General features: G+C 41.5%; 2 protein-coding genes across 2 annotated transcripts; one reads left to right on the forward strand and one right to left on the reverse strand.

Annotated features, from left to right (window-relative positions):
- Positions 1-296: 296 nt before the first annotated feature.
- Positions 297-67064, forward strand: pkd2l1 (polycystic kidney disease 2-like 1). The gene is made up of 15 exons (XM_051923526.1): positions 297-636; positions 8800-8913; positions 29121-29248; positions 32580-32833; positions 35221-35445; positions 36554-36782; positions 38010-38180; positions 41869-42050; positions 46030-46150; positions 46245-46343; positions 47759-47880; positions 55940-56057; positions 61902-62041; positions 62127-62259; positions 66424-67064. The coding sequence occupies exons 1-15, from the start codon at positions 336-338 to the stop codon at positions 66604-66606; spliced, it is 2520 nt and encodes an 839-aa protein (XP_051779486.1). The 5' UTR covers positions 297-335; the 3' UTR covers positions 66607-67064.
- Positions 67065-86866: 19802 nt separating this feature from the next.
- commd3 (COMM domain containing 3) lies at positions 86867-92338 on the reverse strand. The gene is given in 5 exon segments (XM_028793462.1): positions 86867-86971; positions 87006-87038; positions 87040-87149; positions 88118-88231; positions 92170-92338. Coding segments are annotated over 5 exon segments (531 nt in total).
- Between the last annotated feature and the right edge of the window lie 51841 nt (positions 92339-144179).

The following is a 144179-nucleotide window of genomic DNA, read 5'->3' on the forward strand; positions in this document are numbered from 1 at the left end:
AGTGCCTTTCACAATAAGCAGCGTTTGAAGCAATTGCGCACAATACTGCAAAACAAACACAGCAACAGATGGCGTATCCATAGAGACAACTGAGGTAAACACGGGCGGTGTAAGAGCATTCAGTGAACAGGAGAGTATTTATGAGCCCCTAACAATTGGCGCGCACCTCCCCTCTATTGGCTGATGTCATTTAGCTGGTCCTTTATAAAGTGCTCAGAACGGCTGCAATGTTAAGAATTCTTTCCCGGCTTTCGATCAGAGTAATAAAGAAGAGTTAGGACGTTGCTATTTCTTTGTCTACCTGACTACTAACGTGGCCACTTGAATAATACAACATGCACTCTTCAAAGTTAAATAACTGTATAGAGAATCACTTCAATATCAAAGAGGAGCATGAATTAGACAGCGTGGGCAAGAAGGCCTGGGTGAACCCCGCTTACAACGGCTCACCAGCAACATCTCCTCTAAAAATACGAGCACTCTACAACCCCAGAGCGCTACTGGAAAACCCTTACGAGAATGTGGGCAAACTGGAAATCCTGCCACCTTACCCAGTGGACATCAAGACTGTGGAAAGCCAGGGGCCAAAGAAAGAGTCTCATGGGTGCTGCTACTTCATCTACAGGGGGATCCGAGGTAAGACACCTGATTAAGTGCTTTGAGTATGAGAAAAAAATGTATATTTATAATTCTGAATATTACTAGTAATAAAATTTTGAACTGAGTTCATTGTGAACTGAATTTGTAAGAGCTCTGGAGAAAAAGGGTAATGGGCTCCTCATCCTGTGACAAACCTTTAGAGAACTGTCAAAGGTTTATTACAGTGTGGGTCGTTGGTATTCAGTCATTTCCACTAACCTGCATGTTAAGTTAAAGTAATCCATCCATCCATTATCCAACTCGCTTTATCCTAACTACAGGGTCACGGGGGTCTGCTGGAGCCAATCTCAGCCAACACAGAGCGCAAGGCAGGAAGCAAACCCTGGGCAGGGCGCCAGCCCACCGCAGGGCACACACACACCAAGCACAATTTCGGATCACCAATGCACCTAACCTGCATGTCTTTGGACTGTGGGAGGAAACCCACGCAAACATGGGAAGAACATACAAACTCCACGCAGGGAGGACCCGGGAAGCGAACCCCGGTCTCCTAGCTGCGAGGGAGCAACACTACCCACTGCGCCACTGTGCTGCCCGTTTAAATAATAATAATGATAATTCCTTTACAATGAAATAGTGCTTTTCATGTGCAGTCATTTTTTGAAATCAAATTTAGTAAAATTTTATATGAACAAACAACTGCCATAAGAATAGAGCATAACAACAATAATTACTTATTATATATAGGATACAGCACATCCCTTCATTTTGTATTTTTGCCTCATCGCATTTGATGATGTGGTGATGCCACTTATACCCCTTCTGTACATGGATTACTACACACATATTACTCATTTAGTCAAAGCCACACTGTTTAACTGTTGAACCTGTGGTTTAACCCGATTTAGGATTATAGAATTACTTAATTGTTTCTAATTAAATTGGGAGTATATATTTTTAAAAGGTTAAAACAATCAATTTATAAACTCAGTAATGTTGATTCAATATTGATGGAGTTTGACTTTTTTCAATCCTGAACTGGGTAAGTGGGTTAGAAATAAGATGGATGGACAAATGGACAGATGGATGGATGGGGCTGTTGGAATCACAGACCTTTGACTGAATTAGGTTTAAGACCAGGGATGTGGAGTCAGAGGCAGTTATTGAGTTACGGGAGTCGGAATCGACAAATATGTAATTTTCAATATATTGTATTAGAATTTCCAGTTTCACATACAGTATACTGATTCATTTAATTTTTTTTTTGTTTAGTCTTTTCATAAATATATAACCTCTTTTTTAATTTGGTATTATTTAATAAATTGTATAAAAAGCCACAACAGTATTGCTATAGCCTTTAAATCCAAACTTTAACAGGTTAGGGTGCTCAAAAACAGAATGATGATTCACAATGGCTGTGAGGAAAGGCACTGCATATTTTATGGTGTGTGCTTTCAATTAAAATAGTAAATATCGTTACAAATAGAGGAGTTAGACTTGAAGTTGTAGTCTGCAGTCCCATAAACTGAGAGATCTGAGTTGAAGTCGATGGTGCCATAAACTGAGGATTCGGCATTGAAGGCGTTGGCCCCATAAATTGAGAAATCAGAGTTGAAGTCAAAGTCGATGGTACAATAAATTTAGGAGTCAGAGTTGGAGTCGAAGTCATTGATACCGTAAACTAGGAAGTCGGAGGTTTTGTGTTATGGCTGTCAGAAATCCCTATAAGTAGGCAAATCTTTTATAAGGTGCATATTCATTATATCAGTGAGCGTGTCAACGTTTACAAATAGATCTGAATTTCTCCTGTTGTGTAAATGTATGCACACTATGTAAGAGTTTGTGTGTATTTATTAAAAGTCTGGCTTGCTGTAAAGTTCACATTGCATTTACTTATGTTGCTAACACATTTATCCAAGACGGCTTACAACATTTATGATACAATTGGTTACGTATCCTTTGACTTTCCAAGTAGAGCCCAGGCAGGTCAAGTGTCTTGCTCAGGGTCACACAGCGTCAGTAGTGGAATTTAAATACACTACTGCAGTGCTTGAGGTCTAAAGTCTTAACTACTACATCACACTGCCTCCCTTAAATCCAAATGTGTATACACTCTACAGGTATGTATATCTCCATAAAGGGGAAAAAGAAATTCAATTAATTTTTTTAACTTCATCTTTAGTGAGGTATTTTAATGCTATATACAGTAAGTGTGTGCACAGAATATACAAGCATGGCGGGCCAGTGGACAGCACTATTAACTCAAACCTCCAAAGCCTTAGGCTTACGTAGGCAGGCAGTGTGGTATACTAGTTAAGACTTTGGACCTCAAACCTCCAGTTGTGGGTTCAAATCCTGGTACTGACCCTTTATGACCATGAGCAGGCAATGTTACCTGCCTGTGCTCAGTATTTCAAATGTTGCAAGGTGCCTTGGATAAAGGCATCAGTCATATAATAAGTAGTGTCCCATTTATTATGTGCATTTACAGTATACAGATGAGAAAATGATACCGAAGCGTCAAAGCTTGTGTCAGTCAATCTGAAGCATAGTGAGTTGAATCACTGTGTCGGAGCTTGTGTCAAAACACCGCTGTCACGTGACCCGTGACGTTTGAAGCTTCGATCGTCATCAGTGCTTCACAGCGCGCTTTATTGGTTTCACAGCACTTCGTCGGTTTGACAGCTTTGACTCTAAATTAACAGGTAGCCTATATAAAATGCATCATTCTCTTTCAACAATGTTGGGTTGTGAGGATAGAGAGATTTGGAGAGCTATGGTGACAGATGGTGACTAACAGAGGAAAACGTCATTCAAAAATTAGAACGACAAGGACCTTAGCAGAATAAAATGTACACTGACTTTTCTGACCTTTAACTGGTGACATGAGACTGAAACAGTGAGTGCTGCTTCACTTGCACTCTTGACAGCTTGCCTTGACCTCACCTAACCACCAGATGTCGCTGTTCATACTGGAGCTGAGGCTTCAAAGCTTCAAATTTTTTTCCGCACAAATAGAAAGAAAACCTCAAAGCTTCACAAGACTTCATTTTCCCATCAGTAGCATTTTCCTCAGGTATAATCCCAACTGTTATAGATGTGTGTATTTATTGTATGTTGAAATCTAAACAGGCCCTGGGTTAGGTTGGGTAGATTTTATTATGGCAAAAGGAAATTCTTTTGCTGCTGAAATGTACATGAAACATTGCTCCACAGATACAAAGAGAAAATAATGATATCCATTGTTAGAGCACACACCTGGGATTCTTACAGAAATATTGGAATTCTAAGGGAGTGGCTATGTGCGTGAATATGGCCTGGCATCCCAAGTTTAGGACCTTAAGCAATGAGCCAATTGTGAGCAAAGCAAGAAGAAAATAAATGAAAGGATAAATACACACTGACACACACATACATAATAATGTGATCAGATTAGACACACAAACACACACATGCACGCACACACATATACTGTTGGGAATAAAGCAAGAAACCCGCATGAACAAAGGAAGACATGACATGCAGTCCCTATGCACAGTGTAACCCTGACAGGACTCCAAAATTGTGTTCTTGTAGTTGTGAGGGTACACACTCACAGGCCACTGCCATTCTAGGATGAAGGAGTTAAATGCCATGCAAGTGCAGGGAGAGCACAGAAACGTGGTTAGTTATTCCAAATGTCTGTGGTTCTCTGTGTGAAGAAAATCTTCCTAATGTTTGTGCTAAATTTCCCCTTAACAAGTTTCCAGTTGTGTCCACATGTTCTTGATAAACAAATTTTAAAGTCACAGTTTCTATCCACTGGACTATACAAAAAATAGGCAGCCTCTGTTAGTCTTAAATTTATTCTTTGCTTGTCTAGAAATACAAGCATTGTAGAATCAGAATTGAGAAAGGCTGACATTTCTTCTTTTGGAGTTCTTCAAGCAACCCCAAACACATTTGTGACAACATATAAAACTAAATAATGTAAGTTTTTATTTCTGAATATCTTGAGCCAATGTTTGTGACCGTCTATTACCGGAAAGTCATGTCATTTTTTAATCTGCTTAGTCCTGAACAGGGTCACCAGTTGGCAGGCTGTAGCCCATTCCAGCCAGCACACACACACACAAATACACACACTCGCACACACACATCAAACACACAAACACACACCACACACACATCAAACACACACACATCAAACACACACACACACACACACGCACACATCTAACACACACACACATCAAACACACACACAAACACACCACACACACACATCAAACACACACACACACAAACACACGCAAACACACGCATCTAACACACACACACGCACACATCAAACACACACACACACATCTAACACACACACACACGCACACATCAAACACACACACACAAACACACACCACACACACATCAAACACACATACATCAAACACACACACAAACACACCACACACACACATCAAACACACACACACACAAACACACGCAAACACACGCATCTAACACACACACACGCACACATCAAACACACACACACACATCAAAGCCACACAAACACACACACGCACACATCAAACACACACTAGGCACAGTTTAGTACCACCAAGCCACCTATCCTGCATGTGTTTGGACAGTGAGAGGAAACCTGGGCACACGGGGAAAACATATAAACTCCATGTTAGGAGGACAAAACCCTGGTCTACTCACGTCTGCTCCCCATTAACGGAATATATGCTTTACATTTTAAAAAAAAGTTAGTAGAACAAACATAATCACAAAAATAGTCATCTTTTTACACTCATAAGCTTTCCTGCAAAAGAAAACGGCAACAAATTCAGAACAAAATATGAGGCGATAAGTTAACCGATAAATAAATAAATGAATGCATGCTGTAAGTCTGGATATGCAGAACCATGACAAGGTTACTTTTACCAAGACCATATACAGTAAGTAATAAAAAATATTTCAACTAAGGAAGACCTAAGTTTCAAGGCTGAGCAAGCCATACTGTGTTGGAGAGTAATGACTTGTTACTTGTTGATTAGCATAGGCAACTAAGAAATATGCTGGACACTTTTTTGACAATAATGATTCTATACACTTATAAATATACATTTACTGGCCACTTTATTAGGTACATCTGTTCAACTGATTGTTAACGTAAATATCTAATCAGCTAATCACATGGCAGCAACTCAATGCATTTAAGCCTGTAGACATTTTCAGGACGACCTGCTGAAGTTCAAAACGAGCATCAAAATGTTGAAGAAAAGTGACTTTAAACGTGGTATGGCTATCGGTGCCAGATGGGTTAAACTGAGGATTTCAGAAACTGTTGATCTACTGGGATTTTGACCCACAACCATCTCTAGGGTTTACAGAGAATGGTATGAAAAAGGGAAAATATCCAATGAGTGGCAGTTCTCTGGGAAAAAATGCCTTTTTGATGCCAGAGGTCAGAGGAGAATGGCCAGACTGGTTTCAGCTGATAGAAGGGCAACAGTAACTCAAATAAAAACTCATTATAACTGAGGTATGCAGAAGAGCATCTCTGAACACACAACATGTCGAACCTTGAAGCAAATGGGCTACGGCAGCAGGAGACCACACCAGGTGCCACTCCTGTCAGCTAAGAACAAGCAACTGAGACTCACCAAAATTGAACAACCGGAGATTGGAAAAACATTGCCTGGTCTGATGAGTCTCAATTTCTGCTGCAACATTTGGATGGTAGGGTCAGAATTTGGCATCAACAACATGAAAGCATGGATCCTTTCTGCCTTGTATCGATGGTAATGGTGTGGTGTGGACACATGTTGTGGGGTTGTTTGCCAGTGGCAGGGACTGAGAGACTGTTCAGTGTTGAGGGAAAGTTGAATGTTGCAAAGTGCAGAGATATCCTTAATTTAAACCTGCTCCAGAATGCTCTGGATCTCATACTGAGCTGAAGGTTCACTTTCCAACAAGATAATGACCCTAAGCACAAAATAATGACAACACAGGAGTGGCTAAGAGCCAATTCTGGGAATGTCCTTGAGTGGCCCAGCTAGAGCCAGGACTTGAACCCAATCAAACATTTTGGAGAGACCTGAAAATAGCTTTCCACCGGTGGTCTTGATACAACCTGATAGAGCTTGAGGGGATCTGCAGAGAAAATGGCACACAATCCCCAAATCCAGTTGTGTGAAGCTTATTGTGTCATACCCTAGAAGACAGCAGGCTGGATGTGAAGGCTAAAGATGCTTCAACAAAGTGCTGGGGAAAGGATCTAAAGACTTGTATTAATGAGATATTTCAGTTTTTTAATTTCAATAAATGTGCAAGAATTTCTAATATCCTGCTTTCCCTCAGTCATTCTGGGGTATTGAAGACTGTCTGATGAGGGAAAAAATGAATTTAAATGATTTTTAGAACAAGGCTGCAGCATAACAAACTATGAAAAAAGTAATGGGGTCTGAAGATTTTCAAATCTATTGCATATAACAGCAAGAAATGTCAATATCTGAGAAATAACAAATTTAAAGGTCCTAGAGCTTTGTGAGAGGGGTTGAAATCTATGTAATCAACGTGGACTTTTGTTAACATTTGCATTGCACCATGTAATGTATGTTTCTCTTATATGCCATTTGGTATGGGATTTGTTAAAGCAGTGCTAAAATTTGTTATGCACCATCTGTCGGAATGAAAAATGCAATATATATGTCTCTGTTGTATGTCATTTGGTAAGGAATCCATAAAAGTATTAATGGTTGTGATGTGCCATTTGTTCAAATGACAAATGCAATGCATATGTCTCTATTGTATGCCATTTGGTATGGGATTTATAAAAGAAGTATTAATGTTTGTGATGGGGCGGCACGGTGGCGCAGTGGTAGCGCTGCTGCCTCGCAGTTAGGAGACCCGGGTTCGCTTCCCGGGTCCTCCCTGCGTGGAGTTTGCATGTTCTCCCTGTGTCTGCGTGGGTTTCCTCCGGGTGCTCCGGTTTCCTCCCACAGTCCAAAGACATGCAGGTTAGGTGGATTGGCAATTCTAAATTGGCCCAAGTGTGTGCTTGGTGTGTGGGTGTGTTTGTGTGTGTCCTGCGGTGGGTTGGCACCCTGCCCAGGATTGGTTCCCTGCCTTGTGCCCTGTGTTGGCTGGGATTGGCTCCAGCAGACCCCCGTGACCCTGTGTTTGGATTCAGCGGGTTGGAAAATGGATGGATGTTTGTGATGCACCATCTGTTGGAATGTCAAATGCAATGTAAATGTCTCTGTTATATGCCATTTGGTATGGGATTCATAAAAGCAGTGTTAATGCTTATGATGTTCCATCTGTTGGAATGATAAATGCAATGCATTTGTCTCTGTTGTATGCCATTTGAAACGAGATTGGTAAAAGCAGTGTTACTGTTTGTAATGCACCATCTGTTGGAATGACAAATGCAAAAGATATGTCTCCGTTACATGTCATTTGGTATGGGATTTATAAAAGCAGTGTTGACATTAATGGTGCGCCATCTATTAGAATGACAAATGCAATGCATACATCTCTGTTATATGCCTTTTGGTACGGGATTCATAAAGCAGTGTTACTGTTTGACAAATTCAATGTATTTTATTACTAAAAATTTTGTGATGAGTCTTCTTTTAGAATGACAGAGACGCAGCAACTGGACAGACATACAGATGGACACATAGACACGTGGTTTTGTTAAAGTGGATTATTTAGGATACCTGTGCTTGGATATTATTTTTGCAGTTTTTACTATGAAGTTTAATTTGGTTTAATGAAATATCTTAACTAGAAACTGTGTAGCTCAGGAGCAGCAGAGTGGTACAGTGGTTAGCCTGCTGCACAGATCGAGCATTGTGGATTTGAATCCCACACCATCTGTTGTCTGTGAACAGTTTGTATTTTCTTTCCATGTCTGCACAGGTTTTCCTCACTCATTCCCAAAGACCTGTGAGTTAACTACTCATTTCACACTGGGCCTTGGTTAAGTGTGTGCGATAGTGAGCCACGTGGTGGACGGGTGTCCTGCGCAGGGTCATTTTCTGCCTTGAGCCCAATGCTGCTCAAATAGGTTCTGCCTTCCTGCGTCCATGAGCTCCATTAAGCCGGTGTGAGAATGTATCTAGCATTGAATTGTTCAAAATATATTTTTTTCTTTAACCCAAAAAGTGATATTTTGTGCTGATTAGCCTTTCTTTTTTTGGACAGGATTGTGGGGCACCACTTTAACAGAGAACACTTCAGAAAATCGGGAGCTGTATGTGAAGACCACCTTGCGGGAGCTGGTTGTGTATATTGTGTTTCTGGCGGATATCTGCTTGTGTAAGTAACATCGGGGGTCATTAGGGAGACATTTTGGTTTAGTGGACTGGGAGAAAGGCTTAAACTTGAGCTTGAAAGTCACTTGGCCTGTCTGTTCTGGAAGTAATGTGACTGAGATGATGTTTCTCATAAAAATCTGCCAAAGCTTTCAAAATGATTACTCTGATGTAACTTTATGTTATGTATAAAGGTCACATTCAGAAAGTAATTTACAAGAACGTCAATTATCATTTTCTACACACTGCCTCATTCAAAGCTGTTTCTATCACAAAGTCCTTTTCCTTAATTACAGCGGATTCAAAAAGCATTCAGACCCTTTCACTTTTTCACATCTTATTTGGTTGCAGCCTGATGCTAAATCCGTTTAAATTCATTTTTTTCCCTCAAGAAGCAACACTTAATACCCCAGACTGACAAAGCAAAAACAGGGTTTTAGAACTTTTTCCAAATATGAAAAATGAAAAACTGAAATATCCCATTGACATAAGTATTCGGACCCTTTACTTGCTACTTAGTTGTAGTCCCTTTGTCAGTGGTTCTAGCCTGGAGTCCTCTTGGGTTTGATGTCACAAGCTTTACACGCCTGGATTTGGGGATTTTCTGCCATTCTTCTCTGCAGATCCTCTAATGTTCTGTCAGGATGGATGGAGGCCATCGGTGGACAGCTCTTTTCAGGTCTTTCCAGAAATGTTCAGCTGGGTCCAAGTCCAGACTTTGGCTGGCCCACTCAATAACATTCGACAATACTCCTGTGTTGTCTTTGCTTTGTTCTTTGGGTCACTGTTCTGTTCATCCTAGTCTGAGGTTTAGAGCACTCGAGAGCAGGATTTGATTTGGGATATCTCTGTACTGTGATTCATTTAACTTTCCCTCAACTCTTTTTAATCGTCTAGCCTCCAGTTCCACCGTGCTTCACCATTGGCATGGTATTGCACAGGTGATGAGGCTACCTGGGTTCCACCAGACATGATGTTTAGATGTTGTATTATCGTGGTATTTCCCTCTACTTACCCTTTACCTGTTTTCTCAAGGGTAAGTGTTCTCATCAAGTTCGTTATCGGGTTGGTCTACTGTTACAGTTTAAGATGAACACACACATACATAGCTATACACATACACACAGACCCTAACCACAACAGTGCCCCATGAATGACACACACATGCTGATTAACCTTTAGCACCTTAAACCACACAAGTGCTTTAGGAATAACACAACCTGTCACTCAGCACTTCAAGAGACTTACTTATTATCGGCACGAACAACATACAATGTTTTATCTCAGATCTAAATATTACTTTTGGTCTACAAGAATACATTTAAACATACAAAGGCTCAGCACTCTTGACAATAGGCCATTTATCAGCCAAGAATGCCTTACTTTATGTACTGTTCCTTACTATTGGGTGGAGCTCTCACCCTCAGCCTTAATAAACCTCGCAGCACAGAGGTAACGGCAAACCTCCGGCAGCACCAGGTGCTCAAAGAAATCTAATTTATTAGTTCAGTCATTCTAGACATTTAGACAAAGCATAGAAAGTTAAAAGCAGCATAGCATTTATTACAGGAATAATAATAATAATACGAGTGGAACAAAGAATAATAGAAAATAGGTACTGATAGGAAAGTCTGGATATACAGTATATAGTCTTTAGAAAAAACTTACGAAAAAAAAGTAAAGATGACAAGGATGAATGTCTCAGGCGTTTGATTTAGCAATCGACGTTCATGAAAATGCTGTTAACTGACGATCAGATGAAAACTGGTCACACGTGTCTTTGTTGTCTTCTCTGACGTCGCTCTTCCTTCGTCACTGTTTCTCTTCTTCTGACGTTGCTTTCAAATGAGGCATATTTAGTATGAAATGTCATGCTGTGGCTTCACTACACATGCACCTGATTGGCTGGCTGTCAATATGATTGATGAATTAATCCACTGTCCGTTTTCCCAAACAATAAAACCTTTATATTCTCTGAGGTGTCGGTAGATCTTCCTTTCCCAGGTTATAAAGTAATTGAGCCACCAGCACGTCTTCCTTTCAATGTTGAAACAGCTGCTTTAAAAGTGAGGTGTAAGGGAAGAAAACATGCTTTGATTTGTCTTAAATGAAGTTCATCTGTTGTCTTGTCTCAAGCAAAATATAATGGAAAATTAAACCAAAATGTATAGATTTTAAACACCATAACAGATGTTCTTCTGTAAGTTTCTCCCATCTCCACACAGGATTTCTGGAGCTCAGCCACTGGGTTTTTAGGTCCTACTCTCCCCATTGCTCATTTTGACCAGGTAACCTGCTCATCTTGATCAGGTAACCAGTTTCAAGAACAGTTGTGGTAGTTCCAAACATCATCCACGTAACAATTACGGAGGGTTCTGAGCTCTCGGAAACTTCACTGATGCTGAAAGTTTTCTGCAGCCTTGCCCAGATCAGTGCTTCAACGTTATTGCTTGTTTTTGGCTCTGATAGACATTGTCAACAGTGAGACCTTCTATAGACAGTTGTGCACCTTTCCTAATTATGTCCAATTAATTGAACTGACCAGAGGTGGACTCCAAACAAAAGATCTCAATGATGATCAATAGAATAGGATACACCTGAGCCAAATTTCGACCCCACAGGAAAGAAAAATCAAAAACTAGATCTCCTTAATGTCTTCTTTTAAACAACAATTAGATCAGAAAAAAATGAAATGAAGACATTTTCTTTCGTCTCCTGCTTCTCAGATTTTTCACAGTACATGTGTCTCCTGTCGAGTTTCAGCAGAGATCACAGCAAAGTCACACTATGGGCTCAGATCTTCCAAGCAGTGTCTTGACAGTTTTTTTGTAATGTATATGGACAGTTGTTTGTGATAATGAAATGTTTTCTTTGGATTAAAGGATTTTGATTCTTACTTCTGAATGATACTGTTAGTAGCTTTAATTTATATAGATGTACTCTGATTAAATCATACTCATTCTAGAAGAGGTAGGCAGTGTGGCACAGTGGTTAAGCTGTTGTGAAATAATCAGCCTCAAGGTTTGGGGCAGCCACCCGTATATTCTCCCTGGTTGCAAAAAGGGTTTGAAAATAGGCACAGATGTGCATCTGTTGGAGTTCCAGACTTAACTTATTTAATGTTCTAAACATGGTGGCTTTATAGGCCATGACCAAAAGTGACATAGCAGAACAGAAGGTGACATGGCGGAGCCAGAAATGATGTCTTCAAGGTAGAATCAGGCAGGTTTTCCCGTGTTTTGTCTGTAGAGACAACAGAAGAGTGTTTAGTGCACCCCTCCACCCCCTGGCCTTGTGTGGAATTACCGTCACTTGGTCCGCACAGCTTCCTCCTACTCGCACATGTGTGACAATTTCAGACCCTGAAGCTGTGGGTTGAAATCCCACTGCTGACACCACTGTGTGACCGTGATGATCAAGTCACTTCAGCTTTCTGGAAAAACAAAAGAAACAGAACCAATTGTATCTCAAATGTTGCATGTCACCTTGGGTAAAGTAACAATCTGAAGTCTTAACCCTTTAACCGCCAACTCCCTAAATATTCCCCACGCAGGCGAAATCTGAACAATTTTCGTTTTTTTACTTTTTTACATTTTTTTTACATTTTTTACATTTATTCAAGCAGTATTGACCACTAAATGTTGTGCAAGTTCTAGAAATGGGTAAACACATAATAAAACACAAAATGTACCTTTTCTCAGGCTTCCACAACAATAAACTTTCATCAACTGCAACTGACGGTCCTGGCATGTAGGGCAACTGAAATGCTTCAAATAAATGGTCAATCAAAGGACGTAGTTTGAACAAGCGGTCGCGGTTTGGATCTTTCTTATCTGGCTCATTTCTGTTGTCATTCAAATGAAAGAATTTCAGCAGCAAAGAGAATCGGTTACGTGTCATGATAGCTGCAAAAATAGGTGTTGCATACATAGGATCTGTAGACCAGTACATCTCAATATCTGGTTTTCTGATTATTCCCATCAACATCAAAATCCCAATGAATTTTTTCATTTCGTTTTCATCAGTGTCTACCCAAGCACGAACACGGGAATGTGGAGGTAAATTGGGATTTTTCTCAATAAACTGTGCTGCATACAGATTTTTCTGATGAACAAAATGTCTGATCAAATCAGGTGACACAAACAGCTCATAAAACTGCTCAGCAGTGTAATTGTTTACATCAACAATAAAGCCACACGTTGCCTCAAACGGATGCAGAAAAGGCAGTTCACCTCGGGCAGCAGTCCAGTTGAGATGCTGGGGATACACCCACTCATCGCCGTCATCCGATGCGCCGTCATTCACAGTATCATGCAGCGCACGTTGCTGATCATCACTGTCGCTAAAATCTTCTTCAGAACTGCTACAATCATGATCAGAATCATTGTCCAAAATCGCCTGCAAAACCTCACTTGAAGTCAGTTTACGTTTCGCCATATTCACAGCTTTCACTTTCGAATCACATCACATGATCGGCCAATACAAGCGCAGAGTTGTCGAAATACAACGTAGTAATAATACCCACGCCAAACTGTCAGTTATACTACGCGCCAGGCACTCACATAACCACAGGCAAATGTGCCGGATAATTCCGGCAGTAAGGCGTCAGCAATAAAGCTACAATGCCGGATATATCCGGCAGAGGGCGGTTAAGGGGTTAAAAGAGATTAAAACAAGACTAAAAGGAGATCCCACAAAATAGACCATGCTTTTCAAAACCAGATTCTCAAGTTTGACTCCTTTTACCTCAGTTGCATCTCATGTCTCCTTTTTCCATCCATCCATTTTCCAACCCACTGAATCCGAACACAGGGTCACGGGGGTCTGCTGGAGCCAATGCCAGCCAACACAGGGCACAAGGCAGGGAACCAATCCTGGGCAGGGTGCCAACCCACCGCAGATGTCTCCTTTTTTTCTGAAGCTATTTCTTGTAAGGAATTTTAGGAGAAACATCTGTGACTACATTGATTCTTAAATGAAACATAAGTGAGAATCTCTTTTAAGTCTCATGAGCCATCAAAAATCAGCCTTTGAGCAGTAAAATTTTCCAATGGGATTTGAATATTTGTGTCAATGTGAGATTTCAGTTTTTAATCTACTCCATAATAAAATACTAAGGTCTGTGTGTGTGTGCCCTGTCCCTTAGAGCAAGATGATTGGTCAGTTTGGCTGTGGTTAAGCAATCCAAAGTGGAAGTGCGAGTGTAAGACACACCCAGGAGGCACCCTGAGATAGTCATCTTCAATGATGGAAATTATAAAAATGGGCAGGAGACAAGCAAGGTGCCTCGAAAAAAAGTCTGAGAAACCAGCTTTATGGGAATGCGCTCAAGAGGGTGGTGCAGGGAAATGGGAAACTTTCAATTGATCCTCAATGCACGAATAAACACATTACAAAATACATTTAATGATGAAATGTATTGTTCAGGATATACATTCAATGATGGTAAACAATATTCATTCAATATTCATTTTATGATTTGAAGAAAACATCATGAAGGTGTCGTCCATTTCTCCGTACACATTCTGAGAGCCTGTTGTGGAAATTCTGCATTGCTTGACTTAACATGTCAAGAGGAATGTCAGCGATTTCCACTTCAGTCCTCCTTTTCAGTTCAGCAATGGTTTCAGGATGTGTGCAGTACACGTGGCTTTTAAGATGTCATCATGGGAAAAAAATCATAAACAGTGAGATCTGGGGATCTCGGAGGCCATGGAATGTCACCGTTACATGAAATGGTGCGACTTCCAAACAATCGTCGATTATTGATTATCGGGCAGTATGCAAAGTGGCTCCACCTGGGGACTTCTTTTTTAAAGCTGAACCGGTTACTTCGAAATTACGCACCCATGTTGCAATCGCATGAGCAGATGGGACTCGATCATGACGCCCTAACTGGTAATGATGCCGAAATTCCCTTTGCGCAGCAGTCACACTGTCACCATCCTTATAAAAGGCTTTCACAGCGAACGTTCAGTGCGCACCACTCCACTACTCCATTACAACAAATGGCAAGGAGTTCTGAAAAACGTAGTCACATTGGTCCCAAGCAACTGCCAACACTCCTGGGTCGTCAACACCTATTTCTGAAATTTCCCATTTCCCTGCGCCACCTCTCTCTCTCTCTCTCTCTCTCTCTCTCTTTATATATATATATATATTATATATATATATATATATATATTATATATATATATATATATATATATATATATATGATACATATACATATATGATTTTTGGTGTGTCTTCGAATTCAGTCCTCTGTAGGTTGATAATTTTCATTTCCATCAAACAATGTGGCATTCTTACCCAGTCCATATCAGTAGAGATATCCAACAGGATTGTTTTTCCCATTGAGATCTGATGTGTTTTCAAAGTGTTCCTTTAATTTTTTTAAGCAGTTTATATATATACTAGCCGACGCCCGCCGTAGCATACGGCAGTGTTAGAATAGGAATTTTAAAACGGTGAGAAAGGAATTCAGAAATCAAGAAGAAATAAATACTTCTTGAAAGACACAGTGTGCATATAGAATTTCTGGCCAAGCAAGATTACATGTGAAAGTGATAAATAAATCAGGCTTTCCGAATTTACGTACTATGGCCATGGCATCCTGATAGTTTTGTTGCACGTATCTTGGACTTCCTGGAAATGTGAATGGTAATATGATCATTTTGCCTACACGTACGTTGTTATTTTCAGCGGTTGCTTGCAATGCGTCTGATAGTTCGACGCGCAGATCTTGTTGACGTAATCTGAGATAGTTGAGACGCGCGCCCTCTGTTTTAATATACGCATCTACGACGTACTGTTGGAACAGTTTGCCGCTGGAGTGCAAAATACTAAATGTATTCCTCATTGCTAATCTGTATGCGTAAAACTGGCATTGAGTAAGCCTTATTCGCTTGGCGGTTCTTTTATCGGGAACATGTTGTAAATCTTTGTGCCAGCTAATGTCTTCGTAAGGAAATAAAAGTGGGTAAACCATAGGATCGCAATTCATATTGAGCGTGGAAACTGTTTACAGGAGTTGCCTATGGGATAGATGCAAATGTCCCTTTCTGCAGGTGTTTTGCCATCTTCTCTGACAAAAATCGCTGCAATGTCAGGGCATTGTATCGTCGTAAATCCTGCCTAGGGTTTTCCTTGAAAACCATTCGTACATATGCTGTTGGATTGGACTGAGAGATTTCATGCATGTGTTTGTATGATTTAGCGAAGGGGTTGATGGTTCTGAGCATGGAATCTAGCTGGAGAAGTACATTTTTGCTGCATGCAGAATTTGCTTTATTTTGTAAGCGTACTTCAGTAGCTTGCGCTGTGTCAAAAACATACAACTGTCCATATCCTGGAGAGGTAGAAGTGTTAGCATATAGTGGAGATATTTGGTGATAAATTTGCCCGTGTATTTTAAAACAGTATGGTCCGTGGCCAGGAGGTTGAGTTATCTGTGCACCCATGGAAGCAAACGCTAGAGAAGAGTTGTATTCTCGAATGTGTTCACGATAATTTTTAGCTTCTGATGTTTGCTGTGTACTGCGGTGGGTTGGCACCCTGCCCAGGATTGGTTCCTGCCTTGTGCCCTGTGTTGGCTGGGATTGGCTCCAGCAGACTCCCGTGACCCTGTGTTCGGATTCAGCGGGTTGGAAAATGGATGGATGGATGGATGGATGTTTGCTGTGTAAGAAGCTGTTGTAAGCTGTAAGAAGCCACACAGGTGGCTTCTACAAGGGTGGTAAAGCTACTTTACCGTTGTGGCAGCACCTTGAGTACTTGTTGGATATATGACGTTCAGCAGGCCAGTATAGTGCATGACATGGAAGACGACGAATAGGAATCCAGAAATGCTGTGCCGGATGCGTGTGGGCGGGACCGGTTTTGAAGTGGAAGCAGGACGAACCAGACGAGAAATATATATAAGAGATAGTGATGGAACCAGGCACCAGCGAGCCCCAAACCCCAACACGAAGTCCCAGGTTAGTTTATTACCAAAATACCTTTCCAAAGTAACAAGCACAACTTCTCTGTCCACAATTGTCCTCTCACCACCGCACTGCCCTCCACCATGTCGAGTGTTGCTCTCCATTCTCCCAGCTCCAACTTGCCTAGACAAGGCAGTGCTGTCTCTTTTATTGAGGACCTAGGAGTACCAGTGCCAGTGTCCTAATAATCCTTTGCACATCTCCTTTATAATTGCACTATTCTGCAACTATGTATGAAGTTTTTCTTTTTAGCTTTTGCTATTTATGTTATTTGTATTTGACATTGTGTTATGTTATAAGCAGCTCCAAATCTACCAAGTCAGATTCCTGTACATTAAGGTGAATAAAAGTGACTCTGATTCTGATTCTGCTACTACTACTTATCTATTGACATAGCTACCAGGTCATTCTAGTTGCAGTTAAAGTAACACTGTGTAACAGACCAAATTATAAAAGTGTAATACATTGTTCTCCAGTAGACTGTGTCCATAAAAGGGTGTACCATATGTGGTCAGCAGCAGTGCCTAGGGCCACACTGGCATTTATATGACATTAACCTGGCATTGAGAGCCCTAATATCCTCCAGACTGTTTCACTACCACCAGCAGTCTTCACTGTTGACCAAAGATAAGATGGATCCATGAATTAATGCTACTCACTGTACAGCATATGAAAAGACCCATTGCCCCACATTTTGATGCTAACTGGTCATTTGATTACTTTTAGTTTTGGCACGATTAATGTAGGGTCTTGAATTGAAATGCAATACACATAGAGCTGCCGCTAAACAAAGTGCAAAATGTCTGCTTTGCTTTAAGTTATGACATGCGATGTATGAATGTGAATGAAAAAGCAAGCAATTGTTTAAATTGATATTCTTTTAATTGAGGTAGCACTGTTGCCTCGCAGTTAAGAGACCAGGGTTCATGTGCGGAGTCCTCCCTGCATAGAGTTTGCATGTTCTGAGTGGGTTTCCTCCCACAGTCTAAAGACATGCAGGTTAGGTGGATTGTCGATGCTAAATCGGCCATATTGTATGATTAGGGTGTGTGTGTGTGTATGCGTCTGTTTGTGTCTGTGTGTTCGCACCATGATGGACTGGCACCCTGTCCCGGGTTTGTTCCTGATAGTAAGGATAGGCTCTGGAACCCCCTCCCAGGGACCCTGTTCAGAACTAAGCAGGTTAGAAAATGATTGACTTCTTTGAAATATGATGCCATAAAACCATGGCAAAATTAAAGATTATTTGTGCAAAAATTAAATGCAATAGATCATATTAACTACGTTACATTATATTTATTTTTGGCACTCCATACATAATGGAGTGAATCATTACATGGCCAAATTCAGACTGCATTTCAAAGTCTGGATCTCACATATTAGGTTTCATTGTGATGTGCTTGCTTATAAGTATATTGCATTCCCACAAGTCTTCAGACACCCTCCTGCTTTTTCCACTCCATCTGATCACTTCAGATGTAATCTGTCCAGTATTAAATAGCATTGTGTATTTGAAACTGGACAAACACTCTGCCAAAGAATGAACTTACACAGGTTCCACATTAAGCATGGTAACAGAGATGTTCTTGTAGCAGCTCACTTCAGCAGCCATGGACACTGTGAGAGGGACTCTAACGTCACAGTACTTATGGCAACCTTCACAACACAGCAAGAGAGAAAAGAATGGGAAGTCAAACTCATGCAAAAATGTAACACATTACAACATGGTTTGAATAGAGACAAGAGTTTTATGGCCAGATATGAGGATTGTTTACATCTTCTCGGACTGACTGTATCCAGTAAGGGGCGTTAGCTCCCTTGTTGAAATGAGTTCTTTTGTAATTGTTGCGTGTTACATAACGTGAATCTATATAGATATAATATAAAAAGGCGCTACCCCCTCCCTTAGTGATACGAAATCACATAGGAGAAATAACTTTCTTTTATGACGGCTAACGCTGCATAACAGACAAAGGAAGTCAATGGCAAGAACCCAGTTCGGGAGTGGGGGCCCAATGTGTGGAGTCTGCCATTTTCGCCGCTGCGTTAGAATGATTTTCAGGATTGGATGAGGTTATCTCCCATACGTTCGTCGGTTTCAAAGGTGTGCTGGGCAATGTTCCAAGGCTTTATACTCCTTCTTCATAGATCTATCTATCTATCTATCTATCTATCTATCTATCTATCTATCTATCTATCTATCTATCTATCTATCTATCTATCTATCTATCTATCTATCTATCTATCTATCTATCTATCTATCTATCTATCTATCTATCTATCTATCTATCTTCATGTGCAAGCCCCGACTTAGGTGAATCATGCCAATCCAAACAAGGAAAGGAGGAAACAGTTTCATGCTGAGTTTGACACACAGAAATAGTATACAATGGACATCAGTCTGACTGCCCATTTCGCAGTTGTCCCTAACTTGTCTTGTCTCATAATGTTTGCCTAGCAGTTCTTATATGGTGAATCCCTGTGCTAAATCTGGCTCTGTATCAACTGTGCATCTGAGTAGAAAAAGGCAGATTTATAAAATATATTTGCACAGAGCACAGTGACATATTAAACTTATACACTTATTACACTGACCCACACAACCTGACTACAGACCCACACTGTATGGAAAACTCATCAAAAACCTCAAAACAGTCTGTTGGACAGTTATCTTATCAAAAGATCTTGACTATACCTTGTTCTCCCTTCTCGCTAAATGAATCTTAGCCTGGAGAGGTCTATTAATTTTTTACATCTAAGATGTCTCACTTAAAGGATTTCCAATGCCGTATCTGTCCTGGTGTCCATATAAATACAGGGAATGCCTGAAGAAGGGACCTAAGTTGCCTCGAAAGCTTGCATGTTGTAATCTTTCTAGTTAGCCAATGTAGCATGCGGCCGGGGCCCTTGCCTCAAGCATAGCCAGAGCGTTACCTCTTCCAGGATGCTAGACGGCAACCCCCTTGGGTTACAGCAGTGCCACCAGGGGGTGCTGCAGCAGGAGCCGCTGAGCCCTTATGGGTAGTTCTTCCACCACACTTGGAAGTGCTGCCAGAAATGAGTCATCAAGCACCCGGAGCACATCAGCACTTTGTTCAGTGGCTGTTGTATATAAAGTGCTTTATAAATAAAGTTGACTTGACTTGACTTGACATCCGGGTGCCTTATAAAAGGAGCCAGCAGCCACTACTTGGGAAGCCAGAGTCGGGAGGAGGAGGAGGACGAAGCCTGAGGAGGAGTGGAGGCGGATGGACTTGTGGCAAGGAAGAGAATGAAATTTGTGTTGGGGTGTTGGTGTTGTGTGCACTTTTATTATAAATAAACCGGATGTGGTGTGTTGAACCTGTGTCCTGCCTGTCTGTGTTGGGGGTTAGGGCAGCTGTACACGCCTCAGCTTCACAACAATAAAAGATGTCCTTTTGTATGACTTCTCATTACATCCATATTGTCTAACACAGTACAGCATATTGTACTACATTATTAAAGAAATAACAATGGTGAAACCCCTTTCAGCTTAAGACTGTTAGTTTTTGAAAAGTGCTGCGTCTTCAGGTTTGATGTCAACAGTGAGTTCACATTAACAGTAAAATATCATTTTAATAGATATGGTAACTTCTGAAACAAGAGCCAGTGGTAAGATGACCCAGAAATCCTCTGCTCAGCCCCACAAGTGAGTGTCACCAGCAGAAAGTGACTTATGATATGTCACATGACTTCAACGGCCATGAAGCATTTCAGTCAAGTCCTGACATCATCATGGGTGAGAGACGAGCCCTGGGCTAGCAAGATGAACTGGCGCTGCAGGAAGTTATCAGTTAAAAATGTTACAGCAAGGGGGTGAAAAGGTCACCCCACTTAGTGAGTGTGTCACAAAGTCCTCTTGTTTACTCAGCCATGGACCAAAGTAAGCAGCTGCTTTTATTCATGGCCTGGCTTGTTAGGAGAGATAGGGTGGATGGCTTATCTTTAGTTCTCTTTATTTGCAGACCCACTGAGCTCCTTTGTGGCATGTCATAGTGTCAGGTTACTGTCTTTTTCCAAACCCACTATTATCTTCAATAGGACTCCTTTTCATGGTCAGCAGTCCTCCTGTGAAAGTGAAGCTGCCTTCTATATTAGTGTGCTTTAGCCTGATAAGATTGTATAAGCACCATGGCTCTAAATGTTGTGTTCTGAAAATGCTGATTTACCTAAATGGGTAACTTAACGTTCATTGTTCTTTGATTTCTAACACAACTAAATAGGAGTAATACATTAAAGTCTGTTATCGACAACAGACAGGAGTCTCATGCTTTGTATCAGAAACAATGGCACCTGTCAGCTGGCTTTGGGGCCACAGCCTGATAAGGGGATGGAGAGCGAGTGTCACACAGGAGGAACCTGGAGACTCAACCTTTATTTTTGGTTTGTTTGTACTTTAATTCATCAGAATTATTACAAGTTGTTGTATGCTTGTTGTGTTTCACACTAACCTGCACTCTATGGGTGACAGGGCCCTTCAGCTGTATAGCGCCCTGATTTTGGAATGACCTCCCTAACTGAATTAAATCAGCTGACTCAATTCATTCTTTCAAAAAACAACTCATCTGTTTGGGAAGGCATCTAACTTAACCGAACAGATGCTCAGGGAATTTGTGTGAGTGTTATAACACTAATGATGTTATTTGTTTAGGCTTTTCTTCTGGTATTGAATTTAGTATTTTACTCTGGTTTATTGTATTTTAGATAGATAGATAGATAGATAGATAGATAGATAGATAGATAGATAGATAGATAGATAGATAGATAGATAGATAGATAGATAGATAGATAGATAGATAGATAGATAGATAGATAGATAGATAGATAGATAGATACTTTATTAACCCCCAAGGGGAAATTCACATACTCCAGTAGCAGCAGCATACTGATAAAAACAATATTAATTAAAGAGCAATAAAAACACAGTGCAAGTTAAAAAGTGCAAGGTGGAGAGTGCAAGGCAGGTATAACAGACAATAACTTTGTATAATGTTAACGTTTACCCCCCCCGGGTGGAATTGAAGCGTCGCATAGTGTGGGGGAGGAACGATCTCCTCAGTCTGTCAGTGGAGCAGGACGGTGACAGCAGTCTGTCGCTGAAGCTGCTCCTCTGTCTGGAGATGATCCTGTTTAGTGGATGCAGTGGATTCTCCATGATTTACAGGAGCCTGCTGAGCGCCCGTCGCTCTGCCACAGATTTCAGACTGTCCTACTTGCCTACAACAGAGCCTGCCTTCCTCACCAGTTTGTCCAGGCGTGAGGCATCCTCTCTTCTTTATGCTGCATACCCAGCACACCACCACATAGAAGAGGGCGCTCGCCACAACTGTCTGATAGAACATCTGCAGCATCTTATTGCAGATGTTGAAGGACGCCAGCCTTCTAAGGAAGTATAGTCGGCTCTGTCCTTTCTTACACAGAGCATCAGTATTGGCAGTCCAGTCCAATTTATCATCTAGTTGCACTCTCAGGTATTTATAGGTCTGCACCCTCTGCACACAGTCACCTCTGATAACCACAGGGTCTGGGAGCGGCCTGGGTCTCCTTAAATCCACCAGCTCTTTGGTTTTGCTGGTGTTCAGGTGTAGGTGGTTTGAGCCACACCATTTAACAAAGTCCTTGATTAGGTCCCTATACTCCTCCTCCTGCCCACTCCTGATGCAGCCCACGATAGCAGTGTCGTCAGTGAACTTTTGCACATGGCAGGACTCCGAGTTGTATTGGAAGTCCGATGTATATAGGCTGAACAGTTGCCTATTAAATTGTACGATATATTGCAGAAGGAGGAAGGTGAGCATTTTACACAGCACCTTTTATAGTGAATGTGTAAACCACCTCATAAACGGGTTCCATATTATGTGCAGTGCCATTCAAACTAAATGCTTGATTAAAGCACTTAACATGAATAACAGAAAAAAGGATCTGGGTGCAAGAAATCATTCTGGTATCTGCCACTCACTGCCCCATCAAATATGAGCACTATTTAAAGTCGATGGCCTGTTAAACTGGATCTTCATTCCTCAAGGACAGTGTGAGATACAAAAAACACAAAACAATGCAAACGTCGATTCATAATAGTTCAGGTATTACTGTGTGGTCACGTAGGCACAATACATAGAAAAATAATTTCTAACGATTTTTAACGATAACGATTTATCTGCGGGTGGACTTAAACAAGAGTATATATGGTAGATTCACACAAGAGGCTGAAGAATCAGCTGAACAAGGAAATCAGGGAAGGGTTTACAAAATCACCAAACTGATAAGTGGAAAGTTTCAAACAAGGGCCAATGGACCAGTGAAAGACAAGAACGGCAGGCTGTTAACAACAGAGAAGGAACAAGAGGCAAGATGGATTGAACAGTTTAAAGAAGTCCTGAATAGCCCACCATCAGATGAAGTGCCAGATATTAGAGGGTTAGAAGAAGACCTCAAGATTAGCACAGATCCACCAGAGATGGATTATATTGTAGCCACTATTAAACTGCTTGAGAATGGCAAAGCTCCAGGAAATGACAATTTGAATGCTGAATTATTCAAAGTAGCCAAAATCCTACAACCACTGTTAACTGAAATTTGAGAGAAGGAGCAGATACCAAAAGAATGGAAAAAAGGAATAATTGTTAAGATTCTCAAGAAAGGTGCACTGACTGATTGCACTCTTGTCAGTACCTAGTAAGATTCTTACCAAGGTCATCATCCTGCTGTTGACAACGGCCCACCTAAAGAACAAGCCAGCTTCATAAAGAACAGAGGCTGTAGTGACCAGATTTGTGCATTGTGCATAATCATAGAGCAGTGAAAAGAGTGACAAATGCCTCACATAAACTTTGTGGACCAATTGAAAAAGCCTTTGATATCATCCGCAGAAAAAGCCCATGGCAGATTTTGAGATTCTATGGAATTCCCATCAAGATTGTACATATCATCAGACGTTTTATAGAGACTTTGCCTGTGCCATAGTCAACACAGGAGTAAGACAGGGCTGTGTGATGTCTGCCATGCTTCTCAACCTGGCCATAGACTGAGTGATGATAAAGACAACAGAAGATGCACAGAGGGGTATCAGATGGACTCTATTCACCACATTAGAAGACCTTGACTTGATGATCTTGCCTTGCTGTCCAACACACACCAGGACAAAACTGAACATTTAAACCTCTTTGGAGGCCAGGTGAGACTGAGAGAGAGCCAAAAAACCCAGATACCATGACACTGAATGTGGAATTCCCTGCACCAGTCAAATTATATGGTACTGACCTACCCAGGACAGAGAGGTTCAGCTACCTAGGTGGTGTCATCCACCAAGATGGAGAGATGGGTAAGGACATAAAGAGCAGACTGGGAAAAGCAAGGAATGCCTTCAGGATAATGGAAAATGTGTGGAAGTCATCCATATATAGCATCCAGAACTGTATAAGAGCTGTGTCCTGTCTACACTGCTGTATGAGCCAGAATGCTGGTGGTGCATGACAACAAATGACCTAACCAAGCTGTCAACATTCCACACCATAAGCCTGAGGAAGATACTGTATTGTACTTTTTCTGGCCCAGAATGATCTCCAACCGCAACCTCCTCTTCCAATGTCAACAAGTAGATGTGGGTACTATCATAATGAAGAGGCGCTAGAAGTGGTTGGACCATGTGATCATTAAACCAGCACTCCACTGGACACCAGCAGGACACAAGAAATGTGGGAGACCAAGAACAACCTGGTGATGAATGGTGGAGAACGAGATGAAAGCTATGAACTATACTTTGGGTACACTGGTGACGATGGCCAAAGACAGACAGCTGTGGATGAACTTTGTTGCTGCCCTCCACGCCAGAGGGTGTAAGGGCAGTAAGTAAGTAATAACATACGTATGCACCTAATTGGAATGATAAAGAATTTAGAGCTGATATTCACCCATTGATTCCCAATTGGCACAGTCACCAACTTACAGTGCATTCAGAAAATATTCAGACGCCTTCAATTTCTGCACACATTGTTGTAGATTAAATTTAAAATTTAAAATTAATTTGAAATAGATACATTTGCTAATTTTGCCCAACAATCTGCATTTAATAATCTGTAGCAACAATTGAAAATGTGTTTTCAGAAAAGTATGCAAATTTATTAAAAATCAAAAACTACAATTTTTCTTTCATGAAAGTATTCAGACCCTTTGCTGTGTCGTTCCAAATTGTGAGGTCATCCTGTTTGCTTTGATTCTCCTTGAGATGTGTCTAATAAGAATAATAAGAATAAGAATGCCTTTATTGTCACTGTATTTAGATACAACGAAATTGGAAAGCCTCTCCAGTATGGTGCCTCATTACAAAACATTTTAGTTTAATAAAACCACACTTCCCACATCATACAATGCAAACACACCCACCCATCAAACCCACCCTTAGACCCGTACTAACATAAAGACATCTAACACCAATGGTCACATCCTTATGTGAACACACATATATCATAAAACAAGGACACTATAAATAATATAGATAGTGTGCTAGGATTCAGTATGTACAGCATAATCAGAAAGTTTAGCAGCATTTAGAATTGTTATTGTTTTAGGAAAAATCTATTCCTGAATCTACTGGCCCATGTTTTGAGACATCTGTAACGCCTTCTTGAGGGCAAAAGTTCAAACAGGGAGCGACCAGGATGAGAACCATCTTGTGTGATCTTAATTGCTCTAGAGAGCAGTCTAGAGTTGGCAATCTCCTCTAGAGAGGGGAGAGGACAGCCAACAGTCTTTTGAGTGTTAGTCACACTCTATATTGCTTTTTTTGTCTGCTGAAGAGCAACCAGCATACCACACAGTCACACCGTACATCAGGATGCTCTCTATGGTCAAACGATAGAAAAGCACCACCAGCTTTGCACACAAGTTGCATTTCCTAAGAAGTCTGAGGATATATAGGCACTGTTGTGCCTTCTTCACTGCAGCCATGGTGTTGTCTGCCCATGTGAGTCTGTCTGAGATGAGGGTTCCCCAGAATTTAAAGCTGTGAACCCTTTCCACACAATCGCCACTGATGTTCAGAGGGAGAGGGTCGACACCGCACTTCCTAAAGTCTAAAATGAGTTCTTTTGGTGTTACCAGTGTTGAGTATCAAGTTGTTATCCATACACCATATGACCAGTCTGTGTACCTCTGCTCTATAAGCTGACTCATCTCCCCCCTGAAATGTGTCCAATAAGCATGGTGTCATCAGCAAACTTTATAATAATATTACTAAAATGGGAGGGAATGCAGTCCTGGGTATACAGTGAGTACAGCAAAGGACTCAACACACAGCCCTGTGGAGAGCTGGTGTTGAGGGTGAGGGTGGTGGATGTATGGGAGCCATACTTCACTGTCTGGGGTTGGTTGGTCAGAAAGTCTTTAATCCAGCAGCAGATATGAGAGGACAGGCCAAGGTCAGATAGCTTTTTAATGAGGATGTCTGGGATGATTGTGTTAAATGCCGAGCTGTAATCAACAAAGAGCATTCTCACACTATGCTCCAGATGGTTCAGGGCCATGTGAAGAGCTATAGCAATGGCATCGTCTGTCAATCTATTCACTCTATAAGCAAACTGGTGTTGGTCCAGGGTCAGTTAGAGACTGGTTTTAATGTGCTTTAGAACCAGCCTCTCAAAGCACTTTATAATTACAGAGGTCAATGTCACTGGTCTGCAATCGTTCAGGCTACTGGGGGAGATCTTTTTTGGTACTGGGATGATAGTAGATGTCTTCAGACAAGATGGAATGACGGCTTGGGCAAGGGATAGTTTAAAGATATTGGTGAATATAGTGGAAAGCTGGTCTGCACATTCCTTGAGTACTTTCCCAGGTACTCTATCTGGTCCAGCACCCTTCCTTGGATTCACTGATCTGAGCACTCTCCTGACATCACCCTCCTGCAATGTGAGTGGGTGGGTGGGTGCTGGGGACAGTACATCTAAGGTTGGTCTTTTCACCTCGAAATGAGTAAAGAAACAGTTCAACTCCTCTGCTAGCAAGGTGTCTATTTAGGTGGACGTAGAGTTACTGCTGTTGTAATTTCTAATGTGCTTTATTTCCTGCAATGCTCGCGTTGGGTTATTATCAGTGATTGATTAGACATTGTCTAGAAAAGCACACGTGTACCAGTATATATATGATCCCATAAAAAAAACCACTCCATGAAGTCCAAGAAGGTCTCTGTAGACCTCTGGAATCAAATTATGGTGAGGTATTTATTAGGAGAAGAGGATAAAACCATATCTAAAGCTTTGAGTATTCCCAGTAGCACAATGACTTTAATAAATGTGAAACAGAAGAGGTTTGGAACCACCAGAGCTCTTCCTGGAGTTGGCCGTCTGGCCAGACTGAGTAACCATGCAAGAAGGGTCGTGGTCAGAGAGGTGAACAAGAAATCAATTGTCACTATAAAAGAGTTTCAGAAGTCCTCTGCTGAAGTGGATCAACTAGTCAGAAGGACAACCAGCAGCACTCCATCAATCAGGCGACTATGGTAGAGTGGCTAGACTGAAGCCACTCTTGAATGAAACGCATAGGACAGTTTAAGCAATTCTGAGAGCACGAGGAGAAAGATTCTCTGGTCTGATGAAACAAAAATGGAACCAGTGAACAGAACTCCAAGCAGTGTGTCTGGTGAAGACCGGGCAGTGCTTTTCACCAACCTAATACCATCCCTATGGTAAAACATGGCATCATGCTACCGGAGTGCTTCTTAGTGTCAGAGGAAGGGAGACTGGTTGGAATTGAAGGAAGGCTGGTCTATCTAACAGAGCTCCACAAGGATGATCATCTCACCAGCTCTCCATCAATCAGGCATTTATGGTAGAGTGGCTGGATGGAATCCATTGTTGAGTAAAAGGCACATGACAGTCGACTTGGACTGTGAGAGGATGAGGAAAAAGCTTTCTGCTCTAATGACACAAAAACTGATCTCTTTGGGCAGAACTGCAAGCACTATGTCTGGCGAAGACCAGGTACTGCTCATCACCTGTCTAACATCAGCCCTATGATGAAGCATGGTGGTGACAGCATCATGCTATGAGGGTGCATCTGAGGGAAGGGTGAATGCTGCCAAATACAGATTGGTCCATGAAGAAAACCTGCTCCAGAGTGAATGCCACCTCAGACTGGTGTGATGGTTCAGCCAAGACAGCACTAAAGCTCTATTTCAATTAAATATATTATTATTACTATTATTATTATTACAACACTGGAGCCACTTAGAGACAAGTTTCCAACTGTCCATGTTTGGCCCAGCCAAAGTCCAGACCAAAACCACATAGAACATTTATGGAGAGACCTGAAGATAGCAGTTTGCAGACACCTCCTATCACATTTAACAGAGCTTGGGCAGATCTGTCAGGAAGAATGGGATAAACTGCCCAAGTCCAGGTGTTCAAGACTTGTAGAGAGTCACCCAAGAAGACATGAAGTTATCACTGCTATCAAAGGGGCTTCTACAAAAGTACTGAATTAAGGGTCTGAACACTTTTATGAATGAGAGATTTCAGGTTTCCTTTCTGGAGACATATTTTCACTTTGTCATTATGTGTAGATTGAAGGGCAAAAATGTCAAATTTATCATTTTAAAAATTACATCTGTGGTAGAAGGGTGTTGTACCGTGTTAACCATTATTGGATGGAATGAGAAATCAAACAAAATGACATCTTTTATTGGCTAACTAAAAAGACTTAGCTTGACTTCTCATTGTAGAAATTAAATCAACAACACAATAAAGTGGGCAGAAAAATGAATTGCTGTGAATATTTTCGAAATCCACTGTAAGTTGGTGACTGTGCCTGTTGGGAATCAATGAGTGAATATCAGCCATAAATTCTTTAAATACATATATGTGTTACAGCCTGGATTAATTTAGGTTCAATGTGTTTTCATACTATTATAATACATTACATTTTAGTATGAGAAATTTTGTCAGAAGCCACAAAGAAAATTGCTTTATGAAACAGTATTCCCACTTATTTTGCCATAATTAGGTTAAAATACTGTTTCTAGCCAGGGAGGCATGGTGGAGCAGCAGTTAGCTTTGCTGATTCATAGAGCCAGTGTCCTGGGTTTGAATCCTGCGCCTGGTCATTTCTGTGCTAAATTTGTACTTTCTCTCAGTGTCTGCATAGGTTCAGGAACAATGTGTTTTCTTGCATAAGTGATCAATGGATCTTTTTTTGTTTGTCTAAATTTCAGTGACTTATGGAATGACCAGCGGCAGCTCCTACTACTACACCAGCGCCATGTCTGACTTGTTTCTCAACAGCCCAAGCGACAGTGGAGTTACTTTCCAAAGCATTGGCTGCATGTCTGACTTCTGGTCTGTAAGTATCCAAATGGTTTATTTTTGAAGTATTTATAAATATTAGGAACAGGGATGTGCACAAAGGGGTGTCTGTAATGAGAAATGAAAGACAACTTGAAAATTGTGATGTGTGAACCTAATTATGTGTAGAGTACATGCATGCAACTGAAGCAAAGGACACGTCTTTCAGGCAGGACCTCAACAGATTACAGCACTGTGCACAGATAGTCAAAAAATGTGCTGTGTGGGGGTCTTAATAATAATAAGAGTAACAATTCTTTACATTTATATAGCCCTTTTCATAGTGAGTGGGGAGCCACTTCAACCACCACTACAACAACATTTATTTATATAGCACATTTTCACACAAATGATGTAGCTCAAAGTGCTTTACACGATAAAAAATAAAAATATAAAAATTAGATTAGGCAATACTAAATAACAAAGAGTAAAGTAAGGTCTGAAGGCTGGGAGGAGAGAAAAAACAAACAAACAAAAAAAAAATCCAAAAATAACTAATGTGTGGCATCCATTTGGATGATGCACTGGCAGCCATTTTTGTGCCAGTACACTCACCACACATTAGCTATTAGGTGGTGAAGTGGTGAGAGAGATTAAAGACAGGGGATGATTAGGGGACCAGAATGACAAGGCCTTGGAGGGCAATTTAGCCAGGACATCAGGATACTCTCTACTCTTTATGATGGATGCCCAGGGATCTCTTATGGCCACAGAGAGGATCTTGGTATTATGTCTCAACCGAAAGAACTACAGCACAGTGTCCCCGTTACTGCACTGAGGTATTAGGATCCACACACAGGCAACAGTGAAAGCCTCCCCTTTTGGACACTCCAACATCTCTTCCAGCAGCATCCCAAGCTTTTCCTGGTTGGTCTCCCTTTGGAGTACTGGACAGGCCTGAACATACTTAGCTTCATGTGGATTGCCTGTTGTGAAGTATATGTGGTATGGCTGCTGGCTAGGAGAGCATAGTCTGCATATAGTATATTCAAATAACTCAGTCAGTAGTTACCCATATCTGGTATTTGGTCAATGAATATGTTAAACATGTGGGAGTTTAAGGCTTGTCAGAGAACCTCCAGCCTGAAGCTCACAGCACACATGTGACGTCGACTCTGTGCCCAGAACAGTGCCTCCTGCGCTCTACCGAATGGAACTGCAGTCGTCAATGATCCTCCTGGAAGAACTGAATGACAGTTGCACTGTCTCAATAGCTTCTCTTTGACTGTTCTTGTATGTATAAAGATTATATTGCAATGTACAGTATATTAGGTGTGAAAGCTGCATTTCAAAGCAAGTTAAATACACAGGGCCCACTAGAGGATGTCGGGCCCTCACGCCACTTCATGAAGTCTGTTTCTGATTGTTTGGTCAGAGACATTCACACCAGTGGCCTGCTGGAGGTCATTTTGTAGGGCTCTGGCAGTGCTCATCCTGTTCCTCCCTGCACCAAAGGAGTAGATACCGGTGGGTCCTGATGATGGGTTAAGGACCTTCTACCGCCCTGTCCAGCTCTCCAAGAGGAAGTGAGAGTTAAAGTTTGGGACAGCCCTGTTGGATTCCCTGCCAGGGGGATCTGCAGAGCCCTACTTAGTACTTCCACCACACCTGGGAGTGATTCCAGGTAATGCTGATGAGCCTCCTGAAGCACTCCCAGGAACTGAATAAAAGGAGCTGCCTCACTCCATTTGGAGAGCCAGAGTCAGGAGGAAGCGGACGAAGCTTGACAGAGGTGGAGGTGGAGGTGGAGGTGGATGTGGAGGTGGACAAGGAAGAGGAAGTAAGGAAAGAAAGGACTGTGTTCTGTTGTACTTTGGTGCTTGGGAACTCTGCTGTGTGTTGGGGAGCAAGGAAAAAGCGCTTCCCATGTGAATAAACGTATGTTGCTTGGCAAACTGGTGCCAAGTGCCTTTATTAAAAACAAAAACAAATAGAGTCAAAACAAATTGCAGTGCAAAAATTCAATAAATGAATAATCCATAAAAAGAAGTGTCTGTGAAGCTTAAAAACAATCCAATAAATATTCCTTAAAATAAGGCTAAAAACACAGGCAGGAAACTGTCCTCTGCAATTCAGAGCCCTGGTGCCCCCTTAAAATTGATGTCTAATCGACTTGTCTTTTTCAGACCTTGCAGCGTGAGGCACAGACAACCTTCTGTACTGGCCTGTGTCCCCCTCCCCATTCCATGGGGACCTGCCGAGCCCTGCTTCACTCACACCGATGTCAATTGCTGAGCACACCCTGAGCCCAATGACCCCTCCTGCTGATTGGTTGCTCAACAGAGGCAATCTTTCAGCCCCCTCCTAAGGGCTCTATTCCCATCCACCTGCTTCCTTCCCCCATGCAGACTCTTTATCCACTGCTTCTTAATTGGGTATGGGTGTGAGGAGCCGCTCCCTCCACGGCATCATTGAGGTGTCTAACTGAACCACCCCCCTCTACATGTGTATATGGTGCCAGTTCCCAGGTTAACCACAGAGTAAAACACACTCATGCAGATGCACAACCGATTGAAGCCTGCACCTTCGTGGGGCACAATTATTTATTTTAAAATCAGACGCTAATTGTTGAGCCGTAGACCTTCTATCCACAGGCGGGAGGCTCTGGCTCAGTTCAGCTCATTGCAAGCTTCATACCATTGTATAGCTGTGACTGAGACGTTTCCAACGATAGGTAACACGCCCACATTTGGAAAAAGGAGAGAACCAAAGGTGAGCATAATAAACGAAAACGTGTGATTTTGTGTGTGTGTGTGTGTGTGTGTGTGTGTGTACATATATGATAAATATATGTGTGTGTATGTGAGAAATTATTTCGATTTTATATAAATATTTTATGTCATTTTGTATAAATGTTATATCTCTCGATTATATAAAAAAATCCTGGGATGAGATGTGACTTTTTCAGAGAGATACTTTCATGTCCCGCGAGACGAGACTTTGTGCTAAGAGATTTAACCACACCCAGGGCCGGAAATAAAAGACAAAGAGTAGATGACAAAGTAGAACGTCGTAAAGAATTCAAAAACATTGGTGCAATACACATGCAGAGCAGGTTAGAGATAATGAAAGTACTAAAATTAGAAAGTCTGAAAAAAATTATAGTAAAGATTGCATTAGCATAAACAAACGGAAATTATTACTCGGTGAAATAAAGGAACAGCGAAAAGTGATTGAATATATGGACATAGGAGACATATTGTGTGGAAAGGGACACACATGAGCCACAGGTATGACTTAACCTAACAACATTTTGGTCTAAAGTCATGAGGACACACTATGTACTGAAGCTTAGGAGGATTTTTGCTCTGACTCTTCCTTCTTCTCAGTTTGCCCAGGGACCTTTGTTGGACGGCCTATACTGGACAAAATGGTATAACAATCAGACCATCACTTACAGCCCCCAGTCATTTATATTCTATGAAAACCTGCTGCTTGGCGTCCCTCGGGTCCGTCAGCTGAAGGTGCGGAACAACTCCTGTGTGGTTTACAAGGACTTCAAAGATGAGATCCTCGGCTGCTATGATGTCTATCAACAAGACAAAGAGGACAAGAGCTCATTTGGGGAATTAAATGGCACGGCGTAAGTAGATACTCTCCTGAAAGGAAACAAGTCGATCTTTTCTCTCTCTTGGTTGCCCATATCCTTCCCTCATCCTTTAACTTTGTGCGGAATGTGTCTTATGTATAGAAGCAAAAAAATGTTAATGTACTGTAAACATGTGACAGACATTTCTAAAGCATTTTTTTCATATTACAGCATGCATCTAATAATACAACATCTATAATTTTAGGATACACATTGAAGAATCTGCCTATCTGGGTTGCTGATCCTTTTCATTTAGTAACATTAACACAAAATAAAAAGTACAGTAGTCACTGCATACATTGAGGGCTGTATGCCAATGGATAGCATTACAGGTGGAGGATTAGAGCCAAGGGGGGCTCTATATTGTGAAAGACAAGCCCACACTGGTAAATGGAGAGCCCCTTCAAGTGCCAGTGTCAATAAGTGGATACCTTATGTGTTGAAAATGCACCCATGAGTAATTACTTTGTGGGCACTATTAGATAGGTTCATGGGGAATGAGAAGAAATCTAGGAGAGCTTTGCTCAAACTTTTAGGTGGTAGCACACAACACTGTGGTGGCTCTTTTACCTGTTTTGGGGGACAGGCAATGTTGGACGCAGCAATGACAGTCCTTTAAATATGATCTGGGGTTTATGAATGCAAAGATATCTGAGTCAACTCAGGCAACTCTAGCTGGAGTGCTAAGGACCCCCTAGAAGAGATTTCAGTGATCATCCTGTCAGTAATAAAATAATTGCATTTGTAGGCCGCACCGTCACACTGACCTGTGAAACTTAGAGCTGGATGGTAAGTTTGAATGAATCTGTAAAATGAGAAACTTTTATTTAACGACTTGAGGAGGGGAAGAGAGTCTTAAGGTGTACTGGTTAGCGTGTGGTTATGGGATGTCTGGAAAATGATTGTACATGGGATTCAGAAAGTAAAGTGCCTTTTACTCAGGAGTGGCTTCCATCTAGCTACTCTACCATTTTTGTTAAATGTCCAAACCTTACAGAAGACACTTTTTCACTTTTGTTATTATGTCAAACATGGCAAATGTATTCATTTAAAATGACATCTACAACACAATAAATTGTGCAGAAAGTGAAGTGGCCTGAATACTTCCTGAATCCAATGTATGTGGTTATACACTCAGTGGCCACTTTATTAGGATTACCTGCTTATTAACAGAAACTGCCTGCTCCTCCAAACAGTTAATCATGTAGCTGCAGCTCAATCTACATGGCATGCAGTCAGTCAGTCACTTTCCAACCCACTGTATCCTAACACAGGGTTGGAACTCCACGCAAGGAGGACCGTTGATTGACCACACATTAGACAGGTTAAGGAGTGTGGTCTAAACCACTTTGACTGTGGTATGATTGTTGGTGCCAGATGTGTTTCCAGCATTTTCCAAATATCTGCCCTTATTGGATTTTCCCTCATTACAGAGTTAACAGAGAATGGATTGATAAACAAACAAAAAAAAAAAAGAATTCAATAAGCAGCAGTTCTATGGGTAAAGCACCATGTTAATGAAAAAGGTCAGAGCCTCAATAGAGAATGTCCAGGTGTGTTCAAGCTAATAGTAAGATGTGAAGCAGCAACAGGCGACCATGTCAGGTTGCACTCCTGGTAGCAAAGTACAGGAAGATGAGGCTACGGTGAGCAAATGATCTTCAAAAATGGAAAAGTGAAAAAAAAATCCTCAAACATTACAGTAACTATTCCCTGCAAAATCCCCTGACCACAATCTAATAAAAGGCACCTTTGAAATGAGGTGGAAAGAGAGAGTGTGAGTGAAATATATCCAACAATCACATGATGCATTGACCAGAATCTTTAAAAAATATTTCTAGTATCCCATTGCATCCATACTTCTGGCTATTCTAGTAGCAAAATGTGGGATTACCTGGTACCATATGGGTGGACTTAATAACGTGGCCACTGTGTGTATGTGTGTTTCTCTATATCAAGTCATCATTTGAAATAAATTACTTTCCTTTTTGCTTTCTGAACTTCAGAGGAGCAGTACAATCTGTCCTTCTACCCATCAGTCCTGAGTTACTGTTGGGCCTTTCAAAAGGAATGACAGACAGTTTGACCAGCCTGTACAGTATGCAATTTAAGCATCCATCTCTTCATTTCAAATTTTGAAATCCGGGCATCAGATTATCTAGAAAAAACATCAATTGCACTTCAGCATAGTTCCACTCATTAATGAATTTGTCTGCTTGGGAATTTAATTGTATTAATGTGTGCAAATCCATCAGTTTATGTTAAATGTGGAGTTATTAGCATTATAGCCTCCAACAAACGTTTGATGAACTATTAAAAAAAAGTGAAATGTAACATACTAATATACAGGCTAAACGAATACCAATTTATCTTCTATTAAGCTGGAGATACTCATCTGAAAAGGAGCTGAAGGGGTCTTCTCACTGGGGCATTATAGAGACCTACAGTGGTGGTGGCTATTATCAAGATCTCGCAACAAACAAGCAAGACAGTGCCATGATGCTTCAGGATTTATATAGGAATATGTGGCTGGATCACGGCACCCGTGTTGTCTTTGTTGACTTCACAGCTTATAATGCCAATGTTAATTTGTTCTGTGTCATAAGGTAAGAAGTGAAAACTGAAAGTGAAATCTTGCATATGTTAAATATAAGTGAAGGAAAAGGTTAAGAATTAGGAACACTTGTGCAGGCCATCAGGGCCAGGGGATTTTCCCTTAAGACTCTTTCTTATCTATCTGTGGAGATGTCTCTTACAGTCTACATGTAATAATAATAATAATAATAATAATAATAATAATGCCATGCTCAAGGAACTTATAAACTTGACCTGCACTTAGAGATGAGGCCACACCCCCAGAAGGTGGGGCTTCCCTAATGTATCTATCTTGCATGGACAGATTAATACTTTTAATGTGAAGTGCAAGGTAAGTTGTATCTCACTGAGCTTGTAAAGACACAACATATGTTATATTTGTGGCACATGTTCCTCTAAGTCTGCCCTCTGCGTGGTGCCATACTTCTGGGACTCTCATTCAAATGGAGACTTGTAGTCACATTACTAGTGAAAATAAAGTAATAGTTTTTTTATATGTTGACAGAGTTACTGTTGATAATAAAACCATTGCTTTCTAATACATTTTGATCATTATTAGTTTATTATTTATGCATAGACCAATGAATGCAACATCCTGTAATAAATGGTCTAGCAGTGAACGTGTTCATTATTTTCTTCACTTTCCAAGATATTTCCTCTGTCATTGTCCTCAGTGAATGCTCTGTCACACTGACCATGATTTAGTTCTTTCTTGTTGATGGAAGGCACTCAGTTCTTGGGTACTGTTGGAGAAGCATTTACAATAATAAATGACAATTGAATGTCCAAAATGCAGGATATTTGCTGATAGTCCTACAATTCTCCACTACAATGTTTTAACATTAACAGACACAAAAGACATCCAGAAAGACGGTAAACTGCGTTGCAACAGTTTCTCATAGTTGCATACAGGATGCATGCAGTGGCTCCGGCCCTGTTTATTATATATATGCACAAACCAAAATTTAATAAATGTGCCAAACCAGTATGGCATGCATGTAAACGAGTAGCACTTTTATTGCAACTAGTCAGTCACAAATTATCAGTGTTCTTATTCTACCATATATTGCTGTGATTTGCCTTATTAATGATACCCTTACTTTTTGTTTTGCACCAAAGGCTTGTGGTTGAGTTTCCAGCGACGGGTGGAGCAATCCCATCATGGCAGATTCGAACTGTGAAACTGATTCGCTACGTCAGCAACTGGGACTTCTTCATCATCGGCTGTGAAATTGTTTTCTGTATTTTTATCTTTTATTACATTGTGGAGGAGGCGCTGGAGCTGCGTATCCACAAACTCTCCTACTTCAGATCTGTTTGGAATGTACTGGATATTGTGGTCATCTTGGTATGCATTTTGATAATTCATTTACCTCAGTAAATGTTTAGGATTTGAAAACTTTCCATCCATCCATCCATCCAGCCAGCCAGTCAGCCAGCCAGCCAGACAGCCAGCCAGCCAACCAGCCATCTTCTGACATCATGGAATTTATTGTCTTATTCCTATGAAACTTTACATGGAACTGCTTTTAATTTTCATAGAAATAACTACTTAAAAGCATTGACAATGTTGATTCTAAGATAGTAGGATAAGGTAGAAGAACTAGGGGAGGACAGTTTGATCCCATTTCATAACTGATAGTCCTTTTGGCCAATTAAAAGCCTTTAATTATTAAAAAGAGTCACCCTGCTTACCAGTAAAAAATAATGCAAGGGATAAATTTCCCAGAGGAGGCTTTATTTATGCATTATGTGTTTATGATTTTTGTTTTTTAAATTTAGTAAACATGTCATAAATCTCGCTTTATTTTAATGCATTTTATTTATTTTGTTTAGAAATGGGAGCTTAATTATGTGGCCTTCTTAATGGCTTCTGAACACTGTTGGAAGTCAATAGCTTAGAGTCCACTATGACTCCTAAGTCCGTCTCATAAGGTGTACTCTCGATTTTCTGACCTCCCATTGTGTATTCAAACCTAAACATTTTTACTTCCTATGTGTAATTCTTTACATTTACTGACATTAAATTTCATCTGCCACAAATCTGCCCAAGCTTGTACACTATCCAAGTCCTTCTATAATGATATAATGGACTCCAAATTATACATATGGAAAATATGAATTTTTCTCATGACTGCGGCAAAGGTGAAGAACAGCTGCTTCCGACGGCACCAATGCTCACACATGGTCACCACGATTAACATATACGTTAAATCGTTCACTGACTGTAGTTTTCAAGTAAAACCTGCTCCCGGGGCCTTGTTCATTGGGTACTTAAATGAGACCTCACTTCTGTCCTATAATGATCCTCATCTCTCCAGCTGATCAGTTCAGCATCTCACATGAAAAAGTCCAAGTATAAAACACTGCAATTGTCAGACTGCCATCTTGTCATCTATAGAGATTTTATATGGTATATTAGAAAAACTAATAAAATGTTAATCTAAAATGTTATATTTCCTGTGACTGACATCTATCACAGTGTCACAGGACACACATTGTTGCTTTCAAAGCCAGGAAGGCCAGTTTAATAATATGGTTTGCTAACTTTGCTTTTTATTGTTATTTTTTTCAGCTTGCCATTGTTGCAATTGTATTCAATGTATTTCGCACTATAAAAGTAAATTCACTTTTGGACAAGTTGCTACAGAATCCTGGTATTTATGCAGATTTTGAATTTCTGGCATTTTGGCAGACTCAGTACAATAATATGAATGCTGTGAATTTGTTCTTTGCCTGGATAAAGGTAAGTTCACTGTGATTTTGTTATATCTGTGTAGTGCTTTGAATATTTCAATTTCTCTCTTCCCCTACAGGCTTTGGTAAATATATCACCTAAAATGTCTTATTGTCTAAATGTCTGTTTTAAACTAGACATATTACCTGTCAAAGACAGGTAATAGAATAATTAAAAAATATTTGTTATCTCTTGGTTTTAAACTTTGAAGGCGGCTCTCACAGCATGCACCTTTACTCCTCCCCTTTTGTTGCATCACCAAAACCAAACTGACCAATCAAATTGCTCAAAGGGCCTATTTAATGTTTGATCAATACTTGTATATTTATTTAATACACCATATGTCATTTAATATTCGTTTGTCTGTCTTTAATTTACCTAAAACCTGAAGTATCTATTTATTTAAATATTTTATATAGAATATTTCAAATATATCCATACATCTACTACAATGTTAATTTACATAGCATGTTTAATATGTATCTAGGTGGCTATATTTTACATTGTACCTAAAATATTTCTCTGACTAAATATTGTAGTGGAAATCAACATCTTAATTAAAGAAACAAACTTATCCTCTAACAGGAGAAATCAGTAATCAGGCAGGAGAAAAGCTTGCCCATCCTAATCATTTATTACTCTTCGGCTAATGCTTGAACAGGAAGCATTCTTCTACAGCCTGATCAGAATGGTCAAATATTAAAGGTTGTGGACATTAGAGGGCACAGCAGTTCCCAGAACACAAGTGCGGTTCCACAGTCAAAGACTTCAATAAAAGTGTTTTTTTAAATCCAGTACCTTATACAGGTTTCAATTCCCTTGCACAATAAATCCTCGGTCTCTCCTCCAGGCAAGCTTTGTTCACCTTCCACCTGACTCTAGCTCACCTGGATGAGGCCGGATGGCTCCTTTATCTCAGGACTCAGGAGTTCAGTCTGGCAGCACTTCAGGGTCAGGCGGAACCTTCTTCGAGGTGTGCAGCTTTCTTATATCTCCCTCTGGCAGCACCCACACACCCCAACAGGGTTGTTCTATGAGACTACATGTCCCAAGATGCCCTTCAGGAGTATAAATGTCCCTCCTGTCATAGGGAGGATGCTACCTAGCATATTGGGGGAATAAACAGCCCCCTGAGCCAGTCCTTCCTGGTCCTTCCATTGCAGCCAGAAAATGTACTGAAAACACATTTGGCTGGGATGCGTGTCCATCCACCTGGAGCCTCCCGTCTGGGTAAGGAACCTTCCTCTTTCTCAGTCGGGATGGTCATCCATCTACCTGGGCTTCCTGTCTAGGTAAGGAACTTTCCTCTTTCTTGGTTGGGATGCCTGTCCATCCACCTGCAGCCTCCCATACAGGTAAGGAACCCACCCCTCTCCTGTTTGAGATGCCGTCTATCCCCTATAGCACTTACAAGGTATTGGTCTATTATATAAGAAACTGAATTTACATAACAGTGTCAATCAATGCATACAATTACTCTGGTTGGTCCTTTGGTTAGCACCCAAATGACCTATATAAAATAAAAATCTATTTTATTATATTTTTATTCCTTTAATACCCCTTGGGTTGATCCACCACCCTTGAAACTGGGCAGATGTTATGTACACAGGACACCTGATCTCTTAGTCATTCTTCAGTTCAGTTTGTGTGTTACATTTTTATATTTGTTGTTCACGTGACATTTATCTGGTTTCCTGTTATGCCTGAACAGGTTTCTGACATTTATTAACCCTTTATGCTATTTCTTTAAGATGAATTCTATATTTTAATTTGGAAAGCATATCAAAACACTTCATCTTAAATGACTATTGTGACCTGTAAGTCAATTTTTCCTTTGCAATATCCATTTTAAAAACTGCCTTTCATATCTTTTTCCATTTATAACTGTCTATTTATATCTTCATTTTATGTTGCCTTTATATATGAGTAGAACTTGACTGAAAGGTTTTAAGACTATACCTGACATTCTGTATTTGAAAATTCCTCTGAATTAGTGACCTTTTTCTATCTATCTATCTATCTATCTATCTATCTATCTATCTATCTATCTATCTATCTATCTATCTATCTATCTATCTATCTATCTATCTATCTATCTATCTATCTATCTATCTATCTATCTATCTATCTATCTATCTATCTATCTATCTATCTATCTATCTATCTATCTATCTATCTATCTATCTATCTATCTATCCTAAATGTTACATAGCCAAGCACCTTTATATAAAGGTTCAGTCACCCCACATTTCCTCTTATCTACCTGTCCAATTACATTTCCAACTGAACCTTTGTATCTCTGCCTGGGACATCACTCCTATATGCAAAAGAGGGAACGAACTGCAGATGCCTACATGAAAGCTTTGCTAAGCCTTTCACTTAACTTGATGCTGTTATGATATGGAGTTTCCACAAAGGAAAAATGGCTGTGAGGCCTTCAAACAAAGCTATCAAAGCAGACTAGGCTCTTCACTAGTTTGTCCATCTAAGCCTCACTTGAACTAAGCTAGGACCCTATTATTACCTGCTGGCTTCATGTGGAGCAACCCCCAGATATAGGGAGCAGGCAAAAAAGAGAAAAATGTATCAAACTACATCAAAAAGCCCGACAAGGAGGAAAATAACTAAATCCCTGGCAAACAGGAATCTTTATAAATTGAAAGTGTTTTTATAATAATAGCAAAATACAGAAAAAAAGCTCAGCAGAGCAAAATGATGAACAAGAAGTTGTCCAGAAAGGCAATATTAAGCAAATAAGTCTCAATACACAGTCCAGGCAATCAGAATCCATAAACCTGAGCAGGAAGATAACAAAAACAAGTAAAACCAACAAAAATCAGTAATACAAATAAATAATAAAAATAAATATTCCACTGCAAAGGAAATATCTACTGCTCCTAAGCCTTTTCAGCTCACCTTTATAGCCAGAGTGAGGGCTCAGGAGCGGCGAGTCAGTGTGGCCCCGCCACCTGGGACTCCACCCACAAGGAACAAAGAACAGCAACACATCTAAAGAGACAGAACATTCAACTGTAATTAGCGAATTACAAATTAAACCAATAGAAATAATATCAGGACTTGAAAAATAATAAAATATATAACACACATAACTTTGACACAATAAATGGCAGGCATCCCTAAGAATTAATTTCCAGAACAGTCTTATGTGTGCTGTGAATACACTTTTGCTTTCTAGTGGTACTTACTGGAGCGTGGTGGCTTCTGGGTGGGTTGTCTTTTGCCCAATGTGAATCTTCTTGTAATACTGGTCTCCTTTAGGTAATTTTCATGTGCTGTTCTTGCTTTATTCCCAGTTGTTTCTTCAGTGGCTCACTCCGCCAAAACATGCAAATTTTAATACTACCTATTAAGGCACAATGATGTACATGTCTACAAATCAATACTCATATAAAAATACTAATAGATATATGTACAGTATTAATGTATATAAAGCTATCATTGCCTTTGATCTTAGAATGTTACTTTAAACAGCAAAGCAGGTGAGATGATAAACACCAAGGGCCAAAACAAGGCTGCCAGATGCCTGCAAGTGTCTTTTGATTTCACTTGTTCTTTGAAATGTAAACAGTTAATACTAAGAAGAATGTTTGTTTGATGAAGGCCTTTCTTGTCTTCAAAGAACACTGTGTTTTACAGAATTAATTCTCAGCTTCAAATCCTTCTTTTTATTCCCCAGATCTTCAAGTACATAAGCTTCAACAAGACCATGACGCAACTGTCATCAACATTAGCCCGCTGTGCCAAGGACATCTTGGGCTTTGCCATCATGTTTTTCATTGTATTCTTTGCCTATGCTCAGCTGGGCTACCTTCTGTTTGGGACCGAAGTGGAGACCTTCAGTACCTTTGTAAAATGCATGTAAGCAGGTTTGGGAAGGGGGGTGGCATTGGGCTTTTTTGAGATATGAAGATAGCCACATATCTAGTACCCAAGATATCTGATTATGTGGCATAGATAGATAGATAGATAGATAGATAGATAGATAGATAGATAGATAGATAGATAGATAGATAGATAGATAGATAGATAGATAGATAGATAGATAGATAGATAGATAGATAGATAGATAGATAGATAGATAGATATGAAAGGCACTATAGAAAAAAATATAACAACACAAGAAATTAAAATAAGACAATATTAATTAATATAAAAAAAAGAATAAGGTCCGATGGCCAGGGTGGACAGAAAAAACAAAAAAATACTCCAGACGGCTGGAGAAAAAAAAAATAAAGTCTGCAGGGGTTCCAGGCCACGAGACCGCCCAGTCGCCTCTGGGCATTCTACCTAACATAAATGAAATAGTCCTCTTTGTAGTTAGGGTTCTCACGGAAGGACTTAATGATGATGGACATGCAGACTTCTGGCTTTTTATCCATCCATCATTGTTGGAACATCACGGTGCTTTGAGTAGATGGTGGTGGAGAAAGCCACCACCAAAAGTACATCAGAAAAAGAAACAGAAGAGAGAGTATGGGTTAGTACAGATTTTAGAGCTACCATGGATAGTTATTATAATGAATTGGATATACAGAGTATCAGGATTAAATTACAGTGAAGTTATGAGAAGGCCATGTTAAAGTAATGTGTTTTCAGCAGTTTTTTGAAGTGCTCCACTGTATTAACCTGGCGAATTCCTACTGGCAGGCTATTCCAGATTTTAGGTGCATAACAGCAGAAGGCCGCCTCACCACTTCTTTTAAGTTTTGCTCTCGGAATTCTAAGGAGACACTCATTTGAGGATCTGAGATTACGATTTGGAATATAAGACGTCAGACATTCCGATATATAAGATGGAGCGAGATTATTTAAGGCTTTATAAACCATAAGCAGAATTTTAAAGTCAATCCTGAATGACACAGGTAACCAGTGTAGTAACATCAAAACTGGAGAAATGTGCTCGGATTTTCTTTTCCTGGTAAGGATTCTAGCAGCTGCATTCTACACTAGTTGCAAACGATTTATGTTATTTTGGGGTATTCCTGAGAGGACTGTGTTACAGTAATCTAGTCGACTGAAAACAAACGCGTGAACTAATTTCTCAGCATCTTTCAATGATATAAGAGGTCTAACTTTTGCTATGTTTCTTAAGTGAAAAAATGCTGTCCTAGTGATCTGATTAATATGTGATTTAAAATTCAGATTACAGTCAACAGTTACCCCTAAGTTTTTCACCTCCGTCTTGACTTTTAATCCTAATGTATCCAGTTTATTTCTAATAGCCTCATTGTATCCATTATTGCCAATCACTAAGATTTCAGTTTTCTCTTTATTTAGCTTGAGAAAGTTACTACTCATCCATTCTGAAATACACGTCAGACATTGTGTTAGTGAATCAATAGAATCGGGGTCATCAGGTGCTATTGATAAATACAGCTGTGTGTCATCAGCATAGCTGTGGTAGCTCACGTTGTGCCCTGAGATAATCTGACCCAACGGAAGCATGTAGATTGAGTAGAGCAGCGGACCCAGGATAGAGCCTTGTGGAACACATTATAGGATATCAGGTGTCTTTGAGTTGTAATTACCACAACTAACAAAGAATTTTCTCCCTGCCAGGTAGGATTCAAACCAATTTAAGACACTGCCAGAGAGGCCCACCCATTGACTAAGGCGATTTCTAAGAATATTATGATCAATGGTGTCAAATGGGGCACTCAGATCTAAGAGGATGAGAACAGATAAACAGCCTCTGTCTGCATTTACCCGCAAGTCATTTACTACTTTAACGAGTGCAGCTTCTGTACTGTGATTTGTTCTAAAACCTGACTGAAATTTATCAAGAATAGCATGTTTATTAAGGTGGTCATTAAGCTGCATAATGACTGCCTTCTCTAAAATTTTACTTAAGAAAGGCAGGTTAGAGATGGGTCTAAAATTTTCAAGAGCAGAGGAGTCAAGATTATTTTTCTTAAGTGGGGGTTTAACTACAGCAGTCTTGAGACAGTCTGGGAACACCCCCTTATCTAATGACGGATTTACTATGTCAAGAATACTGTCAATTAGCACGTCCGATACTTCTTTGAAAAAATTTGTTGGTATTGGGTCAAGGACACAGGTGAAGGGTTTCAGTTGAGAAATTATTTTATGTAAATCAGGTAAATCTATCCTAGTGAAAGAGTTTAGTTTGTTTATAATGGAGTACCGGGGTTTAGGAGGATCCTTAGTGTTGGGCAGATATACTATGTTATTTCTAATATCATTAATTTTTTGATTGAAAAATACAGCAAAAGCCTCACATGTTTTATTGGAAGTACTTAGGACGCATTCCTTTGAGTTACCTGGGTTTAACAGACGATCAATCGTCAAGAATAAGACTCTGGGATTACTAGAATTGTTATTTATAATCTTAGAGAAATAGCAGTGCCTCTCAAGACGGACTGTGTTATTGTATTCTGTTATTTTAACTTTTAATATTTCATAGTGGATAGTTAGTTTAGTCTTCTATCTTTCGATAGATAGATAGATAGATAGATAGATAGATAGATAGATAGATAGATAGATAGATAGATAGATAGATAGATAGATAGATAGATAGATAGATAGATAGATGAACCCAAAATTGTTGCTTATTCACTATTCAATTGGCAGCCTGCGCACTGACCACTGGTTATGTTTCATATCTCATCAGCATTCTTTACACACACATCGGTAAGGTACATATTTGGATAAGAAAGAACATTACATTTAAAGCAATGAGAGAGCGCACATTGCTCTGGACCCTTCATGCGATCTAAATTTGCTGTTGCAAGTCCACAATTTATACTCATACAATAAAAACTAAAGTATAGAGTGGTGTACTAAAAATGGATTTCAATTTTGACCTTAATTGAAATATTTAGTTGCATTTAAAAGCTTTTAATTCTGATGCTTTAATCAATTTTAATACAAATTGTTCAACAAAAGGATAACAAGAAAAATAAAAGAATATTTTATTTAAGGTCAAATAAAGTTTTTAAGTATTGGATTTTTTTTTTTAGTCTGATCCCATTTTTTTATAAAATTTAATACTGTTTATTGTCTTACCTTTATTTATAAATGAAATCCTTGCGCCTATCCTTCTTCACGAAAATCTCCATTACTTTCTTGTAAAAGTCCTCCTTATTTTCCTTTAGTTTTAAAAGACTCTCCGCCTCAATGGAGATTATCGCCAAGAAGAACAGCAGCAACAACAAGCACCTATTTGGCTCATATGCGCCCCTTCAGGGCGACATGGTACTGTCTGCCTTACCTTGTGCGTTTTCACTGCAGTTTTATGTCCGATCAGCAAGACTAAATATGTCACACACATTCATTAAAGATATTAGCCAGACTGTGGACAGTCAGGGTGTATAATAGACGTGTCTGCAAACATTTTATTGGCGACATACAGAGAGACAGCAACAGGCACACGCCAATCACATGCATCAAACCCGTGTGTGAGGGAGAGAACAGTCCGAGGGGAGGTGAGGCTTGTTGCTGCCGCACCTCGCGTTTCACCTGTGTATTTGAACTAGAAATGTGCAAATTCAGCGATTTTGATTATACAATGATCAAAATTATTGGAATCATACAGAAAACAAATTTATAACACAGACCAGTGGACAAATTTATTTTATGTTATCACTATTAGTTTTTTTACTTTTCATGATGACCTGCCTCCCCTGACCGCATGTCCCTGTGAGAGGGCTGTCATAAGGGTCCCTTACTATTATGCTGAATAATTAAAATTTCACTGTGAATTTAAAATAAACCTGGAATGACAGTGCTAACACTTTTTCATAACTTAAGGATTAAATACTTACTGCATTTTCCAAATATTTACACATGTTTAATTGCTACTTTTGCTTTCTCCCAGTTTCACCCAGTTTAGAATTATCCTGGGAGATTTTGACTTTGATGCAATTGATAATGCCAACCGGGTCCTTGGGCCAATCTACTTTGTCACCTATGTCTTCTTTGTTTTCTTTGTGTTGCTGGTAAGTAGCCATGACCCTTCAGTACAGGTTGTCAAAACGTGCTGGCTGGACTGTCTTGCCATGTAGTCCACGGTGCTCTGCTTCCCTTTTCTAGAACATGTTCCTGGCCATAATAAATGACACCTACTCCGAGGTTAAGGAAGAGCTTTCCCAGCAGAAGGATGAACTCCATTTTGCAGACATCTTCAAACAGGTGAAAAAAGAGCAACTATGATATAAGATGGTTTAAAATACGATGAAATGCAGCACAAAAGCAGCCATGCCATGTGCCCTTCAGAACAAGGTAATCCATCTGAAGTTGAGCATGTTTGGACCCAGTCAGTACTTGAATGCGAGACCATCTAAGAAAAGCTTGGGTTGCTTGTGTTCACCATGTGATGGATGGGTGCCCTGTCCAGGGTTTGTTCCTGTCTTGTGCCCTATGCTAGCTGAGATAGGCTGTGTGAACAAACAGCACACCTACAGATTTTGTCCAATCCATTTGTGACACATGTGTGCATTTCTGTGCAACTCGTATGTGTTTAAAGAAAAGAGGCACATGGCAGTTTAACTCAGGTGACAGCTAGGAAGGCTGGGCAGAGGCACATTACTATTCAAAGGCAACTTATAAGTACAAAAGATGTCCAAGAAATGACAAATTGAAAAATAATGATACTTATGCTGAGCGGCTCAGTGGCACAGTGTTAGACGGCTATTTTATGTCTCAAAAAGAGGACATCGACGGAAAAAAAAGGACGTCTGCTCACCCTTTATTTATTCATATTGTCACGTTTGGGTCACAAAGTTGCACAGATTCATTCAAGAAACAGAAACTTTATTCGTATACAGCCTAATAAAGCATAAAGAATAAGCAGAGGATGTCTGGGGGAATATAGACAAGGCAGTGAGACAAAAGGACAGCTGCGGTGTGGACTTTTAAATGTTCGAAGCCGGCTTGCATCTGATCCAGCAAAGAGGAGATGAAAAACTGTGTTTGTTTCCCCTTGAATCACTGTTTAAGAGGGGCAGCCACGTCCCCTTGGGGCTGCTTTCAGCATGTTCACAATTTATCTACCTATCTGTTATTTTTTGAAAATGATATCAGTAAATCAACTCTGATTGTGTTGTGAAAAAGAAAATAAAAAAACAAATTTACTGCATCAGTGTGAATTTGTTTTGTTTTTCCTTTATGGATTCTGCTGTTTTAAGATTCCACGCTGGCTATGTGCGCAGTTCAAGTTCAAGGGAATCCAGTCGGGAGTGGAATGGAATCTTAGGTGGGCACAGGAGTAAGCGGGACTGAAAAGTCAGTACGGTGCAGACCTCTAGGCCACAACACTGGCACTTGGAGGCATAGCTTAGTTGGAAATGCGTAAGACTCAATTGCTAACAGCAACATGACATGACGGAGAGCAGAATGCCCAGTGTTTGTTCCATTAAACGTAAAGCCACTCTAACAACCAGGTTTAAAGAAGTGCTGAAACATGTAGCATGTAAAACAAGGTCTTAATTCAGGGTTTTTGGGGGGGTTAAAACACCAGGCACAAGGCAGAAAACAGCCATGGCCAGGGCGCCAGTCCCTTGTAGGACCTAAAGTGGTATAACAAAAAAAAATGTGTTGATTTTTAGGGATATCTGAGGACGATGATGAAACTAAAATTAAAGAAGGAGAAGATCTCTGATGTGCAGAAGACCTTGAAGGCAGGATCCAAGGAGCTGGGGTTTGAGGACTTCCGGGACAGCTTGCACAAGTAAGAGAATCCACCTCTCCCGACCTTTAGAATTTCAGTGAGACACTTCACCTCTTTCCTCCAGGGTTAAATATGCGAGGACTTGTCTTTGGATTTCACCTTTTCTAATGGTGGCTTCAGCTTATCCTGTCTAGTGCAGTGCAGCACAACTCACTTAGACTGGAAGTGTTCCCTTGAGTTCAATTAGCTATTACTCTTGGGGAGCTGAAATGAAAATACATGTCTGGGGACAATCTGTTAAACAGTTTGTTAAGAGTAGTGGCCAAATCCAGGATTGCAAAGGCTCCACTCACAGAGCTTCTTCATAAAACACTCATCCACAGTTTCTCCAGTCAGTGCATTTTAAACTGCTGCTGGGGTTTCAGGGAGAGAGCAAAAGACACTGAAAAAATGACTTGACAATGAGAGAAAAATAAAAAAAAAACTAAAATTGCTGTTTTCTGTTCAGGAGGTCAGTAGCTCAAGATAACTGCACTTTGTAATGAGCACTGAGACAGTGGAGACAGACTTACAGTATAGAGACACACACGTAGACCTACGGCTCCATATGTTTGAGACGTGCCCTTGTCTGCTATGATAGTTTTCTGTCATTTTACTATTACATCGCTATATGACATAACAACAGCAAAAAGAGTTTAGATAAACATTGTGGTCTATGGATATGCAACGTGTTCAAATGCTGTGGCTATTTCATCATGGCATGTTTGCATTTCCAAATAGACAGTAATGTTCAACTTCTTTAGTTATGCATTTAGACATATAGTCAGAAGTTGGATGTTGCGCAGCCTTTTCAGTACTTTTCTGGTGTTGTTAGATTTGTCGATTTCGGGCGTTTTGAGTACCGAACTCTGCATCTCCTGCGGCTCTTCGTTATCAGTTCTTTTAATAGCAGTCCTTTTGACGGAGCGTGATTCACCGTTTACTTCAAATGCATAATTTTCAGTTCATATTTTCATGAATATAGCCGACAATTCTTTCAAGCTTACATTGACTTTTACAGTATTGTTGTAACACTAAACAACAGAGAGCACACACAGTACCTGCAACAATATATTGTTCATGATTACCATTTGCCCATTGATGTCATTGAATGCCAATGTACGTACAATCTAATGCTGCACAAAGTTTTTTTTCCTTCAATTAGTTTATGTTTATTTTTAAAACATGAAATGTGCTTTCTTTACATGCGGCACACATTAATATGTTGTGAGTGCTGTGCAGGAGCCTTTCCTGGATGGGATGCCATAAAGGAAGGACAATATCGAAGAAGGCATAACCCAAAACAATATGCTATACAAAGGGATAAATTAATATATAATGTGGGGGAGTTGGTGGATCAAAGGGCCGTACCTCCTCCAGTACAGTAGAATGCAGTGCTCCACTGGTGTGAACCAAGTAAGGACGCTTGCAATGATGTATGGGAGTTGTGGTTCCAGGAGGTGCTGCAAGGAGAGGGGTGTCCATCTGACCTGGAAGTGCTCCCATTGGGCTATGCCCCAATACTGGAAATACTCCCAGGTCTAACATATAAGTGAGCTGCCCAGCAATGTTCCCTCTAAGGAGTAGCATATAGTGAGCAAAAAACATTGTTTATGAGTGACATTTTGTTTAAACCGAAAATTTATGAGCACCAACTCCGACGGTCGGAGTGAGCGATCGTGCGATAAGTACGAACGACGCTGTCAGAATGAGCGATCGTGCGGGAAGTATGAGCGACGCTCTGAATTCGTGTGAGCAATCGCTCACTTGCTCAGCTTAGAGGGAACATTGCTGCCCAGCCTCCATTGCTCACCTGGAGGAGGAAAAGGAGGACTGTATATAGAAAGACTGTGGATTCATCTGCAAAAGGAAGGTATTTTGTAAAAATAAAGCCTTTATTTTGCACCTGGGACTGTTTAGTATGGTGTGTCTGGGGTTTTCGGTCTCAGTGGCACCCCCTCTCATTTACAATGTCTAATAGGTTTTTGTTGACTGTAGATGGATTATTGCAAACAGAAGTTTGCTCTCTCTTGGACCAGATTAACAAGAGCACCTCTGATCTCTGCAGTTCAAAATCCCCGCCCCTACTTTGAGCTCCGCCTTCATGAGGCATTGGATTGGTTTAGAAATGGGACACTCAGTGAGTTGTCTAATTGTTCCCACCCACTTTTAAACAAATTAATTCATGGTAGTCTCGAGAAGAATATATGTCTGACTTCAGCAACACAAATTATCTGTAGTCTTCGAACTTTTCTTTACCAAAAGAAAGACAAAATATTAAAATAATTTATTCCTCATAAATAATTTACACAGAGTTGGAAATCAGGGATCACCACAAAAGACCTGAAGTTAGACATGCATGCTTTGCGCCTTCTCTTCCTTGTCCATTTATATACCCATCAGTAATGTATTTATATTCCATTAATGTGGTGAATTCGCGTCCATACCAGGAAGTGATCTCTACTGTGCTCTCATTCTAACTACAATAACAGCACCACTTGCAGGTGCAGCTGGACTCCCACTGTTTGTGCTGTAGATGGGCTTTGGCTCACACAGTGCATCAGTGCAACTTGTATCTTTTCATTATTAACTTGTGTATTGCATAGTATGCATTTTGCATTGTGCTACGGTTTTTATTTCTAATCTGTATCTAGCATGCTTTTCTGTAAATACTCTCTGTTTGACACAGTAAAGCACTAGACCCTCCTTGCCCCTCTCTCTGACTTTGGCATCACTTGGTCTGCCCTTAGGTTTTTTTTGCATAGTAGGCAAATCCTACCATGTGTCCTGGCAAGGAGAGATGTCAAGGGTGCACCAGGGAAACACAGGGTGCCTCAAGAACTGGTGCTGGGCCCTCTCCTCTTCTCCCTATACAGTTCCACACTAGGCCCTGTCATGGTGTCCCTTGGTTTTTCTCATCAGTGTAATGCAGAAGATATCCAGCTGTTCCTGGTGTTCCCTCAAGAGGACCAGAAGGTATCAGGTAGAACCTCTGTATGCCCCACTGATATCTCAATATGGATAAAGGCACACCATCTTCAGCTCAACCTTCTTGTCCTGGCTTACCTGTCTGTGTATTCAGCACCTCACCTCTGCCGAGTTCATTATCACTAACAACCACCAAGTTGGTTTACAACCTTGGGGAAGTGATCAAATACAGTGCCATACAATACAACTTATAGCACTCAGCACTGAGCGTCAAAATACAAGTACAGATTATATGATTACTAAAAACAGAACTGGTACACGTATAAACACAGATTCGTCAAAACACCCAGAGAACAAGGGTGAAACTGATTAAACATAAATAGAAATCAATAATAACTGTCTATCAATTAATTGATGAACTATGGCCAGTTGGCAATGGAGGAGATTAAAATTGTTAAAAAGAAAATACAGTAAATACAAAGTCACAGTTCTGGATACTTAGGCCAACTGGCTGCCTCACCCCCTCCAGTGTGTTTTCAATAGTTGAGTCTTTTCTGGCCATCCAATCTGATGAGAGAATCTTTCTAACCAATGATTCCAACTCTCCTTTATTTAATATGACTCTCCCATATGCAAACCACCTGCTCTTCATTGACCATGTTTCTACAGTCTCCAGGTCTTGCAGATTCACTCTACAACATCTGCAAGATCAGACCGTATCTAATAGAGCATGTAGCACAGCTCTTGGCCCAGGCTTTGGTCTTGTGATGTCTGGACTACAGCAACTCTCAGCTGGAAGGAGTACCGCCATGTGTCACCATGCCACTGCAGATGATTCAAAATGTAGCAGCACATCTGGTGTTCAACAAGCCAAGGCAAGTGCATGACACTCCTCTTTTAATATCACTACACTGGCACTATGCAGCGGCGCATATTAAAATTAAAACCTTGATGCTTGCCAACAGTGTAGTCAACGGGTCAGCAACTACTATACTGTATATATCTCTCTATTATAATAAAAAATCCTGGGACAAGACAAGACTTTTTCAGAGAGACACTTTCATGTCCTGCGAGACAAGACTTTGTGCCAAGAGATTTAATCACGCCAGAGGCCAGAAATAAAAGACAAAGAGTAGATGACAAAGTAGAACATCATAAAGAATTCAAAAACGTTGGTGTGATACACATGCAGAGCAGGTTAGAGATACTGAAAGTATGAAAATTAAAATGTCTCAAAAAAATGATAGTAAAGATCGCATTAGTGCAAACAAACAGAAATTATTACTCAGTGAAATAATGGAACAGCAAAAAGAGATTGAATATATTGTTCGGATTTAAACTTTAAGCCGGAGACTTGTAGATCGTCTAATTTGTGTTGCCATCAGGGCAAAGCAGTGTTTCTTCCCAATGACGAGGCATATCTGTGAGAATTAAAAGATTTGTTGTTAGGTGAAAGTGAAAAACAGAGATGTGAAATGGCTGGCGTGTAGTGCATTCCAGTCGGGGTTGGCAAACGAAGCGAGCAGTATAAACAGTATAAAAAAACTATTGAGGTCCTATGCTCCATCATAACCACTCAGATCTAGTGCTGAATGGCGTCTCAGTGGGGGGCTGGGTGGTCTTGTGACCATGGATTTTTTTTTTCTCCAGCCCTCTGGCATTTATTTTTTTCATTTTTCTGTCCTTGTGGCCATCAGACCTTACTTTATTCTTTGTTACTTAGTATTGTGTAATCTTATTTTTCTATTTTTCTTTCTCCATCTTGTAAAGCACTTTGAACTACATAATTTGTATGAAAATGTGCTATAGAAATAAATGTTGTTGTTGTCTCAAATCTCAATCCAGACTTTTTCATGTGAAGCTCCACGCTGCAGTGCCCACTTCCATTCGAACGTCTGACTCCCTCAATGTGTTTCAGAAGCGTTTACAGACTCTCTCATTTGGTAAAGTTCTATCTAACTGATACTAGCTATTGGATTTTTGTAACCTAGCAAGTGTAATTTGCTTGCGTTTTTATTCTGACCTCTTCACTTGTGATCAATTTTGTAGCCTTGTCTTGTAACACTTGTTCCCAAACACTCCCCCAGTCTGATATTTACTCGATTATGTTGACCTCTTTTGTAAGTCACTTTGGATATAAACAGCTGCTAAGTGAATAAATGTAAATATAAATGTAATGCTGGAACTACAGCACTGGTCACACCTGCCTCCTGATTCATATCACATACACACTTGTTGCTGCTGGCATTAGACTTGCACTGTGCAGTGGACGCTGCTGTAATTAGATCCCCAGCATGCTTTGGTTGCTTCTGAGCCTGATGAAATATTTACTACTGGGATTGGACTCCCACCAATCGAGTGCTTGATGCTGAGAGTGAAGGACTGGTTGTGTCAAGGCATTGGGGTCCTGTCACGTACCACTATCTGTTATGACTGAAGCACCACTTTTTTTGCTGAGGTTGGATTACTGGTTACTCCTAGGATTAGATGCCCAGCATGCTCTATTTGTTACTGGGACTGGGTGCCCAACAATCACCAAATGATGCCCAAAGTAAAGCCCTGGTTGCATCTTGGGACTTGAATTCCTGCCATCTCTCAGTATTTGCCAGGGCTGAAGTGCCATGGGGTTGGATGTCCGATTACTGCTGTTCTTGGATTCCTTCTATGAATTGGTTGATACTTGGGTGGAGTTTCCCAACATGCTTTGTTGATCACTGGCACTGGGTTTCCACTATTTACCAATTGGTCCCCAGGGAAAGTGAAGCACTGGTTGCTGCTCTGATTGAATTTCTATTATACACCGTTTGGGATGCATCTTACAACATCAGAATCTGTAGAAGAATCCCATTTATTGGCTAAGTGTGCTCACATACAAGGGTTTGACGGTAGTTTCTTGATGACTGTCTAAGTATAGTTAACATGACAGACATAAAAACAATTGACAAGGGCACACATGAGATAAATACAAATCAAACAAGGTGAACAAATGCATATAAAGTGAAGGCAGTGCAGGAAATACTGAAATATATACACATTAGCTCTATGTAAGATTTTTGCAAGATGTTGGGGGGTGCCCATACTGAGCAAGGACAGCTGAATAAACCATTTGTGATCTTAATGGCCTGTGAAAAGAAACTGTTCTTATATCTGCTTGCTTTGGCGTAGCTTTGTCTATAACGGCTGGCAGATGGGAGAAGTTCAAAGACGATGTGGCCTGGATGTGAGGGGTCGGTGATGATTTACCCTGCCTGCTTTTTGACTCTGGCATGGTAATGCACCAGTTGTACTACATGTACTAGCTGCTGCTGAAACAGGAGCACATCTTGCTGTTATGACTGTAGTTGCCACCTTGCACTGCCTGACTCCTGGGGTCTCATGTATAAATGGTGCGTACGTGCAAAAATGTTGCGTAAGTTGGTTTACACGCTCAAATCGCGATACATAAAACCTAAACTTGGTGTAAAGCTACACACATTTTCACGGTAGCTCAAACCCTGGCATATGCAAGTTCTGCGCTCGGTTTTGGAAACTGGCGGCACCCAGTGTCAAAGCAGTACTACTGTTCCTGTGTGGTTTCCCTTTGTTTTTCAGAGCCACATCGCTGACGCGGCTTTATAAATACACTGAAATTAACCACATATTGTTTATTAGTTTAATGCATCTGATTGTAATTAACTTGCAACAATATAATGGTCCACGGAATGGCCAAAATATTTCAAATACCATAGCTTTCATATGACACTCAGACGATGGGCTACAACTCGCCTTTTCACGGCGACTTTGATATCTGATTGCTTCTTTTTTATTTCGGACACTGTGCGACTCTGTATGTCACTCGATCAACTTCCTTTTGTTGATTATACCATTGTTTAAACAACAAATAGTATGTTTTTCCTTGCCTCCACTTGGTATTCGCTGAAATTCTTCTATTTTCCCCTGTGCTTTTGCCATTGTCTTTTCACAGAAGGCTGAGCTTAAGGGCTATTTATATTGATTTGCATATTCAAAGAGACATAATTCTGGGAGGAGTTGGGGTGGTACAGCAGGCGAATGCACGTGCGTTACTTTTCATGTTGACCGGGATTTATGTAGCGGAAGAACGTGGAAGTTTTATGCATCTGGATTTTTTTGTGCATACGAACATTTCCTCTTTTGTCCATACGCCATGTTATAGTATGAATTCTACGCACGGTGTTATACATGAGGCCCCTTGACTGAATTTCCAGCTCAATGCCGTTGACAATGAAAATCTGATTGGCACTGAATTTTGCACTCTGGTTGATACTTGGATGGGATTACTAATGCACAAGACTGCTAATGTGACTGTTATTGCTAGGCTGTGGTCACTATTATGTCTTATCTATTGCGCAGGCTGTATTCCTGACAAGGTCTGATTGTTCCTTTGAAGGAATGAGTGAAGGCAACGCTGATTACTGCTGGGCTGGGATTTCCAACAGGCACCACCTAATATGGGGACTGCATTCTTGATGTGCATTGGTGGGATTGCAGGGATTTGCACAATTTCTTTCCTGTTCAGGCTACTGGATGAGGCTGATGTTGGATTCCCATCATGTTTTGGGTTGATGCTACACTTGAATTGCTGTAGTGCAGTGGTCTTCACTGCCTTAGGACTGCTCCACACCTTTAGAAAGATAAGTGGACCTTGGAAACTGGTGAGTCAAACTGGCACTTTTTAAAAAAGTAATGGTACTGTGAATAAAACTTTATTTTCTGGGAAGCACCTTTCCTACCTACAGAACTGGCTAGAAGCTGAACTCTTTGGATCAGCATGACATTAAAAACAAAACAGAGATGGTAGCAGATGGCACACTCAAGAGAAAACTCCACCCAAAAATATTTTTGTATATGTTACTTATCCCATGTGATTTGTAGGTGTAGCTAAGGAACAATTTTAGTCTTGTGGTTTCATGGAAAATGTGGAAAAAAAGTTTAAATGACATAGCCTAATGGCGACCCATGCTTTATAACAGCAAACGATGGAACACCGTCACTTTTTGGGGGGTGTTCTGTTGTTCACAGTATAAAGGAGGTGAAGAACCCCAATTTAAACAGCCTTCATGAATTTAAAACAAATTAGCTGTAAATGATGTGAAAATGAACAAATCTAAGTCACTCTTCTTTTACCTTTCAGAATGGGCCACGCCGATCATGAGATTTCTGCAGCATTCACGCGGTTTGATCACGATGGCAATCAGATTCTGGATGAGGAAGAGCAAAAAAGGATGATTCGTGATCTAGAAGAGAAGCGGGTACAATGTCTATCAGGCAATCATAGATTGATCAATGAATTTTTTTCATTACACTTTTGATTCTGAATAAGCTTCATATAACTGAGTCACTTCATCTTTGTGGTAAACAGAGTATTTAATGAAGTTCAGTCAGCCACAATCTCAAAGAGAGGTTAGCAGAGTTCCCTAAACTAGGTAACTGATTGATTAATCAACCATTGTCTTATTTCGTACTGTATATCTCAGAATGAGTGCTATCAGGAAATGCTTTAAGAATCCATCCATCCATCCATCCATCCATCCATCCATCCATCCATCCATCCATCCATCCATCCATCCATCCATCCACTAAAGCCATTTACCTGATTTTATTGCTGTGAACTAATGAATAAATCCATTATTGTCTGGGAAACAGGAAAATGTCAAGGGTAATGATCTGGAATAAATAATGTGTTGGTATGCATGGCTTCCAAGAAGTTGGTAGAGGGTAGAGCACAGGTCCAGGGTATATCCCACCTAAAGTTTACAGGACAGACATTGAACCCTAAGATTCTGTATGTGGGTAACAGTTTCAGGCACCAGTACTGAGGAGTCAGAGTTGCAGTCTTGGTGGAAGTGAGTAACATTTGCTTAGGATGCAAGAGGGGCAATTGAGCCAACAAATATCAAGTTGCCTTATCCGCCCATCTCTCTATATATAAAATCCAACGTCTCTCTGTCTGTCTGTATGTCTGTATTTCTGTCTGCTTTTCATGAGAGAACCACTTAATGAACTTAGTTTGGGTTTTTTTTCTATAATTTACTTGAACATTCCAGTTGATTTTGCGACTCTTCTCATCGCGCTAAGTATCATAGTTTGCTTGCGGTACCGATTTATTTGTATGAATCCGAGAGACACACAGTGAGCCAAAGGGAAGGGGGCGGAACCATCCTCACTCACGCGCCAGCCTCGGGGCGTAACCATAACTCTGCTTAGCTAGCAAACGAGAGAACTACTTAACGGATTTTGATCGTTTTTTTTCATATAATTTGCTTGAACATTTCGCTTGATTTTGCAACTTCTCTCATCATGCTAAGAATCAAACTGTAGTTCCCTTGCAGGAGCGATATATTCACGCTAATCCAAGTCAGAGGCTGCGGGCCGAGGGGAGGAGGAACCGTGATTTCAGGGCCCTTCTCACTGTCCTGTTTAACTAATACACGGGTGAAGGCGCAGGGGATGGTTAGTTATAAATAAACTGAAGCCAGTGTGGTAAAAGTGACTGTTCTGCACCAGCGCCATGGCAAATGCTTCCAATTAGATATTACTTTAAATGCTGTCTTTAAAAAGAGGTTTTGAATTCCAATTCCCTAAGACCCCCAACTGGAAAGGTAAAATAGAAACCGGATGTAAGGATGGATAAATTAAGGCTTTAATCAAGAGCTTCAGGATAGCATTCATGAGCAATAAGACAATAAGTGCAAACAAGGATTCATTTGCAAAGAGCATTTTCTCATTGGTAACTGTAAAAGACACTATATAAATGATCAAACTTAAGGCTGGTTTATATTTATTTCCATGTCAGGCTTACACTGTAGCTATGCATGAAGGTTTTGGCATCAAAAGTAGTCTTTACTTCAGCATCGCGCTGCACTGTGACACATTTTCTTACATAGGCAAACGTATTTGTCTCTTTCATTTTCCCCTTTTCTAGAATTTCGCAGACTTTCGAACCCAATATCTCTGCAAAAGGACGAAGGTCCAAGTCTTTTGAGTCCTGGTGCTTCCTGTCCTGCTATATGGTTGTGAGACATGGACGCTATACAGTGACTTGAGATGAAGGCTGGACTCCTTCAGTACTGTGTCTCTTCAGAGAATCCTAGGGTACTGTTGGTCTGACATTACCTGCATTGTGAGGGAGTGCCAGTTACGGCACTACGGCCATGTGGCACAATTCCCTGAGGGTGATCCGGCTCACAGAATCCTCATTGTTGAGGACCAGAGTGGCTGGACCAGGCCAAGGGGACGCCCATGTACCACCTGGCTGTGGCAGACAGAGGGTCATTTCTGGAGGGTAGAACTGGACTGCATGTCTTCCTGGGAGAGTTGCCAACCAGGATCCTGAGCTGTTTCATCATGTGGTGGGTGTGGCAACATGCTGTACCAGTGCCTGCTCCCCAACCTGACCTGACCTGACCTTCCAAACTGGAAGATGAATACACACCCATTTCAAGAAACACATATTTGCCAGATTGGCCAATCAGAGTCATAGAGGTTCGGATCAATGCAATGTGTAGTCACAGTTTTGAGGAGGTGTACTTCAGGTTATGTCTCATTTCCTGATTGGTCATCATTCACGGAAAAAAAAACCTATTCCAACATACCAGACATACAGTAGAAAAGTTGCTGTCCGTGGCACTTGCTGTATTGCTTACTCTATGCATTCTAAACTGCATTTTGTACACTTTGAATGCTGCATGCATGCACACCCATAGGAAAATGTTGCAGATCTTTGATAGCTTGTGAGACGTTAAAGCAGGAGTTCTTAACCTTTTGATGACTCCAGACCCCCAATGGATTGTCCAATATGGTCCCATACCCCCTTTACTTGACTGTCGAAATAACCATCACCATTCCTTATATTAGTTGCCAGAATGAATGGCAGCGCACAGTCGTCACCTTTATATACAATGCAAAATGCGCTTCTAGAGTCTTCGAGATATATACATTGCCAATAAACAAGTAAATACACGCTTGTGCAGTAAATATACATTTAATAAATTAAATATTAAAATGAAAACATTTTAAATTTAAATTGTAGTAAATACACACATGTAAAATTAAATTCAAGCATTTTCAGGAAATGTCGAATATTCTCGAAGATTCTATCACGTTCCATTCACCTACTACCCAAGTATAAATTGATACATTAAATAAAATAAATACCAGTACCCAGAGATTGAGTCCCATACCCTCAGCATTTGGTTCCCATACCCCCAAGGGGTATGGATACCCCCGGTTAAGAACCCCTGCTTTAAAGAGATTCTCATTTATGTTTCATTTAAGAATCAGATTTGTCACAAATGTTTCTCCTAAAATTTCTTAGGATAAATAGCTTAGATCAGGGGTCCCCAACTCCTGTCTTGGAGGGCCCCAGTGACTGCAGGTTTTCATTCTGACCCTTTTCTTAATTAGTGACCTGTTTGTGCTGCTAATGAACCTCTTTAGATAAAAAGGAGACTTGAGATACAACTGAGGTAAAAGGAGTCAAAATTGGGAATTTGTGAAATCTCTTTCAAGACTTGCCATTTTTTACTTATTATTGGATGGATGCCTTGATAACATACAACATTTGGGATAAAATTGATTGAAAGTAGGGCTGCACGATAACAAAAAAAAAGATTATCACGATTATTTTGCTCAAAATTTTTATCACAATTAATAATGACGATTATTCCTTTGGTAAATGAAGTCTGTGACCAAAGCAGTGTAGCCTCGGCCAGTTATTCACAGATGCTGCCCTAATCATATTAGCTGCGTTGTCCGTTGTGATGCACACAAGTCTTTCTTCCACCAAGCCCCAAGCGGACATCACTTCTTTGAGGCCCACTGCAATAAACTCCGCTGTATGGTATTGTGGGAAAAACGAAGTTTGCAAAAGCTTGCTTTTCATCTCAAACTCGCTGTCAATAAAATGAACTGTCAAGCTCAAATACGGTTCCGCAGTTCTGCTTGACCATAAGTCGGTCGTGGCAGCAAAATATTCCAGGCTGAGCCTGAGAATTTCTCTTTCTATTTCTTTTCGGCATTTCGCATACAGCGAGGGCAGTGCAACATTGGAAAAAATGGTTGCGTGAGGGAATGCTATATCTTTTATCAAGTGTTGCGATCATTTTGTTAAACCCCTCACTGCTCACGGTGGTTATTGGACACATATCCTTGGCTATATGGTACGTGATCGCCTCTGTTATTTCCCGGTGTCTTTGCGAGCTAGGCAGATATGGTATTGCGTTGAACAATGTCCCTGATATTGTTGTCTGTGTTGTGGATGGCTGGTAATTTTTTGTTGTTGTTGTTTGTGCCTTCAGTCATTGAAATTCTTGATAGTGTACTTTGTGGTGGCTTTTAAGGTGGTTGATGAGGTTTGTTGTGTTACCTTGGGACGTTTGGACGGAACAGGAGCAAAGTTTGCACAAGACTCGTACCTGATCAACATCACATTCCTCGAAATCGAAATAGTTCCAGACAACTGAGTATGACCCCTTTTTAGGAACTAACGATCGCACTTCTGCACCTTCCTCACGTTGCTCCGCCATCATATGTTTATTCTGACTGACTGTTATTGCTGCTATTGACTTCTACTGCTTCAGAAAGCGCTTGCAATCTAGACGCAGTAACGTCATAGTGACGCAGTCCAATCCGTAAACTCAGCCCATAAAAAACAGTTTGGTCTTTATACTGTAAAATCGCGACGATATTTATTAACTGATCGTGGGTCATAAATATCGTTATCATGAGAAAAAAAAGATTAATCGTGCAGCCCTAATTGAAAGTCTTTTGTTTTTCCATTTGGAGCACAGGCAAATGAAGTGACTTGCTCACAGTGGTGTCAGTAGTGGGATTAGAAATCACAACCTCATGTATTAAAGTCCCAAGTGTTAACCACTGTGCTACACTGCCTGCCTTTGCTTCCAGACTGGGTATGATCTAATTGGAGCACAACAATATAAATTAGAGCAGTTCATACTATTATTCAGAAGCAAGGACTACAATGCTGCTCCTCCGCATCGAAAGGAGTCAGATGAGGTGGCTCGGGCATCTGATCAGGATGCCTCCTGGACGCCTCCCTGGTGAGGTGTTCCGGGCACGTCTAACCGGGAGGAGGCCCAGGGGAAGACTCAGGACACGCTGGAGGGACCTTGGGATTCCCCCGGAAGAGCTAGAAGAAGTGGCCGGGAAGAGGGAAGTCTGGGCATCTCTGCTCAAGCTGCTGCCTCCGCGACCCGACCTCGGATAAGCGGAAGAGAATGGATGGATGGATGGATGAAGGACTACGTTTTTGTTATGATAGTGAAGTCTTTTATTACCAAAACAACTGTCCATACATTTCACCGTATATTAAAGAGCATTACAATGCAAATACTCCCAAACTGCAAAAACAAATGTTTTGAAAACTTGAGCCTATTGTGTGACTTTGAGGTCTCTTCTGAAACTCAAAAGGAGACACTTGTGAAACTTCTGGGGTATTTTTTTTTCTTAGGAGAAAAATCTGAGAAGTACGAGGCAGAAGAAAATGTCTCCATTTTATTTCTTTCTGAACTCATGTGTCTAGGAGAAACCATAAAGATATTATGGAGATTTCTTTTTTGATATGTCGTTCCTATGAGTAAAAGGCAAATAATTTACCAATTGCTAACAGTTCTGTGACAAATTCCATGCCCAGCAGCATTACCTTCTCTTCAAGGTTTGCTGGTTTTGGATAAGACGTCTATGATGTGAGCATCTCCAGTGTAGGCAGACAACTACTTCATATTAATTTTTAGTCGGTTTAGTGTTGAAGGAGATCTTTTATAAATGATGTTGATATTGGTTTATAATAAAAATGCCATTTTTAAATGAAAATATAGTAGTGTGGACATTCCCATCAAAAGACCATCTTCATTTTAAAGTATGACATTCACTTTAGGGAACTGAGCTCATTATGAATGGTGGCATATAAAGACTAAACTCCTTGTACATTTACTTTGAGTAATATGCAATATGAAAGCTGCTACATAAAATAAAAACTGCTTTCTTGAAACAAAAAAATTAAGGAATGCAACCCATCCATTTGTAACCCCTGTCCATCCATACTGCAATTTTTTAAATTTCAATCTTACGTTTAGGTGGCGCTGAATGCAGAGATAGAGAACCTCGGACGAAATTACAGTAAAAACACTTTTGATGAACCAGTGGAGTGCGTAGATGTGAAGAACAGCAACAAACCTGACCGAAGTGCCGAGATCTTGCCGGAGGAGTTCCAGATGTGAGTGTGGGCAGAGCATCAGGGTGTGAGTGGATTCCTTCTGTGCCATTTCAGTTTTCAGTTAAAGAAATTTTGTGTATTTAAGGTTACTTCGCCGCGTCGTTCACCTGGAGAACTCAGTCGGCAACATAGTGTCTAAGATGGATGCACAGGCCATAAAGGCAGAACTTGAAGACAAAAACAAGGTGAAGCGAAAGGATATGATGATCAAAATGATGGTAAATATCAATGAGGTACAATAAGATTTGCCCAGAATTACTGATTGTGAAGCTGCTAGTTAATAAGCACTAGCCGGGATGGGGGCTTGTTTATTAGTTTGTCTTAAAAATTAGTTGTAATAATTCTTTCCTATGATTCCTGAATTTGATCTGGAAAGTCCAACAAACCATATCTGGTCAGCATCTGCAGCATCCCCTCAATCAGCAGTATACAACACAGCAGTTTTTATCCATCCATCCATTTTCTAACCCATTTTAGGGTCATGGGAACCCTGTTTCATTAGTATAGTTGCAATCTCCTGAGGTACAAAGCCAGCTCTGATGGAGACAGTCCTGTGCACACAGACCTAAGGCTGTCTCGGATGACATTGAAGGATGCGAATACTTATGTGATCGATTAATTTGTGTTGTACATTTATATGTATTTAGGCCACTTTACAGTGATCTGTTTTCAGTTAGTCAGACAGTCATTCTCCAACCCGCTATATCCGAACACAGGGTCACGGGGGTCTGCTGGAGCCAATCCCAGCCAGCACAGGCCACAAGGCAGGAACAAATCCTGGGTAGGGTACCAGCCCATCACAGGGCACACACACACACACACACAAGGGACAATTTAGGATCGTCAGTTTACCTAACCTACATGTCTTTGGACTGTGGGAGGAAACCGGAGCACCTGGAGGAAATATACGTAGACACGGGGAGAACATGCAAACTCCACGCAGGGAGGACCCGGGAAGCGAACCCACGTGTCCTAACTGTGAGGCAGCAGCGCTATCACTGTGCCACCATGCTGCTCAATCTGTTTTCACTTTGACATTAAAAGAGTTTTTTTCTATTAATCAGTATCAGAAAAAAACAAATTCAATGCACTGTGATTCAATGTTGCACAGCAATAAAATATGAAAACTTCCAAGGGAGTGAAAATTTTGTATAGTCACTATAAAATGTTGCATTCACCCAGACTGGAGGTTTTATGGTGGTTTGTTGTTAGCCATCCAGGGCCACACTCTCTTTTTTTGAGTAGAAGATCAGGCATCTCGGGAATATAATATCAAAACTGACTTGGTGGACTCTCTCATCACACTCATGGTTCGCTTGCAGGTGCGATATATTTACACTAATCTGAGAGAAAGGCAGCGGGCCGAGGGGATGGGGAAGCGTGATGTCAGGAGTAGGGAGCCGGGCAGGGCCCTCCTCACTGTCCTGTTTCACGTGGAGGACGGCTAGTATGTATATATAAAAAGAGAGAGACTACAAGGGGCAGACACAGTTGCAAGTTTAAATAGAAGTTCTTTTATTAATCACAGTACCTCCTTCTGTTGTATAGAGTCCAAACACCACAAATACAAATAAAATAGTCCTTTTCCTTCAACTTCTATTCCACCAGGATAGATAGATAGATAGATAGATAGATAGATAGATAGATAGATAGATAGATAGATAGATAGATAGATAGATAGATAGATAGATAGATAGATAGATAGATAGATAGATAGATAGATAGATAGATAGATAGATACTTTATTAATCCCAAGGGGAAATTCACAAAAGAATAAAGTGATAGGAGTGATCAATAAATAAAAATAGAAAAATAAAAGTAGAAAAGTACACATACACATAGTCATACACGGAGCTGCTGAAAACCTTACCCTCTGCCTCTCCTGAGCATGGCATGGACAAGTAGAGGAGTACTTCTAGTGCCAGGCCATAGTCCATAGGAAGCACTTTGGGCGAAAGATCTTCAAAGTAGGGAAAAATTCTCTTGGCAGCGCATTTCTGGTGACCCTGAAGGTTTGCCCTTCCAAACTACAGGACTCATGATAGATAGATAGATAGATAGATAGATAGATAGATAGATAGATAGATAGATAGATAGATAGATAGATAGATAGATAGATAGATAGATAGATAGATAGATAGATAGATAGATAGATAGATAGATAGATAGATAGATAGATAGATAGATAGATAGATAGATAGATAGAACTTTATTCTGTGTCACAAAGAACAAAGATTCTTGTAATATACAGATGTGGACAAATCTTTTGGTCTCCCTCCACAAAAAAGAAGAACCCACGATTGTCTCTGAAATAACAGTTATTGGTACCCATCATTGATTTTTCTGTATTTTACAAAAATCAGACTTTAGGTTTCAATTCAACAGAATATTTCAAATAATAACACAAATGAAAATGGCCTGAACAAAAATGATGGGAGCCTTAACCTCATATTTTGTTGCACAACCTTGAGAGGCAATCATTGCAGACAAGCGACTCCTGAAGCTCTCCATGAGACTTCTACACCTGTCCACAGGTCGCTGGGCCCTACTGCTCTATCTGTGTCAGGTCTAAAGGGGTTCTTCTCCAGACTGTACCTTCCATTTTTTTCAACAGAAGATTGATAGGAAAGGTCACATTAGAATAGTCCAATGTTTTGTTCTTAGCCATTCTTAGGTGCTTTCAGCTTTGTGTTTTGGCTCCTTATCCTGTTGGAGGGTCCATGACCTGTGACTGAGACACAGTTTTCTGACACTGGGCAGTAAGTTTCACTCCAGAATGTCTTGATAGTCTTGAGATGTCATTGTTCCCTGCACACACTCAAAGCATCCTGTGCCAGATGCAGCAAAATGTCCCCAAAACATAAGCAAGCCTCCTCCATGTTTCTCTGTGCTTCTGATGTTCTTCTGCTTGAAAGCTTAATTTTTTTCATCTGTGGACACAGAGCTGATGTGACTTGACAGTTTTGTCTCATCTGTTCAAAGGACATTCTCCTCAGAAACATTGTGGCTCGTCAGTATGCATTTTAACAAATTCCAGTCTGGCTTTTTTACCTGGAGTCCTCGTAGTCTTCTTCAATTCAGCCCACTGTTATTCAAAAGGCAATGGATGGTGTGATCAGACGCTGCTGGACTTTGACCTTGGAGTTCAGCTTGTATCTCTTTGGAAGCTGTCCTTGGCTTTTTGTCTGCCATTCTCACAATCCTGCCCATTCTGAGGTTGATTTTCGCGGCCAGGGAGGTTGGCTACAGTCCCGTGGACCTTAAACTATTTAATAATGTTTGCAACTGTTGTCACAGGAACATCAAGCTGCTTGGTGATGGTCTTCTAGCCTTTGCCTTTAACTTACCTGTCTAGAATTATCTTTCTGATCTCCTCAGATAACTCTCTCCTTTGCTTTCTCTGGTCCATGTTCAGTGTGGGACACTTGATGATACCAAATAGCTGACTGACTACTTTTCTCCATTTAAATCGGCTGAATGACTGATTGCATGATTGGAGACCTGGGTGATATTAACTAAAAAAACAGCTAGTTTTACAATGTCATGTGTCAAGGCCATTTTAGGAGATCTAAGCAACACTTGATCTCTTGCCACACTTGCTTTGCTTTACTAGATGACAAGTCAAAGCCATGTAGGCATACATGGGACAATTGTTTCCTATTTAATCACTTTTCAGGGGGCATATGGTACTGTTTAAATGAACAGTGTCACAAAAGCAGACCACAGACATCAAAAGGTTTGGGGCAGCCACCCATATATTGTGCCTTGGCTGCAAATGGGTTAAATTGGTTATGATATTCACAGGTTTGAGTCCAAAACAGGACTGATTGTAAAATGAAAAGATGGCGGCTGTAAAGGCCGAAACAAGAAGTGGCGTCATCGGGACAGGAACCAGAAGTCCTGTGTTCTGGACTGGAAGTGATGTCATCGTGGTGCCAGACCAAGAAGTGATGTGTTCACAGCTGGAAGTGATGTCATCCATGGTGCCCCACCCCCAAAAACCGGTACTGGGAGTGACGTCATCACTGGCGTCGGGACCTAGTGAGATTTCTCATGGATGGTCTGCAGAAGATTGAGAAAGAGAGTTAGTGCATCTCATAACCCCCTGGTCTGGCGTGGCAGTACTATTCTTAAGGCCTTTCAGCTGTCTCCCAATCACACAAATATGTGTGTGACAACAGTAAGGGGACCAACAAATTTGTTCATGTCTGTAAGTTAACTATATGATTGATACTTGTATAAACATTAATATGCAATTTCCTTCAGGCATAATTGAATCTACTCTATTTTATTGAAGTTCATCAAATTATTGGATTATATAGAAACACAAATGATCATTTTTTATTATCTCACAAACATGTATCTCCTGCTTTTCTCTCTAGGATGAGAAGCCTGTGCCAGGGAACCTGCTGCAGCACAAGATCCCAGAAGCCACAGGGGGCGCTGTACTGGCAAAGCCCACATTTGGGCTCAATCACCCTTCTGATGAGGTCTGGCTAGGCAGCTCCACAGGGTCAGTCTTCCCACCACCAGGCACCCGGGTGCGTGCCAATGTACACTTCTGAGGGTACTAACCCACAACATAATTATTAAAAAGAGAGGCGCAGCTCTCCCGATTCTTCATGTAGACTATTAGAAGTGTCACGTGTACCCTAGGATAAACACTCTAGACAGGGGACTGCATTCAGCCAGTCACTGGGCGTTTTCACAATAGCCAGCGTTGTCTGAATCACTAACTCCGTGTAAAAAGTAGAAGTGAAATCCGACAGCATGTTAATGCCACATTAAACGAGGTCGGCCACTCGGTTGCTAATCTTATAAAGACGATTCGAGCCAAGGACAAAGCAGAGGCCTAGTCCAGTTTTCATATGAGTATCTCAGCACAAACAGCCCGAGCTGTCCTTTCTGGACTGATGTCTGCTGAGCTCCGTCACACCCCTCTTATGTAAGACCCTTTCTTTCCAGTGTGCTTCATGACACAATAAAATCCACAGTGCTAGGCTTCCTATGAGATGCAATATGTCAAATATTTAAATTAAATTTCAGAGTGATCTGTGAGAGGCCTCAGTGTGAACTAAAGTTGCATTTCTTTATACATTGCAAGCAAAAGTCACTTTTTTTAGTGCTTTTTATAGTGAACTCTAATCTTAAGACTCATTATGTGCACAAATGTACAGTATACTAGTTTCCATTTATTTTTTTCACTTGCAGAATAACCAGGAAAACTAAGATGTTTAACATCAAGCAGTGAGGTAGAGGTGGTAATTGAAGGGCTCAGGGCTTCAGCCATTACTTCACATTGTCTTCTGTAGGTACCATGCAGCACAGTGGAAATTGCCAAATAAAAAAAAAACCTTCCTACAGTGCTTTGTGGTAATAATGGCTGTGTATAGCACTCTGTAAAGAGGATGTGTGGCCTGGTAAATTTCTGCCTAATTCTGATAAGTATGAAAGATCCATCCATCCATTTTCCAACCCGCTGAATCCGAACACAGGGTCACGGGGGTCTGCTGGAGCCAATCCCAGCCAACACAGGGCACAAGGCAGGAACCAATCCTGGGCAGGGCGCCAACCCACCGCAAGTATGAAAGATATTGTACGCAATAAATATTGCACTGAAAGTGCTTTACAATGGTAGTTTTGTGTGCCAAATACCCCATAGTAATTAGGGGGTCCTGTTAGTGTGCCAGTCTTAGGTGAAAACTGAAATCTTAGTCTGGTAATGTGAAATATACAAAGATTACCATCTTCTGAACAACATCTTGCACAACATCCGTTATGGTTGCACTTTGGGACCACCGGATTTATGCGCACACAGAAGACAGAAGCAGGTCATTTGTAAGAAAGAGCAGCACACGTGTTGGTACCAGACGTACCAGCAGTCACTGTCTGCTCTCCACAGTCGACATCACTGAAGCCACGTCAAGGCTACATGTATGGAATACCACTTGGGCCAAACTTCAATAATTAAAATGGTAATGATTAAATGAACTGCGGTGGGTTGGCACCCTGCCCAGGATTGGTTCCCTGCCTTGTGCCTTGTGTTGGCTGGGATTGGCTCCAGCAGACCCCCGTGACCCTGTGTTCGGATTCAGCGGGTTGGAAAATGGATGGATGGATGATTAAATGAATAATCATATGAAAAATTAAAGCAATAAATATATAAAGACATAAATGAGTAATTTAACATAAGTTAAATAGAAGTTACCTAATTATTTTGAAACATAGCTTCATTTTATTTTGGTCTGACAATTGTGAACACTAGGTGGCACTGAAGCCCCTTTAAACTCAATAGACAGACACTCAGGACACCAGGGAAAAGCACCAAGAAGTATTTGAATTCTTTTTTCTTGTTGTACAGTGCCCCTAAGCACCACAGCCACAAATAAACAGGCAAGTAATCAAATAACGCAATCACAAATCTTCTGTTTCTTTCTGCTCCACACCTCCCAACAAGTGCTGTCTACTACTTCCCAACTCTGGCTCCTTTACTGGGTTCACAGCAGTTCAGTTGGCCTCTGGTCCAACCCGGAAGTCCGATGGAGAATTTGAGTTTTCTTCAGCCCGGAAGTACTTCTGGGCTTTTTGTTCCTGTGATTTGGTAGTACTTCTGGGCTATAGCTGAGACATGACTCCCCAGGTTCTCTTGCAGCGTCCCCTGGCGGCACACACGGTACCCAGCAGGGCTGTGGTATTAAATTACATGTCCCATGGTGCCCTGCGGGAATCTGGTGCACCGCTACACTGCAGGGGAGCTGCCATCTAACATCTTGGGGGACGTAGTGTTCCAAAGAGGTTGCCTTCGCCCCTCTTTCCGTTCTGTGGGCATCCCAGCCGGGTTGAGCTGTCAGCCGTCTGTTATACAATGTAGCTACTGTATTTTACATTTACCGTATATACTCACGTATACGTCGGGTGTTGAAACCAGAAAAATCGATCATAAAATCAGACCCCAACTTATACTTCATTTTTACATCTTTTTGCCTCCTCCAATCTCGCATCAGTTTCTCAGACTCATCAAATTTTGCTACAGCAGCATAGTTACCAATTTCTTTTGTTACTTCAACGACATTTAATTTAAAACCAGCTTTGCATTTTCTTCTGATCGAATGCTCCATCGTAGATATGCGATGCTCTTATGATAAAGGTGTATGAGGGTGTGAGATACAAAAAACACAAAACAATGCAAATGTTGCTTTGGAATAGTTCAGGTATTACTGCGTGGTCACGTAGGCACAATCGAAATAAAGAGGTTAGGAGTACACGCTGATACAGCGCATTGCCGCACACACATAGAAAAAAAGGCCGTGTGCTCCGTGGTTACTCTCTCAGCTGGGCGTTAGCGTATCATAATCCCTTGGACCAATACTGTGAGTTTTCCGCATTCGACTTACATGGCCAACATTATAAAATACCAGAAACTATACTGTAAAATCAAGTCCCGTCCTATCCACGGGAGAACTTATCCGCAAGTATATATGGCAGTTATTGCAGGTTTTAGTTCAAAATGACCACAATTCCTAAATGCTCTTTATTTCAGAAGCCATCTTTTCATGATGGTTTCATCACTCGTCAATCTAGACAAAAGGGCTGCACCTTCTCCTATTGGTTAGTTTGCCTGTCTGAGCATTTCCAATATGCTACATCAGTGGTTCTCAATCTGTGGGGCAGGCCCCCCTAGGGGGGTGCGAAGATGTGAAAAAAAGAAAGCAAGAATCAAAAATATGAAAAATATATCTATTGAAACCAAAACAAATTAACTTAAACCACATTCTGATACTAGAAAAATAAATATAGAGTTAGATAAATGTCGATAAAAGTTAAGTAGGTGTAATAAAATAGGCATCTATGATATATCATTAATTAAAAAAGAACAAATTAGTATTAGTGGGCTCCTTTCAAAAAAACGTTAGGGGGGCGCGATTAAAACTGTTATGAAAACTCGGGTTGCAAATACTTAAAAGGTTGAAAAACATCATTAATTTGTCTCAAAACAGCCTCATGTCTTAAATAATTTCTTTTAATTTCATCTGCAAGACTAACTATCCCAACTCTTAAATGCCTCCGGTCAAGTCTTTTCCAGTTGAAATGAATGCAGTGCTATTGAGTAGCCTGTCACCTAGAATCAGGAAAAGTAATCAACAGCAAAGGATTAACCAATAGGAATAGGGTCAGCCTGGTGGTCTTTGTCTTGATTGACAAGTGACAAAACATCATGAAAAGGGTCATTTTCACATAAATAGTGGAGCCAGTATTAAAAGAGCAGTGAGGAAATGTGCTGTTCAAAAAGTTGTATTGTGAAATAACTTTTCCATTGTGACTTTAAAAACAAGGCCATTTTCAAATATTAACTGCAATTATTTAATGCCAGGGTGTCAACTGGATGATCCCATTTACTCAAACTAAAGATTTAACCAAAATAACAAGCACATGGTGGCGCAAAATAGAACAAAAGCTGGATTCTGATGTTGGCTAAAGTGATAAGGCTCTAAAGAGCAGTCAGGCTTAAGGCTGGAGCTCCATCCAGTGGGTTGCTTGTACCCAAATGAGACACCTCCTTCTGGGAGTGCCCTGCTCTTATAGTCCTTGGACCTGCAGGGGCGGTTTTAGTTACTCTCATTGGATGTCTTCCCAGAGCTGTGGGTGAGAAAAGAGTCAAGACAGTCAGTGACAGTGCCCCCTCATGTCCCAGGGTGGTAGTGCTCACCTCTGAGAAACCTGGATATCCATACTAGCAGCGACTCCCTAGCAGTTTTACTATATTCATGAACTCTTGAGAATTACATAGGGCAGAGGATACGGACCCCTCTGTGCTTGCTGCCCCACTGGCTTTCATAAGAACACACTGGCGATGCCATATTTTAGCCATATCACTGGCATACAAGTCCTATTAATCTTTGTCTCAAGAAAATACCTCCAGATAGACAATGTTATTAGCGAAAACCTCAAGCCTTGCCCTCTATTGCTGAAGTGTTTCACTCGACATTGTGTCTCTTCATCTGTGTCATTAGCAAGACATTGTTGTTTGTCATTGGCAGTACTGTATTTGCAGCACACAGGTCTTTCATAGTGAGAACTGAGGGGCATGCAAGCGCAGAAAAAATTTAAAAGTGCATGCATGCGCCATCTAGTGGTTGTGAATGAGCGTGAGCAGAGCGGACTGCTCCACACACACACAGGTCTTTCGTTTTATATCTATACTAGTCATTAAGCTCATTACAATAACGGGCGCTAGAACAGTAGTGCATAAACATTAGTAGGAACAGTCTATATTAAATGGCAAGGGACTTTGACCTCATTCTTTTTGTTGGTCGTATTTTTCTTTCTTTCAGCCTTTCTTTTGTTGATGTTTACTTGCTGAGCTGACCGTTCTTCGTGGGCTGCCGCCGTGTATTGTGTGTCTTTAATTTTCTGTGACAGTAATACTATCTTGTACGTCCGCTGGCTTGAACGTCCGTAATATACCTTTAATCTCCTCTGACAGTAATACTGGCTTGTATGTGGCTGTAATATGAGTCACTGTATTGTGTACCTTTAATTTCCTCTCGCAGTAATACTGGTTTGTATTTCCGTAAAACACCTGTCACTTTCTCTGACAGTAATATCGCGCATCGCACCGTGCCCCGCGCATGCGCACTTCACCAGAAGACACCCACACGGACACCTGGACGCACACAGGGATTTTATTAAAGTGGATACACACTAGGGGGTTCGCCCTTTGCTGGCTTCTCTCACCAACCTAACCCCAGCCTGCGCTATGCGCCAGCCACTTCACATCTCTGCCACTCACGTTGTGAAGAGGTGGGCTGAACGCACCCCAAGGAGACACGATCGCTCCTCCAAAATCCCCTCTTAAACAGTGATACAATGGGAAACAAATAGTTTTTTTTTACCTCCTCTTTCCTCGATCAGCTGCCGGCTTGCTGCTGATGCCGTGCCGTGTGATCTGCATCTTACACAGCGCTTCAAACATTTAAAAGCCTGCAGAGCAGCTGTCCTACTCTTTGTCTTTTATTATTATTATTATTATTATTATTATTATTATTATTAAATCTTTTGGCACAAAGTCTTGTTTCATGGGACGTGAGTTCTTGATACCTTTTAGTTTATAATTTAAAAATGGAATAAGAATCTGAAAATCTAACAACATCACATATGTAGGTTTTAAAATAAGCCAGATTTAAAGCGTGACAAAAAGGTGACATAAAAACGTCACAAAAAACCGTTACACAAAACCGTTGCACTTATACACACACACACACACACACGCACACGCACAAACTAGCATTGCAAAACTCAAAACTCTGCCCACTTATTAAAATGGTCTTATGTTGCCTGTCACGTCATGGATATAACGAATCTCTGTTCACCAGATATGACTTACATCCCTTTTTGTTTATTCTTCTGGTTACCTTTTTTGTTGGCAATACCAGCCCTGTTGTGGATGCTGGCCAATGTGACGCCCAGACTTATTTCGTATGGTTTACTCTCTTACGCAGGCCACTTTGTCTCTCTTCATAGGACATTCCCGCCCTCTTGTGGATGCTGGAGAACATTGCATCTGGGCAGGGAAATAAATGCCGGATAGATGGATGTCTTATCACTTTATAAATACTGTGCACTAGCTGTGCTACTCGTCTAAGACAGGTTACAATGTAAGTAATCTACTTGAACCACAGTGTTCAACTTTGCTGTGCAAAATACAATGCATTGGTCTGTGTTATAAGCCATTTGGTATGGAATTCATAAAAGCAATGTTAATATTTGTGATGTGAAATCTATTAGAATGACAAATGCAATGCATTTTGTTACTAACAATGCCTGTGATACACTTATCTGTTGGTAAGACAAAGACATAGCAAATGAATATTTACACTGATACACCGATGCAAGTACACTTATCCTTTTATTAAAGTGGACTAGCAGTGTTATCCATCTAAATGGGTTGAGATGGCAAAGCACCATACAGTGCACCAGTGTCTGTTATAGGCCTTTTGGTATGGGATTTGTAAAAGCAGTGTTAATGGTTGTGATATGCCATTTATTGGAATGACAAATGTGATGCATTTTATAAGTAAAAACATTTGTGATGCACAGAAAAGCGCTATATAAATGTAATGAATTATTATTATTATTATTATTATTATCATTTGTAATGACAGAGACATAGCAATTGGACAGACACACAGACGCTTATCCTTATTTATTAATGTGGTTTTGAGATATCTCGCTGTACTTTCTCATAGGATTGCTTATTTTACAATTACCATTTACTTGATTTCATTTTCGTACATAAGGTATTCCATACACATGGCCCTCATGCTGTTTCTCTGCAAGTCTCAGCCCCCATTCTCAGCTTCTCTCAGGCTTGTCAGAGGACACGGTCCAACCTCAAATGGTGTTCTATCACACCTTGGAGGCCATTACATAATCCTGAGCTTCACTGTCCACCATTTTCCGACAGGAGCGTGTTTAAGCATATGCAGTTTCTACTTTTTACTGTATTTTTCAATTTCAGCAGCATTTTCTGATGGTGGAATATGGGGGATTTAAACAGCATTTCTAGGCATTTGCTTTGTATTTGTATTTGCTATTTTGTGTAATATTAATTTTGACTTTTTTGATTGACTGTCTAGATCAGGGGTGTCAAACTCCGATCCTGGAGGGCCACAATGGCTGCAGGTTTTCATTCTAACCACCTTCTTAATTAGTGACCTGTTTTTGTGGCTAATTAGCTTCTTTTGCCTTAGCTTTAATTAACTCAACTCAGACCCCTTAGTTCCTTTTATTTCCTTAATTAGCAGCCAAACAATAATGAGACACAAAATGAGCGAACAGGTGATCAGCTAACCACATTATCTGAACATAAAGAAAAATGAGGGTCTCATTAAGTTTCATCTCTCAGGTCAATAATCAGAAACAGAAAATCAACAGTTTGGGAAATGTCTGCTGTAGCAGAAAGACAGCAACAGCAAGCCGAGGAATTAAGAAACGGGTTTAATTAACAGCAAGAATTGGCTTCTCATTAAGAAACTGGTTGGAGTGAAATTGGTTGGAGTTTGAAACTCCAGTTCAGCTGGTCATCTGTTGGCTCGTTTCACATCACATTTCTGTTTGGCTTCCATTTAATGAAGAAAAGAATCAATTGAGAGGACTGAATCCTTAAAAACATCCATCCATCCATTTTCCAACCCGCTGAATCCGAACACAGGGTCACGGGGGTCTGCTGGAGCCAATCCCAGCCAACACAGGGCACAAGGCAGGAACCAATCCCGGGCAGGGTGCCAACCCACCGCAGGACACACACAAACACACCCACACACCAAGGCCAATTTAGAATCGCCAGTCCACCTAACCAGCATGTCTTTGGACTGTGGGAGGAAACCAGAGCGCCCGGAGAAAACCCACACAGACACGGGGAGAACATGCAAACTCCACGCAGGGAGGGCCCGGGAAGCGAACCCGGGTCCCCAGGTCTCCCAACTGCGAGGCAGCAGCGCTACCCACTGCGCCACTGTGCCACCCATCCTTAAAAACAGGGCCATTAAAATGAAGGGAAAAGGAGTTAATTAGCAGTGAAAACTGGTCACTGATTAGGAAAAGGGTTACAATAAAAACCTGCAGCCACTGCGGCCCTCCAGGCCTGGAGTTCGACACCTGTGTTCTAGATGCTGGCCGTAATTAAGGCATTTTATTGTTGTCCTATGTTTTTCTCACTTTCTTTAGTAGTTCCTATGTTAATTTCTTCCAAATACTGTCTATCCATTGTTTTCCCTGCCATTTTCAACTTCTGCAATGCTATCTTCCTCTTATTTCCATTACTGTATTTTGCTGGAGTGTCCAATTGGGGATTTTATGTCAACATACCTTCTGGTTGAAAAATATGATGAGCTAAAAATGTTATGAGATTCTACTGCCCGACTCTCAACACTTTCTAATTGTGATTTTCTTGTTTGCTGTGCTATCCATTATGGCTGTAGATACATCTGTAGGTTTTAAAAAACGTATGCAACAGAAACGTGATGAATGAAAAGTCCATTTGCAATGCAGCATTTACTCGTAGTGACTTGTGCGACTCCCTGCTCCTTTTCCTGAAGATCTTCCGCTTCTCGAGTTCATTACAAAAATCATTGCAGTGTTTAATAATGTGATTAACATGTTTGATATGTACAGTACAAAATCTGCTTTAACATTTTACAGTTTTACGAGGTTTGGTCATTTAATTTTAGCATCGCGTCTTGTCAGCCAGGTTTTGCGTTATTCGTGTAATTGCGATTACTTTTAAACAACATCTTCCTTGATTTTCATGTATTTCAGACTAAAGAAGTCATTCACTCAAAAATTATATTTTTATATGTGAAAACGTCTTTGAAAAAAAAAATAAGAAAGAAACTCACGTTACTTGTTACAAAAGAATTTTAGAGGCTCTCTGTTTTTACGAAAAAATGTAGCCGAACGAGAGAAAGTCCAGAGGCGAGCGACTAGACTGACTCCAGCACTGTGAGGTAAAAAGTGTAAAAATAAATGAAGGGGTTGAACCTTTTTAGCGTAACAAAATACTCCCCCCATAAACAGTTTTTCATATGTTACTTATCCAATGTACAGGGTGGCCCACGAAAAAGTAGCCCGCGTTACTATAGTATTACTGGCGGCCTTCCGTAAAGAAAGAAAGAACTTGAAATGCCAAAATCTTTACTCACTCTTTACAGAAAGTGCTGGAAATGATCCCCTTGTGCGTCAATTAAGTTTTGGGCGCGCCTTAACATGTTGTCATATACGCGACGCAACTCTGGGGCACCAATGCTCTGAATTGCATTACGAATATTGTCTTTCAACTGCTGTAAAGTTCTCGGGTTATTAGCGTGCACTTTTCCCTTCAAATTGCCCCACAGATAAAAGTCACATGTTGTTAAGTCCGGCGATCTCGGTGGCCACAATCCTTTAGTGACAATCCTGTCTTCTGTAAATGCCTCCCGAATTCGTGCCAGTGACACGTGTGACGTGTGACAAGTCGCGCCGTCCTGTTGGAAGAAGGCGTACTCGCGTTCTTCCAGCGTCAACTGTCCGTAAAATTCCTCAAAAATTCTCATGTACACGTTCGTGTTCACTGTTGTCTCAAAAAATATGGGACCCACAATCCGAGTTCCAGACACAGCACACCAGGCGCCGACTTTCTGATCGTGAAGAGGTTCCTGATGAATCGCATGCGGGTTGACTACTGACCAATATCTGCTATTCTGCGAGTTCACATACCCTGACAGATGGAACCAGGCTCGGTGGAAGGGTTGGGTTGACAAGGTGCTACGGGGAAGGATTCACTCGGCGCGCCACTCTGGCAGGAAGGCGGGCTACTTTTTCGTGGGCCACCCTGTAGTTTGTAGTGATGGCCCAAAAAATGTTTTCATCGTATGTGTTCATGCAGAATAGAGAAAAAAGTCAATAGTGACCAATACTGTGCAATAGCAAACAATGTATAAAAAATCGGGAGTGCGCTCCCCTTGACTTTCTCGTATACTGAGGGAGAGGAAAAGGTCATCAGAACCACTGCCAGTTGCGCGGTATTTCTCAAATATCATATCTCTCTATTTCTCATCATAACTAATTGATAATATCGATACACATTAATTTATCTCTATTTATAATCAAACTTTATATTAAAATGATGTGGTGGAATTTTTTCATGATTACATGTGCATTACCTAGATTATGTACTAAGTATAAAGAGTTATAGTTACCTAAAAATTTAGAAAAAGTGTTTGTGTTATATAATTTGTGTTGCAATAAATTGCTATAGGTAAAATTGCATTTTACTACATTTAATTATGACAATGATGGCGCAAATAATAAAATAAATATGAAAATTAAATGTATTACCAGGAACACAACGGGGACGTAGCAGCTTATTGTTCCCATTACAACTTTATAGTTCCATGGCATGTTCAATGTTTACACGTTATTGCTAAACTGATGATGTATAAATTAAAATAAAATTAATAATAGTTATTGAAGGAATATGCGTTACATTGAATAGTTTTTAATATCGTGTACACACTGATTAGAGATGGGAAACTGATACCGAAGTGTTGAAGCTAGTTTCAGTCAATCTGAAGCGTAGTGAGTCGAATCACGGTGTCGGAGCTTGTGTCAAAAAACACCGCTGTCACGTGACCCGTGACGTTAGACGCTTGGAACGTCATCAGTGCTTCACAGCGTGCTTTATTGGTTTGAATGCGTTTCGTTGGTTTGACAGTTTCGGCGCTAAATTAACAGGTAGCCTATATAACATGCACCATTCTCATTCAACAATGATGTGTTGTGAGGAGAGAGAGATTTGGAGAGCTTTCGTGGCAGATGGCGACTAACAGCGGAAAACGGCGTGCAAAACTTAAATAGTATAAATGGACAAGGACCTTAGCAGAATAAAATGAAATTAAATCATGTTAAATATATACATCCAGAGTAATCAGCGCTCATCATAAACAGAAAACTACCTCGTGGGAATGATTTTTTGAATGGAAGACGGGACACTTGGCCATGCGGTAGTGCGAATGCACAATAAGAGAGCTCCACCAGAGGAGTTCTTCCGCCCAGTCTCCCACTGTCCTTCCATTGTAAAGGCCTGGATAGATGATGGTTCTTTACCTGGCCACTATGCCAGCCTGATCCTCCCATCTATGATAACTTTATCACAATGTGCTTTACATTTCAGCCCATCTTTATTTACTGTATATAGAGGCTTTGGTATCTGGTGCCATTACTAAGTGCTTTCTACTTTTATTCATCAGGCAGCATTTCCTTACCTGTGGGCCTTAACGGCATTGCGCGAAGCCCCGCCCCCTCTCCCACACCGCTCCGACTATCGCGCTTAGTTTCACAGCTGCAGCATCGCAGGTGGATCACGACCGATCCTCGGCGACCTCCTCAACCCCACGAGTCTCTGACGATCGTGTTCGATTCACCAAAGAGGGCATGCACTGACGATCGTGTTTGATTCATCTAACGCTCTGACACTCCGGTGATCTCGCAGGAATCCCCGAACCACCACCTCGCTTTGACAATCGCGCTAGATTCACCGAAGAGGACCACCTCATTCCCCCCTGCTCAGAAGATCGTGCTAAATTCACAAAGGAGAACCCCCTGTGGTCGCAAACACACAAGCATGTGAAAAACTGGGGCGTGACACCACAAAGGTTGGGAAACACTGGGCTAAGGAGTTAAACCAGAGGAATGAGTGTGACCCTGAGGAATGTCTTAATTCATCAGAGCTCCAAAGGTAAAGTCACATCTGATAAAGGTGTCAACCAAATGTACAAATAATAATACATTTCATATAGCATCTTCAGTTCTGGACACCATCATGGTACACTTTATAGTTCAAGCCTGCTGCATTTCATATATCACGTTTTAGACTGTATACTGTAGTTGTTTTAGTTTGCGCTATAATGACATGAGTGGTAACTGGATACACACTGATGCCCCCAACCGTAAAACTCTGACAATAAACTGATTTTTATAATAATTTTCACACTGAAAAGTGATAGATAGTAGGCATCTTTTAAACTGACATGAATTGACCTGAAACTCACATCAGACCCACCCTCAAGGTGTATTCAGCTCGTATTTGCAGGAAGCACATCATATAAGCTCTCAGGGGTCAAGTGTTCAGGCTGGATGCCCACCCTAGCACACGTCACAACAAACAAAAAAAAAAAAAGAAGAAGAAATTTCAAATTCTTTGATGGTCGCAGCTCATGCTTAATAAATGCTGCTTTGTCCTTGGCTCTGGTCACTTGTGTTATAAGGTGGATGTGGATACCCGTCTGTCGACTGGAGATGACTGGAGGAGATCCTTACGTCAGTCCGTAGATCGCGATGAGAGCTGATGAGCGACTGGACGGCTTCCTCTCGCGAGGTGTGTAGTCTGTATGTACAGCGCCCTCTTCAGCCAGCGGTGTAACATTGCTCATTGTGTATGTACAGTATGCACCCGTTATTTCATCATTACAGTAAACCTTGTAAATGTGTCTCCTTTTGGCTTCCCAACTAAGGACACGCTTTTAGGAAGGCAATCTGATTTTTAGCATTTTACTGACATGTTATTTATGTCCAGCTTAACGTTACTTGTGAGCACATTTCATTGTTTTGTGCTGTCATGTTTCTTAATTAGTTTTTGAATTGTGCTTATCATGACTGGCACAATAGCAATAAAGATCCATTGCTCAATAAAATGTTTTGTGATACTGCTTACTACATAAGGCGCTATCTAAAAGAAAGCTTGATTACATAATAGTGTGCTTTGCTATGGGATATGGGTGCATGATAGTGCTGCATGTCAAAGTCACTGTATGTAATAAAAAGTCATTGTTGCTTAGTATTAAAGGTGCTATAAAAAAATAAAGCTGTATTGTTCTGTAAAGTGGTAGTACTAAAGGTGTTGTATATAAAAGGTGACTTGTTAGGTGGCGCACTCTGTGATAGTGTTGGGTGTGAGAGGTGCTATGTGTAATAAAAAATACATTGTTTTGTAAAGTGATTGTGCTTACTATGAGAGGCGCTATAGAAATAAAACTGCATTGTTCTTTGAAGTGTTTCACATGAGTGTTCACTGTAAGAGGCACTATATAACAAAAAAAATGGACTGAATGGTAGAGTGTCGGTTTGGGTTTCCAATAACGGTGAGTGTAAAGGATGCTCTGACTCAAAATGATTCATTGTTTAGTCAAGCAAATGGGATAAATACTCAGAGGTGCCACAGAAAAAGGTGAATTGTGTGGTAAAGTGCTCTGCAGTGGAGCTCACTGGTCATTAGGATGCCGTTGAGAATGAAAAGCACTCTGCAGTGGATTGAGAAACGTAAACTTTCTGCACTTTATTGTGTTGTAAATTTAATTTTAAATAGAGTAATTTGCCATTTTGTTCATCAATCTACACTCAATAACCCATAATGATAAAGTGAAAACCATGAATTAGGAATGGTATGTAAATGTATTAAATATCAAAAACTGAAGTATTCAGACCCTTCATTCAGTACTTTGTAGAAGACTTTTGGTCAGCAATATGGTTTTCAGTCTTCTTGGTAAGTCTCTACAAGCTTTTCACACCTCCAAAGGTCATGCGAAAAGACAATTTCCTCTCAGTGTAACAAACATCAAATACCAGTTCATCCTGGCAGATCATCTCAAGCTCTAGTAGATCGAATGATAAGCTGTCTGTAAATCGCCATCTTCAGGTTTCACCACAGATGTTCTATGAGGTTGTATCCTGCTCCTTTGGATTGCGTTCTTTATTGATCCAGAAAACACTCGAGCCATTCTCATTCCTTCTGTAACCGTAACTGAAATAATCAGACTGGAGAAATGTGATACAAAAAGAGATAAATGCATTTAACGTGCTTTAAAAGATAACTTCCACTCTCCAAAAATAGTATTTATACATTCATATCCCGGCCAGTGAGAAGCGAACAGAACTGTACAGTCATCACCGCCAGTTCATCAGTGGGGAATGCTGATGACCATACATCCATCTGGTAGGTCAGGAGCATGGAGACGGCGTCTAGCGTCATGATGGAGCCTCACCGACGTCTTCTTATATAATACGCTACCCTGGCTGTCCGTTTACCTGTCCAGGATTTTAAATCACCTGCAGCTCGCAAACCGTTTGAACTATTGACCTGAAATTTGGTACACATATACTACGTGACGTCTACTATCCACTTTCGGGGTGATGATTGACCTCCAAAGTTATTCATCATTTTATTTTTATTTTATTTTATTGTAGAATCAACACAAGGCAGCGGCCAACAGTGCGCATTGCGGCGCATGTGTATGGGCACAGCTCTCATCCCTACCACCTTCCCCTACCTCTTCATATCTTAAATCATTCTTGAGGCAGATTGAAGACTTTAAGTGCCATCTCAAATGAAAAATTAAGGAAAATGACTAAGTAATTGCAACACAAACACTGACTTAATCAGTTTTAACACGAAAAGATGCTAACTAAAGAAGAGAAGAAGAGGGCCGTATAGGGTGTAGAAAACAAGAGCTGCTCAGGAAGCAGCAAGCGCATCAACCTCTGAGCAAATGAATGGTAAACGTACAGAGAAAGAGGATGAAAACTACAAGTCAAGTGTAATCCGCTCCGTTACTGCTATTTATATATTCATAGAATTTGTTATGAAACTTACCAGGTATGGGCAGCTGTCTATTATTTTTGGACTATCCCCAAATAATACACTGTACACCTGCTTAATAGAAATCATTGCTTCTGCAGACAGAGGCTCTGACCAAAGTTATTATAGTTAGTGAAAACTAAAATAAAAATTGAAACTATTAATAAGAAGACATTTTCGTAAACGGAAATAAAATAGAGGGTGGCGCAGTGGTAGTGCTGCTGCCTCGCAGTAAGGAGACCTGGGTTCAGTTCCCGGGTCCTCCCTGCATGGAGTTTGCATGTTCTCCCCGTGTCTGCGTGGGTTTCCTCCCACTGTCCAAAGACATGCCGGTGAGGTGCATTGGCGATCCGAAATTGTCCCAAGTGTGTGCTTGTTGTGTGTGCCCTGCAGTGGGCTGGCGCCCTGCCTAGGGTTTGTTTCCTGCCTTGTGCCCTGTGCTGAACTGGGATTGGCTCCAGCAGACCCCTGGGATAATGGATGGATGGAAATAAAATAGTAAAAAAATTAAAACTAAATGAAACCATTACAGTAGATGAAAAGACTAATACAATCATAATTTACTAAAAAAAATGTAGTTTTTATTACAACCGGACTTACTCAAGGGCTACCCTGGGATGCAGGGGTCCTGAAATTAATCCAAATATATTAATACGAATTTCATATTTGGTTTTTGAATAGATATTCCTGCCGTTAGTCTTCAACCCTTGTTATTTTTTATCTCTAAAACAGAAAGTAATCTGCCACAAGCCGCCCGTTCATATTTATCCACTGAACGGCGGTTGGTGATGGAGGGTGCGCTTTAGGTGACAGAGAGAGCTGAATACAAGTGAGTAAAGCGTGTGACAAATAAAGTGGTTTGCTGTGTGATAACAGTGATAACAGGAGCTGATAGCGATTCTGGTTCAAGTGTTAGTGAAGCATACCATGGTGATGGGTTTGCTTTGAATGTGCTCAGTATCTTACAAAGCTGCTATTGACTGGATCACCGGGGCTCAAGCGAGAAGTATTAGATACAGATAATCCCGTATAGAATTTCAGTTTGTTCATAAATGACGGCACATTAGCTGTAGTTCTGACTGTACGGTATGTACACAGCAATTAATTCAGCAGCACACACACTAAACTAAATTCCAGGCCAAATGAGTCTGATGTCCTCTCTGATGAGGTGTCGCATTTCTCTGCGCTTCTTGTATATCAAGATGTAATTCAAACGCCTGAAGTCAGAATGTGCTGGACAACAAAACCTTTATAGTATGGACAGAAAAATCACGAGTGAGTAACGTTTTAGTTCACTTCTCAGGTGTCTGCATTTTGTTGACTATAATTCCACTACCACATCGAACAAGAGAAATCCTTTGTGAAAATAAAACGGCACTGATCGAGAAACTGACGGTGAACATTACAAGATCACAGTGAATGGCGGCTGGTGACCGAGGGTGGGTGTTCACACAGCATTTGCGGTGACCAAGCGAGCTGAATACAAGCGTGTGAAGCGTATGACGAAGAAAGCGATTTATTTTGATAACAGTGACAGCTCTTCAGGATTTCATAGTGATTCCAGTTCAAATGTTAGTGAAAGTGATGATTTTGCTTTGAATGTGCTCAGTAGCTTTCAAAGCTGCCATTCACTGGATCTCCGGGGCTCAAGAGAGAAGTATTATACAGATAAGCCCTTATAGAATTTCAGTTTGTTCATAAATGATGGCATGTTAGCTATAGTTCTGACTGAGCCTAAGATACAGTATGTGCGCAGCAGCACACACTAAACCAAATTCCAGGCTGCGTGAGTCTGATGTCCGCTCTGATGAGGTGTCGCATTTCTCTGCGCTTCTTGTATATCAAGATGTAATTCAAACGCCTGAAGTAGGAATGTGCTGATCAGTAAAACCTTTACAGTATGGACAGAAAAATCACGAGTGAGTAACGTTTCAGTTCACTTCTCGGGTGTCTGCGCTTTGTTAACAATAATTCAACAGCCACTCCGCACAGGAGAAATCCTTTGTGAAAATAAAAAGGCACTGATCAAGAGACTGACGGTCAACATACAAGATCAGCAAAATGTTGCTGACCAATCAGTTTTGCTTTAAAAAGGTTGTTTTAAAATGAAGGGGTACAAACCTTGTAAAATTCCTGAGTGGGCAATGTCTCTATGAACTACAAGTAGGCAGGAAAAGAGAGTCTGATGAAAAACTGAACATACTAATGTGTTTTTGTATTTATTCTGAATTTATTAATTATTCTCTTTTTCGTTTACATTCAAAGTTCAAAATACCTGATGTTGTGAAAATAATCAAAAGCAGAATTGTGTTTTAAAATATGTGTCCCATTCTTTTCCATTTTTTTCTCTCTCTCTCAAAATAGATAGTTGAAATATCATATTCTTCTTGTTCTTAATATCCGCCATATCACGCATATTGCATGTCATTTGTGTGCCCATCCATACTCGTATTACCTGCTGTTGCTCTGCTCATTGTGGGTTTACTGTTCTTATGTGTGGCTATTCACATCTCACTGCCCCTAACCTTCACATTACATGCTTGTTTTTCTTTGTTCCCCTTAATACAGTTAGGTGGAGTCTACACATCGAGCCTAAGAGCCCTGTTCTTCCTAACCCCCCATGATGTTCATGATCACACCTGTCAGAATACAGTAGAGTCTATTTTCTGATTTTTGATATCTTTTCAGGCCTGCAGGTGACACAATTCCGTCCCTAAATTTCATGTGCCTGAGATGGAATCAGAGATCAATATGACTGGTTCAGTAACATCTCACAAACCAGACCTAATCTCAGTGTTCATGCCCATCAAATACTTATTCATGTTTTTGTCAATTCTTGGATAAATTATTGGTGCTTCAGGGAGCATGCGTTGATAGCGCATTGTTACACCCACTACACAACGGACCACCTGGATTGGGCAACGGGTGACACCTCCAGGCAAAGTGCTAAATAGATTACAATATGTAAAGAATTCAGCAGCTAGAATTTTAACCCATGCTAAGCCTTGAGAACATACAGTACAACCACGTGACTGACTTCCTCGCACTGGTTGCCTGCTAATACTGGATCTCTTATAAGATTATTTTGTTAACGTACAGTATATACTCTTCATGGAAATGGTCCTATTTATATTTCAAACATGTTAAAATGCTAAACTCTTCTTCACAATCTGATGTCATCCAATGTCAAATTTCTTGTTGTATCATGTAGGTAGGAAAAGAGAGTCTGCCAACTGGTGAAAAACTGAACATACTAATGTGTTTGTGTATTTATTCTGAATTTATTGATTTTTCTCAATAAATGTAAATCAGTAAGTGATCAAACTTTTAGTTCTGCAGCACTCAGATTATGGAACTCCCTGCCTCTTCATTTTATAGACAGTCTTCTTCGATTGCTTCTTCGATTGTCAAACATGGGCGCCTTACAGTCACCTTCCAGGCAGTGGCGTAGCTCGAGTTCGCTCCACTCGGGGCGGGACGGGGCTTCAATTTGCCGCCCTCCAACGTATCTGAATATGTTAACCTATTTAAATAGAAAATTAAAATGACGTATGGAGAAAAATTAAGATACATTTTGCATAGATTTATTTATATATAGAGAAACAGCAATATTTTTTTCACATATAATTATTTATAAGCATCAACTAGACAAGAATATAGTATAGAAGCAATGATAAGCCGATTTCTGATTATTAGTTTAATATAATTACGCTGCGAAAAACAGAACCGGTGTAGTGTACAAGTCATAGGTGGGGATGAGCAAGAACGCATTCGGATTGTTAACGAAATTAAATGATACATTGTGAATTAGTTGTTAATCTTCCTAGAACTTATTATCGGTGTAATGTTTCTGTTTATTTTTTTATTGCCTCACAAATATCAACTGCCGTGTCTGATGCCGTCACAGAACGATCGTCTGAAAATGATTTTTGAAGCATTTGTGGATGACAATCAGAGAATTTTACTTTTTTTCATTCATGACTGATATTTTTCCGAACTCTGCTGCTTACACGTGAAGTGCTCTGAGCCTTTTGGACAATAATGCCGACCCTAAAGATGTGCCGCCCGGGGCGGACCGTCCCTAGCTACGCCACTGCTTCCAGGGTCAGACAAGGTAAGCAAAGGGTACACAAACACAAAACAACGCCATCTCTTTTCTCTTCTGTAACTCTGAGAAGCCACCCTGCGAAGGTAACTAAGCCATGCCCCATTCCACTAAACCACACCTGTTCCAGTCGATAGAACATAAATTCGAGGGCTCCGGGAAGATGGCAAATCAGTCTGAAGAATGCAGCCCCACATGACAGAGCTCCCCGACCCAGACTTGCATAAGAGAGCAAAAAGTTTTCAGACACCGCAAAGGCTAGGAAGGCAACTGTTATGCCTTATTTCTGTTACACCGCTGCACGCTTGTTTTTGTTCCATTTTTTGGACTTTGGCAGTAAACAGGGTGGCCCGGTTAACACCCCAACTTTTCTTTAGTTCTTGGTTTTCCTGTCCCTCATTCGCATCCCTCATCCTTCAGGTTTCACTTTCTCTGCCCAAAGAAATCTCACTACGACGCGTTGTTCAGGCTAGTGATCTGCACTGACAATCAGAAGGTTGCCGGTTCGAATCCGGTAAAATGCCAAAAGGGACACTGCTCTGTTGGGCCCTTCAGCAAGGCCCTTAACCTGCAACTGCTGAGCGCTTTGAGTAGTGAGAAAGCGCTATATAAATGCAAAGAACGAATTATGTTGTTCAGCAATGGTGCAATCCTGAAGTGGAGCTTCTGTGTTCATTTGACTTTGGCTTCGACTAGAATAGCGGCAGAGCACTGCGTGTTCAAACTCCTCATAAGCCTTCATGAACGTGCTGAATTTCATCAGCTTCTGTCCATTGCGGTTACTACGTAATTTTCAAATTGCCTTTACTTTTTGATTTACCCTCGAATAACGGGTGTTATGGTGTCATTTACAGAGCACAGTGAAATTCTTACTTGTATGTGGTAGTCAACATGCCACACGTCGCCATTATCTTTACCGAGTTCGGAGCTGCATTAGGTGTTTGGTGGGAATCAACCAGTCCACTGCAGTAAAAGACAACCGAACTGAGGAATTGAAAAATGAAGAATAAAAACAATCAAACAAAAAAATAAATAAATAAACACGATGCACATGCAAATGAGGCATTACACTTTACAGGGCGCTACATTTGAATATCACTGATCAAGGAATTTGAATGCACGCTGGTAACGTCGAGGTTCACTTTCACATTCAAAGGAGATTGTTTTTAAAACAAATATGTTGGACATGTTCCAAAGCCACAACTGAAAATGTATTTTGAGTATGCAAAGTGAACAAGTAAGCATCACAAAAGTCTCCAGGACACGTCCACAACATTCTTAAATCTGCTTAGCTTAGTTAAGAGTGATGGGGTGGTGGAGCTTTCCCTGGAAGTATTGGGCAATAACTGACTATGGAAAGGGCAGCCAGTTTGTCACACAGGGCCTGCTGCTGCACACAGTCACATTCACATGGGGACATTTTTTTTTACATTTTATGTGCAATTAATTCGGTGTTATTTTCATAGCATAGATACAAAAACGGACCGTTTAATAGAATGTAATACACAAACGTCCTTGAAAATGCACAGTTTGTCTTCATCCGATTTTTTTATCACATTTGAGGGGCCTTTTCCACAGCTTTTGAAGCATCTTTCATTTTCCCCAGGAAATCCTGCAGTTGCTCCATCAAGCAGCTAAAACTAATTTCATCCGTGAGCTCTGACATCCTTTTCTCGGACTGGAGAGTTTACAGTAATCAGATAGAAGGGCTCGTCCACCCGGGGGATGCACATAGCTGTTCTTGATCTGATAATCCAGACGTCAGGTGACATCACAGATGTGCGGCGGGCATCTTCCTAAACTTTCTAGCCAGCCTTCCACCTTTAATTTGTTCTTCTAGTGCTCCTCGTACTCTTCCGTGAAACTTACTGTCTTAAAGGAAGGCTCCGATGGCCCACTGGTCAACAAGCATTTTGCTACTGGGATTCTTTCACCTTTACTTTAACAAATTTCACTTGCTGACTCCAAATCTGAAAACCGTTTTCATCCAGCACATCACGTTTTTTAGTTATGATGTTCCAGGTCTTGGACAACTAGGATGACTGGACAGTAAAGGCGATGCATTTCAGCATTAAAAGAAATAAGTTTAGTCTCAAGTAAAGTGAAGCCAAAATTAAGGAAGGTGTTTTTGTTGTTCCTGAAGTCCGTGAACTGATGCTTGACGATGAGTTCAAAAAAGAAACTGAAGCCCACTGAATCAGCACCCTCATTCGTGCAGGTTGTCCAGAATTTTCTTGACAAGCACAGAGCAGAGAATTATACTGAGCTTGTGGAGAACCTGCTGAAAGTATATTAGTTTATGGGAGCCAGAATGTCACTGAAGATGTATTTTTTACATTCTCATCTCGACTTTTTTCCACCAAATCGAAGCGATGTCAGAGATGAGCATGGGGAAAGATATCGGGGAAAATTCACTCCGAGCATGATGGGTGACTACTGTTGGTTCTTGCAAAGAGAGATGGATGTGCAGTACAAGCACAAAAGCGAGTGCCTCCAACATTTTTGGGCTGACTTCACTTTTATATTGAGGTAAATTGACATAAATATGCTTTAACGTGTCTCTGGTATCGTCTTCTGGTTTGTTTTCAGAATAAACACATCAGAACAATTTTGGTGGGACATAGTCCAAACTCCAGATATTATATTGATACTCAAAAGTGTCACAACGTCAATGATATGTATTTCAAAAAACCTGACGTGCTAGCTTAATTCCGATGTCATATATGAAATCAGTGTAAAAAAAACTTAATAAAGAGCTGCTCTGAAGTTCCCAGAAGCAAACAATTTTTTTTTTTTTGTAGGCCAGTGATGGTCGACTTGTTAGCATTCACTTTGGCAAATTCCACGATGCAGGTTGTGACAGCGAGGTGACACTGGTGTAAAACCGTCGGGGCGACGTACTTTAACAGGGGGTCGCCTAAAAGAGAGTAAACCATGCGGATATGACAAGAGAATTTCCAGACGTGCCTGCATTAAAATAAGCGGACCCGAGGCTGCGCAATTTCAGCTCGGACACCGTTATGTCTGCGTACACAGCCATGAGGGTGTGTGTGTGAGGAAGTAGAGGTAGACCCCCCCCCCCCACTACATGGGGACAATTTGTAATCACTAATTAATGTGAACTGTTTTTCTACACAGAAGAATGCTGGGTGTGGGATTCTAATCCAGGATACTGGTTGAATGATGCGGCAATGCTAACTGCTGTGTCACCACTCTCCAAAAACAGGGCCTTGCTAAGCAAATAAATAGATAGAGAATGGGGGATAAGTAAAGGAAGAACCTAGAGACTCAAGATAAATGACAAAAACTACTGTTTAAAATGCACACGGTGGTGTGCTCAAGCACTACAGGCCATTGGCTCACTCCATCTGTAGTCACATTACCTCCCGACTGCTGAGAGACAGCAAAGTGTTTCTAGCGTCTCTGCACATTAGACTCACTGGTCCTCTGGGTGGAATGCATCCTGTAAATCCCTCCCTGGAGTTTTCCTTCTGATTCAATGGCTGTTTTCTGGGCTTACCCAAGTTGGCCAGTTGGCCAAAAAATTGTTTCTTCCTCCACTGTCCATGGTTCTGAATCATTCATTTTGGGAAGGACTCATTTTCATATTACCTGACCTGACCTGCAACCACAATTTCTTCTGCCTCCCTAAGAACTTCATCTAACGGACTTTTCAAGTGCACTTCTTCATCTGACGATTCTCTGCCTTTCACTCCACATGGTCAAACCACCTTATAGTAATTCTTCATCCCAACGACCCAGGCTTTCACATAAGATAGCCACGTCATAATAGGAGACTAAAGGATAACAGGTGGCAGAATGGGAATCCAGCCTTAAGAATTTCAACCCTGATTCTGCCCTTGATGATGAAAGTCTTGTGTTGCATTCACATGTTATCAGATAGAAACCCACCCCATTTTCCCAGTCAGAAATTTTACATGAACAGTCTATGAAGTGAAAGCTCTAATTCAGACAATTTGGAAATAAAACAATACTACCTCAGATTCCCCAAATTGTGATTAACTCAGACCTTTTTATGTAACTTCAACTTTCAAAAATTAAAAAAATACAATCGGAAATTACATTTGAGTAGTCAAATTATATTTGAATCACCATGCTACAACTTTAATGCATTTAGTTTAGTTTTATTCTCACCAATTAATAGGGACGTCAAGCTTTTCTCAAAAATACAACCAGAAATTCAAGTGAATTCACTGAAGTGGGATGAGAAATCTGACAAGTGGGAGTCAAAGATGGGCGGCACGGTGGTGCAGTGGTAGCACTGCTGCCTCGCAGTTAGGAGACCTGGGTTCGCTTCCCGGGTCCTCCCTGTGTGGATTTTGCATGTTCTCCCTGTGTCTGCATGGGTTTCCTCCCATAGACCAATGACATGCAGGTTGGGTGGATTGGCGATTCTTACTTGGCCCTGGTGTGTGCTTGGTGTGTGGGTGTTTTTGTGTGTGGCCTGCCTTGTGCTCTATGTTGGCTGGGATTTGCTCCAACAGACCCCCGTGACCCTGTGTTTGGATTCAGCGGGCTGGAAAATGGATGGATGGATGGATGGGAGTCAAAGATACATAGATAGATAGTGTAACAAAAGGCACTATATAGGCGCCTGACCCGACACAGATGGACATGGAGGCACGTATAAAATAAAAAGACTTTTAGTTTACTTCTCCTGTGGGGCACGTTTTCCCCATACTCCCCACAAGCACAACACAGTCCAAAGTCTATAAGCATCACTAAACCCACCACACACTTTCTCCTTCTATCTCTTCCACCACCACCACTCCTTCCTCCAAGCTTTGTCCTCCTCTTCCAACTCTGTCCCTCGAGTGGTGACTGCTGGCCACTTTTATTGTTCACCTGGAAGTGCTCCAGATGCTTGATTGCTGCACTTCCGGGTGTGGTGAAAACACTGCCCTCAAGGACTCAGAAGTTCCAGCTGCAGCCCCCCCTGGCAGTGCCTGGGGGACCCAACAGGGCTGTCCCCAACTCCATTTCCCATGGAGCCCTGCGGGAAACCGAGGCACCTCTCTAACCCAGAGGGCAGCCATCTAGCGTCCAAGGGGAGGTATTGCACCATCCATGGCTGCTTCCCCTGAGCATATAAGCATATAACGAAGGGGCGTCCCGGCCAGTCATGGACCCTGGCCGTATGCTACAATAGATAGATAGATGGATCTATTATATAGTGCTCTATCTATCTATCTATCTATCTATCTATCTATCTATCTATCTATCTATCTATCTATCTATCTATCTATCTATCTATCTATCTATCTATCTATCTATCTATCTATCTATCTATCTATCTATCTATCTATCTATCTAACAGACAGATAGAGATACAGTTTGGCACACTTTATTGTGTGGTAGATTTAATTTTAAATCAATACATTTGCCATTTTTGCCCATCAATTTACCCTCAGTTATCCATAATAACAAAGTGAAAATATTCTTCAGAAAGGTTTGCAAATTTAGAAAAAATCAAAACCTCAGATCTCTTATTTATCACTGACAATTGCACAGGTGTTTCTCGTGTGTTGTAGTAAATGTATGATGATAGATATTGTCTCCATTGTCTGTTGATGATATGGCCATGTTGCCTTAGACTGTGGAAGACCAAGAAGTGTACTTATGACAATAAATCTGAACTTGAATTAGCTGATTGCTAAGCAGTTTCCGGCTTTAATTCCCTTTTAAATGGCCAATGGAGAGTACGCTTTTCCTACCAAACCTAACGCTTACTCAGCCCCACATACATTTTGCCTTATGGCTCAACAATATGGGAAAATGTGTATCACTGTTATTCTCAGTGCTTATGATTAAATAAGGATGTTTGCAAACTACATGAACTACATTCTACTGAGTACGCACTTCCCATCACGTGAAAAAGAAGCTAAAAAAACCAAAAGAGGTACTGAAATTGATACGGGCAGCAGGCCACCAATCACATGTTACAAACCACAGAGCATTTCCACAAAGTTGACAGAATCAGCAATGTTCTGTGCTTTCTTTCTGAACTTCTTGATTTTTCCTTCAGTTCATTTGGTTTCAGTCAGGGTTTCCATGCAGGGCTGGTGAGCTAGCACTGCAATGTCTCTTGTGTCCCGCACACAGCACCCGAGTGCTACTTGACTAAATAATGGCTACAATGCAGGTGGTGGCTTTTAGAATAATTTTTGTTACATTTTGTTACAGCCTCATAATAAAATCTTTTAAATTATTTTTTCCCTAAATCAAACAACACTGAATACTCCAGAATGGCAAAGCAAAGACAGGATTTCAGAATTTTTGGCAAATATTTTGAAAAGAATAAACAGAAATATCCCATTGATACAAGTATTCAAGCTCTATACTTAATACTTTGGTGGTGTTTACAGCCTGGGGACTTTTTAGTTCTGATATAATAAACTTTGCATAGCTTGATTTAGGAATTTTCTGCAATTTTTCTGTGCAGATCCCCTCAAGCTTCGTCAGGTTGGATGGAGACCATGAGTGGACAACTATTTTCAGGTCTCTCCAGCCATCTTGAATAGGGTCCAAGCCCAGACTCTGGCTGGGCAACTCAAGACCATTCCTGGAGTTGTTTTCAAGCCACTCATGTGTTGTCTTAGCTTTGTGTTTTGGGTCATTGTCATGTTGGATGGCACCCTGGACAGGTTTTCATTAAGAATATCTCAGACATTTGCTCCTTTCAGGTGACCTTCAGCTCTGTGTAGTCTCCCTGACCCTGATGCTGAAAAACAATCCCAAAGCATGATGCTACCATCTCCATGCTTCACCTTTGGAATGGTATTGAAAATGTGTTGAGTGGTGCCTGTTTTCCTCCAGACATGATGGCAATCTTACCTTCATCAGACCAGGGAATCTTGTATCCTGGCCATGCTATTATAAAGCCCAGAGCCCAGTGGAGTGTTGCAGTGATGGTTGCCATTTTCGAAGTTGCGGCCATCTCCACACTGGTTCTGTGGAGCTCACCCAGAGTGACCATTGGGTACTTGTTCACCTCTCTTACCATGTCCCTTCTCCTATAATTGCTCAGTTTGGTTGGTTGGCCAACTCTAGGAAGACTTATGATTGTTCCAAACTTCTTGCACTTAAAAATGATGAAGAACACTGTACTCTTGGAAACTTTGGCTTAGAAGATGGCTTCCTCTCCCAGGCTGGTCCTTTCCGTGTGCCCAGTGCTTCCACGATAGCCTCCCCCTGAACTGGATTAAATAGCTTTGATATTTGATAAATAGGTAAAAGACATTTTTATATTGATGCTGTGTTTGAGCAGTAGCCTGATTCTGCTGTCCATGGTATATATTATTTTGGATTGCTTTCATTATTTATCTGCTTGAAAATCTTTCTCTTTGTGCCAAGTAACGATGTGCCATGTTGAGACAGTTTTTTACATATGATCACGATATGCACCCAGTCTGCTGTGAGCTGCTCCAGTTTTCCCCCGTAGGCCCACAGCGAGACATTGACTAACAACTTCTGTAAAAGGGCACAGTCCAGACCTGGACCCTCGAGAGCCTCTCAACCAACTCCAGGGATAGCCTGCCATCTCTAATGAGGAGCTCTGACCAGAACAATTAATTGCAAACAAAAGAGAATTTGGAGATGTATAATCTTGGGGATGAATTATTCATAAGAGTAAACCACTGGATAGTAAAGTCAGTAAAAAAAAGTGCAAGGTGAAGATTAAAATGGAGCTTAAGGAGCTAAAAGTATGGTGCTTTTCAGTGAGACAGAAAGGCAATTCACCGAGATGAGCAAAAGAAAGTAGACATACCACGATTACCTTCTTTTAATGGGTTATTAAAGGCGCTGTGAAAACAGGTGGATTTGGATGGTGGAGAAGAGGTCCATTAGTGACAGGTTTCTCAGTTAATCAAGCAATGAATTATCTGTCCCATCCATGTATTTCCAAAATCAGTTTTCCATGATCACGTTGACATTAAACCAACTGAAGACCGTCCTAAAGTTGGCATGAAAGCTAAGCTACTGACCTGGGTAAAGCCTACTTCTTTGCTCTCCATCCTGTACATTGAATTTTAGAGAACAGCTCTATTATTAGGCCACTAGATGGCAGGTTTGGCACCATAATGTTCACCCACATGACACAATTGTTTCTCAAAGACTCATTCCAAGCAGAAAGAGATAAGGAACATAACAAATTTGACAAATAAGATCAGACCATTCAGTCCATCAAGACAATTTGTTTAGCTCATAGCTAAGCTGTCCTAATATCTCATCGAGATTCTTTTTAAAAGTGGTCTAGTTTTCTGCTTCAACTCCATGTCTCGGCAGTTTGTGCTTCCTGGCTTCAGTTTTTAATGCACTTCCCCTTAACTTCCACTGATATCCTCGAGTATGGGATTCACTCTTAAGCTGAATGAATGTTGCTGGATGTACTTCATTGATGCCCTTTGAGGATTTTAAATATATGGATTAGGTTCCCACAGAGTGTCCTCTGCACAAACTAAACAGGTTTAATTCTCTGAGTCTGTCACAGTAGGACACATCCTGAAGTCCTGGGATGCACGTGGCTGCTTACCTCTGCACAGCCTCAAGTGCTGCTCTGTCTTTCTCGTGCTGTGGTGACCAGAACTGCACTGAATACTCCAGATGTGGACTCACAAGTGCATTATATAGTCTGAGCATAACACCCCTTCAATTATATTAATCAGTTTTTAATGATTTATTTGCCTTTTAATTATTTCTGTGCATTATTTAGATGATGAAAATGTTGTGTTAACGTAGAACCCTAAATCATTTTCAGAGGTCTCTTCCTATAGGTCAGTGTCTCCCATCTTGTATTTATAATTGATGTCCCTTTTGCCCACATGTTGTACTTTACTACATTAAACTGCATTTTCCAGGTGTATGTCCAGTTCTGAAGGTTGTCCAGGTCTTTTTGAATTCTTTTTACTTTCTCCTCAGTGTCTGCCATCCCTCCAAATTTTAGTGACAACTGCAAATTTCATAAGTTGACTAACTATACCAGAATCAGTGTCATTGATATAAATTAGAAAATGTAACAGGCCAAGGACAGACCATTTAGGGATTCCACTGATGACTTCACTCCATGTGGAGCTCAAAGATACCACCCATCCATGTATCATGTGACAGGGCAACCCAGAATACACGCAGTAACTCTTAGTAGGATGGTGATAGACACTTCTCAATGGTTCAGAATAAATGTCGCTAAGTGTAGAAACACATGGTCTATGGTCTTGAGGTACTTCCATAGTTCATTTTATTTTAGCTTTATGAAATACACTTCATTTAAGGCCAGTGAGCTATAACCAAATCATAAATATGGTACAGTAAAATTAGAACACAAAATACCAAGAAACAAAAACTCAGAACCTAAATATAGCAATGAACACAAAAAATTAGCCTGCGGAAAAATAAACTTACGGTATTTGCACGTTCACTTACAGTCATATGAAAAAGTTTGGGAACCCCTCTCAGCCTGCATAATAATTGACTCTACTTTCAAAAAAAAAGATAACAGTGGTATGTCTTTCATTTCCTAGGAACATCTGAGTACTGGGGTGTTTTCTGAACAAAAATTTTTAGTGAAGCAGTATTTATTTGTATGAAATAAAATCAAATGTGAAAAACTGGCTGTGCACAAATGTGGGTCCCCTTGTAATTTTGCTGATTTGAATGCCTGTCACTGCTCAATGCTGATTACTTACAACACCAAATTGGTTGGATTAGCTCATTAAGCCTTGAACTTCATAGACAGGTGTGTCCAATCATGAGATATAAAGGTATTTAAGGTGGTCAATTACAAGTTGTGCTTCCCTTTGACTCTCCTCTGAAGAGCGACAGCATGGGATCCTCAAAGCAACTCTCAAAAGATCTGAAAACAAAGATTGTTCAGTATCATGGTTTAAGGAAAGGCAACAAAAAGCTCTCTCAGAGGTTTAAACTGTCAGTTTCAACTGTAAGGAATGGAATCAGGAAATGGGAGGCCACAGGCACAGTTGCTGTTAAACCCAGCAGGTCTGGCAGGCCAAGAAAAATACAGGAGTGGCATATGAACAGGATTGTGAGAATGGTTACAGACAACCCACAGATCACCTTCAAAGACCTGCAAGAACATCTTGCTGCAGATGGTGTATCTGTACATCGTTCTACAATTCAGCGCAATTTGCACAAAGTATGGCAGGGTGATGAGAAAGATGTCCTTTCTGCACTCACACCACAAACAGTGTCGCAAATGCTTATTTTGGAACAAAGTGATTTGGACTGATGAGACAAAAATTGACTTATTTAGTCATAACAAAAAGCGCTTTGCAATGGCAGAAGAAGAACACCACATTCTAAGAAAAACACCTGCTACCTACTGTCAAATTTGGTGGAGGATCTATAATGCTGTGGGGCTGTGTGGCTAGTTCAGGGACTGGGGCCCTTGTTAAAGTCGAGGGTCAGATGAATTCAACCCAATATCAACAAATTCTTCAGGATAATGTTCAAGCATCAGTCACAAAGTTGAAGTTACGAAGGGGTTGTATACTCCAACAAGACAATGACCCAAAACACAGTTCGAAATCTATAAAGGCATTCATGCAGAGGGAGAAGTACAATGTTCTGGAATGGCCGTCACAGTCCCCTGACTTGAATATCATCGGAAATCTATGGGATGATTTGAAGCAGGCTGTCCATGCTTGGCAGCCATCAAATTTAACTGAACTGAAGAGATTTTGTATGGAAGAATTGTCAAAAGTACCTCCATCTAGAATCCAGACACTCATCAAAGGCTATAGGAGGCATCTAGAGGCTGTTATATTTGTAAAAGGAGGCTCAACTAAGTATTGATGTCATATCTCTGTTGGGGTGCCCACATTTATGCATTGTCTAATTTTGTTATGATGTATATTGCATATTTCCTGTTAATCCAATAAAATTAATGTCACTGCTGAAATATTACTGCTTCCATAAGGCATGTCATATATTAAAAGGAAGTTGCTACTTTGAAAGCTCAGCCAATGATAAACAAAAATCCAAAGAATTAAGATAGAGGTTCCCAAACTTTTTCATATGACTGTATGTTTTTTAGACAAAAGTATCTTTGAATGCCAAAAATAAAAGGTGCAGATTCCAACTGTAAGCTCACTGCAGTGACTCATAGCTCAGGAATTACAGAACACCACAGACACATGGAATAAGTGACCACACAGTGTGGCAGAGAAGAGAACTTTGGGGACTTTCAAATCACAACTCGGTATTATTTTAGGAAAATAGGCTGAATGGCCTGTTACCTTCAAAACTGTTCAAATGCTCTAAAATCTCTAAGCTGGAGAAAGCTGGCTTCACAAAGTGCAGAAATGCAACAGCTAAAGCAGTTTGTTTTCTGTGTCAAAGATCACACCTTCAGTTTGTAAACTCAAGTCTTTTGAATTAAAACTGCATAATTTTCTAATTATGGGAGAGCTGCCCCATAATAAAATAATAATTTTGAATTAGTCTTGAGTTATATTCATAGATAAACACAATTAATTAGGCCTACAAACATTAATATGCTGTTGCTAATACGGAAAAGAAAAGTCTATTAGGATAAAACTACTAAAATTATAGAAAAAAACCCAAACTAAATCCATTAAGTAGTTCTCTCGTGAAAAGTGGACAGACATACAGACAGACATTCTATTCTATTATCTATCCATTTTCCAACCTGCTGAATCCAAACACAGGGTCACAGGGGTCTGCTGGAGCCAATCCCAGCCAACACAGGGCACAAGGCAGGAACCAATCCCGAGCAACACCAAGCACACACTAGGGCCAATTTTAGAATCGCCAATCCACCTAACCTGCATGTCTTTGGACTGTGGGAGGAAACCGGAGCACCTGAAGGAAACCCACGCAGACATGGGGAGAACATGCAAGCTCCACACAGGGATGACCCAGGAAGCAAACCCAGGTCCCCAGGTCTCCCAACTGCGAGGCAGCAGCGCTACCCACTGCGTCACCGTGCCGCCCTATATTATATTATCCATCCATCCATTTTCCAACCCGCTGAATCCGAACACAGGGTCACGGGGGTCTGCTGGAGCCAATCCCAGCTAACACAGGGCACAAGGCAGGAAACAATCCTGGGCAGGGTGCCAACCCACCGCAGGACACACACAAACACACCCACACACCAAGCACACACTAGGGCCAATTTAGAATCGCCAATCCACCTAACCAGCATGTTTTTGGACTGTGGGAGGAAACCGGAGCGCCCGGAGGAAACCCACGCAGACACGGGGAGAACATGCAAACTCCACGCAGGGAGAACCCGGGAATCGAACCCAGGTCCCCAGGTGTCCCAACTGCGAGGCAGCAGCGCTACCCACTGCGCCACCGTGCCGCCCATATTATATTATATTATATTATATTATATTATATTATATTATATTATATTATATTATATTATATTATATTATATTATAAGCAACTAAATCCAGACCAGAGTTGCAAGGATATTATGTTGTATTGTGGTATGATGGAGCAGTAGGTAGCACTGAAGCTTCATCAGTCCAACCTGCTGGGTTTGAATTCCACAGCTGGTTGTTGCCCAAGTAGAGGCTGCACATTCTCCCTGTGCCTGTCTGGGTTTTCCTCTGGGTTCTCTCATTTCCTTCCATGTTGCTTAAGACATGTAGATTAAGATGACTTCCAGATTGGCACAGTATAATTGTGGTTGTGTGTATGAATGGACCATGTGTTGGACTAGCACCCAATTCATGGGAAGATTTCTACTCTGCACCTATGAGGTGGCAGGGCTATATAGGATGCCACCATTATATTATATTATATTATATTATATTATATTATATTATATTATATTATATTATATTATATTATATTATATTATATTATATTATCAAGCCTCCTGCAGCCCTAAACATAGATTAAGTGTGTTCACCAAATGAAGGGCAGGATGGAAGGACATACTTCTAGGACAGATACAGTTTCACCATACCAGTAACCTCATAATAAAAAGCCAAGGTGAAGGTATGGCGTCATGGAGGAGAGCATTAGGTACTGTAGTTAGAAAACAGGAGCTCTGAAGAATAACAGTCTTTGGAGAATCATATTTTTAACAGTAGTCTCATGCTAACCAGGATGTGATTTCACATTTAGAAGAGAAAAACTGAAATGTAACTTGTGTTCCAGTGTGCCACTTTTGGCTGCAATCACGTGAAGCCTGGTGAAGCCCCACCTCACTTATCTAATCGCATGAGGCCCATGAGAAAGGTATATTTCACAGGTGTGATAAAAACATATCAGGTTAGATTACTGATGCTGTCCTATTTTCACATTTACATTTATGTATTTAGCAGATGCTTTTAACCAAAACAACTTATAAAACAGGTCAACATAACTGAGTAAACATCAGTCTGGAAACTGTATTGAAACAAGTGTTACAGAACAAGGTGCAAAATAGACCATCACAAGTGAAGACAAACAACACAGAAAGATACAAGACTATCTGCTATTTTCTTAGCTACTAAGAACCTCACATCAACACCATTATCAATTAAAATGATACTCAAAGAAAAAGAGTTTTCAAACACTTCTCAAATATAGTTAGGTAGTCAGAGGTTCAGATGGAGATGGGTAACTCATTCCGCCAACTAAGAGCTACACATAAGAATAGTCTGTATTGCGATTTGATGCCATGTAGTGGTGGTATCACCAGACCTCATTCATTGGCAGACCTGAGTGGGTGAGAAGGAGCGTAGGGCCTCAAATATATCTCAATATACAAAGGTGATGATCCACTGAATACTCTGAAGGTGAGCGTCAAGGATTTGAACTTAGTGGATGCCCCATTAGAGAACCAGTGTAGTGACCTGAAAAGAGAAGTGACATGCATCAGTCTAGGTGGGTTGAAAACATGACATGTGGCTCTTTTGTTTTGTTTCATCTGCATTGACTTGACAGGACTTGCAGGTACCCCAGCCAGTATGGCGTTACAGTAGTCAAGATGTGAAAAGACCATTGACTGGACCAGACGCTGTCAGATATGACTTGATCTCCTGAATATTATACAGAGTGAATCTTCTTGAATGGGAGACTGTTGCTGTGTATTCAGTGAAGGATAGCTGGTCATTGATCACCACCCCAAAGTCACATACTGACTTAGAAAGTGTTAATTATAATCGGCTGAGCTTCATAGGGATCGAGGTGATGAATAGACAGACTGACTGGAATAACAAGGAGCTCTGCCTTTAACCAGATGAGCTGGAGATGGTGTTCCTTCATCCAATGTGAGATATCAGTTAGACATGCTGAGACATTAAGGGAGATTGTGTAGTCCTCTAGAAGGAATAACAGGTACAATGAAATATCATCAGCATAACAGTGATATGAAAATTTATGGGACTGGATGATAGGACCTAGAAAGGTAGTGTACAAAGAGAAGACAAGAGGATCCAGTACTCATCCTTGGAGCACCCCTGTACTTGCCTGATGCAATTCTGACATCTCACCTGTTGAGGACACACAGTAGGATTTGACTGAAAGTGGAGAATGATGTGCTGTGCTTGTGAGGGAGAGAGCAGACTAATTAATATTGAAAAAATACATGTTGGAACCCTCAGAGAAATATTTTAAACATGTAGTGTGTTAAATCACTGTAGTGAAATTCATAAATTGGACTGGTCTGTTAGCATTGGCATCCCCCTTCAGTCCAGTGAGCTAAATGTTCATTCAAGCATCCTCTATTACCTCAGATGAGTAGCTATAGAAAGAAACAGTGATGGGAATTTACTGGACCACAGAGGAGCAACCTCTGGCCTGCCAAAGTAGGTTCACCTGCAGCACCACTGGATTTCATAATGTATGTTACATTCTTGCATCAAAGTGGACCAAGCTTCCTCCTTTTTTGCCCAAATGTGACTCGAAGACATTTATTTCATACATGAGGTTGCACAGGGCTAGAAATGCTCCTCCATTCCTGTTCATTGTACAGGTAAGACAGTATATCTGGCTTTGGCTCTTCAGCCTGTCTCACCTCCACCGGTACCGTTAAGTCAGCTGCAGGGCTGGCTATCAGCTGGAAACCACCATTCATGGATGTTTTGCCCCCTAAACCAGTACAACTCCCAGCTGGGACGCCAGTGGCATCCTGGGGACGTCTCCCCGCCAGCCTTCACTGGGGTGTTGACCCCCAACCAATGTCTTTTCTCCGCAGCCAAAGCCAGTAGCTCCCTTTCTCTGCTTCCTCTCCCAGTGTCTTTATGGCTTTCCTCAAACTTGAGCCTGCCACTCTCACACCGTGTAACAATTGGACTGCTGCTTTGCCAACAAAGCCCTGGCAACCGACCTCCATGATGTAAACACTGGGTTTCCAGCCAGCCTCTTGGCACTCTGCTGCCAGCTTGATACACCTCAAGTGCTTCCTTTCATGGGCTGCTATCATATTCCCTGCCCGAGGGATGGATAGTTTGATGAGCAGGACCCTCTTCTCCACCGCAGACCACAATGTCTGCCCTGAGAATAGTTATTGCAACCTCTCTTGGGAAGACCAGCTGTTTCCTGAGGTCTGCCAACACCTGACACTCTTTGCCAAGTGTACACATGCTAACCCTCTTCTGCACAGGAGTTTTATACCTACTGCCGAACTTTACAAGTCCTTCTAGGGCATGCTTAGCTATTGCAGATGTGCAGTTTGCTACTACTCTACAGCTCTCCAGAATCTCAGCCAGCTTTTCCAGGACTTGATCATGGCAACACCTGAAGCGTCCCTGGGTCAAAGCCACCTTACAACCTGACAATATGTGCTGGAGGCTCACCTTGATGCTCCCACAGAGGGAACAGCCTACCTCCTCACCATACCACTGTGTGAGGTTTGTTGTAGGGAGGGTGTTGTAGGTTGCCATAAACAGGAAAATAAGTCTAGATTGCAGCATCTTCCAGATGCCTACCCAAGTGATGTGTTGGTTAATGGCAGCGCCCCATCTCGTCCAAGCTCCTTGGCTGCCCTGGGATATTGTTTTGACATGGAAGCGCTCCAGCTCCAGCCTGGTGACTTCATCCACCTCCAATCATCTCTTGTTTCTTGGTGGCTTTGGACCAGAATTGCTGCACTGTTCCCCTAGCCCAGGTCAGCTCGATTGGTCTGGACTGCCCCCACCACCTCTCAATGTTGCAAACTGGAGTTGGCCCAATCCACCTCACCCTGTGCCTTACTAATACATAATGTGTTAACTGCAAAATGCTTATACACACATGCAAATGCACAAAAACATAGAGTTATGATCAGATCAGCTAGGAGGAAGGAGTAAGCCACTTCTTCTGCCTCTCCACTTTGACTTCTTGTTCTTCAATGGCCGAGCTGATCAAGCTTGAAGAGGTATGGCATGCTGACTCAGCACATCGTATCATATTACATTTGCTTAATGAATGTTCACTTTCATATTTAGCCAACAGAAGTCAGTAACCACTAATTTTCTTTGTCTTCTGCCCTGGCACCTTGCACCACTGCTATGTGCATTCTGAAAAATAAAGGTGCCATAGGTGGTTCTTCGAAGCAATATCATAAGGGAACCATTTTTGGTTCCTGAAAGAACCATCAACAAGAACAAAAACATTTATTTCTAGAGCATGTTTCATACAAATGATGTAGCTCAAAGTGCTTTACAGGATGAAGAAAGAGAATAAAGACAAAATATAAAAATAAAATTAGACAATACTAATCAACATATAATAAAAGTAAGGTCAGATGGCCACGGAGGACAGAAAAAACAAACAAAAAAAGAAACTCCAGACAGCTGAAGAAAAAAAAAACAAAATCTGCAGGGGTTCCAAGGCCACAAGACCACCCAGCCCACCACTGGGCATTCTACCTAACATAAATGATCTCAATCAGTCCTCATGGTATTCAGGATTCACATGGAAGAATGTGATGATGATGGTCATGTAGACCTCTGGCCTTTAATCCATCAATGTAGGGACATCACGGTGCTTTGATCAGGTGGTGGTGGTGCAGATCGCCACCACAGAAAACCGGAAAAAGAACAGCAGAGAAAGTAGGGGTTAGTACGGATTTCAGAGACAAAAAAATGATAATTAAATGCATATACAGAACATCAGGGTTACACTAAAAAGAAGCTATGAGAAAGCCATGTTAAAGTAATGTGTTTTTAGCAGTTTTTTAAAGTGCTCCACTGTATTAGCCTGGTGAATTCCTATCAGTAAGCTATTCCAGATTTTAGGTGCATAACAGCAGAAGGCCGCCTCACCACTTCTTTTAAGTTTAGCTCTTGGAATTCTAAGCAGACACTCATATGAAGATCTAAGGTTTAGAGTGTAAGGTGAAAGGCATTCTGAAATACAGGATGGAGCAGATTATTTAAGGCTTTGTAAACCATAAGCAGGATTTTAAAGTCAATTCTAAATGACACAGGTAACCAATGTAGTGACATCACAACTGGAGAGATGTGCTTGGATTTCCTTTTCCTAGTTAAGATTCTAGCAGCTGCATTCTGCACTCATTGCAATCGATTGATGTCTTCAACAACAACAAGCACAGTGTATTTCTTGTATAACCCAAAATCACATAAGAAATGCCTCAATGGGCTTTTACAGGCCCTGTTTTTTGACAGCCCTCCAGCCGTGACTCTCTAAGAAGACAAGAAAAATCTCCCAAATAAACTTTTGTAGGAGAAAAAAAAAAACACAGAGAGACCCCCTTCCATGTATGTTGGACGTGCAATGAGTTTCAAAAAATGGGGTAAATACTACACAGAAACCAAAACACAAGTAATCCTCTTCCTAGAAATAAGACAGCTAATCTATCATGGCCACCTCAGAAGTACAATACAACAGTACAAGCGACTTTGTTCTTGCACAGTGCACATCGTAAGTGCAGAACACCACAACAACTCTCAAGGCAAAAAGCACAAACAGATTATACCACTCACCAGATACAGAGCTGTAACATATGAGGATACAGATTTGCTCACATGCATCAAAATCAAAATAGAAATTAATTACATCCACAATTACCGTCGACATGAAGGTTCCAGAAATATCCTTTATTAGTTCCCTAACAGGTTCTAAATATAACCATAAATAGATAATAACAGATTCGCTAAGTACCAGTGATTTCTTGGTGTTAAAAGGACTCTCATGGCATACAATAACTCAGGCTAAGTTCTGATCTTCTAGTATCCTGCTAGGAAGTTTAAAGTACACTAAAGTTTTCTGTTTTATCACCATACTAGGAACCTTTTCCTAAAATAAATAAAACCAATTTAATATGCAAAGAACACTTCCCAGAATTAAATGTTTTTTTTGTCAAGCGATGGGTCAACATCAATGAACCACACAAACCTATAAAGTGCCACTATTTTTCAGAGTGTGGTCAAAGTGTTCTCATGCTGGACTGAATGATAAAAGCTGTACAATGTCTTCCTCTTATAGAAGTGTTAACTGAATAAACTGCAACATTTACGTATGGTGAACTGCCCAGTGGAGCGCTGGGTGGTCTTTTGGCCTTGGAACCACAGGAAGTTTATTTTTTCCAGCTGGAGTTTTTTATTTTGGTCCTGAACAGCTGGCTATAATGTGTATTACTTTAACAGAACTGGATATTTATCCATCCATCCATTATCCAACCTGCTATATCCTAACTACAGGGTCATGGGGGTCTGCTGGAGCCAATCCCAGCCAACACAGGGCGCAAGGCAGGAAACAAACCGCAAACAGGGCGCCAGCCCACTGCAGACTGGATATTTATTTTTCCCAGAATTATTTTTTATGTCTTACAGTTTTTTTTTCAATTTCTGAGACAGATTCTGCAGTACTGAAGTCACTTTCTCAAAACTCTTCATACAGTCTGAAGTACCAACTCACAGCCTGACCAAACAGTTAAGCCCTCTGTCGAAATGCACTACAGCACCAAAACAGAAGCATTTTATGTCCTTCTGGAAGAACACTACATCATACACAAAACAAAAGGCCTACAAAACACTAACAACAGACAGCATTACCTAAAATGTAATATGGATCGTCATGAAAGCATTGTCTGTAAAGTAACTGACATTATTTGTCGCAAACATTGTATTACAAAACAGAACAAGTTTGTAATCTATAAAATGTCCAGGAATGAACAAACTATGCAGCAGTATATGTCAATGGACTTTACTGTATTCCTGTCTGTGGACTACTGTAAGTACAGAATATTCATTCATAATCATTCAGTAAAGAAAATATATACCCAACACAAAATGTAGTGTTGCAGAAAATACCATAGGAGAAAAATATACTGTGCATACACACTCACACGCACACGCACACGCGCACACACACACACACACACACACACTTCCAGTTGGTCCACAACTGTAACAATACCACACTGTAATGCTAATCCATCCTCTCCTCATCTGATATCCTCTCTGGCAATACTGTACATCTAGGGTAGTATCTCTACACATGCCTGATTCATCCTTGGCATTGCTCTGGAGAAACATCTTGGCATCCAGCATTCATTGCATCCAGTAGTGACATCTGATCATGTGGCCAGGTATCATAAATCTTCCACCTTCATGCAGAAAAAAATCCTCAATGGGGTTCAGGAAGGGGGAGTGTGGTGGCATCCTTGGGTGTGCTGCAAACCATTCTGTCACTGTAGTGGAGTGATGGAATGCCATGTTATCCTACACCTCAACAAATACCTGTAATAACACATTTGTGCTTGGTCTTGATAGTAATTTAGCAAATTGTCATATTTCAGTTTTTGAATTTCTTATTAGCAGTTTTGGTGACAGTATTTAGGCTTGTGCAAAATGGCCTCTGAAAATGTAAAGTTGTGATGTTGATGAATTTTGAATAAGACAGGACTCCATGAGGCGGCACGGTGGTGCAGTGGGTAGCGCTGCTGCCTCGCAGTTGGGAGATCTGGGGACCTGGGTTCACTTCCCGGGTCCTCCCTGCGTGGAGTTTGCATGTTCTCTGCGTGGGTTTCCTCCGGGCGCTCCGGTTTCCTCCCACAGTCCAAAGACATGCAGGTTAGGTGGATTGGCGATTCTAAATTGGCCCTAGTGCGTGCTTGGTGTGTGGGTGTGTTTGTGTGTGTCCTGCGGTGGGTTGGCACCCTGCCCGGGATTTGTTCCTGCCTTGTGCCCTGTGTTGGCTGGGATTGGCTCCAGCAGACCCCTGTGACCCTGTGTTTGGATTCAGCGGGTTGGAAAATGGATGGATGGATGGACTCCATGAATCTTGAAGCGTTTAGTCATTGAATGCATTTTGTATGAAAGCAAAGAGAAATGCTTAACAGTTTGGCCCACATCAGCTGATGTTGTGGTGACTGTATGAAGAGCGTTGAGGAAGAGACTTCAGTATTGCAGAATCTGTCCAAGCAATTGAAAATAACTGTAATGTTGATTTTTTAATTTATTTACAGTAATATATTTGAATATTCTTTTTATTTATTGTCTGATTTTATAATTTTTTAATCATGTCTTGTATTTTTATTTATATGTGTATTCAGTTTTCCAGTCTATTGAAAAGCACTTTGAGCTGCATTTTTATGAATAAATATACCATTATCATTACTAGTATTATTATTGTTAATATGTGCTTTAAAAATATGCCTATCAAGAAAGATGCTATATAATAACTTTATCTAATTTGTTTTTAACTGATGTGGTTTTTGTTATCCAGGCAAGTCTGTGTGTGACACAAAACATGAGTGAGTGAGTGAGTGAGTGAGTGAGTGAGTGAGTGAGTGAGTGAGTGAGTGAGCGAGCGAGGAGGTGAGTGAGTGAGCGAGTGAACGGGTGAATGAGTGAGTGAGTGAGTGAGTGAGTGAGTGAGTGAGTGAGTGAGTGAGTGAGGTGAGTAAAAGTAAACATTAACTGTTTTAGTTCACTTTCTGCCTCAGCATGTGACCCAAGAAGCTCTAACTGCAAAAAAAATCTGTAAATATTTTCAAAGCACCATGGTTTTGTAAGTCACTTTAATATTTAAAAAGTAACACAAATAAAGTAATAGGATTGTATGATCAATATTGTCATGAATGACACTCAAGATGCAGGTTTTCAGCTCCTTTTAACCCTTTTCTTTCCTTGGTGCATGCAGCTTACAGACCTTTCACTATCCTTCCAACATCTTCTCTCACCCATAGAATCAAAACAAGTAATTTAGTTCCACCATAAAAGGAAAAAAGAATCAATTAAAAAATCACAAACAAAATGACTGAATTATTCAAAGTCTTCTAGCTATATAATACTCAATCTATTGTCACACATGCTGGTCGGAGGACCCCCTCACAAGCTCTTTCGAGGTATTAATAACCCCACCAGGATAAGAGGGGGCGCTATTGCTAACACTCTCATCTCTTTCTTTCCCCACAGTGCTTAGGAACCTCCCAGTGAGGGCCACTGACTCCACCCCTTCTGGCTCAGCCTCCACTGGAAGGAGACGCCACCAGACAGAGCTCCTCTACCTCGGTGACCTGAATATTGGCTAACCAGCCTGAATATTTTGTTTTGCCTTTCAATTTCCTGCATAACAGGAAGTGTACGTTAAAGAGTGGCTTTTGTTTTTCTTTGTTGTGTCCTTGGACAATAGATGGGATAACCCAGTTGGCACCCTGACTTTGCTCAGTTCGTGGAGCCTGTCATTCCTGCACCCGAACACAGTATATATATATACAGTATATGAAATAGAGCTGTGTTTTGAATTTTTCACCTTTGTAGGGTTATCTATCTGTTTTGCACAGTAAGGTGATTATTTCAACCCTCAGGTCACATCTTGTCTGTTTGTTTGGTTGCCAATCACACAAAAACAGCTGGACTGATTTTCACAAAATTTTGCATGTAGGTTGCCATTGGTCTAACTTAAAATATAGGCTATATGGCATTTCAAAAATTTCATCAGGGATTAAGGATATTGAGAAATCCCTTTTAAAAATAAAAAGAGTTCTCTATACCTTACATACCTGAGCAGAATGTCATTGTTGAAAAATGACATGGTTTGGAAGGATTGTTTGACAATGAAGTGATACAATCAGCCTTGTGCAATGACTGAGTTGACCGTATCTCTACTGAACAGCAGGCGAAGTGCCCAGAATCTGCAAACTCATGAAAAATTAAACCTGCTGGTATGTTCAGCTTGTTTATTTTTTAATTTTTAATTTATGTGTATTTTTGTTTTAATTTTTTTCTTAATTTGACCTTAACAGCTGTAAATACATGATAATAATGAAAATAACTTCATGCCAGAATAATGTTTTTAAATACCCACCACCCTTCTCTCTCAAAATAGATAGCTGAAATGGATTGTACATTTTTTTTAATATTTAACATGACATACTGTGCTCTGATGGCTGTCAAGTATACAGTAACTCTAAGCTTTGACTTTGTACATTCTGTTGCTCTCACTCTCCATATCACTCATAATCTTAGTCTAAATGTTTTCTTGCTATCCTTACATCTCTCCCACGCTGCTTGCTATTCTTGTGCAATTCCTGTTTAAGTTTAGGCAACTCTTAGAAATTTGACATTACATACTACTCAGGCCGGGCTCCCGGTGGGTCATTTCGCTGAACTAAGCCCCCCTATATATCATGTCAGGCACCCCACCCCCATGCTGTTAGGCTTGACCTATGTGTGAAATGCAGTGACGATGTAATCGCTTCAGGCAACATTTTGGTAAAGACTGCATGTTGTATAATTTTTATTTTTAACATTACAAAATAATAAAACAAAAAAAGTCACGTCTGAATCCTAAGAATTACATCCAGTGTCTTATTTATAAACTACCTTTTAAAAATTGTGAGAATTACTTGAACATGCCATGTTGAGTACTTTATTTTACTTCACCAGGTCTGTGTCTCCCAGTGCTTGGCCAATGTGAGGATTATTATTATTATTATTTTTATTATTATCACCAAGTCAAGTCAAGTTATGGAGCATGCACTGGTACAGCGCGTTGCTGTACCCACCACACAATGAAACAGCTCGGGATCCTGGTTGGCAACCCTCCAAGCAGACACACGGTCCAGTCCCACCCTCCGGAAATGACCCTCTATCAGCCAGGTGTTACGTGGGCGACCCCTTGGCCTGGTTCAGCCACTCAGATTCCCAACAATGAGGATCTTACAAGCTGGATCACCCTCGGGGAAACGTGCCACATGGCCGTAGTGCCGTAACTGACGCTCCCTCACAATGCAGGTAATGTGCCTCATTCGGGACTCCATGAGCAACCGCTCATTCGACACAAAGTCAAACCAATGGTACCCAAGGATTTTCTGGAGAGACACAGTACTGAAGGAGTCCAGTCTTCGTCTCAGGCCACTGGATAGCATCCATGTCTCACAACCATATAGCAAGACAGGAAGCACCAGGACTCTGAAGACTTGGACCTTTGTCTTTTTGCACAGAAATCAGAAGCACCACACACCCCTTTCCAGCGACCTCATGACCCCCCATGCTCTCCTAATCCGTCTACTGACTTCACAAACAGCCCGGGAAAGCTACTGTTAAATCTAACTAATTCTTCTTCTGTCGACTGCTCCCGTTAGGGTTTGCCACAGTCAATCGTTTTTTTTTTTTTTCATATTTTCCTGTCGTCTGCATCTTGCTCTGTTATAAACCAAACTAATTATATCGATTATTATATGTTATTCAATTGCATTTCACTGGTTTGCTTACAGATCTCTGTAGTAATGCATTCTGGCAGTGTTAAGTCTCCTTTGTATAGAAGTGTTCCTAAATTTCTTAAACATTTCCCATTTTCGTTTTTGTATTTGTAGTGAAACCTGATTTTGCTAGCATCATTTGTAAAGGTATCACCTAAATATGTAATCTTATTTCCCTGATTCGCTGTTTTTTGTACTGTTCCACACCAACAGAGTGTAATTCCAGACCGCTGTCTCCCAACAGATTGCAGACTCGCGTATTTCCTACGGATGGCGCCTTGCATTCATGCGCGGTGAAAGCCGCCGAGTATGCGCCGCAGCACACGTGACCTGCGCTTCAGGTTATACAACAGAACTCTAGAGGCCTTAGGAAAGGCGGCGCTGCAGCACATCAGTCGAGTGCCACAAGTGTTGCGCGGAAGCTTTGAAGGTGGAGGAATCATGCCAGTGTCTTCTCACGCAAGAATTTCAGGTGGAACAAAGGTCGAAGAAGGCACCCGACTGGTTTTGAATGACAGTTATGAAAACATCCAGCCTATACGGTAGCACTAAGTGCCGGGCTGGGGTTTCCGATGCAGACTAACCTACTGCTTGACAGGATAGCGGCGTTTCCTTGTCTGTGTATTTAAACCATGACAACTGTTGCCGAAGTGTGGCTGAATGAGTGAATTCACATGTAATAAAGAAACAAGAATGGGAATCGGATATAAACGAATAACAGCAGCAACACGCAAAGATGGTACCGAAGCGCCGTCTTGCCGAAGTGTGGCTGAATTAATGAATGCATTAACGTGTAATAAGGTAACAAGAATAGAAATCAGATATAAAGGAAAAACTGCAATCCGTAAAGATCCGTAAAATTGAAATTCTGTTCCTGTGGGTCCATCTGTTTTACATACCCATTGTCTTCTTTACGGTGTGCCGGGGAGAACGAGCCCACAGCACTGTACAGAAGTCGTATAGGCAAGAAAGTGATTTTTAAATAAGATACCTGTGCAGTAAGTGTGTATTTGCAAATGAAATGCTACATATATTTAGGATAAACATAAATGTGCATTGATTCAAAAAGGAACAAGAATGTGTATTGTTTTAAAACAAACTCCTTTTTATGGAGTCTTCCTTTAGACTTGAGACACTTTATTGTATTGTAGATTTAATTTTAAATGAATAAATTTGCCATTCTGCCAATCAGTTTGCACTCAATGACTCCTAATGACAAAGTAAAAACGTTTTCAGAAATGTTTGCAAACATATTAAAAATCATTAAACTGAGATCTCACCTTCACAGGAGTATTCGGACCCTTTGATGTTGCACTCCAGATTGTGGTCGGTCCAGTGCATCCTGTTAACTCCAGTTTCTCCTTGAGTTGTGTCCAGAACTTGATTGGAGTCCACCTTTGACAAAATGAATCGATTAAACATTATTTATAAAGGCACATAGTTGTGTTTTTAAGGTCCTACAACTTGCACTACATATCAGGAACAAAACCAATGTATGTAGTTCAAGGAACTCTCTGTAGACATTTGCAATTGAATTGTGGTAAGGCATCGGTTAGGGCAGGGGGATAAAACTTATTGTAAAGCTTGGAGTGTCCCCAGGAGCACAGTGGCCTCAATAATTATAAAACTGAAGAAGTTTGGAACCACCTGGACTCTTAGTTGTCGGGGGAAACTAAGAAACCAGACAAGAAGGGCTTTGGTCAGGTAGGTGACCAAGAACTCAATGGTGAGTCTAATAGAGCTTCAGAAGTTATCCACTGAGATGGAAGAACCTGTTGGAAGGACAACCATCTCAGTAGCACTCCATTAGCATATATGGTAGAGTGGGTAGGTGGAAGCCAGTCTTGAGTAAAAGGCACATGGCAGTTTGAAGGACTCTATGAACATGAGGGAAATGATTGTCTGGTCTGATGAGACAAAAATTGAGATCTTTGGGAAAAAGTCCAAGCACAGAGCAGGTATTGCTCTTCACCTGCCTAATACGAGGGATGTTCACAAAGTTTCTGCACCTTTTTTAACTCTATTTATTACTTTTCTACATAGTCACCTTCTTTTGCGATGCAATTTTCCCAGCGTCATACCAACTTTTTAATGTCATTAGCAAAGAAATGTTGTTATTCTTCTGTTTTCACAATTCAGTTCCAGAGTTCTTTCTTCAATCCTCGTGGTCGTGGCTGTAGCTGGACATCCAGAGCACTCTGTATCTGCCATGCTAGTACGGCCATTTTTGAACATTTCAATCCACTCATAGATGACTCCACGAGAAAGAACTTTATCCACGTATTGAGCACACATGCAGTGATGAATTTGTTCTCCCGGCACACCTTCTGCCCACAAAAAGCATATGACAGAATGCTGTTCCTCTTTGGTGCAGTTTATACAGTAAGTTTCACAGCCATCTTCACCACAGGGTGACAACTCTTATATTAAACTGCAAAGGCAGCCGGCTTGGCAGACATAACTAGTCACATGACACTCTCAGACACGGCCAATTACTGCTCCTCCCCCCTTCATCGTTTCCAGCGTAAATATAAAAGTGTGGAGACTTTTTGAACGTCCCTCATACTATCCCAATGTCGAAGCATGGTGGTGGCAGCATTATGCTGTGGGGGATACTTATAAGTGGCAGGGACAAGAAGACAGCTCAGAATTGAGGAAAGGATGAGAGGTCCTTGAAGAAAACCTGCTCCAGAGTACATGTAAAGACAGACAGGGGCGACAGCCAGGACAACGCTGGAGTAGCTTCATGAAAAACCTCTAGCTGTCCTTGAGTGGACTAGCAGAAATCCAGACTTAAACATCATAGAACATCTATAGAGAGACCTGAAGATGGCAGTTTACATACACCTCTCATCCAGTCTAACAGAGCTTGAGAGGATCTGCCAGGAAGAACTGGATAAACTGCTCAAATCCAGCTATGCAAAGCTTGTAGAGATTTACCCAAGAAGACTAGAAACTGGAATTGCTCCCAAAGGAACTTCTTAAAAAGTACTGAATTAAGGGTCTGAATACTTACACGATTATGAGATTTTAGAGTTTGATTTTTAATAAATCTGCTGAACTTTCTGAAAACATTCTTTTCACGTTGTTAATGTGGGTTACTTCATGGAGATCGATGGGCAAAACTGACAAATTGTTCCATTTAAAATTAAATGTACAACACAATATAGTGTGCTGGACGTGAAGGGATCTGAATAATTTTGGAATCCACGGTATTTTTTTTCAAGGAGTCGTGTGGTAAATTTTTCTAAGTTTCTTTCAGTATTGACATAACTCTTCTTTTGATTTTGGTGTTTTTTTTGTTGATTTCCCATAGTTATTCCCAAGAGGTTCGGTTATATTGAGGTCAAAGCAACTCAAAGTAGGTTGGAAATGTGTTTACTTTGTTTTGGGGATGGTTACTACAGCACATCACAGTTCTGGCTGCCGCTGACCCAATGGATTCTCGCCGTTTACATCACAGAAGGATGTCTCACTGTTGTAGCACTAATTAGAGTTCATGCAAATGTGGCTGACGTGCTGTTTTTATAGGTTCACCTGTGTATCCAGCAGAAAGCGCTAGCTCCCTGGCAATGAGTTATTTCGTGATTGCGGCATGTTACATAACCTGAATCTATCCATATTACTAACCGAGAATGGTAAACCGGATGGCATGGACGCAGGTACACGGCGATGGGACCATGAGACGTACTGCGCAGGCGCATACAGTGCACGTCTTATAAACCGCAAGCAAAGTCGTATCCACCGCGCACGAAGGAGTCACGGCCCAAAACTGAAAGAGCTCAACTGACGTGAATGAGAAATGAAGCAACAATGCGCCCATAGCTAACGACTACCGACACAGCCGCACAAAAAAGAGGATTCTGCGCTGCAGCCCAGATTCAAACTTAAGAGGCTACGGAGGCCCCACAGGTCCATAAAGTATGGAAGGCGCAGGCGTCACCACCATATTGTGAGTGGCACTACCGCGGAGTGAAGTTAGGAATAATGTGCTGCTTGGTATTGTACAAACCGCTGAACGCTTTACACCAGATTCATACACAATACAGCTCAACGATACAAACGCGAGCCCACCTGGATAAGATCAATGAACGCAGGCGCCTACAACACTCGTCTGAAACTGAGGAAGCAAAGCAGGCACGGGTTCAAAACAAACAAGCTCGACTGACGGATATACAAAGCACGAGCCCGCCTGGATAAAATTAATGAACGCAGGCGCCTACAACGCGCGTCTGAAATGCCGCGGGCAAAGCGGGCACGGCTCCACAACGAACGAGCCCACCTGGATAAGATCAATGAACGCAGGCGCCTACAACGTGCATCTGAAACTGCGGAAGCAAAGCAGGCACGGGTTCAAAACAAACAAGCTCGACTGATGGATATACAAACACAAGCCCGCCTGGATAAAATCAATGAACGCAGGCGCCTACAACGCGCGTCTGAAATGCTGCGGGCAAAGCAGGCACGGCTCCACAACGAACGAGCCCACCTGGATAAGATCAATGAACGCAGGCGCCTACAACGTGCGTCTGAAACTGCGGAAGCAAAGCAGGCACAGGTTCAAAACCAACGAGCTCGACTGACGGATATACAAACACGAGCCTGCCTGGATAAAATCAATGAACGCACGCGCCTACAACGCGCATCTGAAATGCCGCGGGCAAAGTGGGCACGGCTCCACAACGAACAAGCTCGACTAATGTGTTTCAGGATACCCAACGCCGGGGGTAGGCAAGCGAAGCGAGCAGGGGGCGGAGCCCCCTTGTAAAAATATAATATGGAAAGGTGATACCCCTCCTTTAGTGATACGGCGGTAAGAAATCACATTGGAGAAGTAACTTAGCTTTGCTTAATGACGGCTTATGCTGCATAACAGACGAAGGAAACCAATGGCAATAACCCAGTTCGGGAGTGGGGGCCCGATGTGTAGAGTCTGCCATTTTCGTCGTTGCAGTGGAAAGGATTTTCAGGATCGGATGACGTTATCTCCCATCCATCCGTCGGCTTCAAAGGTGTGCCGGGCAATGTGCCAAGGCTTTATACTCTTTCTTCACATGAAGGCTCCCACTTAGGTGAATCCTGCCAAAGGAAGATACAGTTTCATGCTGACTTTGATAGACAAAAAATAGTATACAATGGACATCAGTCTGGCTTCCGTTTCCCAGTTGTCTATATTTGCCTTGTCTTATATTATAATGTTTGCCCAGCAGTTCTATGTGGTGAACCCCTGTGCTAAATCTGACTCTGTGTCAACTGTGCATGTGAGTAAAAAAGGCAGATTTATAAGATATATTTGCACAGAGTACTGTGACATATTAAACTTATGTTTAGAAGCTGGAATGATGAAATGCCAGCTAGTTGGTGAATCATTGCCGGTGCCGTCCCCATGCTGATGGAACATATCAGTACTATTAGATTATAATGTGGAAAGATGAGGTTACAGCCAGGAAGTTAGTGCAGCATGTTGCGCCTGTTTCTGTTTCTCAGCGGTTGTCATTCCATTTTCCAGATCTTCGCACCATTGGTCAAAAAGGACTTCCAGATGATGTCAGAGCCAATATGCTTCACAGAAAGCCACAGACGGCATGAGTTTTTCTACTCACCTATTAGCATCTTTCTGAACCAAAACGTTTAAATTTGAAGTCATTGTTCATGAAGCTTTCTGCCACTGGTGTCATTTCATTCATGTTGCAGTCTCTTCTGCTTGTTGTCTTTCCTCTTGAATGGCCTTTGTGAACTCTTTTGCTTTTACCTTTCTTAAAAGGAATGGTTTTTGCTACAGTCCAACAACAACACCATTGCTTTTAAGACTTCTTTGCACGATCAATGATCAAAGTTCTTCAAATGATCAAATTTCTTTGCATGAGCGTTAACTTTGGGTATCAGGTGATTCTGCCAGGTGCTGAGCAAAATCTCATTGAATATCCTTCTGTCTCGTATTCCCCTTTAAGTAATGTTCATTTGATTCGGACAGCTTTTTAAATCTTCAACTGTGTTTTTTGTCATCTTGCCCAGTTTCTTTAAATGTCTTTATAACATCTTGAACAACATATCTTAAAATCCCATTTATTATGAGCTATTGCTCGCTGACACTAGTCTTTTTGATTTCTTGTTCATTCAAGTCCATCCATCCATTTTTAAACCTGCTTTATTGTGAACAGGGTCATGCAGAAGCTGGAGCCTGTTGTAGTAAGCGCAGGGTACAAGGAACGAACATTCTCCATACATCACAAGGAAGACACACACCACACATACACACACACTCGAGCGCATTAGCATCTCCAATCCACTTAACCTGCATGTCTTTGGACTGTTGGAGGGAAGTCATTACTATATTTGTGCAGTATGTAAAGCTACACACATTTGTTTGTTAAATCTTTCCACTAGCATATCTGGTTTGGTTTTATCAGGTGTGGCGGATGGCTCGGGAGCCAGGAGAGGGACAATATCTTCCCCGGGACACAAAAGGGCAGCCGCCCTGGTTTGCTTAGAAGCTCAACCCTGTTGGGGCCTGTGGCCACCGCCAGGGTGTGCCTGGGTAGTTCCGGAGACATGGACTGTAGCACTTCTGCCACAACAGGAAGTGCTGCCAGAACAGTAATGGAACCTCGGTTCACGGACGTCTCTGTACACGTACAAATTGGGTTACGACCAAAAAGTTCGCCAAACTTTTGCATCTGTTCACGACCACACACTTGGTATATGAACAAGCCAGTTTCCCTTTCGGTTTGTGCACGCCGATGATTTCCGCACATGTTCAGTCTCTCCCTGTGCATTCCCTGTGCAGCGAGTGAGACAGAGAGAGAGAGAGAGAGACACACACACACACATGCACGCAAGAGAGAGAGACACACGTGCATGCGAGAGAGAGACACACACACACGTGCGAGCGCGCGAGAGAGAGGGCTGGCATAAGGCCGAGAAGGCAGTTAAAGAATGCACCAGGCTTGTTTTTAAAGAGACTGATCGGGAATTGTTGTAACTTCGTCGTATTTAATGAAGACTTTTTTCTATTGGATTTTAACCTCCACTTCACTTCTGTTTACAGCGATCGATTCGTAGCGTGCATTGTTGCAATGTTACTTTTCTTGGTTGTTTATTAAATTATGGATTTTTCAAATGTTCATTTTTTTCCCTGTGCTTAAAACTCATTAAAAAAAAAGTGTTTTTAGCGAGCGGTTCATAGCGCTATAGCACAAACTATTGCAGTGTTAGTTTTCTCTGTTGTTCAAGGTTTTCTCAGTGTTATTCAATGTTTTTACATTTAGTTTACTATTACGCTGTGCATTCTATGGTATAGTTAACTACATTTGTGCTTAAAAATCTTTAAAAAATATATATTTATATACAGCTCTGGAACGGATTAATTGTATTTACATACAATCCTATGGGGGAAATTACTTCAGGTCACGACCAAATCAGGTTACGACCAGAGTTTTGGAACGAATTACGGTCGTGACCCGAGATGCCACTGTACATCCAGGGATCTTCCGGGTGCCCAAGCAGCACATCCGCCACACCAGGAAGTGCTACAGAAAGGTCATCACGGAGCACCTGGAGCACATCCGGGTGTGTTATAAAAGGTGCCACCTCACTCCAGTCAGAGAGCCGGAGTCAGGAGCCAGAAGATTAGAGGCAATGGAAGACAAAGGAAAGGACTGAGTATCTGTGAGTGGTATTTGTGGTGATTTGTGCAAATGTGTATACTGTAAAAGAACCAGAGGAATAAATGCGTGTGTTTTGGACTGCGTCCGAACTTCTTTCACACAGGCTGATCAATACCACTATAATTTGAATCAGGTATGCTGTTGGTGGAATTTGGCAAATACAGAGAATGGTTGGTTGGCCTCAAGGAGAAGTTTGGTTGCCACACCTGTGTTGTTCTAGCCATCTCACAAGATATCGTATCAATATGTTTTTGAGAAAGAAATTCCTACTTCTTTTTATTATATCAATTTTTATTTGCACTTATTCTAATGTTAAATAATGTTTCAATGAGCTAATAAACACTTAACTGCTGCAGTAACTGACTTTAAAAATAATCTTCAGATTCCCGCAGGCAGGAGCAAACCCTGGATAGGATGCCCATCCATCACTGGGCACACTCGCTCACCCATCCACAGGTAAAACTTTAATTGCTGATTAATTTAACCTGCACATTTTTGGATTGTAGGGAGAATTCCACAATAACCAAAGAGAAAATATGGGGATGAAAGTCAATAATCCATAATCTGATATAATATTTATAGACCACAAATACAGATCATTAAAACAAATCTCTGAGCACCTATAGTATTTGATCATGCGCATTTTTGGTTTGCTATATTGAATGAGATGATAAGGTTTAGAATGTCACACAATGTCCTGTCACACTGTTCTGCATGACCCTTGTTACCCCAAACAATGTGTTCAAAAGAATATGTCTTTAGATATATTGTGCTGTAATAATAATTTTGGAAAATCTTCAGGCCTTGAAGGAATGCTCTACCCAAAAATGATATTTTTTAAGTGTTGCTTACCCAGTGTGGTTTTTAGTGTTGTAAAAGAAGAATTTTTAATTTCATATATCATGCAGAATGGAGCTAATAAAGTTTATGCTTTAATGGAAGCGGGAGGTGAGCAATGCTGGACAACAGCAAAGTGCATCAAAAAAGCCATGAAAAAATTCATTCTATTCACGTCGCATAACCCATGTCAAGTTATTCAGTCATATATATATTCAAAATGTGCACGATGCATACATTTTTGATAAAGTATTGTTAAATCAATTCCTCCTGTAAAGTGAAAGTAGCCCACAACCTAAAAGCCTTTTCACTCAAGGTTGCACTTTTGATCCACCATCTAATTCACTGGCCAAGAGTCTTATCTCTGAGCGTCCAAAATGGCACTTTAACAACATCATCAAAGTAACAATTGAAATTAATAAAAACAAAATTAAACACTGCGGTGGGTTGGCGCCCTGCCCGGGATTGGTTCCTGCCTTGCGCCCTGTGTTGCCTGGGATTGGCTCCAGCAGACCCCCGTGACCCTGTGTTCGGATTCAGTGGGTTGGAAATTGGATGGATGGATGGGTAAAATTAAACAGTACACAATAAGTACTATTAATGCCTTCAGACTGGAAAATTGATCAATTTTATTCACATTATTTAACATATTGTGAGATTTCGGAACTCTTTTGGGACCCCGCATAATGAGATGACACGCCCAAGCAGGAAACCCCCCCCCCACCCTGAATGGGATGACACGCCAAAGCGAGACTGCCGCGTCTGTGGAGGGCTGCTTGTCCTTTTCCGAGGCAACCGCAGCTTCACAGCACAGCAGCATAGCGCCATGGAAACAAATACGAGCCGATCGCGGTCGCTCTATATGTGCCAGTCACTGTTGGGCAATGCAAGGAACATTATAAATACAGGGAACAGTATAGCTTGGCCACTGACCTGGCACCGACTATGCCCGTTTGCTGTGTCTATGTATCGGAGAGTGGTAGATCCCGCTATAATAAATAACTCTGCTGTTCCTGTTTCAAGTTGACTAAAGCTGGTTTTGCTAAACTATTGAGACTCAGCCTCATTATTGGGGTGCAAAACAGGGACTCCCATGTCACTATATACAGTGGTGTGAAAAACTATTTGCCCCCTTCCTGATTTCTTATTCTTTTGCATGTTTGTCACACAAAATGTTTCTGATCATCAAACACATTTAACCATTAGTCAAATATAACACAAGTAAACACAAAATGCAGTTTTTAAATGATGGTGTTTATTATTTAGGGAGAAAAAAAATCCAAACCTACATGGCCCGGTGTGAAAAAGTAATTGCCCCCTTGTTAAAAAATAACCTAACTGTGGTGTATCACACCTGAGTTCAATTTCCGTAGCCACCCCCAGGCCTGATTACTGCCACACGTGTTTCAATCAAGAAATCACTTAAATAGGAGCTGCCTGACACAGAGAAGTAGACCAAAAGCACCTCAAAAGCTAGACATCATGCCAAGATCCAAAGAAATTCAGGAACAAATGAGAACAGAAGTAATTGAGATCTATCAGTCTGGTAAAGGTTATAAAGCCATTTCTAAAGCTTTGGGACTCCAGCGAACCACAGTGAGAGCCATTATCCACAAATGGCAAAAACATGGAACAGTGGTGAACCTTCCCAGGAGTGGCCGGCCGACCAAAATTACCCCAAGAGCGCAGAGACGACTCATCCGAGAGGTCACAAAAGACCCCAGGACAACGTCTAAAGAACTGCAGGCCTCACTTGCCTCAATTAAGGTCAGTGTTCACGACTCCACCATAAGAAAGAGACTGGGCAAAAACGGCCTGCATGGCAGATTTCCAAGACGCAAACCACTGTTAAGCAAAAAGAACATTAGGGCTCGTCTCAATTTTGCTAAGAAACATCTCAATGATTGCCAAGACTTTTGGGAAAATACCTTGTGGACTGATGAGTCAAAAGTTGAACTTTTTGGAAGGCAAATGTCCCGTTACATCTGGCGTAAAAGGAACACAGCATTTCAGAAAAAGAACATCATACCAACAGTAAAATATGGTGGTGGTAGTGTGATGGTCTGGGGTTGTTTTGCTGCTTCAGGACCTGGAAGGCTTGCTGTGATAGATGGAACCATGAATTCTACTGTCTACCAAAAAATCCTGAAGGAGAATGTCCGGCCATCTGTTCGTCAACTCAAGCTGAAGCGATCTTGGGTGCTTCAACAGGACAATGACCCAAAACACACCAGCAAATCCACCTCTGAATGGCTGAAGAAAAACAAAATGAAGACTTTGGAGTGGCCTAGTCAAAGTCCTGACCTGAATCCAATTGAGATGCTATCGCATGACCTTAAAAAGGCGGTTCATGCTAGAAAACCCGCAAATAAAGCTGAATTACAACAATTTTGCAAAGATGAGTGGGCCAAAATTCCTCCAGAGTGCTGTAAAAGACTCATTGCAAGTTATCGCAAACGCTTGATTGCAGTTATTGCTGCTAAGGGTGGCCCAACCAGTTATTAGGTTCAGGGGGCAATTACTTTTTCACACAGGGCCATGTAGGTTTGGATTTTTTTTCTCCCTAAATAATAAAAACCACCATTTACAAACTGCATTTTGTGTTTACTTGTGTTATATTTGACTAATGGTTAAATGTGTTTGATGATCAGAAACATTTTGTGTGACAAACATGCAAAAGAATAAGAAATCAGGAAGGGGGCAAATAGTTTTTCACACCACTGTATATAACAGATTGATCAAAGTGTGCTTTTTTGCTTTGATGTCTATCTAACTTATAATAATAATGTCTAAGTTTAACCTTTCTATGCAGCTCTTATGTTGAGAGACACTAATTATAAAATGAGTATGTTTCGGTAGCAGGAATGGTAGAACATTGGTTTTATGTTCTGCTTCTGAGATTCGCCATCCTGGGTTCAAAACCAGGGCCCAGTATGAGTGCAGCTTGCACCTTCTCCCCACATGTTCATGGATTTTTCTTTGGGTGCTTTTAATTTTCCTCCCACTTCTACACATATGTGCTCAGTTAATTAACATCTGTAAACTGGCTCTGACAGGAAGTGTGTGTGAGTAGACGTTGTGATGAACTGGTGTCCACTAAGTGTTTGTTTCTGTCTTGTTCCCAGTGCTGCCAAGACAAACTGCGGTCCTCTGTGATGCCAAATTGGACTAAGTGGGTTTAAGAATGTTACTTTATGTTGGTTCTGGGTATACTTTCGCAAACTATGCTGCCTTCTTCTTGATCTTGATCTATGTGTGGTCAAGAATCTAGCTACCAAGGGGGCAAGCCAGCTCAATTTGGTGCTGTCATTAAGCCCCTATTAATAGAGAGGGTTAGTGTCAGGAAGGGTATCCGGCTGTAAACCTTTAGCCAAAACCTTAATGATGGAATCAATCTAATCACCCCTCCTTTAACCGTCACCTTATCGTGGTGGAGGGGTTTGCGTGTCCCAATGATCCTAGGAGCTCTGTTGTCCGGGGCTTTATGCCCCTGGTAGGGCCACCCAAGGCAAACTGGTCCTAGGTGAGGGATGAGACAAAGAGCGGTTAAACAAACCTCCTTTGAAGAAAAACAATTTTGGACGGCGTTTTCCCTTGCCCGGACGCGGGTCACCGGGGCCCCACTCTGGAGCCAGGCCTGGAGGTGGGGCTCGATGGCGAGCGCCTGGTGGCCGGGCCTGCACCCATGGGGCTCGGCCGGGCACAGCCCGAAGAGGCAACGTGGGTCCCCCTTCCCATGGGCTCACCACCTATGGGAGGGGCCAAGGAGGTCGGGTGCAGTGTGAGTTGGGTGGTGGCCGAAGGCGGGGACCTTGGCGGTCCGATCCTCGGCTACAGAAACTGGCTCTTGGGACGTGGAATGTCACCTCTCTGAAGGGGAAGGAGCCTGAGCTAGTGCGCGAAGTTGAGAGGTTCCGGCTAGATATAGTCGGACTCACCTCGACGCACAGCTTGGACTCTGGAACCAATCTCCTTGAGAGGGGCTGGACTCTCTACCACTCTGGAGTTGCCCCCGGTGAGAGGCGCCGAGCAGGTGTGGGTATACTTATTGCCCCCCAACTTGGAGCCTGTACATTGGGGTTTACCCCGGTGGACGAGAGGGTAGCCTCCCTTCGCCTTCGGGTGGGGGGACGGGTCCTAACTGTTGTTTGTGCGTATGCACCGAACAGCAGTTCGGAGTACCCACCCTTTTTGGAGTCCCTGGAGGGGGTGCTAGAGGGCATACCTTCTGGGGACTCCCTCGTTCTGCTGGGAGACTTCAGTGCTCACGTGGGCAATGACAGTGAGACCTGGAAGGGCGTGATTGGGAGGAATGGCCCCCCTGATCTGAACCCGAGCGGTTTTTTGTTATTGGACTTCTGTGCTCGTCACGGATTGTCCATAACGAACACCATGTTCAAGCATAGGGGTGTTCATATGTGCACTTGGCATCAGGACACCCTAGGCCTCAGTTCGATGATCGACTTTGTGGTTGTGTCGTCGGACTTGCGGCCACATGTCTTGGACACTCGGGTGAAGAGAGGGGCGGAGCTGTCAACTGATCACCACCTGGTGGTGAGTTGGCTTCGATGGTGGGGGAGGATGCCGGTCAGGCGTGGTAGGCCCAAACGTGTTGTGAGGGTCTGCTGGGAACGTCTGGCAGAGCCCCCTGTCAGAAGTAGCTTCAACTCCCACCTCCGGCAGAACTTCGACCACATCCCGAGGGAGGTGGGGGACATTGAGTCCGAATGGGCCATGTTCCGTGCCTCTATTGTTGAGGCAGCTGACCGGAGCTGTGGCCGTAAGGTGGTCGGTGCCTGTCGTGGCGGCAATCCCCGAACCCGCTGGTGGACACCGGCGGTGAAGGATGCCGTCAAGCTGAAGAAGGAGTCCTACAGGACCCTTTTGTCCTGTGGGACCCCGGAGGCAGCTGATAGGTACCGGCAGGCCAAGCGGAATGCGGCTTTGGTGGTTGCTGAGGCAAAAACTCGGGCGTGGGAGGAGTTTGGGGAGGCCATGGAGAATGACTTTCGGACGGTTTCGAGGAGATTCTGGTCCACCATCCGGCGTCTCAGGAAGGGGAAGCAGTGCAGTGTCAACACTGTATATGGTGGGGATGGTGCGCTGCTGACCTCGACTCGGGACGTTGTGGGTCGGTGGGGGGAATACTTCGAAGACCTCCTCAATCCCATTAACATGCCTTCCAATGAGGAAGCAGAGCCTGGGGACTCAGAGGTGGGCTCCCCCATCTCTGGGACTGAGGTCACCGAGGTGGTCAAAAAACTCCTTGGTGGCAGGGCCCCGGGGGTGGATGAGATACGCCCGGAGTTCCTCAAGGCTCTGGATGTTGTAGGACTGTCTTGGCTGACACGCCTCTGCAACATCGCATGGACATCAGGGACAGTGCCTCTGGATTGGCAGACCGGGGTGGTGGTCCCCCTCTTTAAGAAGGGGGATCGGAGGGTGTGTTCCAACTACAGAGGGATCACACTCCTCAGCCTCCCTGGAAAAGTCTATTCAGGGGTCCTGGAGAGGAGGGTCCGTCGGATAGTCGAGCCTCGGATTCAGGAGGAACAGTGTGGTTTTCGTCCAGGTCGCGGTACAGTGGACCAGCTCTATACCCTTAGCAGGGTCCTGGAGGGTGCATGGGAGTTTGCCCAACCAGTCTACATGTGTTTTGTGGACTTAGAAAAGGCATTCGACCGTGTCCCTCGGGGAATCCTGTGGGGGGTACTCCGAGAGTATGGGGTACCGGCCCCCCTGATAAGGGCTGTTCAGTCCCTGTACGATCGGTGCCAGAGCTTGGTCCGCATTGCTGGCAGTAAGTCGAACCCGTTTCCAGTGAGAGTTGGACTCCGCCAGGGCTGCCCTTTGTCACCGATTCTGTTCATAACTTTTATGGACAGAATTTCTAGGCGCAGCCAGGGTGTTGAGGGGGTCCAGTTTGGTGGGCTCAGGATTGGGTCACTGCTTTTTGCAGATGATGTTGTCCTGTTTGCTTCATCAGGCCGTGATCTTCAGCTCTCTCTGGATCGGTTCGCAGCCGAGTGTGAAGCGGCTGGGATGAGAATCAGCACCTCCAAATCCGAGACCATGGTCCTCAGCCGGAAAAGGGTGGAGTGCCCTCTCAGGGTTGGTAGCGAGATCCTGCCCCAAGTGGAGGAGTTCAAGTATCTCGGGGTCTTGTTCACGAGTGAGGGAAGAATGGAGCGTGAGATCGACAGGCGGATCGGTGCGGCATCCGCAGTAATGCGGGCATTGCATCGGTCTGTCGTGGTGAAAAAGGAGCTGAGCCGCAAGGCGAAGCTCTCAATTTACCAGTCGATCTATGTTCCTACCCTCACCTATGGTCATGAGCTATGGGTAGTGACCGAAAGAACGAGATCGCGAATACAAGCGGCTGAAATGAGTTTCCTCCGCAGGGTGTCTGGGCTTTCCCTTAAAGATAGGGTGAGAAGCTCAGTCATCCGGGAGGGGCTCAGAGTAGAGCCGCTGCTCCTCCGCATCGAGAGGAGTCAGATGAGGTGGCTCGGGCATCTGATCAGGATGCCTCCTGGACGCCTCCCTGGTGAGGTGTTCCGGGCACGTCCAACCGGGAGGAGGCCCCGGGGAAGACCCAGGACACGCTGGAGGGACTATGTCTCTCGACTGGCCTGGGAACGCCTTGGGATTCTCCCGGAAGAGCTAGAAGAAGTGGCCGGGGAGAGGGAAGTCTGGGCATCTCTGCTCAAGCTGCTGCCCCCGCGACCCGACCTCGGATAAGCGGGAGACAATGGATGGATGGATGGATGAATCTAATCAGCTTTGGACAACAAGCATTATTTTGTAATTGTGTCGAAACTAACAGGGATTGCATACGTTTCATTCATTTTTTGAGTAGATGCAGAGAAGCAAGGACAAGCAGAGGAGTCTCTTTACACTGCTGATGACACACCCAGGAGACAGACTGTCTTATCTCCTCTTTTGACGGACATGAACTGCCTATCTGAAGAACAATCTCTGAACAAACTGCTCTTTTCGTGTAGATTGCATGTCCTAATAATTGCTTTCTCACCCAAACAACCCAACTTTCAGTGTTTTTTTTCACAGATATTTGACGAGGTGGTGCCCTAATTACATATGGTAAAGTAAATATTTACAGTTCTCAGCTTTTAAAGAGGTTAAGGCTGTGTAGAATGTCTGGGTGATGGATTTCATTTAAATACATTGTCTTCTGGCCTTAGAGTTGTAATTTGCCGTCTTCCTCAAAAAACCTCCAAGCTCCACTAGATTTCAAAGTCAATTCTCGGTTGACAAATGCAAACTCAAAGATCTCTGCTCTTTAGTTTATGTTAAGTGTCTGGAAAGGGCCTACTATTCTGTCTTAAAGTATAAGTCTGGTATGCTTCTAGTCAAAATTATTTTTTCACAATCATGATAGATATCATTTTGCCACAAGAGATTGTATTCTAAAGTGAAACATATTGTATAGATTTTCAAAAATAACTAGTATGCTCTTGCATGTAATAATGGAGTTAATGGGTGCCAGGGTCCCATTGAAGAAGAAAAGACTTAAAACATACTGAATAGGTCAATTTTACAAGCCAACAGTGTTATCGAGTATTGATCTGTATGTTCAAATTTCACACAAATATTGCAAAATAGAGTATCCATGTCATTTTTTGAAGGAAAAAAGCAAAGAATTGTTGTAAGATTTGGCCATTCTAAAAGGAGACCAGCTATGGACTTCACTTAGCTGTTTGTCTTCCTCCATGACACCCTATCATCAGCTCCACAGGCACGGATTAACCTCAAAAAGTCTTTACCAAATGCCATTATTGGCATTGAATGTTGCTGCCCAGATGTGAATTGCTGTCTCTGTTCTGTAGACAACTATTCAATAACAACTAAAAACATCACCCTTAACTATTGCTTACAGTGCATCCAGAAAGTATTCACAGCGCATCACTTTTTCCACATTTTGTTATGTTACAGCCTTATTCCAAAATGGATTAAATTCATTTTTTCCCTCAGAATTCTACACACAACACCCCATAATGACAACGTGAAAAAAGTTTACTTGAGGTTTTTGCAAATTTATTAAAAATAAAAAAACTGAGAAATCCCATGTACATAAGTATTCACAGCCTTTGCTCAATACTTTGTCGATGCACCTTTGGCAGCAATTACAGCCTCAAGTCTTGTTGAATATGATGCCACAAGCTTGGCACACCTATCCTTGGCCAGTTTCGCCCATTCCTCTTTGCAGCACCTCTCAAGCTCCATCAGGTTGGATGGGAAGCGTCGGTGCACAGCCATTTTAAGATCTCTCCAGAGATGTTCAATCGGATTCAAGTCTGGGCTCTGGCTGGGCCACTCAAGGACATTCACAGAGTTGTCCTGAAGCCACTCCTTTGATATCTTGGCTGTGTGCTTAGGGTCGTTGTCCTGCTGAAAGATGAACCGTCGCCCCAGTCTGAGGTCAAGAGCGCTCTGGAGCAGGTTTTCATCCGGGATGTCTCAGTACATTGCTGCAGTCATCTTTCCCTTTTTCCTGACTAGTCTCCCAGTTCCTGCCACTGAAAAACATCCCCACAGCATGATGCTGCCACCACCATGCTTCACTGTAGGGATGGTATTGGCCTGGTGATGAGCAGTGCCTGGTTTCCTTCAAACGTGACACCTGGCATTCACACCAAAGAGTTCAATCTTTAAATCATCAGACCAGAGAATTTTCTTTCTCATGGTCTGAGAGTCCTTCAGGTGCCTTTTGGCAAACTCCAGGTGGGCTGCCATGTGCCTTTTACTAAGGAGTGGCTTCCGTCTGGCCACTCTACCATACAGGCCTGATTGGTGGATTGCTGCAGAGATGGTTGTCCTTCTGGAATGTTCTCCTCTCTTCACAGAGGACCTCTGGAGCTCTGACAGAGTGACCATCGGGTTCTTGGTCACCCCCCTGACTAAGGCTCTTCTCCCCCGATCGCTCAGTTTAGACGGCCGGCCAGCTCTAGGAAGAGTCCTGGTGGTTTCGAACTTCTTCCACTTACGGATGATGGAAGCCACTGTGCTCATTGGGACCTTCAAAGCAGCAGAAATTTTTCTGTAACCTTCCCCAGATATGTGCCTCGAGACAATCCTGTCTCGGAGGTCTACAGTCAATTCCTTTGACTTCATGCTTGGTTTGTGCTCTGACATGAACTGTCAACTGTGGGACCTTATATAGACAGGTGTGTGCCTTTCCAAATCCTGTCCAATCAACTGAATTTACCACAGGTGGACTCCTATTAAGCTGCAGAAACATCTCAAGGATGATCAGGGGAAACAGGATGCACCTGAGCTCAATTTTGAGCTTCATGGCAAAGGCTGTGAATACTTATGTACATGTGCTTTCTCAGTTTTTTTATTTTTAATAAATTTGCAAAAACCTCAAGTAAACTTATTTCACATTGTCATTATGGGGTGTTGTGTGTAGAATTCTGAGGAAAAAAAATGAATTTAATCCATTTTGGAATAAGGCTGTAACATAACAAAATGTGCAAAAAGTGATGCACTGTGAAACATTTTCCGGATGCACTGTATATTCTTTCACTGAGATTGCACAGGTGGTGAACCAGCTGAGGGCAGGAAAGGCTGCAGGGATCTGTGGTATCCGGGGTGAACTTCTCCAGGCTGGTAGTAAGGCTGTCCTCCTGGCAGTGCAAGCACTCTTTGCTTCCATTTGGGAGACTGGCATCATCCCAAGTGACTGGAAAACGGGACTTGTCATCCTTTCTGGAAAGGGAAGGGTGATCGCCTGGATTGCAGCAACTACAGGGGGATAACACTGCTCTCGGTGCCGGGTAAGGTCCTTGCTAGGGTCGTACTCAATAGGATTCATGATCACTTCTTCATCTACCAGCAACCGGAACAGTCTGGTTTTATGCCTAAGAAGTCTACCATCGACCACATCCTGACACTGAGGATTCTCATGGAGCGCAAATGTGAATATCGGCAGAGTTTCTTTGCAGCCTTTTTCGATTTTCGTAAAGCGTTCGACTCAGTTGATCGAGCTGCCCTGTGGTACATCCTGAGGGTTTGCGGGATCCCCTCAAGGTTGCTGAATATCATGGCCGGCCTGTACACTGGTACCGTGAGTGCTGTGCAGAGTGGAGGCAGAACCTCTGCGTTTCTGGGGTTCATCATGGGTGTGTTCTGCTCCTACTCTGTTCAGTGCTTGTATGGACTGGGTGTTGGGCAAGGTTGTGGGTGTTGGTGAAGAGAGATTCACAGATCTTGACTTTGCTGACAATACTGTGATCTTCACAGAGTCAATGGAGGCTCTGATCGGGGCACTTGAGAAACTGAGCGAGGAGTCTGAGTGTCTGGGCTTGTGAGTGTCCTGGATAAAAACCAAGATCCAGGCCTTTAATGATCTCTTGGGCATAGCCATAAGCAGTGTGTCTGTTTGCGGAGAGAGTGTCGACCTTGTCGAGAGGTTTCCTTTCTTGCTATATGATTGCGAGGCATGGATGCTATCCAGTGACCTGAGATGAAGACTGGACTCCTTTTGTACTGTATCTCTCTGGAAAATCCTTGGGCACCATTGGTTTGACTTTGTGTCGAATGAGCAGTTGCTCATGGAGTCCCGAATGAGGCACATTACCTGCATTGTGAGGGAGCATCAGTTATGGCACTACGGCCATGTGGCGTGATTCCCCAAGAATGATCCAGCTTGTAAGATCCTCATTGTTGGGGACCTGAGTAGCTGGACAAGGCCAAGGGGTTGCCCACGTAACACCTGGCTGCGATAGATAGAGGCGTCATTTCCGGAGGGTGGGACTAGACCGCGTGTCTGCTTGGGGTGTTGCCAACCAGGATCCCAAGCTGTTCCGTACCAGTGTACCACTGTACCAGTGCATGCTCCCCAACTTGACTTGACTTGATACAGAAGCGTATTTCGTTGTTTTGCAAAGATATCGCCTGCTGCCGCAGCACTGGTAATATACACGTATGCTTCTGTGAGAGAGGATGTTGAGCAGACATATAGCATGCAATCAAGTGACAAAACCTGAACAGACAGAACATGCAATTCTGTTTCTTCAGCAGTTATGTTCTGGCAGGGGAAGGGGGTATGAATCTGGTTGTATTTTTGCCTATAACATGTATAACAGGCTAGTGATTTTTTTAAAAATGTATAAAATATGCTTCACTTTAGAATGCAATTTTATGTTGTAAAATAATATCTACCATGTTTGTGAAGAAATTACCTCGACTTGAAAAATAACAAAATTATTCTTGAAAGGGTACAACTGGACTGTGATATCCTGGAGAAATTCTACAAGATGCTCAGACTACTTCATTTTGATTCTTTCGCTTGTGAATTAAAAAAGCTTTCCACGGAGTTCCTTACACCATCACGTTATGCAGCCATGTGGAGTAACCTGTTTCAACTGCTTGTCCCCTCAGTCTTATTTCTGTGGTTACTGGCCAAAGCTCATGACCTTGGAGAGGGCTGGGGGCATAACTTGAACTTTATAAAGTTAAGATTATGTAACGCCACAGCATCACCAGTATTTGGATAGGACTAGGAGCAATATTTTAATGGGGTGTCATTCACACAGTGTGTTGAAATGGATGTGCTGATCTCATTCAACTATTCTTGTTTTGTTAGAGGTGCTCACTGCATTGCAGTGCGTGCTCAGCCAACAGACCATTATGACGCTCATTCATTTTGCCTATATCTATGGTGCCTTTCAAAGGTATTGTTTCTACACACAAAGAATGCTTCTGCCACCAAGACCAACAAATAATGATCCTTTATTTGTTTGTTCTGATATTTTTGTGTCCATATTTGTTGTTGATTTAACTTGATCTCCATGATCACCAGTTGACCTAATGATCATAGTCACTGATACAGAGTTCTATTATTTTGTTGGTCCTGTTGTTTTTTCAGTAATTTTAATTTATAACAGGAGATGCTCCAAGATGTGGAGTAGTTCAGCCACCTGCTTTTTGGATATCTCTGTTCTTCCATTTGGGATTAAAGCAACCGAGCGAGCTCAGTCAAGGTCAAGGCTGGATGTAATTGTGCTAGAATAATTTATGAGAGTGATTTTTGTAAGACTCATAAACACTGGTACTTTATTGGTGTGATTAGTCAGCATTGGTATTTCTTGTGTTGGTATTTTGAAAGCTTCAGATTCATCAAAAATTTTGATCTCTGGTTTTCAATGGACCTTGATGTTTTTGGGACCCCTGATACTGAAAACATTAATTTCTCAATGATGGGTGTGTGTCTGCCTGTGTGTGTGTCTGTGTGTCACAGTTTCTTGAGGACGGTCTGGAGCTTAAATGGCTGGACGGAAAAATCCAGAACTCGAAACTTAAGCCTGTTATGAGATGATGATGTGCTGATTAGTTTTTGAGCCAAATAGTGCAAGAGAAAGAGGCACTCTAGAGGAACCCTCAAATACCGTAATTCTGCAATTAATTATGAATTCTTCTCATCAATTGCTATCGTAATGACCTATTTCATGATCATAAAGATCAGCATCAGAGTGGCAAATAATTATTGAAATGTTATACAATAGTTTGGGTAACCTGGGGCCTCATGTATAACGCTGTGTGTAGAACTCACACTATAATGTGGCGCAAGCACAAAAGCGGGATTTGCATACGCACAGAAAAATCCAGATGCATAAATCTGTGCGTTTGCCAACTTCCACGTTCTTCCACTACATAAATCCCGATCAGCGTGAAAAGTAACACACGTGCACGCTCCTGCTGTCCTGTCCCAACTCCTCCCAGAATTAAGCCTCTTTGAATATGCAAATCAATATAAATAGCCCTTAAGCTCAGTGTTCTGTGAAAAGACAATGGGAAAAGCACGAGGGAAAATAGAAGAATTTCAGCGAATACCAAGTGGAGGCAAGGAAAAACTTACTATTCGTTGGTTTAAACAGTGATATAATCAAAAAAAGGAAGTTGATCAGGTGACATATAGTGTTGGAGAAACTCGAAAGCTCAAGTTCACAAAGTCGCACAGTGCCCGAAATAAAAAAGAAGTTGTCAGATATCAAAGTCGCCGTGAAAAGGCAAGTCGTAGCCCACCGTCTGAGTGTCATATGAAAGCTTATTAGGGTACAGAGCAAAAAAAAAAAACAATAGGGACACAGTGGGAAAAAAGCACGAAATGTCAACTTTAATCTCGGAATTTCCACTTTAATCACGTAGTTTATTTTGTCATTAAAGTAGAACATCATAAACTTCATCTTAAAATCGTTTAATTTAGTAGTTTCTCAAATCCCATCGCAACTAAAGTAGCACGTTAAATGCTTTGTTTTGTATTTGATCTTCTATGTGCTCTATGTGTGTGAATCACTACGTGCTTCCGGGCTTTCTCTTCCTCCGACAGGACACACAATCCATTACATTCTTGATATTACAGCTCTCTGAATAATTAAAATACTGAGATGTATACGTGATATCTTTTTCATGATGATAGGAATGAAAGCATGTTATTAAACATGGGAACATGGTGGCGCAATGACTGTTCATGTCTCATGCAAGATGCTTGCTGCACCATGCGCGACCTTCAATGAAATAATTTATTACAGAAGTACTGTCTCTTTCAAACGTACTAACCTCCAATTCCTGTCCTTCTTTTCTTTCTCCAAATACCCAATCACCACACAATCAGCTCTGTAATAGACGTTCAGCCATCTGTAAGCTTAGAACGACGATTCTTCAAAATGTTTAAGAAACATTGAAATATCTTTGTAGTACATGTCTAATTATTCTATCCATCTATTCTTCCAGTGTCGCGTCAGCACGAGCAAGAATACAACGCAATGCAGGAACAATCCATGAACTAGCTAGCGCTGCGGCACCGTGTCCTCACATGTTTAATTATTAACAATACAGATTATTTAAATGAAGTTAAAGTTTTATCTGTATAATATAACCAACAAATTTTGCTGCATTTCATCTTAAAAATGATATCGTCATCATATGTAAATACGCGCTTTATAAAGTGGCGCAGGTTGTGCAATATTATAACTGTAGTGCAAGTTTACAGTGAGGTGATTGTACTTATAAGTCCAAACAGGAGCACTTGTTTGACTGATTGAGTGCGTTTATAGTTCTTGGGATGAAACTTTTTATAAACCGCGAAGTCCGTACAGGAAAGTCTCTGAAACGTTTTGCCATGGCTGAGGCAACATCTGCTTCATGTCTATACCGATAATTCTCTTTCCAATCAGGTGCTGCTGTGATTCCCCACTCAGATACAGTGATATAAATACTCCGAGTGGTGCAGTGAGAGTAATATGGAAAAAGATGATCCGCTGTGGCAACCCTTAACGGGAGCAGCTGAAAGAAGAAGAAGATGCATTGAGAGTAACAATGCTAAAGCAGTTATGGTATTTGGAATACTATGGCTATTCCCTGGACCATTATATTGCTGCAGGTTAATTACAATCAGATGCATTACACTAATAAACAATATGCAGTTTGTTTCAGTGTATTTATAAAGCTGCGTCAGGAATGTGGTTCTAAGAAAGAAAGGGTGACCACACAGGAACAGTACCACTGCTTTGACGCTGAGTGCCGCCAGTCTGCAAATGTAGCGGAGAAATTGCGTACGCCAGGGCATGAGGTACTGTGGAAAAGTGCGTGGCTTTACGCCAAGTTTAGGTTTTATACATTGTGATTTGAGCGTGGAAACGTTCGTACGCAACATTTCTGTGCATACGCACCATTTATACATGAGGCCCCAGGTGCTCAAGATGATTTCCACTTGTATCCCAAATGATGTTATTTGTTCTGAGTTTTCATGTAGTATTTGTATTTTAGTATTTTATTCTGGTTTATTTTTTCTTATTCTATTTCAAAGCTTAGTAGATCCTGAATTTATCTTTATTTAGTTTTTAATGTGAATATTCATTTTTGCCAATGCTGTATATGGACTGCTGTTCATTTTGAATTTCTATTAAGCATTTTGGGCATGGGAAAGATGCTATATAAATAAAATGTACTATTATTATTAGTATAAAATTGACAGGTTTTACCCTGTTTTTTGAGTTAAGATTAGGCTGCCTGTGGTGAGGTCTACTCTACTCATATCCAGTTTTGAGCTTCCTGTGACAATATTATAGCAATTGTCAGTTTTCTGGAGACTTGACTTCCTTTTTGAATCATGAATAGTCTCATTGTACTTGTGTCTGGTATGATAGATAGATCCTGTCCTACACCTCCCGACTCTGGCTCACTTTCTGGGTCTTCAGCAGTCCTTTTTATAGTCCTTGACCCACAAGTGCTTCTGTCCTTCCATTCATGTGACTTGCTACCACTTCTGGGTCAGAAGGAGAACTCAGGTTTTCTTCAGCCCAGAAGTATGTCTGGGCTTTCGTCCCCGTGACTGGGTAGTACTTCCGGATAGTACTGTTGGCTATGGGTGAGATGCGACTCCCCAGGTTCTTTTGCAGCATCCCCTGGTAGCACCCACGGTACCCAGCAGGGCTGTGGTATCAAACTACATGCCCCATAGTGCCCTGTGAGAATCTGGGGCACTGCTGCAGTCCACGGAAGCTGCCATCTAGCTTCTTGGGGGAAGCAGTGTCCCAAAGGGGTTGCCATCCCCCATCCTTACACTCTGTGGGCGTCCTGGCCGGGTTGAGCTGTCAGCCGTCTATCACAATAGATAGATAGATAGATAGACAGACAGATCAAAATAAAAGGCACTATGTGATAGATAGATAGATAGATAGATAGATAGATAGATAGATAGATAGATAGATAGATAGATAGATAGATAGATAGATAGATAGATAGATAGATAGATAGATAGATAGATAGATAGATAGATAGATAGATAGATAGATAGATAGATAGATAGATCTTTATTCATCCTCAGGGGAAAATTTGGCTATTTACAGAAGGTCTTTAAATAAATAAGTACATAAATAGCTGCATACATAAGTAAGTAAATAAACAAATACATACATACACACTGCATGTACATATACGAATATATAAATATACATACAGTTTGGTCTGAGTACACACCAGAATAACTATAAAGCAAGAAAATTAAATAGAAAGAAAACTTCTGAGATGGCCGTCCCAGTCCCAGTGAGTTCTTAATTGTGTAGACATATTGGTGGTATACAGGAGTCCCTGTAACCTTTCTTGACACACTTCTGCTGAATAATTAGTTGTCTGAAAGTCCTTGGTGTTAGTGTGTCAGAGAGAGGATATGCAGCATTGTTCATAATGACACTCAATTTTGTCTTAATTCTCTTCTTTGCTACCACCTCCAGGGGGTCCAGAGTGCGTTCTAAAACAGAGCCACTGGCGTAGCAATGGATTTTACAGATTCTGCAAAGCACAAGGGCCTACAAGCTTGGGGGGCCCACTCGGGGCCATATAGATTTAAAAATTTTTTTTAATAACTTAGCTGAAACAACAGTTTCACAGTCTCGATGCAGTGGCTTCAACGTTCAATGTCTTGTTACCATCAACTCTGACCTCGATTGCTGACGATGAATTGTATGTGGCTGCAGATATTTTCATTGAAAGCTATAGCACCGAGATTTCACCGCCGTTTTGCACTCAATTGTTGTTATTTCGTGCATGTTTTCAATCCATCCTGTTAACCAAGTTGACTGTTTTTGAAGTAGCTGTACTGTTGCTGATAGATCACTGTGCACCGTTGTCTACTTTCAGTGACGTTTGCATGGCTTACATGTTACTTCTGACTATACCAGTGACTGTTGCTGCGTGTGAACAATCGTTTTCCAAGTTAAAACCCATCAAAAATGACCTCAGAAGCACCACGTCGCAAGACAGACTTAATGGCTTGGCTGTACTCTCAGTTGAAAACTAGCGTGCCAGACAACTGGACATGTCAAACATTGTTGAGACTTTTGTGCAACAGATGGCACAGAAGCGAATATTTTAAGGTACTAGTGATATTAGAAGTAATATGATTTGTGACTGGTCAGTCAGTTCAACACTTTTGTAAACTTTAACAGTTTAATAAATCTATAATCTGTTTTATTGTGTACCTTAGTATGGCTTACTGCACATTAATGTCATGACTGTGAGGATTTGTGAGCGTGACCACTTTATGAAGTCCATTTTCTCAGAACTTGTTTAAAACAAGTTGATTGTGTAGTAATATCCTGTCAGGCGGTGTTGTTGTTTTAATTTGTTACAAACTGAAATTGCTTAATTTTATTGCACAGAACAGTTTCTACTCTGTAAGTTACGTTTTATTTTAATCATCTTCTTTCACAAAGTTGTCTTGGAAAAGTAAGTGGGTCCACATTTTACATAGATGTATGTACTATGTACTAGTATGTACCCACACCTCCCACATTCCATTCCCACAATTTATTTTATTTTTGCTAACTTACAGTGGCTGTAATAAAGCGATTTAAAAAGTTATTACAAATTTCATTTAGAGAGCTTTGTTTGTCACCAGTGTGTGATAGTGCCCAGCCGGCCCCTAGGATCTAGTTATGAATAAATTACTAAGAGTTATGCTAGACAGGAGGGGCCCACCTCAGGGTGCTGCACAGGGGCCTTCAGCAAGCTGGCTACGCCAGTGAACACAGCCTGCCTTTTAAATTAGCTTGCTGATTCTGTGAGCATCTCTTGAAGTGATGTTACCAACCCAGCACACCACAGCATAGAAAATCACACTGACCATGACAGAGTTATAGAAGATGTGAAGGACATCACTTTCCACATTTAAGGAAAGCAGTCTCATAAGAAAAAAGAGGCTGCTCTGCCCTTTCTTATATATTTAATCTGTTACTTGTTTAATAGGTCTTAATATCATTTTTTCAGATGGAAGACTCTTGACTGCAGTGACTGTTGTATTTCTCAGCTTCAAAAGATGAACACCAGCCTTGCAGCACATGGGGGCCTGAAACAGCTGGTTTACACCATAGGTTTCTTTTTCAGTCATTGCTTTGGAATGAAGACAACCAAGACTTAAGAGGAAAAAAAAAGGTTTTGGCAAACAGTAAGCTCTCTTGATAGGTGAAAGGTATGCATGCTTGAGACGGGCTCTTCTGGTATGAGCTCTTTTGACAGATAACATGTGAGCCTAGTTCATCAGGTATGGCATGAGTATAAACATGCTTTATATTCAAATCAAGAAACATATTGCATTTTTAAACACTTAGGAAGTAAGAGTGGCCACCAAAATTATAATATCACTGGTAAATTATGGCCTTGGTGCATCTGGAGTTAAATGGGAATAAAGAAGTCTCTTCTGCTGTTCTTTACAAGCAATACGAGAATCGCCGATTATATGAACATCCTGGGTCATTCCAGGCCAGTAGTTAACTTTCATAACCTGCGGAAGGGGTGTAGTGTGAGCCTGTAATTATTTTGATTGTTATTTATTTAGCAGACACCTTTATCCTTGGAGACTTACAAAGCAAGTTATAATATGTACAAGAATGATTAGAAGGTGCAAGCATTTAAAGCAACAGTACTACTACTACTATATAATTATACCTTGTGAGGGATGGCCAGGAGCCTGGCCCAGCTGGGACAGGGCATTATCTCCCCTGGATCCCAAGATGGAAGTCCCTCTAGGTGGCAGTAGTGCATCATGGGCATCATGGGACATGGAGTTTTCCAACTTAGTCTTGTTGGGTTCTATGTGTGTACCCAGGGGGTGCTGAAGGACCAGGGAGCCCTAGTTCATGGGGCTTCCAGCTCACCCAGAAGTGCTTTCAGACCACGCTTACAAGACACCAGAAGGTGCTACATAATAGGAGCCAGTTGCCTCAACTCCAGGAGCCAGAGTCAGGAGGAAGAAGGATGAAGCTTGCATGGAGGAGTGGAGGAAGCAGTGACCGAGAAAGAGAGAGAGAGAGAGAGAGAGAGAGAGAGAGAGAGAGAGAGAGGGAGAAGAAGAAGAAGAAGAAGAAGAAGAAGAAGAAGAAGAAGAAGAAGAAGAAGAAGAAGAAGAAGAAGAAGAAGAGTAGCTGTGCTGTGCTTGTGCTTAACCATACTTGTGGCTGTGGTGGGAAACATTTGCCTAGGAAGAATTTCCCGCAATAAAAACTCTGTTGTTCATTTTACATATGTGCCTGAGCCTTTGCGTCAGGGGATGCGTCCGTGAGCTAGAGTGCCCCCTGGTAGCCACAAGTACATTTAAGCACAAGCACAACACAACTACTCTTTGCCTTTTTCTTCTCTCGCTGTCCTGGTCACTGCCTCCTACAGTCCTCTACGCAATCTTCATCCTCCTTTGTCAGAGTTGACACAACTGGCTCCTTTTATGTAACACTCAGGTGTACTTTCAGTGCCCCATAAGCGTGGTCTGAAAGCACTTCCAGGTGAGGCATGAGCTCCATGAGGTAGGGGCCCCCAGGCCCTGCAGCACCCTTCTGGCGGCACCCACCGAACCCAGTAGGGCTGAGTCGGCAAACTCCAAGTCGCACAATGCCCTGTGGGTATCCAAGGCACCAATGCAACCCCTAGGGGGAGCTGCCATCTAGGGATATAATGCTCTGTACAGGCTCTCTCCCCAGTCCTTCCCCAGTCCTTCCATTGCAGAGGCATCTTGGCTGTCCCTCAGAACCTGCAACAAAATTAAGACAACTATCAGAATCCTAAACTTTTTGTCAATACAACAGCAGTTATCGTGTGGTAGACACACTGAGCAGTTCCAAAATATTTAATGAAAAAGTCAATTTATAGTGAAAATGTCAATTGAAATCATCTTGGAGGAAGAACTGAGAAGCATTGTCCAGTATCAGCATCTTAGGTAGAGGAAATTCAGAGATTTCTTCAAGGGACATATGGCGAGACCAAAGACTGGAGAAACTGAGGAGCAAAACTATTTAGAGAACCATAAGTCAAGACAAGACAGTTGAACATGATCCTTGCAGCAACAGGAAGCCAATGGAGAGACCAAAGAAGAGGAGTAATAGGAGTGAAACGAGGATCAGAGGATACTAATTGAGCAGCTGAATTCTGGAGGAGCGTGAGAGATTAGCTAGCAGTTGAAGGAAACACCACAAGAAGAGAATGGTAAAAGTCCAGCCAAGAGAGAACCAGTGTCTGAACGAGAACTTGTGTGGCATAATTAGTGAGGAAGGGTTGAATCCTTGGAATATTATGAAAAAGAAATGGCATGATTGAGTCACTGAAGAAATATACTTAATGAATAAAAGTGGGAAGTCTGGTGTCATACCAAGATTCCTGACCGTGACTGAGAATGAAAAGGTGACAACTTCAAAAACAATTCTTAGATACCAATCTGAAAAAGGAGAAGCAGAAGATATCGGGCATTGAATAGATAAGTTTAAGATGATGAACATTCATTCTGGATAAGATGGATAAAGAGACAGCTGGAGATTTGAGCTGAAACCTGTTGGTTGAAACAGAGTAATGAGAGGAAGATCTGTGTATCATCAGCATATATGTAGTAGGAGAAGCCATGAGAAGAAATATTATTGTCTAAGGAGTGAATGTTAAAAAAGTCTGGTCTTGATGCTGACAATCTTAACAATTTATCAGCCTATTTCTCATTTACCTTTTCTGTCTAAAGTTCTTGAGCAAGTTGTAGCCTTCCAACTCACCCATTACTTAATTTCTAATAAATTGATGAGACCCTTTCAGTTTGGTTTCAGAGTGCCTCGGGTAACCAATGATTTGCTTATGGCAGCAGAGGCTGGACAAACCAGCATATTAATTCTGTTAGATCTCAGTGCAGCATTTGACACTCAGGTCAGACATGACATTCTACTGTCCAGAATGGAGAACATGCTGGGTATTTCTGGCACTGCCCTCCAGTGGTTCAAGTCCTATGTGACTGACAGGCAAGAGTTTGTTAGTCTTGGCAACAGCAGATCCAGCTCAGTGCCAGTCACACAAGGAGTTCCTCAGGGCTCTGTCCTCAGCCTGCTGCTTCTCCTTAGCCATATCATTCATAGCTATGAACTGGGTTATCATTTTATGCAGATGATACTTAACTGTAGTTCAATGTTAAAAGTGAAACTTTATCAGAGCTTTCTCAGCTCACAACTTGCCTCAGTGAGATTAAAAGCTGGATGGAGCATAACTCTTTAAAATTAAATTGCAACAAACTTGACTGCAAATTGGCACTAATGTGCAACTTAAGAAAATGAGCTCCTTCTCTCACCATCACTCTTGACGGTGATCTCATCAGACCTTCTTCTGATGCAAGACATCTTGGTGTCATTTTTGATTCCTTCCTTTCTTATTCCGCCCACATAAACCACATTAAGAAATGTTCTTACTTTCACCTCTATAACATATCTTGTATTCACTCATTCCTCTCCTTTCTAATGCTGAAAAACTTATCCCTGCTTTTATCACATCCTGCATCGATTATTGTAACTCCCTACTGTTGCTCCTTCTAATCTTATATCGCAGTCCCAGCTGGTTCAAAACTTTACAGCAAGAGTCTTTACACAGACCAGCAACACCGATCCTGCTTTGCGTCCACTGGCTCCCTGTGTCTTACAGGATTGAATTTATAATTCTGTTACTGTATTAACCTACAAAGCTTTAAATGGCCTTGTATCATTGGATTGGCTGGCCCAGAACTGATTCAGCTGTGGAATGGCCAATAGGGGGAGGCAGCTTGATGGCCGATGTCTCCAGGACTCTGAACAAATCCAAACTGTATTATGTAATATAATCTACTGTTAAATTCTGCTCTGTATTTGTAATATTTCTATTTTACTATTATATTGTATTGATGATTACTTGTGTTCTGTTCTGTGTATTGTATTGTATTGACCCCCTTTTTTTCAACACCCACTGCACGCCCAACCTACCTGGAAAGGGGTCTCTCTTTGAACTGCCTGTCCCTAGATTTCTTCCATTTTTTCCCTAGTAGGGTTTTTTTTCGGGTGGTTTTCCTTGTCTTCTTAGAGAGTCGAGACTGGGGGGCTGTCAAGAGGCAGGGCCTGTTAAAGCCCGTTGCAGCACTTCTTGTGTGATTTTGGGCAATACAAAAATAAATTGTATTGTATTGTATTCTACTACATCAGTGACCTTCACCATCACTCTGCTCCTGTTTACCCACTAAGGTCCTCTAATTACGTTAATCTTGTTGTGCCCCACACTAACCTGCACTCTATGGGTGACAGGGCCTTCAGCTGTATAGCGCCTGGACTTTGGAAGGATCTCTCGAAATTAATGAGATCAACTGACTCCATTCGTTCTTTTAAAAAACAACGGCAAACTCATCTGTTCAGGAAGATGCCTAACTTAAACTGACATTCTGCCCCTTCTTTCTGTTCACCTCTCTGTCCAGATGCTCGGGAAAATGTGTGTGTGTGTGTGTGTGTGTGTGTGTGTGTGTGTGTGTGTGTGTGTGTGTGTGTGTGTGTGTGTGTGTGTGTGTGTGTGTGTGTTATATCACAAATGATGTTATTTGATAGGCTTCTCTTTAAGTATTGTACTCTGGTTTATTGTCTTTTAGTTTATTAATGCTTTGTGTATCCATCTGCTTTAGCATTCTATTCAGGAAACATTTTTATCCAATTCTAGATATATCTTCTGTTCTTTCTGAGACTCTGTGAAGTGCCTTGAGCATGGGAAAGGTGCTATATTCTGTACATAAAAGGTATTATTATGTAGGGAGAAGAGAGAAGTGAACCCAACACTGAACTGTTGAGGCACACTTGTTGAAAGTTTCTGAGAAGCAGAAACGAGGAGTTAGAGCAGGAGACACAAAAGGCTTGGTCAGAAAGGTATAATCAGACCCACGGATTCCGAGTTTATCAAAGGAAGAGATAAGCAAGGAGTGGTTGATAAATGCCAAAAAAGATAAGGCCAGAGGAGAAAGAAGTAGCTCAAGCAAATCTAAGAGCATTTTAGACTGAAAGCAGTACAGTGTCAGTAGAGTGACCCTTGAAGAATCCAGTTGAAGAGGATCTGCCACAGTGTCAGAGGGAAAAGAGGAGAGTTGTTTGTAGACTAGGCATTCTAGAGCCTTGGAAAGGAATGGCAGAAAGGAGACAGGACAGTACTCAGCCAGAAAGGCTTACATGCCTTCCATTTCTTTGCCCAACTTGAGATTTGGGGCTAATAGTCTTTAGTTACTCCCTTCTGCACCCATCTACAATTTCTGAAACAATGGCTAGAGTTGGAGATTTTAATAACAGATAACTAAATTATCTGTGCCGACAATGTAAACTATTCTTAGCAGACAAAATAGGTCCTCACTCCTAATAACAGACATTTGGGATAGAAATAAGTCAACAATTACTCCTAATTGTAGCCCTAATGGCAGCTGAAGCTGGTGGCACATTACATGACTTCTAGTCAGAGGAGATGTTCAACTTGATGACTGCATTGCTGGAGTTGTCGCCTGAGAATGTCATAGTGCATGAGTAGGAATCGCAGAACATAACAGATTACTTGATTCCATGACAGCTTTCCAGCACAATTCTACATTTTCAAATTATTATGAGCTGGCTACATTCTGTCATCCAAGAACGTGCCACTCTTTAGAGCTGGTGCCGAACAAATGCTTCCCAGGTATGGAAAGTTCATTGGCAATCTCAGCCCTTCTGTTTTCTTTTTTCCTCTCTCTTGGGGAATGTAAAGCACAAGACATGAGACAGATGAGCCCCACTTGTGTTGCTTATTCCTTGTAGTTATATCCATTGAGCTAAACACTCATTGGTCGCCAGTCCTCACTCATACAGAGCTCACCCCTATGACTTAAGGCAAAATCAGACCTATTTAGATGTTGTCAGTGTGAGTCACAAACTGGTTGAGCTGAATTGTTGAGGATTACAGAGTACATAACTGGTGATCACAGGAGCACACTGCCTTCTCATTCACTAAGATTATGTAATTGAAGTCTGCTACTGAAATGTCACTAGGCAAAGTCGTGTATTGTGGCATGGCCTTAACACATGAATGATGATAGCATTAAACTACGATGGCTGAAACCTTGCGTGTTTGGTAAATGCTTAGCAGAAACCAGGTGGAGTGGTGGCTCTGAGGCTAGGGATCTTCACTGGCAATCAGAAGGTTGCCGGTTCGAATCCTGTAAATGACAATAGGGACTCTGCTCTGTTGGGCCCTTGAGCAAGGCCCTTAACCTGCCATTGCTGAGTGCTTTGAGTAGTGAGAAAAGCGCTATATAAATGCAAAGAATTATTATTAAGAATTATTAAATGTATTCATTTAAAATTAAATCACCAACACCAGAATATGTGAAGAAAGTAAACAGGTTTAATTTTTTAAATCACTGTATTAGATGGATACATATGAAAGCAGTGGCGGACCATGCATTTCACACCTAGGCCTTCAGTAGTGCTCCGTCTGAATCAACCCGCCCCTCAAAAACTAATTTATGGTTATAAACACCATCTTAATATGCAGAAATACAGTATAAAGAGCCGTTGCATCGCAGATAGATAACTCCTATAGCCACAATAAATGCCTTTATTGAATAGACAAACCAGGGGTGAACAAGTTCCTTTCTACTGCAGCTACAGCCCGCGACACACATAAAAAACATCAATAATAACTCATAAACTTGCAATATTATTTAGGAAAATTGCAACATTTTACTCACCAAAAATTCGGATTATTTGTAAACAAAGTCCATCCTCCTCTCTTTCCTCAAAAACAGTTCAATTACTCTGTCGTACAGATTATCCGTGCACTTCAGTTCCATCACAAAGTCCCTTTCTATCGCCATCGAAGCTAATGTTGAAAGTCAAACCTGCCCTGTCGTATTTCTGGCATAAGTTTTAATTCGCTTTAGGGCTGAAAATATCCGCTCGACAGAAGCAGTGGACACGGGAATGCTCACCGCCAAACATACCAATGTGTACAGCTGCCCCATGATGCTCTCATTCAGATTTTTATATTACACCATCCTATCCAATCAATGGGTCTGAATACGGTGACGTTGCCGTACACCTGCTAGAGGGCCCTAGTGAAACCAACTCAAAATCTGATTGGTTGAAGCAACGGTTTAATCGACATCTATTTTGTGTTAGAGGGCCTGCAGAACGGATTGTGAAGGCCTCCTGGCAGACTTCTTTGACTTTGACCCTGCCTGGCAACAAATGATGGCTGAAATGTGATTGGTTAAATGCTTTAATACGAAAATACATGTCTGGAAGCAGCACAGCCATCAGAAAAGCTATGAAAGGAAGCGGACAGACTATTTGGAATTATTTAATAAGTACTCATGGACAAAATATAATTAACATCAGTTTGTGATTCAGATATTTTTTTAGGCCAGCAGAGAAGGCCTTGCAGGCCCTGACGGTCCGCCACTGTATGAAAGACACTGTATGATAGATAGATAGATAGATAGATAGATAGATAGATAGATAGATAGATAGATAGATAGATAGATAGATAGATAGATAGATAGATAGATAGATAGATAGATAGATAAAGGGTGGCGCAGTGGTGCACGCTGCTGCCTCGCAGTTAGGAGACCCAGGTTCGCTTCCCGGGTCCTCCCAGCTAATTGTGGAGTTTGCATGTTCTCCCTGTGTCTGCGTGGGTTTCCTCCCACAGTCCAAAGACATGCAGGTTAGGTGCATTGGCGATCCTAAATTGTCCCTAGTGTGTGCTTGGTGTGTGGGTGTGTGCGTGTACCCTGCAGTGGGCTGGTGCCCTGCCCGAGGTTTGTTTCCTGCCTTGCTCCCTGTGTTGGCTGGGATTGGCTCCAGCAGACCCCCATGACCCTGTGGTTAGGATATAGCATATTGGATGGATGGATGTATAGACAGATAAAGGCACTATATAATAGATGAATATGGTTACAATTAAATGTGAAACATAAACCAATATTTTTTCCTTCTTTTCTTTTCAGCCATTAAAAATGATGAACCCTTGAAACACATGGGAGTTTTTGGATGCTGTCGAGTTTCGAGGACTGACTCTTCTTCCGATGAGGGCTAAACACCCAAACTGAGTCGCCTGGGCTGAAGGGTTGACCTCGAGTCCACAAATCATAGTGCCATTTTTGGGCAAGTCTGGCTTTGCGCAGATATTGACAGGTGAAGTTATAAGCGAGGCGGTCCATATCGAGGCGGCCCTGTAGGGTGACGAGAATATTCAGGGCTGACTGGTGTCTCACAGGGTTCTGACGCTGGTCCATACAGCACGTCCCAACATCAGAAAGGCAGGGGTACAGCGAGTCACTTCTTGAACTGTCATTAGACATGTTAGGAGGATCAGGGGCAGCTTTTGGTCACAGTCACTTTGCAGATGGCTGGTGGTCATGGCCAGCTGGGTAGTAAGTGTCCAAATAAACCGTTCCGGCAACCCTTCACTCTGGGGAAGCAGGAGTGTAGTGTGGGTCTTCCGAATCTGTAAGCATTCACAAACCAGCTGAAACAATCTGTTCTCGTAATTTCGTCCCTGATCAGAGTGAAGCTCCTCTGGCATGCTAAAGAGACTTAACATACCCCCAATTAGAGCATCCTCAACTGTCTCAGCTTTCTGATCAGGGTGGGAGGGGGGGTGGGGGGGGGCTTCAGGCAACTTTGTAAAATAGTCGACCACAACCGGAATGAACTTGTTGCCCCACTGGGAGTTGGGAAAGGGGCCCACAACATAAATTCCTACCCTCGCCATAGGTATGCCTACTCTGGATTGTTGCAACAGGACCATAGATTGTCCAGAAGGCCCCTTCTTGGCATCACATGTGTCACATCGGCTGTCATGGTCCTCCACGTCATGTCGACACCTCCCCCAATAGAAACCTTGCCACAGGTGTCCCAGTG

Source organism: Erpetoichthys calabaricus, chromosome 2 (assembly GCF_900747795.2).
Source record: "Erpetoichthys calabaricus chromosome 2, fErpCal1.3, whole genome shotgun sequence".
Classification (NCBI taxonomy): domain Eukaryota; kingdom Metazoa; phylum Chordata; class Cladistia; order Polypteriformes; family Polypteridae; genus Erpetoichthys; species Erpetoichthys calabaricus.

Excerpts from the sequence above, each read along its gene's own strand:
- pkd2l1 (XM_051923526.1), top strand. The coding sequence starts at position 336 with ATGCACTCTTCAAAGTTAAATAACTGTATAGAGAATCACTTCAATATC. Across the intron at positions 35,446-36,553 it reads AATTTGTTCTGTGTCATAAG|GCTTGTGGTTGAGTTTCCAG; the intron begins GTAAGAAGTGAA and ends TTTGCACCAAAG. Across the intron at positions 62,042-62,126 it reads TTGCCGGAGGAGTTCCAGAT|GTTACTTCGCCGCGTCGTTC; the intron begins GTGAGTGTGGGC and ends TGTGTATTTAAG.